Below are 144,179 nucleotides of genomic sequence, written 5' to 3' on the forward strand. Positions count from 1 at the left end.
TGAACTCTGGGGTTAATCAGACTGGGCCCAGCCCTGTCCCACATGGGGCTGAAAGTATAAGAAGGAGGGAAAACCGGTATATGATCTCCATTTTACAGATGCAGAAACTGAGGCCCAGGGTTGTAAAGTAACTTTTCCAAGGCCATAGAGATGGCGAGGACTAGTGGAAAGAGAATTGGTCTGGGAGTCAGAGTATCTGAATTCTAACCCCAGCTCCACCACTTGTCTGTTTTGTTCTTTCTGGCAAGTGACTTAACTTTTTTGAGCCTCAGTTACCTCATTTGTAAAATGGGGATTAAGATGGTTAGCCCTATGTGGGATATTGACTGTGACCAACTTGATTATCATATATCTACCCACATTTACTACAGTGACTGCCGCATAGTAAGGGGTTAAATTTCATCAATATAGAAAACAAAAAATTGCCTCAGCCAGTATTAGAACCAAGATCCTCTGACTCCCAGGCCCATGCTCTTTCCACTAGGCCACACTGCTTCTCATTGCTATGTAGCCTGAGGCAGCTTTTAGAAATGACAGAACCCACTCCAACTTGAGCAGTGAATTGCACTTCTTGTGATTTTCTCTTCTTTAAGTTTGTAAGTGTTTAAGTAACATCAATTATCCTGCTTTTCCTAAACCTCCCTGCTGAAAAGTGATCAATAATAAACAGCTCGTCTTATTTTGTCTGTTTTAAAAATAATAATAATAATAATGTTGGCATTTAAGCGCTTACTATGTGCAGAGCACTGTTCTAAGCACTGGGGTAGATTCAGGGTCATCAGGTTGTCCCACATGAGGCTCACAATCTTCCTCCCCATTTTACAGATGAGGTCACTGAGGCCCAGAGCAGTGAAGTGACTTGCCCACAGTCACACAGCTGACACGGGGCAGAGCCAGGATTCGAACCCATGACCTCCGACTCCCAAACCCGGGCGCTTTCCACTGAGCCACGCTGCTTCTCTATAAGTACTTCATTACAGTACTCCCAAAGGGTAACTTGAAAAACATTCGAAGGAGTTGAAGAAAGACAGCATAATTGAGTATAATAGTGGTAATATCTTACAGGATGCAGCAACAATGGGAAATGAAGCAAAGTTATAGAATACTTAGAAAGCCAAGAGAGCCCTATAGGTTCCAAAGATTGCCAGCCTTGGCCACTAAAATCCTCCAATTTTTAATTTCATGACAACCCCTACTCAAAATGAATATACAAACATTCTTCTTTAAAGAATAGAGCCCATCAAGGGGAGAAAAATCCATCAGTAACTGAGGGGCTCCATCTCATCCAAATCCTACTTTTCCAGCTGTTTGAATTTTAACTAGCACATATTAATGTCCATGTCTGTTAACATGAATCTTAACCATATGTTTTCATTTAGTAGAAAAGATTGTTACCCATATCGCTTCAAGGATTAAGGAATAAGAAAATACCTTGAAATTGTATAGCAAATTTTAAGTTGACAAAACCCTTTCACATCGTTCTTCTCATTTTATCCTCACATCATCATTTTTAGGGCATGGCAGATGTTATTACTATCCTGATTGTACATATGAGGAAACTGAGGTCCACAGAGGTTAATTTACCTAAGGGCAGAGGTAGAAATAGAAGCCAGATCTCCAAGTTCCTAAATCCAAGATCTTTCCAGGAAATGACAACTGGGTTGGATGCCACTACCTCTTGACTAGTCCAATTTGGGGAATGTAAAAAGGACAACTATTTTCACACACATCAGCAGTTCTGTAGAAAGAGAGTGGAAAAAAAAAAATTGAATCCCAAGAAGCTACAGGAATTTCAGTGCCCATTAACCACTTCGCTTCTCTAGAATAGTCTGATTTACCCTTCATTCTCTCTCTCCTCCTCCTCCAGAAAGGACCCTATTTTAATCATACAATAAAACTGGCTATCAGGGATTTAAAATATTCCATCACAATCATTATGTACTTTCATCCTTCCAATACTAAAGAACTTTAATGCCTATAACTAGCTCAGCGTCGTCTATGGTGATGTCTCCTCAGCCCATTTAGACTTCAATAAATTGAAGGGGAAGAATAATTTGGCAAGCAGCTCATACCAGTAAGAGACCTTATAGATGCTTTGCCCTGTCTAGATTACAAAAACAAATTTAATTCTAACAGTGCTAATATTTTAATAGAGTTTATTAAGAATACAGTTCATCTTCCACAATCTAGATATCTTGGACGAGCTTCTGATAATTTGTCTCCTATTTAATCAAGTAAAACTCAAAAATAGAACAATTCTGGGTGGTTGAGTTTGAATAACTCTCTAGACTCTAAGCCCCCTCTCAGGGTCAACCTGGAGAGTTTCTGGTCCTCTACCAGTCTCGGCTACGGGAGGGAGAGTGAAGCAGAGACATACCCATTCCATTCCTAACTTGGCCAGTGGCTGATAATAATGTTGGTACTTGTTAAGCGCTTACTATGTGCAGAGCACTGTTCTAAGCACTGGGGTAGATACAGGGTGATCGGGTTGTCCCATGTGGGGCTCACAGTTTCTAATCCCCATTATACAGATGAGGTAACTGAGGCACAGAGAAGTTAAGTTACTTGCTCACAGTCCCACAGCTGATAAGTGGCAGAGCCGGAATTCAAACCCATGACCTATGACTCTCAAGCCTGTGCCCTTTCCACTGAGCCGGGCCACTTCTCTAAGTGAGCGGAAGGCAATCTGCTACAAGTCAAAATTCACCTGTGCTGGGCAGCAGCAGTATGGGAAAGAGTCGAGGGCGAAGACTCGTGTTAATTGCGCAGTAGGAGGCAATGGTAAACCACTTCTGTATTTTTACGAAGAAAACTCTCTGATCCTCTACCAGAATGATTGCAGATGGAGAGCTGGGCATTCTGGGAGAGATGTGTCCGTGGTGTCGCTATGGGTCAGAAACGACTCGACGGCATAAGACAAGACCAGAAGTAGAATGATGTCAGAGAGGTGAAGGGAAGAGCCAATAGCAGGGGAAGGCACTACAAATATTAGAAATGGCTTAGATTTTGATTGAGAGACTTGTGGTATTGGGCCTCAAAAGCCATATTCAACTGATTTTCAGAAGAAAAAGATAGTAGCTCAACCAGTGATGTAACAATTCCTTTCTATCTAAAACAGTGAATTAATTTTGTCCAAAGTGTTTCAGTAGGTAGTCCCTCTCACCTGCCCATAGAGGTTTATGATTGAGCTTTAAAGAGTTGACTTATCTTGCTCCAATATGCTTTCTCTCCTTGCCCTGTGGATGTCCAGATATGGTGTGTTTGGGCATAGTAAAACAGCTTATCCCCTTCAACCTCTGTTGCCCAATTTGGAAAACTGGCCTAAAGATATTGGCCCCTGTGAAATCACCGGGCTCTATTCTTTCAAGGGGTTTTTATGCATTAAGTAGTTGATGTTTGTAGATCCCTTTGAAGTCTCTGTATAAGGAATCGTGTGTCAGTACAAAGTATCACTGTTACTTTTATTCATTTATTAGACTGTACTCTTCACAAACTCAATTAATGGTTCTGACTTGTGATGCAAATGACACACCTTATCATTTCAAGGTGATTATGAGTTACTTATTTTTTCTTTTCTTTTTTCCTGGAGTTACTTTTTTTTCTGCCTTGGGCGATTCCAGTGGTAAATGGCTCAACCTAGCTGGATTCTGAAAAAAACCAAGACAGCTATTCGGCAGATTTCCTGAATGTCTGAAGTCCACTCATTATGAAATGTCAATGACTATTTTCTGGAACATCTAGCCTTAAATCTAATATATTACCATCCCTTGTGGGGCCCAACACTGAGGAGTGGACAGGGCTGAATGCTGGAGGTCCACGTGGGAGATTCATTCTGCAGTGATGACCAAACAATTCAATTTAAAATTCTTGCTGGTGTGGGAGAAAGCCAAAAAAACCAAAACAAGGATATTCAATTTTAGAAAAGGAAACTATGAAAAAATGTGGACCGAGCTTTGGAAAAAAAACTGAAAGGGGAAACTAAAAATGCAACTGACCTGTGAGAAGTTTGGAAGCTGTTTAAAAAACACACGCACACATTTTTAAGACCCAGGTAAACTGTGCCACCAAATACTTTAAAAAAAAAAATAAAATAAACTGAGCTCCCAAGCAGAAACTCTATGTGGCAAATTGCAAGGATGAAAAGAGGTCATCGGAGGGAAAAGTCATCTCTAAAGAATGAAAACCTCACTTAAGTGAGGAGAACAGAGAAGCCCATAAAGATGGGCAGGTCAAGTGCAGACAGGAAATTAGGACTATGAAGACCATATTGTACAGGATGCCCAAATGATTAATGAAAGATTCTTCAACTATACATAAAGCAGAAAGCTCACTCAGGGATCAATGGGGGAATTTCATGATTTGGGGGCAAAAAGAGCCTTCAAGAGCTACCAGGAGATGGGCAATAAATTATCAAGTTGGGTCATTCCTAATTCAAGCAATAGTTTTCATTGAGCATCTGTTGTAGCACTATGCTATAGTGCTTAGGAGGATAAAATTGAGTTTGCACTCATGATCCCCTCCTTCAAGGAGCTTGCAATCTAGCAAGGGAGAACTGACATGAATAAATTACAGGTAAGAGGAGGTATTAGCACATGAAGATGTGTAAGGTGGAGTATGAATAACCCAAATGCTCAAGTGACATGGAAGTGCTGAAGAGGCAATTGGTGGGAGTGGATATTGGTCGGGGAGATGAGAGATATTTTGGTGAGTCATCACCATCTGTTCTCTTTTCCTATCTCTGCCTGTGTCCTCTTGCTCTCATGCCACTCTACTTCTGAGTTCCACCATTCCTCTTTGGAATTCCTAGTGTTTCCATCTTCCTCTGTTATGGTACTTAAGTGCTTACTATGCGCCATGCATTGTATTAAGAGCTGGGGTAGATACAAGATAATCAGGTAGGACCCAGTCCCTTTCCCACATAGGACTCATAGTCTAAATTGGAAGGAGGGGAATTTAATTCCCAGTTTACAGATGAAGTAAATGAGACACAAAGAAGTTAAATTACTTGCTCGAGGTCACAAGGCAGTGCCAAAGCTGGGATTAGAATCCAGGCTTTCTGGCGCCCAGGCATGTACTTTTTCCAATAGGCCATGCTACTTCCCTATATGCCGTTCTATACTCAAGTGGTAGGCACCCCAACCACTGATAGTAATAGCTATGAGAACAAGACTGGCTGGCGAATTTGAATGTGATAACTCATGGATGACAATAATAATTGTGGGTGCCTGTTCTTGGTTGAGCTTAGTGGGGAAGGTACAATGTAAGAAGATTGGACACAGTCAGTGCTGATCCCACACAGGACTCACAGTCAAAGACTGGGGAAGAGAATACGTATTTGATATTCATTTTACGAGAGGGGAAACTGGTTTAGTGAAAGGAAGCGATTTGCCCAAGGTCACACATAATAGTGATCGTAATAATGATGGTATTTGTTAAGTGCTTACTATTTTCCAAGCACTGTTCCATGCTCGGGGATAGACATAAGGTGACCAGGGTGGATGCAGTCCCTGTCCCACGTAGGGGTCAAAGTCTTAATCCCCACTTTATAGATGAGGTAACTGAGGCACAGAGAAGTCAAATGACTTGTCCAAGGGCACACAGCAGACAAGTGGCAGAGCACACAGAATGTGAACAGTTGAACCAGGTTTAGAAACCACATCTCCTGACTTCCAAGCCTGGACTCTTTCCACCATGCCAAGCTAATTCATAATTTGGGTGACTGGTGGAAAAAAGATTATATTGGTGGAAAAAAGATCAGTTTTCCCTTTTTCTTCTTGACACAGGGAACTTTGTCTGCAAAGTGGGCATTGTTAACCTGGAAAAGGTTAAACAGGAATCCAGCTTCAGGCTTCATTCATTTCAAATCCCTAGGAAAAAAATGAAGTGACTCACATGCCCTCTAGAGTTTATGCAAACCATACTGTGCTGTTCATAAAGGAGACATACATTGGCACCAAAAAGGGAGTGGAAAAAACAGTATTCTTCACTGAAATTTATGAGAGTAAGAAATGGGGCTGCAATTACTTAAAGTTTCTCTGAATTCAGCAGCCACTTATTTCCTCCTCTAGACACTAAAGACCAAAATAGCTCCTCATGTATTTGACTTAAAAATTTTTGGAGAAACTCCTCCAAAATAACCAGGCAAAATGGAAGATGCACAGTTCTAGCTTAGTGAGTAAAGTCCTCTTTGCCCTAAGACTGAGTTGCCCCTCCAAGATCAATAAATCAATTGCATTTACTTAGCACTGAATACATTGTGCAGAGCACTGTACTAAGGGCTTGGAACAGTACAATATAACAGAATTCGTAGACACTTCACTGCCCAAGATGATCTTACGGTCTTATCAGGGGTGGGGAGGGGGTTTCAAGACCATGAAGTAAAATTACTCGCCAAGAATGGTTTTTCAAAAGGAGAATCCACAACTTCTTTTTAATCACCTACAAAACTGGTTTTCCCTTGTTTTTTTGTCACAGCTTCTGGCTGGGGACCCTTCCTGTTCCTCATCAATCATTCTGCCAAAAAATGGACTGTTGTTCCTTTCCCCGGGTGATTTCTTTACTTTATTCCCAAGGCTGTGAAATAGACTTTGAGATACTAAGTTCAGCCTGTTTTTTAGTCAAAATCTAATTTACATTCATTGTCAGAGGTCTGCACTCGAGTGATTACTTCATTTTGGTGGTGTTTTTCTAGCATTGTTGTTTTATCTTTTTTGCCAGTTTCTTGTTTGAGGGAAGAGTTTTAGGCACCCTAAAATGACTATAAAGCCAATGGATATCGTCATATACTACACAAACTCAGGGGCACAGGAAGTTTTGAGGATGACCCCTGGTACTGTCCGTCTTGCCTAGTTCCTCAGGAATCAATTTAATCGTAAAAGGGATGTTTACAAGAAGATCTGCAAGGTACATACATTGTGAGGTTGTTTTTGGAGGTTTTATAAGTTTTTTTATGCACTGGCGTCAAGAACACGATGAGAATAAGGTAGAGTGTGAGTTGGGGGCCCTGCTAATATTTACATACAGACTCTGTAAACACTCACAGGAGAGTAAGGAACTGATTATCAGGTGGAGGGAAGCTGAACTATACATCTTATTGAAAACCTAAATGAAGGAATTTCCAAAGCGATTTCAGTGGGAGCAATTCATGAGTAGATTGAGGCCACAGCTCTTGCTAAAGGACTTCTTCTATAGCTCAACTTAAAGAAAGCTCTCTTTTTTTTTAAAAAAAGGTACTTGTTAAATTCTTGTCATGCACCAAGTACTGTACTAAGCGCTGAGGTAGATTCAAGATAATCAGGTTGGACACAGTTCCTTTACCACAAGGGGCTCTCTGTCTAAATAGGAAGGTGAGCTGGTATTGAATCCCCATTTTACCAATGAAGTAACTGAGGAACAGATAAGTTAAGTTACTTGTCCAAGCTCACACAGCACACAAGTAGCAGAGCTGAGATGACAACCCAGGTCATCTCTGTCCCAGGCCAGAGTTATTTCCACTAGGCTATGCTTCTTCCCTCTCTGTGATTAATAGTTACATTTTGAGAGCCAAGAATTGTTGGTGAAGCAGAAAGTTAGAGAAAAGCAATTCCATTTTACAGAAACAATGGAGAAAAGTGTACTATGGAATTTGTTGATAAAAGACAGAGAGATGGAGAATCAAAGAAGGAATACAAGAGTTGCTCTATGTATATTTTTGTGGTATTTAAGTACATTCTGTGTGTCAAACATTGTTCTAAGTGCTGTAGTAGATACAAGGCAATCAGGTTAGACACAGTCAACCTGGGGTTCACAGCCTTAATCACCATTTAAAGATGAGGTAACTGAGGCCCAGACAAGTGAAATCACTTGCCCAAATTCACATCAAATGGAGCTTACAGTCTATGTATGTACAGTGCTAAAGCAACTCACTGTGTTTGAGAGGAATATCATGAAGTGAAAATCAAATCTAAATTTATAAAAGTGAAACTCAAATTAGGCCTATTGACTGTGAACTCCTCTTTGACAAGCAACCTTTATTTAATGCTCTGGGAATGTATCTGTTTATTGTTATACTGTACTCTCCCATCCACTTATTGCAGTACTTTGCACACAGGAAGCGCTCAATAAATGCGACAATGAATGACTGAATGAATGAATGGCCTAGTGGAAAGAGCACTGGGCAACTCACTTAACTCTTTTGTGTCTCAGTTTCCTCATCTATAAAATGGGGATTAAATACCTCTCCTCCCTCCCCACCGTAGACTATGAGCCTCATGTGGGACAGAGAGACTGTATTCTATATAACTGTACTGCATTTTCCACAAAGCAGGGAAGTAATACATCCCAAAATAATAATTATGATCATAAAAATCAGTGTCTACGTTAATACATAGCATTAGGTACTATTTTGCAGTTTTTTAAGAGGGTTTGTAGAATCATAGTTTAAGAGATGTTGTCATTTTGACCTTCCTTGCCGCCAAAGAGAACTGTTCTAAATGATCCCAGTCTAATGAATAACTACACGTGCAGATTTTCTAACCTTGCTCCGGTAGGTGGGCCTGTTTCTGACCCCAGCTCAGCCATTTGCCTGCTGTGTGACCTTGAACAAATCACTTTATCTCATCTGGAAAATGGGGATTTAATGCTTGTTCTCCTTCCCCTCAGATTGGGAGCCCCATGTGAAATAAGGACTGTGTTCCACTTGATTGTATATCTGTCCCAGCATTTAATGCAATATTTGTCACACAGTGCTTAATATCACAATTTTTGTTATTGTCATTTAGCCAACCCCATTCTAGTCCTTTCCTAGTAAACCAACCATTTTCACTCAGTTATTTCCTACTCCTGTTTATTCAGTGAAGATGGAACATGGATAACTACATAATTTTACTTATGCTTGAAGGCCATTGTTATGCCACTTGTCAACATTTTTTCTTTCAGTGAAATCGTTCCAATTCTCTTTCACAAAAATTCTATTTTCCAATTCTTCATTGTTTTTGTAATTCTGAATGCATGTCCCCTTATTCATTGTTTTACTCTTGTTCAATATGGAATACTTGCCCCTTCCAGGCTGGGGGGAGGGAAGGGGGATGCGGGTGAGGGGTAAGGGGAGAGGGGAGTAAGTCGGGGGTGAAGGAGTGGAGAGCAGAAAGAAATATTACCCTCCAACCCCCGGGGACAGAATGGAAAAAGCCTAGTCATGGGAAATGTGTTTCCTGGGCTTGTGTTAGAGGCATTTTCCTGACTAAGAAAATGTTTTAGGCCTTCCCTAAGCCTTCATTTCCTTTTCTCCCACTCCCTTCTGCATAGCCTTGATTTGATCCCTTTATTCACCTCTTCACTCTCAGCCCCACAGCACTTATGCCCATATCCTTAATTTGTACATTTATATTAATGTCTGTCTTCCCCTCTAGACCATTAGCTCGTTGTGAGCAGGGAATGTGTCTGTTCTATTGTTATATTTTACTCTCCTAAGTGCTTAGCAAAGTGTGCTGCACCCAATAAATGTTCAATAAATATAACGAATGCAGTGTCTGTCTGACACTTGGTCCATTGTGTCAACTCTGCAAGGGCAGGGAAAGCACTGGGTTTAATAAAAATCAACTGATCATAATAACTGAATGCTTACTGTCTGCAGAGCACTGTATCAAGCACTTGGGAGAGTACAAGATAACAGAGTTGGTACACATGCATCTTCCCAGCAGGGTTGAGCTCATCATTTATATATTAAAAAAACATTCTTCCCATGTAGAAAAGTCTGTTTTCCACACTCACCACGATGGCTAGAAATTAAATGCATCTTTATATTATATATATTTAGATCCTTAGCTCCGAGGGACAAGGGACTGTGTTTAATTCCCCTCTGTGTAGTCTCTCTCAGTGTTTAGTATAGTAGCCTGCTCAAAATAAGTGCTTACACAACACTATTCCTACTATAACATTTCACCGTTTTCCCTGAGACTTCGTCCCTTTGTCTCCCATTCTCCCCTCCTCAGTATGAACTGTACCAACTGTCCGGATCTGACATCCTAGACCTTGTTCCGATCCTTTTCAGAGTGAGCCCCAAAGGAAAGAAAACAACCTGATTTGTTAAGCTGCCTATTCAAGGCTCTGCGAGGCCCTGGCAAAGTAACTTAGTATGTAATTCCAAGTCAATCCTCTGATTTCCTAATGGAGAAACCAGGTCCTTTCATTAAGGCCACTGCAGTGGGATGAAGTTGGAATATAGAAGTCGTGAAACCTCACTATCAGCTCATTGAACAGTGGACTGCATTTCACTGGGTATTTCAGGCTTGAGAGTCAGAGGTCGTGGGTTCTAAAACTGCCTCTGCCACTTGTCTGCTGTGTGACCCTAGGCAAGTCGCTTAACTTCTCTGTGCCTCAGTTACCTCATCTGTAAAATGGGGATTGAGACTGTGAGCCCTATTTGGGACAACCTGATTACCTCTTACCTACCCCAGCACTTAGAACAGTGCTTGGTACATAGTAAGCACTTAACAAATACCATCATTATTATTATTATGAGAACAGCTAATGGCAAGGAAATGATCAAGCCACAACCCATAGACCAGCTGGAAGAACACACCCTTCGTTTTTCTATTGTCCTCTTTCAAACATTCAGTCCAATGCTCTACACACAGTAAGCATTCAATGAATACCAGTGATTGATTGGATAGAATCAGTCCTGTGGAAAATCCTACTTAAAATACCGTTTTCATCTAACAATCCCACCTTTGCGAGTACCTGATGCTTCTCTTCTAAACAACGTGAGGATTGTTCCAATGGCTGCTCGAGATTCTGAATTTAAAGGCAAAATGGCATCTTGGCCTAATAGAAATTGCGTGGGACTGAGAGTCAGGAGATGTGTGATTAAGTCCAAGCTCTGTGATGGGTCTGCTGGGTAACCTTGGTCGAGTCACTCAACCTTTCATTCATTCAATCAATTGTATGTATTGAGCACTTAGTGTGTGCCAAGCACTGAACTAAGCACTTGGGAGAGTATAATATAACAAGAGACACATTCCTGCCCACAGTGAGCTCACTGGGTTCCAGTTTCCTCATCTGTATATAATGGAGATAAAATAGATGGTGAACAAGTGACTCAGTCCCATCTGATGAATCTCTAGAATGTACACTCCTTGTGGGCAGGGAACATGTCTACCTACTCCATTGTACTGTACCCTCCCAAGTGTTTAGTACAGTGATCGCACACAGGAAGCACTCAGTAAATATAACTGATTGATATTCTTATATCCACCCCAGCACTTAGCATATAGTTAACACTAAATACCAAAAACAAGTGATTTTATAGGTTTTTTTGACAAACATCTAGATGCTGGTACTATTCTTTAAATCAATGATAATTGTTGAACACTTCCTGTGGGCAGAGCACTGTACTAAGCACTCCTAGGTACTTCCCAGTCACCATCTCCCTACATTGCTCTTAGCACTGTGCGTTGACTTCAGCTCAAGAACCTGTTCCCAAGGCTCCTCATCATTACTAGGTGAAATGTGAATCTTCATTTCACTCAAAATTTCATCTCAGGCCAAGTGAGAGTGGCTTTGTGGCAAGGGCTCGGTAATAGGAGACATGGATTATAACCCCAACTCAACCCCTTGCCTGCTGTGTGGATCTGGGTAAGTCACTGAACTTATCTCTGCTTCAGTTTCTTCATCTGCAAAATGAGGTTGAATTACCTGTTCTCCCTCCCCCTTAAAACCGGAACCCTTAAGAAATACAAAAAATGTTGACAAGAAGATGGAATAATGGGATAAAGGGAGCGGTATCATCTCCCCATCATGTTTCCCAGCAGCCACTGAGAACTAGAAGAGAAGTGACAAGGAGCTAAAACATGAGATTTCCTCATGTTGTTCTACTCTATGGGAATCCAGCTCAAGCTACCTAGTCAGTCAGTCAATCAGTAGTGTTTATTGGGCCACTCTCTGCATAGAACATCATGTGGAGAGCTGAGGGGGCTGAGAAGAGCGTGGTATGGACTCTACGCTTATGAGTTACTTAAACCAGTTACCTGACCATCCAGGAATTTTCATCCTTATTTATTGTGCACTCACAGTGTGCAGAGCAATCTAATTGCCGGGGAGAGTACAATGCAACAGAGTTTGTAGACATTCTCTGCTCATAAGGAGCTCACTCTATAGTCCACCCTTGGATGATGTCCACGTGACCCAAAGACAGAACAACGGAATATCAAAATGGTGTAATGGGAACCTGGGGACTACTTGAAGGACTCTCCATCTGACAGTGTGTCCACCCTAGCCTTTCCATAGTCTAGCATGGCATGGCACAGAGTGACATGCTTTGCAATGAAGCACTGGAGAACAACCCATTGAAATGAAAGTCTCATTCATCACAAAGTTCAATGTTCACACTATCCTGTGCCCTACTGTGTTGTAAAATAGTCTCCCCAAGTGAAACAGTCTGCTGTCAGGAATGGTGGATAAGCCTAAATTGAAGGTGGAGATCTTATTTTGTAATGTGGCATTTTCCAACAATGTCCAGAGTAATCCTCTTTAAAGGTCTATGCTCCCTATAAAAAAAAAATGGACCATCATAGCTCAAGTGACTATAAGGCACAAACATGTTTCCATTCCTAAATAGAGCCTTTTTTTAAACAAGGAAGGATATTTTAATTAGTTTTGGTCTGAGACAGCAGTCCTTGCTGCCAATATTTACTAATGATTAGAGAATATGATCATATTTTAATTCATTTTTAATGATTCTGCCTTCATTTGGGGAAGATTAAACAATCACCAGCTTTCTCAAGTTGGAAGTCCCTAGTCAATATAGCACCAATTAAGGACATTTGTCAGAATCATAAACTGGCTGGCTAAAACCCGGAGAGATTCAAGTCGTGTCCTTAATTCAGTTTTTTTAAATGTATAGGTGGTTTGAGCCAGAATGAATAGAAGGAGAGGGAGGGGGATAGAGGACCTGAATTTTTGAGCAAGGCTTTAAGGGACTTTTTGAAATTCCACATACCTTGCTTAAATACCATCATTATTGTTATTATTATTATTACAATTAGTAGAAGGAATAGTATTTCATTTCAGGAAACAACTTAGTATCTTTTTGATCTCATATATCACAAGCTCCTGATTGGAGGCACTTCCATTTCATTATTTTTATGATTGTTATGATGTCAAGATGAACAATAGAAAACTTAGCTGCATACTTAAATGTCATTTATATTATCTCAAAAATATTTAATCAGCCTTCCCCTTGATGCAAGTGCTTATTTTGTTAGGCCATCACACAGGATATTCAGAATATTTACTGAATAAAACACCATTGGAATTAAGGGTGGAGGGGAAGATTGTCTTTTAGGAAGGACAACGAGCCTGCGCTGGAGTAAAAGCATTCAATTTAGGAGAAATATAAAATATTTCTATTTGTGGTTTCAAGGATAGGAACCTGAGCTTCATCTTTGTGAGAGGAAAATGTCCATTTGTACAAGCAAAGCTTGGCATGACAACTATATTCCCTGTGGGAGTTCTGAGGCCTCATATTCTCCTTCCCACAAGTGCTAACGCAAAGAGAAGTCAGGTTTCTCCACAGCTCAAGGGAAGTTAAATAACACTTGACTTTAGTAGACAAAACAAGAAGATGCACAGACTAACTGGAAATGTCTCGATTTTTGAAAATTACCTGATAGGAAAAAAAATCAAAGGAGAACCATGAATGGAAAAATTCCTTTGCGGCTTCCTGTTCTCCTTGTAATGCTAACGAAGGTGGGATTAGTTTCCAGTTCCCAAAAGAAATAACGTTTGTAGATTTCTCATTCTTTGAGTGGGGGTGGTGAGGGAAGTGCGGGAGAAAGGGAAATTGGAAAGGAGAGAGTCTGGCTTGCTTTCTCTTAAGCTGTTTTCATTCTTTGGCAGAGAGAGAGGGAGGTGAGGAGGGAAAGAGAGGGGAAAGGACAGGAGGCTGAGGTGAATAGTAAGCTATTATTAATTTGGCCAGTTAGAAACTAATCTCCCTTAGGCTATCTTCTGAATGTACATTAAGGAAGTAGGGGGAAAAGTTACTGACTCCCCATTTTATGGGATAAAGAAACTGAGGCATGGTGAAGTTAATAACTTGCCCACGGCCACAGAGCAGGCAAGGAGCAGAGCGAGGATTAGAAGTCAGGTCTCCTGCCACCCAGTCATGTGCATTTTCCTCTAGGTCATGCGGATTCAGTATGACGCATGTTCATACTTGTATAAAGCTGGAGGTTGAGTCCTCTATGGGCATAGAGCTCTGTGTAAACTAAAGGCCAGTGATTTAATAGTATAACTACCTCAGCATTCAGTACAGTGCTCCTTACCATGAGTTTTAAAACATTCAATTAACTTGCCCCTTCCTGACTCACCTTGCTCCTTTCCTACTCCAACCCAGCTCACGCACTACATTCCTCTAACACCAAGCTTCTCATTGTACCTCAATCTCATCTATCTCACCGCCAACCTCTTGCACACATCCAGTCTCTGACCTGGAAATCCCCCCGCCCTTCATATCGGACAGACACTCTCCCCTCTTTCCAAGCTTTAAGGCACATCTCCAAGAGGCCTTCCCTGACTACGGCCTCCTTTTCTCTTCTCCCACTCCCTTCTGCATCTACCTGACCTGCTCCTTTTATTCATCCCCCCTCCCAGTCCCACAACACCACATCTATCATTTTATTTCTTTCTATTAATGTCTGCTTCCCCCTCTAGACTGTAAGCTTACTGTGGGCCGGGAATGTACCTGTTACATTGTTAAAGAATACTCTCCCAAGCACTAAGTACAGTGCTCTGCACATAGCACTCAAAAAATATGACTGACCGACTGCTTTGCACATAATAAGCGCTTTACAAATACCATGACTATTAAGATATCTGGGGGGGGGGTGGTAGTTTTCACCATGTTCTGTTTTTCACGTGAAAAAGAATGTCCCAATTCCATGTCTTCTTCTGCTTCCCTTCTACGTGGCTTGTCATGACCATTTGATGGCCCTGAGCCACCTAGGTGCATAAGACTGGCAGTGCTAAAATGTTTAGCTGCTAATAGTTACCTTGACCCAGCTATTACCGACATAGGAAATCTCCACCTTCATCCGGCTCACACAAAACCAGAAAGGTTTCTGCATAATGGCTAGGTTAAATGCCATGTATGTTGAGCCTGGAAATTGGCATGAGTCTTTCCATATATTATTTCCAAACAATCCACCTAGCAGATATTTCAGATATTATCAGGCATGGCAGACTATATTTCCGATCCAGGAAATCTTCCTCCTCCATGTCACTGATCAACTGAAAGCTTCCTTGGGACATGCCCGAGTGCCTTCACTAGGCACATTCTTCGGTACTTGGGCAATCAAGTAAGCACAGTTTCAGCTGACTGTCACCTGTTTCATAAGATGCCGAAGGCTACCTGAGCAGATCCCCAGGGTTGGGTTAGAGAACAAATTGATGTCAATGTTTAACCTGCAGCTTTCATGTGTGTGGTTTTTCCTGTCTGTCTTATTAACCCAACTTTTTTTTTTTTTTTTTTTTTTTTTTTTTTTTTTTTAATGTTTCCCAGCTGGGTGCATGCTGAACAAATCACCTCTTTATACATTTTACGAAGGAGAGTCAGCTAAGGTAAGATATGCTTTACCATTGCTATAATGGGATTGGTGTGATCATTTTATGATATCCTGTGTTTACTTTGTCTGGAGAGGCAGAGCTACGTGCCATGGGTTGGAAATGGCGTATTAGGAATTATTCAGTTTTTTCTCTATTCAAGTGACTAAGAAGGAAACGCATATTTGATCATTTTGTTTAGGTCATGTTTTATTCACTAGTGTTTGGCAGAGATGCTGGTTTTATTTTATCTGGGTGGCTCAGAATCCATTATGCAATCCTAAATATTGAATTGCCTTCCGCTGAAATTATATTCATGTTAAAAACACGGAGGTTAACATCCTCTCTTTTAAAAGCAGTGTCTGGATTATTATTAATGCCAGGCTATTTTTGTTCCATCTTCTAACATGGAAGTAGAACCTCATTAACTAATCTAAGAATTATTCGGTCGTATAAATGATTCGGAGCAATATAGGAAAGCACGCAGTCTATATCCCTTTATCAAAAACCAAAATATTAGATTTTCCTTACTTAAGCAATAGCAACACCCCTTCCATTTTATCATTATTGGTGATATCACATAAGTGCTTACTGTGCTAAAGTAAGTACTGCCATAAGTACTGCCAAAACTGTGCACTACATGCCGCTACTGCAGCTAAGCGCTGGGGTAAATACAAGGTAATTAGAGTCGACACAAACAAACTTTCACTAGGCCCATTTGCCTATTCTTTCTCGTATCCATTTACATTAGCAACATTCAGAAGTCTGAGCAAGCTCTATTTTTTTTTTTAAATGGTACTTGTTGAGAACTTACTATGCGCTTGGCACTGTACTAAGCACAGAGGTGGATATTAGATAATCGATTTGGACATGGTCCACATCCCACATGGGGTCACAGTCTTAATCCCCATTTTACAAATGAGGTAACTGAGGCACAGAGAAGTTAACTGACATGCTCAAGGTCACCTGAGAGACAAATGGTAGAGTCAGGATTCGAACTCAGGTCTTCTGACTCCCAGACACAAGCTTTTTCCATTGGGCCATACTGGTTCTCTGCATGTCATCCCCAGAGCTCTGCAATTTTGCTTTCTGTTGGCTTCTTGTAAGGTAGTTTGAGTAATGAATGGGAATCTCTTGAAGTCAGCGGAATATTGATTTGTCTGAATCACATATTAAAGGGGACTGAAACTGGATTTGCTTCGACAGGGAATGTGTCTTTTTATTGTTGTGCTATACTCTGCCAAATGCTTAGTACAGTGCTTTGCACACAGTAAACACTAAATGTGATTGAATGAATGAATTACCAAAAAAAAAAAAAAGACCTATAGAAGGGACTCCTGGGTGGAAACAACATTCTACGTTGTAGCTCCATAGACAGCTAAGGGAAGTTCCTCAAGGGCATAACCAAAGAGGGTATAAAACAATGTTGCCCCTGACAGTCTGACACAGAGACCTTTGAAATAAGTGTTCTGCTTATTCTGGGAAGTAAACAAACCACACGAAATGTCAGAAATGCAAAGTGCTTTCTTGGACACTTCTCCTAGATTTCCTGAAAACGACTTAGAAAATTTCCAGGAGTGGTGTGGGCTTTAGCAAATCAATTATCTTGTGGGGGGGCGGGGGGAGAAGGGATGTTTCTGCACAGTGGGGAAAGAACCACTTGAAAATTTGCTCCTCTCTAGACTTTGAGCAATACTGTATGTAGTTCCCATTGACATTTTCTTGTAAGTTGTGGGTATTAAGGCAAACCCATAAACAGCAGATTAGTCCAAGTGATTTTAGTCTGATCCAAAATATGAACTTGACCACATTCCAGTGGAAAATAGGGGATTTAGAGGAGGAATCAAAATACTGCATATTCATACATTTGAAATAAAAACCCCGACGAGAGTTGACTTTTCCAGGAACATTTGAAAGTTTTCCACAAGAAAATGTGTTTCTACCAATAAAGCTCAAAAACAACGGTGAATTCAAGTCCAGACTAAAAAGTTACTTGGTGGAAGGTCAGAGAATGCAAAAATTAGAAAGCTGATTGAATCATTATTTTCACCCTGCAGTTCAAGCTGGCAGTTAAGAGTCATATTTATCAACTGTGTGCAGTAAGCATTCAATAAATACCGCTGAGTGATTGGAAGACTGTTTGGAAGGAAAATAAGAACCTGATTTGGTGTTTGAGCGGGAAAGTTATTCTATGAAGAGAAAAAGATTTGAGCAATGGGTATGTTAGAGGGTTAGGAGATCACTTGGGAGGAATGAAGAGTGTCAACTGTGGGAGAGGAGTGGTAATAAACATGAGAGAGTCTACTGATGGAAAGCTCAAGCCACTGCTTACTAGTATAGAACAGTGCCTGGCACATGGTAAGCGCTTGACAAATACCATCATTATTATTGTTTAACAAGTAAGGGAGAATCCTTGGATAATTTTGAGATAGGGAATGATGAGGTCTAAACTGTACTTTAAAAAGAGCCCAATGGGGTATGTTGAGAGCAGCACAAAACCCTCTCTCGACTTAAGTTTGGCTTTTGAAGGAAAAGCAGTGAGTCAAAGGTACCCAGCCAGAATTTTCCCCTGGGTGTTCCAGTGTCTCTATGACAACAGCAAGGTTGGCACATAGGGAAGCTCATTTGGTATTGCAGGAAACCAGGGGACCAGTTTACTGCTTCTATAGTGACTAAATGATCCAGTAGTGTTCCAAAGTCACTTGTATTCTGCCAAAGGAAGTCTTCCATCACAAAGAGATGTATTGCTACAATGTCAGATTGCAGGAAATCAATGAGATCAAGATAGTCCTCAATGTTGGATATTTGTCAACTAGAATTGACTCAGAAGTAAAAGTAGGACAAAATGTCATCTAAGGTTAAGGATGGAGAAAGAAAGGAATCATTTCCTCCCTAACAGGTTGCTCCAAAGTTAGTGGTTTTCAAATGTCTAGAATTTAGGTATTTAACTATCAGTCAGGTCCTTTGCTCTTTCCATGACCATGCTCCCAAAATGAACAGTGTGCTCCAACAGAAAGAACACAGGGCTGAAAATCAGAAGTCTGCTACTTCTACCATTGGTATGCTGTGCAATCTTGGGCAAATCGTTTAACCTCTCTCTGGGCCTCAGTTTCTTCATCTGTAAAATGGTTCTTTGCTCTTTCCACGACCATGCACACAAAATGAACAGTGTGGTCCAATGGAAAGAAGACAGGGCTGAAAATCAGAGGTCTGCTAGTTCTACCACTGGTGGGCTGTGCAATCTTGGGCAAATCATTTAACCTCTCTCTGGGCCTCAGTTTCCTCATCTGTAAAATGTAGAAAAGATAGATTGTGAGCCCCATTTGGGGGAATGACTGCATCCTCTCTGGTAATCATAGCTACCCTAGTACTCGGTACAGCATAAGCACTTTACTGCCGTAGTTATTAACTATGAACTGTCATCCTGGCATAGCAGAGTGAAAGTGTAGAAGTCATAGGTGCTTTTACACAGTTCAACTTCCTATAGCGGTTCTTGGTTCAAATACAATAATAATGATGGGTAAGGGTCAAATTTAGAAGATTAAGAAGCAGCGTGTCTTAGTGGAGAGAGCACGGGCCTGGATGTCAGAAGAAACTGGGTTCTAATCCTGACTTTGCCACTTGTCTGCTGTGTGACCATGGGCAAGTCACTTCACTTCTCTGGGCCTCAGTTACCTCATCTCTAAAATGGGGATTGAGAAAGTGAGCCCCATGTGAGACAGGGACTGTGACCAACCTGATTAACCTGTATCTACCCCAGCACTAAGAACAGTTCTTGGCAAAGAGTAAGCACTTAACAAGCATCATAATTAATATTATTTATTCCATAACATATGTTCTACCCCCAAAGCCATCTAATTTACAATATATGAAAGGGAAACTGCAAAGTCCCCACCAAAATTAACAGATATAAGCAGCCAAATCTCTTACTTGAGAACCAAGCGGCCTCAGGGTAAAAATAGATTTTACCACAATAAACAAAACCAAAATGCTGCCCCTAAGCTCTGTCTTGATGAACATGCTATCTCATCTCACATTTTAGCAATTAATGGCCTACCGACACTTCCGTCAGTCCTGGAGTCACAATTCAGAAACCATGGTGACCTCAGTCGCAAACAAACAGACTTTCGGAAATGTCTATTGATGTTAAAATTAACCAAATTACATTGCTTTCATTCTTGAGGCCTCTAACCAAAGAGACTCAGCTTCTGAAAAGGGGCTTGCCTAGTTTCTACCCTGTGTTTTACTTAAGGGTGCTTATTGCCTTAACTCCCTGGCCATGATTTATTAGCCGCCTTAGAGAATGGTAAACAGTTATCAGGGTGGAAGAGAGGAATCTTTCAACATTTTTCCCTGCATCCACTTGTGGACCTATCTATATTTGATGAAATTGGTCTTGGCTTTTATTTAATATCATGTGGAAGATATATCGACTAAAGCGTGTAAATAACTTTCTTGAAGCAATTAAATGAAAAGGGTGGGGCTCAGAGCTTTTTTCCAAATCATTCTACAAAGGCTATTGAAGCACCCACCATTATGACCATTTTCCTCTTCCCCCAACCTATACCCGTCCTAAATGGAAGCTGATAGGTGAGTGCATTTAGGTTCAAGTGAACTAGAAGACTGAAGTGAAATGACTGGCTTATCAGTCCTTTAAATTCAGTTAGGGATCAACAGCTTCTGTGATAGTAATGATGTTTATTCCTTGGATACCCTTACCTCTATTGTTCAGTTTTACAATAAAGTGGTTCATCCTCAGACTTCAAATCCAAGAATAGTACAAAACATGGAAGACAGGAACACAAAGTCTTGACCTATTTGTAAATTTACCATATTTCTTCCTTCTTCCAAACTGTAAACTCATGCATGGTGGGGAGGGAATTCTAAATGCTCCACACACAGTAAGTGATCAATAAATACCACTGATTAAGCTGAAAATATGCCAAGCCCAAAGGTATGATTAAATAACAGAGAAGCAGCTTGTTCTATTGGAAAGAGCAAGGTCTAGGAGTCAGAGAACCTGGGTTCTCATCCTGGCTCATCCACTTGTCTGCTGTGTGACTTCAGTGAAGTCACTTCACTTCTCTGTGCCTCAGTTACCTCATCTGTAAAGATGGGGATTAAGACTGTGAGCCTCATGTGTAACAGGGACTGTGTCCAACTTGATTAGCTTTTATTTACAGGCCTTGGCACATGGTATGTCCTTAACAAATACCATAAAAAAAAGCAACAGCACTGTGGCAAATGAGAGAGTGCTGGCTATGGGTTCCAGGCACTTAATTAGCTTTTTGTGGCATAGATAGATAGTTCTATTTAAATAGATAGTTCAATTTCCTTATGGGTAGAAATGTATTTGACTTAAATGAAAATAAATCAATACAATAGGGAGGAGGAGATAAATGGGTCAAATACGTTAGGAGTTTCAAAGCTAATAGAAATTTCAGAGTGGCAAACTAGCTGCATGTCAATCAATGGTATTAACTGAAGCTGGATGAGTTTAGCGGATTGAGTATGAATCTGGCAATCAGCAGGACCTGTGTTCTAGGCTGTGAGCTCGTTGTGGGCAGGGATTGTCACTCTTTATTGTTGTACTGTACTTTCCCAAGCACTTGGTACAGTGTTCTGCACACAGTAAGTGCTTAATAAATACAACTGAATGACTTAATGAGTGGGTTCTAATCCCAGCTCTGCCCTATGTCTGTTGTGTGACTTTGGGTAAGTCAACTTCACTTCTGGGCCTCAGTTACCTCATCTGTAAACTGGGGATTAAGTCTCTGAGTCCTAAGCAGGACAGGCACTGTGTCCAACCCTATTTACTTGTAGCCACCTCAGCTGTTAGTACAGTGCCTGGCACATAGTAAGAGCTTAATAAATAACAGAATTATTATTAGACATGATTCCTGCCCTCAAGGACGTTGGAATCTACTGGGGAAGCAGATGGTAAAATGAATTACAGTAGCTCCTTGAGGGCAGGAATTGTGCCTTTCAACTCTATTATATTCTCCCAACACTTAGTACAGTGCCCTTTACAGAATAAGTATTCATAGAAGGAGCGTGGCCTAATAAAGCAGTGGCCTGGGAGTCAGAAGGAACTGGTTTCTAATCCCAGCTCTGCCACTTGTCTGTTGTGTGACCTTAAACAAGTCACTTCACTGGGCCTCAGTTACCTCATCTCCATTTTCAAATGGGGATGAAAACCCTATGCCCCAGGTGGGACATTGACTGTGTCCAACTTGATTTACTCACATCTACCATGGTGCTTGGTATAGTGTGTGGCACATAGTAAGCACTTAAATACAAAAAAAAATAAATATTACTGACTGATAGAAGAAAGGAAAAGGTGTATACATCTATGATTCTATTTATCGTGATGATGTCTGTGCCAGACAACTTTTTTTGTTTTGTTTTGCTGTCTCCCCCGTTTAGACTGTGAGCCCATTATTGGGCGGGGATTGTTGCTATCTGTTGCCAAATTGTACATTCCAAGTGCTTAGTACAGTGTTCTGCACATACTAAGTGCTCAATAAATACTATTGAATAAATGATAGCCCTCATATGTCCACATCGCCATCGTAAGATGCTCTTACTCTTTTTTATTTTATCGTTTGAAGAACACATTCAGAGGAGAGGTTTATAATTTCAAGTATGTGTAAGTAGTTCTTTGCGAGGAAAAGTGGATTATGGTTTTGCTATACTACAGAAAATGTCATAATATTAGGAAAATGAGACCTTCTAAAACTGTAGGTCTTTTTCAATAAGTTATAATTTCACAAATTCCAATGATGTCACCAGGAAAAGCCAAAATGCTGTAATACTGAACTTTAAGAAAGCCTATTTTTCAGAATCAAATAAGGAAAAAATTTTTTCCATATTTCTGATTTACCACACAGTGATGATTTTAAAGTGTTTCCATTGCTCTAAACGTCAAACAATGAAAATTCATTAAGAAGAGAGTCCAGCATATATATGCTGATCCCTTTACTAATTTTGAAATGATTAGCAGCTAAATTGCTATAGCAATAAGCTCTGTGGAAGCACCACTGATCAGGGGGATATAATAACTTCTGACTGAGGATGAACAGAAAAGATGAAAAACTTTCAGCCAGGAAAAAAGAAGGCTGAAAGGAAACATGATTAATCATAGACTGGAAGCTTATTGTGGGCAGGAAATGTTTCTATTTATTGTTGTTTTGTACTCTTCCCCAAGCACTTAGTACAGTGCTCTGCACACAGTAAGTGCTCAATAAATACAATTAAATGAATTGAATCAATGAAAATCTTCACAGCATTGACAGGTTGAACTGGAAACTGATGCCCAAGAAATTCCACCCCAGGATGAAAGGCATCCTTTGAAGCTTTAAGGTGGAAGTTTCAAAAGCAAAAGGAAACGTTTTCAGGCATCAGGTTTGATAAGTTTGTGCAATTTGTTACCCCTGGAAGTTGAACAAATATCAAGAAGTTTATTAAGTGTTGGAATAAACTCATCATTGGGATCTTTACTGAATTATATTCAATAGTATTTATTGAGCGCTTACTATGTGCAGAGCACTGTACTAAGCGCTTGGGATGAACAAGTCGGCAACAGATAGAGACAGTCCCTGCCGTTTGACGGGCTTACAGTCTAATCGGGGGAGATGGACAGACAAGAACAATGGCAATAAATAGTCATTTATAGTCATTTCTGCTTCACAGTAGTTGTGTTCTTGAAGAATTTTAGGTAAAACTTGAGTGATACTAAACATCGACTCAGAGGTAATTCCACCATGACTATTTTTGAATTCAAATTCCTGTAGTATTGTCACATCCACAACTAGCAGAATGCTTTACACCCTTGCCCTTCATTGCTATTTCACCATATTAAATATTGAAGAGCTGCAAAAAACCCCAAAGAAATGCAAGTTTACGTGTGGTATAGTGCGGTCAGCCTGAGACAGAGCTAGGAAATATAGGAATGTCATATCTTAGCCAATGCCACAGAAACAGTTATTCCTACACAGAAGCTACACACACCAATTTGTGGATCAAGTTAACACAGAAGAGCCTATTGTTGTGGGAAGAATACAGCCTCACTCCTCCATCGTGTCACATCCAAATCATCTGAGGAAAACACAAATTCCAATGGAAATGCCTGCATTATAGAAGCAGTATGGCCTAGAATAAAGAGGATCTGGGTTCTACTGCTGACTACCACATGCTTGCTGTTTGTCCTTGGGCAAGTCACAACTTCTCTGTGCCTGAGTTCTCCTTCCTACTTAGACTGTGAGCCCTATGCGGGACAGGGAGTGCATTCAATATAATTCACTTGTATTTACTCCAGTGTTTGACACATAGGGAGCACTTAAAAAAACCAAAAATGATAAAGTTAGGCATGGTAAAGGAAAACAGTGAAGGCTTAATACAACATGCAAGAGACACTGGTGGATCAAGTTAAATGATACAACCCTAGCCATGAGCATATATCCCCTAAAGGAAACCCTTCACGTTTCTTCCAAATGATCTGGGGGTGGTGTTTGTTGTTTAATGATATTTGCTAAGTGCTTACTATGTGCCAAACACTGTTCTAGGTACTGGAGGAGATATTAATTTCAGGTTGGACATAGCCCCTGTCTCACATGGAGCTAGTTTACAGTCTAAGTAGAAGGGAATAGGATTTAATCCTCATTTTACAATTGAGGAAACTGAAGCACAGATAAATGAAATGAAATCACAAAGCAAGCAATCAGCAGAGCTGGGATTAGAACCCAGGTACTTTGACTCCCAGGCCCATGCCCTTTCCACGAGACCACACTGCTTCTCACAGTAGTGTATTGAGCTCAGGTCAGGACAAATCATTGGTGTGACCCAATATGACTTTTCTGATGCCTTTATGCTCTAATTTTTCACTTACTTTCACAGAAACATTGACTGTAAGCTCTTTAGGATGTGGAATGCCCTCCTTGTGTTCATATCAGATTGGAAAATTCAAATCAGAGTGACACAGTTTTGCCTCCTCATTCCAGAACTTGGTATAGGCAGATTTCTCCATCTACAAAGCTGCTCATAACTCAATGTCTGATTTTAAAAGTCAGCTACCCTAGGTTATCTCTGCCATAAGTTTTCCTAGACCAGATCTCCTCAGTGCTGCCTACTAACTCCTTAATATGCCATTTCTGCATCAAAGGAAGAAATACCTCCCCCTACTTAAGATGCCCCAGGCATTTTTATGACAGCCTGCTTCTCAGGAAGAATGGGGCATAGTTAATATTTCACTGAGAACCAAAAACACTGTATAGAACAAAGAGTTAGGAGGAGTTACAGTATTTGCAATGTAAACACCCTGTGTCAGTTACTAGGATCTTAGTCGTGGAGAGTTAACTTTCCAGACCCTTTGAATTTTTTTTGGTCTGTCCCCAAGGCTAAAGCAGGGCTGGACTTAAAATATTTTTTGGTCTATTTTATCTTGTTTCTTGCACTGTAATTGTGGTGCTGAATGGATAGCACCCACTAAGCAACACTGCAGGCAACCTTTCTTATAATTATACCAGCATCTTGAAGCAACAAACCTTTGAAGAAGGCCATGCTCCCGAGTGGTTCTGACATTCGACTAAATGCTAATGAACATGTTCTTCACAAGAACTAGTCACAGTGTTACTTGTCAGACGATTAAAACAGAAAAAAAGACTGTAAAAGATAACCTGGAAGTTGGGAGCTATTCCTTTCCTTAATCTAATCACTGGTGATTCAATTGCTAGACCATATCTTTTATTCTAATATAGTCCTGAGAGGATCTGATACAGTCCAGCACCCCACTCCTGCATCTCCATTTGTAAAGTAGCACCATGTAGAAAAGCAACATGGCCTAGTGGATAGACCATAGGCCTGGAATTCAGAAGGATCTGGCTTCTAATGCCAGCTTCACCACTTTGTCTGCTGTGTGACCTCGGGCAAGTCACTTGACTTCTGTGTGCCTCAGTTACTGCAAAACCCAGAAACCAAGAAGTCTGCACGGAAGAAGGCAATGGTAAACAGCATCAGGATTTTTACTAAGGAAACCCTATGCATACCCTACCAGAACCATTGCAAATGAAAGTGTGGTGTTCTGGGAGAGATGTGTCCACGGAATCACTACGGGTCAGAGAGGACTCAACAGCTTAAAACAAGACAAACACTTAGTTCAGTGCTCTGCATCCAGGAAATGCTCAATCAATGTGACTGATTGAATATTCCACTTACTCTAAATAGCAATAAAATTGGACTGGTACCTTTTCTGACTTGGAGGGCAAAATCAAAGCAATGAAAAAACCAAAAACATCTCTTAGAGCCTCTAATGGAAAAAATCCCCCAGCAACACTAGTCCACACATTCATCCTTTACCTTCTCAGCTAATGAACATCAATCGTACTTAACGCAAGAAATGGGCAAGATTTCCACATTGGCGAGCAGGAATAATGTTGTAGTTGAGCATGGTGACTTCATTAATGGAAAAGAGGAGATTTGTGTTTATGAGCTCTATGAAAGTGTATGGAAAAGTAGGTAAACTTCCCAAATTTGTTGAATACTTGGGCATCTTGGAAACCACCTGTTTTACGAGGAACAGGGGAAAATTTGAAATTGATTTCTTTTGACCTGGGTTTGAGGTGGTTAAAAGAAGGAATGGCATTAGAGTGCTTACTCTGTGCAGAGCACTATATTAAGCACTTAGGGGAATACAATACAACTGAGATGAGCCAATCCCTTCCCACAAAGAGCTTACAGTCTAAAGGGGGAAGGAGACATTAAAATAAATTATGAATATGACCTTATGTGCTGCGGGGTTGAAGATGGGGGTGATAAATCAAGGGTTTAAAAGGTACAGGTCCTAGTGCATAAGGAATGCAGAAGGGAGAGGGAGTAGGGAAATGAGGGTTTGTTTGAGGAAGGCCTCCAGGTGATGTGTGACTTTAATAAGGCTTTGAAGATGGGGAGCCTGGTGGTCTGTGAGAAAAGAAGGGGGAGGGTTTTAAAGGCCAAAGGGAGGACATGGGCAAGAGGTTGGTGGTAAGATACATGAGACAGAGATGCAGTGAATCGGTTGATGCTAAAGGAGAAAAGGGGGTGGTATTATTCATTCACTAGTATCTATTGAGCGCTTACTATGTGCAGAGCATTGTACTAAGCACTTGGAATGTACAAATCGGTAACAGAGACAGTACTTAGTACAGTGCCTGGCACATTTTAAAAACTTAAACACCATTAAAAAGAGGGAGAATGGACACTGAATTTTCCATTTGGCAGATGAGGAAACTGAGGCACAGAGATAAGTGACTTGCCCAAAATCACACAAGAAGCAAGTGGCGGAGCTGGGATCTTCTGATTCCCAGGCCTGTGGTCTTTCTACCAGGCCATGGAAACTCCTCATTCTTTTTATATATGTGCATATTGAAATCCAAACTAGAATATCCTCAGCACATGCTTCATTAAAGCCCTACAACCTGGGTCTCGTGGTATAAGTATTAGAAAAGTACAGAAAAACTTCATCTCGAAACCTACCTTCCCTATCCTTATGCCTACGCTTCCAGTCACAAAAAAGAAAAGAACAGCATTAAATTTGGCTTATGCTGCCTTTCAACAACAACAACAAAAAAAAGATCTGGCCAGTGTAACCATTACCCGAGGGTAAATTAGTGATGTTAAATTTACTAGAGCAAGGGGAAATATTTGGCTATAAACAAGGTTTGTGACCTCTATGTAACTCTTTCTAAACTGCTGTTGCAACAACTCCGTTTAACCAAAATTCGTAAGAGGAAAAGTAATTTATTCCGGTATTTACAGAGAACACAGGTCTAATTCTGTTTTGATGGCAGTTCCACTAAACTAAGAAAAAGGCAAAACATGATCCTGTTAGCACTTGGTAACCTTAGTAACTGCTGCTGGCGACACTCTTTGCAGCCCTAGGCTGATCACCCAAGCATTAAACTGCAATATCTTACAAGAGAACAAGTCGTGACCACTTCTTTCCAGTTTGAACTCTCCAGCTCCACCTCCAGAAGCCCTCTCAATCATTTACTCAGCTGATTCATTACTTCTGCATCACCTTAGATTTAATCACTCACTTATCTCCATTAAAGAGCCTTTATGATGGAGAAATGAGACACAAATCTGGACTAAACCTGCCATCTCTGCCTCTGTTCAGAGGATAAGTGTAAGTGTGGAATGCCACTGTGTAATCAAACAAAGTTTTCTTTCTAAAGGAAATTCAGAGTGAAGCCAGTAGGGCACAAATGGAAGTGACACCTGAACATAATGTTGACAAAACTTTAGAATGTAGCCAGACTATCTTGTTTTCCCCTTATTGTATGCCACACATGCATTTGTTCTTAATCAGTGCTGAAAGTACAGAAATGTCTGGTACTGTTTGTATTTCACCCTTTGGATGATTAGACCTGCAGCACTTGAGATCTCACTATCTAATGCTGTGACAGTTCAATTTAAGGACATATCACTGGATGGCAATTCAAACTTCCTCTGAATCGATGGGATATTTTACTCCTAAATTGAGACATCACTCTCAACTTTGTTTTTCTAATACTCTACCCACCCAAACCCAATAATTTCGTGCTGCTTTATGGGATTGTTTAATTATAGATCCCGTTGTTATTAGATCATGGATTTGTTCTCCATCTCGAACCAGAGAAAAACAGAGATTAAAGTTCTGACGCAGAGAGAGAGGGTCACTCAAGTTTAGGCTATTAGTGATTGAACATTCATTCATTCACAGAATTTAGTGAGTATCCATTGTGTGTATATTATCATGCCAGGTACTTTGGAGAGTACAATAATAATATAAGACATAATCGTGGTATTGTTTATGCACCCTGGGCCATACACTGTTTAAATGCTGGAGTAGATACAGGATAATCAGGGCCAACTCAGTCCCCATCCCACAGGGGTCTCAGTCAAAGAAGGAGGGAAAATAGGTTCTGAATACCCATTTTACAGATGAGGCAACATGATTCCTGCCCTCTAGGAGCTGGTAATCTAACAGATACTCAGCACAGAAGAGACGATGACGATTAATTTCTCTCTCAAAAGGGTAAAGAGGAAGGCTTAAACTGCAACAAGGGAGAATTCTGTGGTACAAGATTAAAGAAGACATTTACTCTCCCCCTCCCTCCCCAAAAGCATTATTGAGGGCACATCTCCTCCAAGAGGCCTTCCTAAGCTCCCCTTTTCCTCTCCTCCCTCACCCTGACTTGCTCCCTTTGTTCATCCCCTGTCCTAGCCCCACAATACCTGTCACCTGTGCCGCTCTGGTCTTTCTCAGAAGATCACAGCGGTAGCAACAGCCATCCACGTGCCTTTCCCTGCCCCGAGCACCAGACGCCCATTCTGCCACCAGGAACGACGCATAGAGACAAAGGCCACGGGACGGGTGAGTGTAATACATAAGTGGGTTAAATGCATAAGTGGGTAATGTGTGAGTATAACGTATAACCGGGTTAAATGCATAAGTGGGTAATATATGAGTGTAATGCATAAGTGGGTAATGTATGAGTGTAACACATAACTGGGTTAAATGCATAAGTAATATATGAGTATAACACACGTGAGCTTAGTGCATAAGTGGATGATGTATAAGCGAGTATAACACACATGTGAGTTTAGTACGTAAGCGGGTAGCGTATAAGCGAGTGTAACGCGCAAGTGAGTTTAACGCAGGCGTGAGTGTAACGCATAAGTAAGTCTAAGGCCTAAGTGGGTTCGGCACATAAGTAGATTGAATGTTTAAGTGGATTCCTCCCAAGTGGATGCGCACATGGTGAGAGTTAGCCGCCTCACCACGTGCAAGTAGCACATACGCGAATTTAAGGCCACAAGTGTGAGCCCCACGTGGGACAACCTGATTCCCCTATGTCTACCCCAGCGCTTAGAACAGTGCTCTGCACATAGTAAGCCCTTAACAAATACCAACATTATTATTTATATACATATCCGTAATTTTTTGTGTTAATATCTCTCTCCCCCATCTAGACTGTAAACTCCTTGTAAGTAGGAGAGATGTTTGTTTATTGTTGTATTGTACTCTACCAAATGCTTAGTACCCGATGTCTCCCCTGATTAGACTGTAAGCCCGTCATTGGGCAGGGATTGTCTCTATCTGTTGCCGAATTGTATATTCCAAGCCCTTAGTACAGTGGTCTGCACATAGTAAGCGCTCAATAAATACTACTGAATGAATGATTGAATGAATGAACAATGGAACAAATGACTACATTGCCCTGCACACAGTAAGGTAACTGAGGCACAGAATAGTTAAGTGACTGACCCAAGGGGACACAACAGAAGATGGCAGAGAGACAGATGGACCCCTGAAGGGCCTTTCGTTAATCTACACCTCATCCATTTTGTACCTTAACAGGAAGAGCAGTAGGTATTGAGTTCCCATTTCTTTCATAACCAAGAAATTAAAGTCTGGTGAAAAGGAATGTCAAAATCTATATATTCTAAATTTAACTTCTCTTTTCCCATTTTAAAATTAATTTTCAATGGGACTGAGGAGCACTCTCTCTTTGGCAGCAAAGCTATTTACACTACTCCCAGTTGTCAATAGCTTCAGTCCTCAACTTTCTGTGAAAAAAGCTTTGCCAAAATGTTTCCAGGATAACATTACTTTTGGTCTCATTACTATGTAGGCAGGGAAGCATTTTGCTTTCCATGGTGTCGTACCTATTTGACCATGTTGTAAACTAAAAAGAAACTTGACCTAAAGAACATGGTTTCTGGAAAATGCATCTGATGTCACCCTTTAGTAAGCAGAAAGGCAACTGGATTTTCACTTTGAAACAACAGAACGATTTTTCAACCACTTTGCTAAGGTTGAAGGGTAATGTAATATGCCCAGTCCCATACGAAGCAGTAGCTTTCTAGAAAGAATGAAATTTGAGTTTAAGGACAGGATATCCTTCTCAAATCATTTGCTTACTGTTTGCATTTTTTAAAATATACAAATGAACTCCAGGTAACAAATGTGCATCCTGTTTATGAGGATTTCAATAGACACTCGGCAAAGTTCAAATGTAAAATAGCTTGCAAGAAAGAGCAAGAAGAAACCTCACACCTTACCAAATAAGCAGATAGGACAAAGGGAGCAAAAAAGACAATTTGTTTCATTTCCTGTCCTAAGTAAGCTGGACTCTTAATATCTTTCTCACTTGCCTCAACCACGTGTTACTCAAAGGCATCTTTAGGAGGTGGACAGTCAGGGAGAAAACAAGCAAATTGTCATGGAACTCACTCTTTCTGCACCCTTCTTTTGGGGGTCAGGGAAAAGCAGTTCCTCATATATTCAATAAAATGTCCAGAAATCCAAAGGTCTCTTCTCTACCGCTAAGCAAGGAGGAGAGGTTTTGACATGATAAGAACAAACCGAGAGGGGCCACTTCACCACGATTGCAAGAAGAAGGACCAGAAAAAAATGGTCGGAGCTAAGTGAGAGGGGTCTATGGGCTATGTCGACAACCAAGCAGTGAATCAAAGAGGGCAGTAACTAGGGAGAAGGTTCAGTGAGAAGTTATCTTGAAAGCTGTTATTCTATAAACATGGACACGGTAATGGAAACATATCCCAGCCCTAGCTACTTTGCGTGGTCATACTGGGTGCTTCACTTCCGGTCCTTAACTCCCCTTTATCACTCCCTCATTCTTCCTCCTGGAATCAAGTTCCACTGTCATGGCAAATACACCTCAGCTGCAGAGGCAGTAGGGGCATAAGGGGAAAAAGCATAGGCCTGGAAGACAGAGGACCTGAGTTTGAATCCCAGCTCTGTCACTTGCCCGCTATGTCAACTTGGAAAGTCAACTTAACTTCTCTGTGCCTCAGTTGCCACGTCAATTAAGGATTCACTAGCCAGTCTCCCTCCCACTTAGGCTGTGAACCCATGGAGGGCGGGAACTCAAGTCCTAGTGGATTATTTTACATCTATCCCAGTGCTTATTACTGTGCAGGGAGCATAGAAAGCACTTGAGAAATACCATTCTTTTCCAAAGGAGACTGCTCTGTTGCCTGGAAGGGACAAAACATTTTTCCAAACACTATTTATAACCCTCGCAAGCATCTTGGCTACTCCTCTCATCTTAAAATTACAATAGAGAAGCAATGTGGCCTAGTGGATAGAACATGGGACTGAGAGTCCGAAGGACCTGGGTTCGAGTCTCAGAACCGGTACTCGTCAGCCGTGGGACCTTGAGTCAAGCAAGTCACTTCGTATCTCTGTGCCTATTACCTTATATGTGAAAGGGGGATTTAAACTGTGAGCCGGATGTGGGACAGGGTCTGTGTTCCATCTGATTAAGTTGTATCTACCCCAGTGCTTAGCACAAAATAAACTCAAATAACCTGTGACAATAAATTAAAATTAAGTTTTCCTGGCATGTTGTCACCATTAGTAATGCTTCCCTTTGGTCACTTCAGGAATTATCACTGGGCTGATGCATTCTCCAGTGTATTTGGAATATCTTAAATCTGGTTTGGATTAGTCTGGGTTGGGAGCAGGGTATAGTGCTCTTCCCAAAGTAAGTGCTCAATAAATACCACTTCTGGGTTGAGAGAAGCCTGTTTTGTATTTTCCTTCAAGCAGGAAAAGCCACTTTGCATAATGCGGTGTACAGGTTTAGAGACAGTAACGGGACTAGCAGTGTCACTTAGTCGAAAGAACAGGGACCTGGGAATCAGATGCCCTGGGTTCTCAACCTGGCTCCACCACTTACCTGCTGTGTGACCTTGGGCAAGTCACTTCACTTCATTGTACCTCAGTTTCCTCATCTGTAAAATGGTGATTCAGTATCTGTTCTCCCTCCTACTTAGATTGTGCCCAACATTTTAATCTACCCAGAGTTTAGTACAGTGCTTGGCACCTCGTAAGTGCTTAACAAAATAGCATCATTATTACAGGGAGCTCAACTTTAAATCCATTGTTCCATTCTCTCCACAAAGCTTCATGATATCAATCAGTGGTATAAATTGAGCATTTATTGTGTGCAGAGCACTGAAGTAAGCTCTTAGGAGTGTCCAACACAACAGAATTAGCAGACACATTCCCTGCCTGAGTTGACAGTAATACTAGCCAGAAACAACTCCTGTTCTGTAGAGTAATCAAATTCATTAGAGAATAAAAATAATTATAATAATGGCATTTGTTAAGAGCTTATGAGGTAAGCAATGGGTTAGATAATGGTTATTCACATCAGACACAGTGCCTGTCCCACATGAGACTCAGGACTGCTCCATTTAACTCGGCCTGCGTAGACTTAGCCAGAGATGCATGTTAAAAACAAAACCTAGTAGTTTAATAAGGCCCATGACATCAGCAGAAACAGAAACAGGAGTGCTTAACTGGGCCAGCTATTTTTTTGGCTGTTTTTTACTAGCAGCCCATTCATTTTTTTTTTTTAAACCTCACTTTCTAACGTGGAATTTTAATTTTACAGGACAGGCCTGACGCAAGGTCAGATTTCAAAAGCAAAACAGAGGAAAGAATTCCTGGCCACTCGATGTGTATTTTTCTTAACACGCATGACACTAAGATTGCAATTGAATCTCAAGCTAGACATGATCTCATTGGGGATTGTTTCCTTGCTGAGAGTGAGCAGTTCTATGAAAAGAGAGGAGTGGTGTGTACTCTCACCTCACCCTCTCTCTCCCCTCTGATGCAAGAGGTGATTGGTTACTAAAGTAAGAAGCAGCAGCATGCCCTAATTCATTCATTCATTTATATTTATTGAGTGCTTACTGTGTGCAGAGCACTGTACTAAGCGCTTGGAAAGTACAATTTGACAACACAAAGAGTCAATCCTAACCGACATAGGGCCTAGTAGAGACAGCACTGACCTGGGAGTTAGGGGACCTGCGTGCTATTATTACCTATGCCACTCACCTGCTGTGTGACCTTCAGCAAGTCACTTTACTTCTCTATACCTCGGGTCCTTCATCTGCAAAATGCTTATTCAATATCTGTTCTCCCTCTGATGGATTTGGAGCCCCTTGTGGGACCTGTTGATCGCCCATCTACCCCAGTACCTAGTACAGTGGTGCGTAGTAAGAGCTTAAATACCACAACTATTATTATTATATTGTACTTGTTTAGCCTCTACCATGTGCCAAACACTGTTCTGAACCCTGGGGTAGATATAAATTAATCGGGTTGGACAAAGTCCCTGTCCCACATGTGGCTCACACTCTTAATCCCCATTTTACAGTTGAAGTAACAAAGGCCCAGAGAAGTTAAGTGATTTGCCTAAGGTCACACAGCAGACATATGGCAGAGCTGGGATTAGAACCTGGGTCCTTCTGACTCCCTGACCCTGACTCCCTGACCCATGTTTCACCCACTAAGCCACACTGCTTCTTGTTAATGTGTTCACAGTTATCAACCCAGGGTGGACCTGTCTTGAGAATTACCATTTCTAGGCAGGTGGGGCTCACAGATATGGGATAAACTCCCGTCAACCTGAGCCACTCCCCCTTTCCCTCACTTGTGATTTCCTCCTCCCAGTTCTTCATAAAAGGAGGTAAGCATTTCTGAACCTCAGAAGTCATAGGCACCTTAAAAAGTAAAATACCCAACAAACATGTTAATTTAATAATTTGCTGGTAGTTTAGCACCTGCTTTGTGCAAAGCACTGTACTAAATGCTGATGAAGATTACAGAAAAAGGCTTGGCCCCTGGTTTTCAGGGGCTCAATTTTAAAAGGGAGTAGGGAGGTGGGGAAGGTTGGTGGGGATGGGCCCATTAGGAAAAGCTGAATATACAAATGCAGGCCAACATGAAAAAACAGAGAAAACAGTAAGTAAGGGAGAATCTTCTCTACAAAGCTGCACCTTGACAAGAAGGTCCTGGAGAAGAAGCTTTAAGTTTAAGAAAAAGCAATCATGGGTAGCTCCTTTAAACTTGCAGGGGGGAAAAGGGTGTGAAGAACATCATCCACATCCCATCCTTGTAGGCTTGACCTTTAAGTAAAATTTTTGAAGATGTTTGAATAAGTGAGTTTAACGTAATTGAATCAGTCTGTATGTGATTCCTTGGGTTTTAGTCCTGGCTCTTCTATGTACTAGCTGTGTGGGGTTGAACAAGACACTTCACTTCTCTGTGCCTCAGTTCCCTCATCTACAAACTGGAGATTCAGTGCCTGTTCCCCCTCCCAATAGACTGAGGTCCCACGTGGGACAGGGACTTGTATCTACCACAGCACCTGGTACAGAACACAGCACACAGTAAGGGCTTAATACCACAGTCATTATTTTACTTAAAATCAGCTAAAAATAAAGGGTTTCTCTTATTGTCAATAAAATCCCTATTGACAGATTCCTCAATGAATCAATAATTATGCTTTTATCAAATACACTAGATAGTGCTCTGCATCTCACTCTAAAAAAGCAGACTACGGATAGTCAATCGTGATTTGTGCCAGAAATACAACAAAGAATATCAATATTTTTTTAACTTGTTCCTCCCAGGGAGTGGCTGGATTGGGGAAAGATAATTGATGTCGGTGGAAAGTGATTAGGCTTTTTTGCAAGATGCTGAAGAAGGTGGCATTACTCTTCCAAGCGCTTAGTACCGTGCTCTGCACATAGTACTAAGAAATATACTTAGAGAAGCAGCGTGGCTCAGTGGAAAGAGCACGGGCTTTGGAGTCAGAGGTCATGAGTTCGAATCCCCGCTCAGCCACTTGTCAGCTGTGTGACTGTGGGCAAGTCACTTAACTTCTCTGGGCCTCAGTTACCTCATCTGTAAAATGGGGATTAAGATTGTGAGCCCCATGTGGGACAACCTGATTCCCCTATGTCTACCCCAGCGCTTAGAACAGTGCTCGGCACATAGTAAGCGCTTAACAAATACCAACATTATTAACATTATTATTAATCAAATCCTTTCAGCCATGTAGCTTATTCCTTAAAGAAACAGTCATATTTAATGTTGGTGAATTTATGTCTGCATTGGACTAGGTTTTTCTAGGAGACATAAGGCCCACTTCTGGCTTAACCTTGTTTCAGGTGAGACACAATTAGAAGACATGAATAAACTAATACCAAAACGAGATTTGCTAAGTTGTCAGCTGGGGTCAGGTCTTGGACTGTCAGTTTGATACTCAAAACAAAGAAAGAGAGGGATATAAAGATGACTTCTGACACACAGGACTGAAGAGACAGAAGACTAAAGAGTCTTTAGTAAGAAATTAAGTGTCAGTGTAATTAATCCTTTGAAACTAAATTTTATGGCAATCTAAATTTCATATACACCTTTGAAAACCTTGTTCTTAACTTTACAAAGTGTTGACGTGCATTTATGCATGCATAGAAATCACTAGGCATTCTGGCCCAATACACTTGAATTTTTCTTGTTTTTTGAAACTCTGTGTTCTACCTTCTATTGTAAACTCATGGAATAGGGCCTGATCTATTTCCTTACTGAAGGGAGACCTCAACAGCAGCCCCTAATTCACCTATTAAATTCAATAATATTCATAGCTGAACCATTACCCAAGCTCAAGAAGGGAGATTCCGTTTTTAAGACAATACAGCCATTTTCACACTTCCCCACGATGCTCAGGAAAATAGTGAGCTTTTAAAAGCAAAAATGGTTCAATTAATAAAAATTACCTTCCAAACTTCTTTCCAAGATTGGCGGTGGTAGCAGCTCTGAACCGGTTTTTCCATTAGGAAAGTCAACCAGCTTGACATAAGCCCGTATTTATTTAGGCTGATCCCCTTTGTCACATCTTTCCTCCACAATGCTATCTTCCCCAACTCTTCTCGCAGAATAAATACTTTTCTGAGTGATTTCCAAATTCCTGAATGACTGATTTGCCCCTCCCCCCCATCCCAAACTGTAATGTGGTTGGGCATTGGGATGGAGTCTTGACCACTCAGAGAACATAGTTGATGAGATAGCCCCTAGAAGTCCTCTGATTTGAATCCTTGCTCTATTAACCATCCCCTTTAAGGAAATGTTTAATTGGCATCAGCTTCTACAACTCTTCTGGCAGCTTTCCTGAAATCTTTGCCTTGGGCAATCATTGACTGATTAGGAGACATTCCTCAGGGACAACAATTAGCAGACAGAATTCTTTAGAGTGGCAAGCAAATATCCCTAGCAAATCTAGTGCCATGATTTTATGCCATTTCCACCTCAGCCAACATGTTTTACCTCTGGGTGGAAAGAGAGAACTTGCAGTAGCATCTGCTCAGTTTCTTTTCTGCTGGCAACTTGGAAATCTGTTCAAAGACCGCACTTTGTTGGTTTACCTAACATTTTCAGCTCAAGTGAGGTACAAGAGAGCACAAGGATGTTGATGATCACTAGGTATGGAGGAGGCTAAAGAAACTTTGGACCGTGGGGAGCACGCACTTTGAATGGCACTAGCAACCCCAGAGCAATGTTCAGTCACAGACCAGAGATGATGAGAAGGACCATGACCTAATGGAAAATGTAGGAGCCTGGGAGTCTGAGGACCTGGGGTCTAATTCTGGCTCCTCCACCTGCATGCTGTATGACCTTGATTAAGTCACTTCATTTTACTCAGTTTACTCATTAGCAAAGAGGGGATTTAATTCCTGTTTTCCCTCCTACTTACGCTAAGCCCTATATGGGACAGAAACTCTTTCCAACCTGACTAGCTTGTAGGCTGTGCAGCACTCAATACATTGCTTGGTGCATAGTAAGCACTTAATATCATTGTTACTATTATCACTATTATCATTGCCACCTGCTTTGCTTTGAACTGCTGGATGGGAAATGCTAGTGCATAGAAGGGATGCAAAGCAGAATTAATTTAAAGAATTGTTGTGGTAGGTATTTGAGGACTGTGTGTCTACTATGTGACAAACACTGTACTGGGCTCTCTGTGCCCCAACAGACAACCAACCATCATGGAAGAGAGAATGAAAGTGACTGAGAAAACCATAAGCACTAGAATTAATTTCTCCATGTGAGCCCTCAGTCCATAAGACTTAGAACCCAGGGTCATCAGTGGTTCTTGTTGGGCATTAGAACATACCAAAGAAGCAAAAGAGATGAACCCTGCCCTGAGAGAGCTTACACTATAATGGGAGGATAGCTCATCACAATGGATGAATACTCATAGCCATGAGCAAGAGAACTGAATACCTTGAGGTCATTCAAAAGCTGTGCGTACAAGATTGTCAGTTATGCGTCAGAAATTATCTCAGGCAAGAAGGCATTTTCCTTCAGCACACAGATACATAGTCAGATTGGGTGTGTTATATTTGCAAAGACATAGCTTTATCTGCTAAACAATAAAGAATGAACCCTGATCAAGAAAGAAACAGTGTGGTCTAGTGGATAGAGCACGGGCCTGGGTTCTAATCCCACATCTGCCACTTGTCTGCTATGGGACTTTGGGCAAGTCACTTAAACTCTGTGCTTCAGCGACCTTATCTGTAAAATGGGGACTATGACTTTGAGCACCATGTAGGACATGAACTGTGTCCAATGTGCTTACGTTGTATCTACCCCAGGGCTTAGAACAGTGCCCGCCACATAGTAAGTATTTAACACATACCATAAAAAAAAGAAAAAAGAAAAATACTGTAATTATAACACTTCAATTAGGCTCGGGCAGCTCAAGAGAATCGGTCACGGTGATAAAGTTCCCGATGCCTTCAACCTTGTGGCATGTCAGAGTTTGGTCCATGGGAAGACTTGAGAGTCAGGTGGGAAACCATCTGACAGAAGGTCAACTCTAAGGGTTTCGTCATATTTGAAAGGCCAATGTTTTGATATCAAAAAGACTTTTTTTTTTTTTTTTTTTTACTTTTTGAAACCCTTCATTGCCATCCAAACCTCAAATGGCCCTGGCTGGCATGTGGACTCAAAAGAAAAGCTACAATTCCACCAAGCAAAGCTGACGGTTCTGCTTCCTTTGTCCGAGTGGAGTGACGCACAGAAAGCAAACAAGGAGCCGGATTCCCTGGTGGCATTTCACATCTCCATGGCTGGGGTTCTTGCCTGCTTCAAAGCGAGGACTGTTTTTAGGACATAGAGGAGAGAAATGCCACGGGACACTCTGGCCTGAACAGCATAAATGGGGGAAACGAAATGAGTTTTCAGTCGAAATCCTTTTAGCCGTAACTCAGGTAAGTCAATTGCTTCTTCTGAAGTCATTCTTAGAAATCCTCTAATCTCCCAATCATGTGCCTAGACTTCTCCTTTAGAATGCGCTCATGTGTCAGGTAATGATGTGTTTTTATTACATGCCTTTTTCCTCAGTAAATCTTCACTGTCCATTTTATTGTTGGATTGCACTAAGCGACATATGTGGTGTGTCTGTGCACATGTGGGCATGAGTGTGTGTGTGAGAATCTTCATAAAGTGCCTTGGATAATCAGTGGGTATTCACTTTTCCACTCAAGCTGAAAATATAAGTTCCATTTATAGGTGAGTTAGTCTCAAGTGATTGAGACTAAAAGGGGGAAGATTCATCCAGTTGCACAGTCGTTACTGATGTGATTTACTGCAAAAGAGAAGAACCGTGTAAGAGGTTGAGGCTTTAATTTCCTGTGGAGTCAATTTTTTTTTTTAACCTGTCTTTTGTCATTTTCCTCCTGCTTTATACTTACAGTAACCATTCTGGGGTAGAGATTGGGCATAAACAAGTAGGGTATTGTGTGCAAATACTTTGAAAACCCTTGAAAGTCCTGTGATGAAATAAACTTGTAAGGGAATTTACTAACTAGGGAGTCAGGTAACAACAAGAAGAGCAGCTCTGTATCTTCAAATATTAGAGCTTTTTTCCCCTAGATTTTTATTTTCTCCTTTTGGATAACACCACTTATTCTAGCTAGCAGTAATAGAAGATTGTAAACTCCTTGACAGTGGGCATCCTGTCAAGCTGTTAGGGAAGCAGCAGCGTGGCTCAGTGGAAAGAGCATGGGCTTTGGAGTCAGGCCTCATGAGTTCGAATCCCAGCTCTGCCACTTGTCACTTGTCGGCTGTGTGACTGTGGGCAAGTCACTTAACTTCTCTGTGCCTCAGTTTCCTCATCTGTAAAATGGGGATTAAGACTGTGAGCCCCACGTGGGACAACCTGATTCCCCTGTGTCTACCCCAGCGCTTAGAACAGTGCTCGGCACATAGTAAGCGCTTAATAAATACCAACATTATTATCCTGTCTACCAAGTCTACTGTACTGTACTCTTCCAAGTGTTTAGCACTATCCTTTATACACAATAAGCACTTAATACATACTACTGATTAATTGGTAGTAGTAATATTTATTGAGCACCCATTTAGTGCTATGCCTAGCCCTTGGGAAGTACAAAACAGAGAAATGATACTTTCCTTGCCCATGAGGAGCTTTCACTATAGTATATAATTGAATAAATGTATGCACATAAGTGCTGAAGATGGGTAACAATCAACTGTATTTATTGAGCGCTTACTGTGTTCAGAGCACTGTACTTAATGCCTTGGGGGGGGGGTGCAAGACAATGGAGTTGCTAGATATGTTCCCTGCCCACAGTGAGCTTAAAGTGTTGAAAAAAAATGACATAGGGGATAAATAAGTCCATAAATGCTACAGCTGGCTGCTAAGTTTATATGTCATAGAATGTAAGCTAGACTGTATGCTCAATATGTGCAGGGAACGTGTCTACCAACTCAGTCATATTGTACTCTCCCAAGAGCTTAGTACAGTGCTCTACACACAGTAAGGACTCAATACCATCGATTGATTGACTAAGTTCTGGGAATTAATTGTGAAAGGTTTACCAGAGGGGGTGGGATTTTAGGAGGATTCAGGATGGTCTTGTGAAATGCAGTCAGTAGTAGTGGTTTCCAAAAAAGAAGTCATCGAGTTGGAATTACACAGCAGCTTACAAAAAAGGACAAAAAGGAAAGGAAGGGAACTTTGTGAGTGACGACAAAGACAATGACTCTCCCTGCATTCAAAGCCTTGTTGAAGGCACATCTTCTCCAAGAGGGCTGGCTCTAAGTCATAATAATAATAATAATTATGGTACTTGTTAAGCGCTTACTATGGGGTAAGCACTGTTCTAAGCACTGGGGATCAAGTTAATCAGGTTGGGTACAGTTCCAGTCCCATACGGCACTCACTCTCTTCATCTCCATTTTACAAAGGAGATAACTGAAGCCTAGAGAAGTGAAATGACTTGTCCAGGGTGACACAGCAGACAAATGACAAGAGCAGAGATTAGAACCCAGGTCCTTCTGACTCCCAGGCTCGTGTTCTATTCACTAAGTCACGCTGCTTCTCCAAATCAGTAGTAGCATTGGCTCCCCTTGTAGCTGCTGTTGGAGGCTCCTCTGCAAGTCAGCACCCACCCACTGCCCACCTGACCCCAGATCTGTTGGGTCAGTGGGGAATGGGTCCCCCTTGCGCCTTGAAAAGAATCACTTGGTGGGAGAAACTCTTCTCCACTCCTGAGTTAGAGGAATGACTAGACTACAGAAAAGACCACAAGGAGAAGCAGTGTGGCTTAGTAGATAGACCCCAGGCCTGGGAGTCAGAAGGACCCGTGTTCTAATCCTGCCTCCTCCACTTGTCTACCACGTGACCCTAAGCAAGTCACTTCACTTCTCCATGCTTCAGTTACCTCATCTGTAGAACGGGGTTGAAAACTGTGATGCCCATGTGGGACCTGGACTGTGTTCACCTATCTTGTATCTGTCCCAGCAGGTGGTAGAGTGCCTGGCCTCATGCATCACTTTCCTCATCTGTAAAATGGGGGTTAAACTTCTGTTCTCCCTTCTCTTTAGCCTGTGATGTCTCTGTTGGGAAGGGAATGTGTCTGATTGGATTCTGTTGAATGTACTACAGTGCTTAGCATATTGCAAGCAGTTAAAGCAGCGTGGCTTAGTGGAAAGAGTTCGGGCTTGGGAGTCAGATGTGGGTTCTAATCCTGGCTCTACCACTCGTCTGCTGTGTGACCTTGGGCAAGCCACTTAATTTCTCTGTGCCTCAGTTCCTTCATCTGTAAAATGGGGATTGAGGCTGTGGGCCACACATGGGACAACCTGATTACCTTGTATCTACCCCAGCATTTAGAACAGTTTGCTTGGCACATAGTAAGTGCTTAACAAATACCATCATCATTATTATTATTGGAGCTGGTGGTGTCTTGGGAATTTGACGCCACACTATTCTCTTCCTTCAGCAAAATAGCAGTGAACCATTTAACGGCTCAGGTCTTCAGGAAGTGCACTGAAGTGATGTTTGAGAGACAGTATGTCCCAACACACAGAGTGTCTGAAATGATAGCTAGGAGACTTCAGCAGTCATTGCCCAGAGAGAAGAGACATGCTAGGTGAATTCCCAAGTCACCAACACCACCCTGAATCCTGCTAAATTGTCTCCTGTAAAACCAAGAATCCAGAAATCTTTTGTGTATCAAAAAGCCATTCACAAAACCACAACCTAAATTAATATTACCTAAAGGCAAGAGCACTGGCTTGGGAGTCAGAGGATGTGGGTTCTAATCCTGGCTCCACCACTTGTCTGCTGTGTGACCTCGGGCAAGTCACTTAACTTCTCTGTGCTTCAGTTACCTCATCTGTAAAATAGGGATTAAGACTGGAAACCCCATGGGGGACAGGGACTGCTTCCAGCCCGATTACTTTGTGTCTACTCAAGTGCTTAGAACAGTGCTTGGCACATAGTAAGTGCTTAACAATTGCCAGCATAGTAATAATGATGATTATTACCTTCCTGGAGACTGGAAGCTCTTGGTGGGCAAGGAATGTGTCAACCAACTCTTTTGTATTGTACTCTCCCAAGTGCTTAGTAGAGCACTCTGCACACAACAATAACAATAATAATAATAATAATAACGGCATTTTGTTAAGCACTTATTATGTGTCAAGCACTGTTCTAAGCACTGGGGTAGATACGAGCTAATCAGGTTGGACACAATCCCAGTCCCACTTGGGGCTCACAGTCTTAATCCCCATTTTACAGATAAGGTAACTGGGTCACAGAGAAGTAAAGTCACTTCCCAAGGTCACACAGCAGACAACTGGAGGAGAAAGAATTAGAACCCAGGCCCATGCTCTATCCACTAGATCATGCTAATAGCTCTGATTGATCCACTGATATAGCCGAGCAGGGCATATGTGAGTACCTCAAAGACTAGTGAAAGAGTCTGCTTCGTCAAAATGCAAACCTGAAAAGGTAGACTGTGGGCAAGTCACTTAACTTCTCTGTGCCTCAATTCCCTCATCTGTAAAATGGGGATTAACTGTGAGCCTCACGTGGGACAACCTGATTACCCTGTCTCTACCCCAGCGCTTAGAACAGTGCTCTGCACATAGTAAGTGCTTAACAAATACCAACATTATTATTATATCTCTGAAATTTGAACTTTACATTTGTAGCAGCTTTCAAACTGCAGTATCCCCCATGAAGCTAGAATGCTCAAGATGATATTTCTCTATGTGATTTCTAGCTCTCATTTGTCTCAAGTAGAATGCAAATAACTTGGGTCACACTCTCTTTTCGCCCTCCTTTTTAAAAGCAAATTATTCCACAAAGCATGCAAATTTAAATGCTATTACACCCAGACACTATTTCCTTTGACTGTCCCTTCCAAAGTTCAGGGCTTGATGAGAAAAGATTGTTTTTTGCAGCTTATCGTGCATTGGAGAAATTTTGCTTTGGTGTCAGAAGAAGCCCTGTTCAACAAGTTCTCACTGTAATCAAGGAAAAGATCATAATCTTTCACTCCCAGTAGAATGTGGCTCAACCGGTAAACCAATGTATAATTTAATTGGGCGGTTAAAAAGTGTTTAGTGGAAAGAGTGGGGGTCTGGGAGTCAGAGGGCTTGGGTTCTAATCCTGAGCTCTACTACTTGACTGTTGTGTGAACCTGGGCAAGTCACTAACTTTTCTTTGCCTTCATTTCCTGATTTGTAAAATGGGGACCCAATACCTGTTCTCCCTCCTACCTTAACTGTGAGCTCCATGTGGGACAGGGCCTATGGCTGACCTGATGATGTTGTGTCTATGACAGCACTCAGTACACTGCTTGACAGATAGTAAGCCCTTAATTTCCACAAATATTATTATTGTTGTTGTTTTTCTAACAGCATATCAAGTCATATTTTCAGCTTACAAGTGAGCAATAAAGACAATTTAATCGAGCAACAATTTCTCTTTGAGGCCTGGAAATGTCTGAAATCAGGAAATCCTCCTTATGCCAAGTTGTGAGATACTTTTGGAAGTGGAAGAACTATTTCCCCTGCAAATATTCTGGGGGTGTGATAGTCACAATAATGTTAATTAATAGCAATTCAATGCAATAGTAGAGTTTCCTTCATCTGTGCATCTCAAAATGAAGATGGAAATGCCTTCCTTCCTCTCCCACTCTGCCTTTCATCTTGGACATGATCTAAAAAACAGATCTTCCTTAGTCATCTGTATATGGTATGAGTTTCCCCTTCATTATTGATGTCAGAGGGTCTGGGTAATAAAACCCTTCTTGTTTTGCTTTTCCTCCTATCTAACGTCCGCTGTCAATTGGGCCATTCCCACAACTGAGGCAGGCTGTGTCCTTGGGAAGTGGAATCCAAACCAAATCTCCTCCTATCTTCCTCGGTGGAAGTGGATTTTGTATTTAGTAAGCCATTTTATAAACAATCTAGGGGTGTGGGAAGGAGGGGGCAGGGAATTGCAAGTCTGTATCTCACAGGTTTGGATCCAGACTTAAAAACAACCACCTCAATATGGGAACTGGAACAAATGCACCCAGCTTGGTGGAAATAACATCCCTTGCTTCCTTTCTGCATTTAGGCGTGAATTCATACATAGCTGCTCAAACACATGTTGAATTCCCAGTGACTATCTATGCCCCTTTAGGATTTGTGCCATCAGAAGCTTTATCCTTTCTTCCTTCTTCAGGACGCCCTGTGATATCATTCATCCCTGACTGTTTTTCCCTTTGTTGTTATGAAACTTTGGATTGCCTCCAAACTGCTTCCAATGACATCAATCCTTCACTACTCTAAATCTGAGACCAAAAGCCTTCACACGGGAAAAAAAAAGAAGTGTCACTATTCAAATTAGTAACTTTCCCAGAATCTTTTTCCTGAGAAGACACAACCCAACTAGCTCAATCAATCAATGGTTCTTTTTGAGCACTTAATAATAATAATGTTGGTATTTGTTAAGCGCTTACTATGTGCCGAGCACTGTTCTAAGCGCTGGGGTAGACAAAGGGGAATCAGGTTGTCCCACGTGGGGCTCACAGTCTTAATCCCCATTTTACAGATGAGGGAACTGAGGCACCGAGAAGTTAAGTGACTTGCCCAAAGTAACACAGCTGACAAGTGGCCGAGCCATGATTCGAACCCATGACCTCTGACTCCAAAGCCCATGCTCTTTCCACTGAGCCACGCTGCTGCCGTGCAGAGCACTGTGCTTGAGAGAAAACAGTATTAATAATAATAATGATTGGGCTTGTTAAGCGCTTACTATGTGCAAAGCACTGTTCTAAGCACTGGGGGGGATACAGGGTGATCAGGTTGTCCCACTTGGGGTTCAAGTCTTAATACCCATTTTACAGATGAGGAAACTGAGATCCAGAGAAATGTAGTGAGTTGCCCAAAGTCACACAGCTGACATGCAGCGGAGACGGGATTAGAACCCATGACCTCTGACTCCCAAGCCCGTGCTCTTTCCACTGAGCCATGCTGCTTCTCGCTGCAGAACAGAGTTGATAGACCAGCTGCCTGCCTACAATGAGCATTCCTCCAACATTTGTGCCGCTGGTACATTGAAATCTTGTATCTTAGACTTCTTGTATCTCAGATTTTAGACTGCTTACAACTTCTCTCAGTCAGTCAGTGATCAATTTTACTTTCATTTGTTTAATGGTATTTGCTAAACTCTTACTATGTGCCAGGCATTGAACTAAGTCCTGGGGTAGATGCAAGCTAATAAACTTGGACACAATCCATGTCCCACATGGGACTCACAATCTTAATCCCCATTTTACAGATCAGGTAACTGAGGCACAGAGAAGTTAAGTGACTTGTCCGGGGTCAGATAGAAGACAAGTGGCAGAGCTGGGATTAGAACCCAGATCCTCTAACTTCCAGCCCCGGGCTTTTTTCTGCTAGACCACACCGTTCCTCAATAAATTATTGAGCACTTACTGTGTGATGAGAACTGTACTAAGTGCTTGTGAGAGTACAATATAATAAAAATGGTAGACACGATTCCTTCCCGTAAAGAGCTTTCAGTCTAGCCATTGCATTTCTGAGAACAGATATTTGCTTGTCCATTCTCTTGGACTCGAAGAGAACACTCATATTTAACTTTTTGTTTTTATTTCATTATTTAGTAATCTGATTAGATGATCTAGGGGAAGAAAAAAGGTCTTGGAATAAATAAGCATGAATCTCTAATAGTTAGAGATGTTCTGACTCGTCTCCCACTTCCTTGCTGAATCCGTAAACAAGGGTTCTTTCTGTTTTGTTTCAATGGGTGGCTGGGGTGGACATTTTTTAACATTCAAGGCACAGAACTGGAAACTCAGAACCTTATTAATCCTAGAATCAATGCTCCAGATCCAGAGTTTAATTTGTTCCACTTCTGGTGAGTGGATAAATGAACATCAAACATCCTTGTGGATTTTTTCTGGGAACCTTTTGAATTAGGCCATTGCTCCATTACTCCTGCTTAGGTCGTTACTATTGAATAAGATTAAAATAAAAAACTGAAACTCCCACAATATCCCTGAACAACTATGCCTTATTTAAGTCTATAGGAGAAGTGTAGTTAGTCATCTGTTTTATAATCCTTAATTATTAATGGTACTAGCTAAGCATTTACAGGAGAAGCAGCACGGTCTAATGGACAGAAGAACCTGGCTTCTAATCCTGATCGGCCACTTGTCTTCTGGGTCACCTTGGGCAAATCACTTCACTTCTCTGTGCCTCAGTTCCCTCATCTGTAAAACAGGGATTAAGACTGAGCTGCTTGGGGGACATGGACTTTGTCCAACCCAATTTGCTTGTTTCCCACACTGCTTTTTTGCTTGTTTATTTAGACAATAAATAGTAAGCGTTTAACAAATACCATCATTATTATTATTATTATATTTGTGCCAAGCACTGGGTAGATACAAGTCAATTAGGTTGGACACAGTCCAACCTGATAGAAAGAGATCTTGATTGAAAAACCCTAGGATTTTAAAACCCCTAATTTAGAGCAGAATCTTTACTTTCTTTGAAATGGCTACCTGGTTAGCATGATACTAGTCAGCTGTTGTTGTGTACAAGGGACGGAATCCTTCAATAGGCTATGAAATAATGGGCAATTTCAAACATACCAAGCACAGGGAAACCTCCACCACCTCTTCCAATCCCCTCTGGCTCCACATCCCTTTGACTTTCCTCTGCTTGCTGACCTCTGACCTTCATATGGAAACGTCTAATAGGGAGAGGCTTAGTGCCCTTACAAAATGGGGTGAGGACCCCAGCGTCAAAAGATGAACTGCAGCCTTTCCCTCCAGCTGAGACAGCGAATCTGTGCTCTCAGCCAACTGACAGTAGTCCCAACTCTTTGACAGTGCTCCCAGGACAAAGCAGGGCTGGCAGAAGAAGAGTCCACGCTTCCTGGTCCAGGTGGCTGTGGCGGGGAGATGAGTTCGGCTATCAGTATCGTAAATTTCCTTAATGACCCTCAGAAACCATTTCCAATATTTAATTCCTCCTAAATAGCCAGTTAAGATACCTTACCTTCTCTTAAATCACTCTTTGAGGCAGGCCGATCTGGGAGAAGAGCCAGAGAATGACCAAAATGGTTGTCCATCTGTCTCGGATGTCAGATTTATCACTACTTTCTGTAATGAGGGCAAATAGTACCCTCATAATGAGAATTCACACATAGCAGTTAAATGGAGATTATAATTATGCTTATTTTTCTCAGAAGATCAGGATACAGACCTCCACAAGAAAAACCTCTCTATTCTTAGCTCAGAATACATTCTTTCCATAGGGGGCTTAAACTTTTTTTTTTTAATCCCTAAGGCTTCTCAGTTGAATGCATTATTCATAAAATGTATCTATTCTGCATGGACTATAATGACGTTTTGATGAGGTTGAGAGAAATGGGGATTTTTTTTTTTTGGCTAGAAAGATGGCCCTCCCTGACCATCCACTTTGCCTGTGGATGCAGTGATATGTATTTTTGTTTTTAGTAGAATTGCAATAGCAGAATTGTGCTGAATTTTCAGAATCTGGTATAAGTGGTCCTTCTCTCCCCACACCTCACCTGGTGTTTATTCCCTCTCTCCACTGAAAAAAAATCATTTCCATTACACAGTGCAAAACGTTGAACTGAGAAGAAAGAAGGTCTTGATTTGTGTTTCTAACTGCAGCAGAGGAAGGGGTCAAAGATTGGCAGCTTCCATGTGGAACGGGGACTGCTTCTGATCTGGTTATCTTGTATTATCATCATCATCATCATAAAGGTCCATCAATTGATCCAAAATATTTATTCAACACTTACTTTGTGCAAAGCACTGTTCGAAGCACATGGGACTAACCACCTAGTGTAAGGCGCTCTGGTAATAAAAGCACTATATAGACACACAGATTTTCCCACTGCTTAGTACAGTGCCCAGCACATAGTGAGCACTTAACAAATAATGTCATTATTATTGTCTGTCTCTCCCTCTAGACTGTAAGATAAATGTTGGCAGGGAATGTGTATCGACTCTGTTGTATTGTACTCTCCCAAGTGTGTAGCACAGTGCTCTACATTCAGTAAGCGCTCAATAAATGCGGTTGATTGGTACCACGAAGTTGGAAGACCAGATCCTTGATCTCAAGGAATTTGTAGTTTAGCCAGGGAAGACAGATCAAGGCCATGAGCAAGAAGGCCCTAGACTCAAGTCTTGCTGGGTAGCAGCATGGCTAAGTGGATAGAGTGTGGTCCTGGGAGTCAGAAGGACCTGGGTTCTAAACCAGGCCCTATTACGCCTGCACTTCACTTCTCTGGCCCCCATCTGCAAAATGGGGATTAAGAATGTGAGTCCCATGAGGGACAGGGACGGTGACCGACTGATTAACTTGTATCTACCATAATTATTATTATTATTGTTATTACTAGCTAACAGCCAGAGGTCCCCTCCCTCTCCCCACAACTCCCACCTCATCCCCATCAACCTGACCCAGCCGGCAAATTGTAGCACTGCAGAGGAAGGTCCCAGGACTTCCCTATTTGCTATTTGTTAAGGGCCTACCATGTGCCAAACACAAAATAGCCAGGCCAGATACAGTCCCTACCCTAAAGGGGGCTCCCAGTCTAAGGGAAGAGACAACAGATATTGAATTCTCATTTTATAGATGAAGAAATGGCGGCACAGAGAAGTTAAGTGACTGACCCAAAATCACAAAGTAGGCAAGTACATAATAATAATGGCATTTGCTAAGCACTTACTATGCTCCAGGCACTGTACTAAACACCGGGGTGGATACAAGCAAATAATATTGGACATAGTCCCTGTCCCCCATGAGGCTCACAGTCTTAATTCCCATTTTACAGATGAGGAAAGTGAGGCCCAGAGAAGTGAAGTGATTTGCCCAAGGTCACATAGTAGACAAGTGACGGTACCGGGGTTGGAACCCAGGTCCGTACTCAATCCACTAGGCCACACTGCTTCTCAGTGTGTCTACTATAGTTTTTAGTACAGTTGTTTTGAATATGGCAGCCCTTAATAAGCGTCACCATTCTTACTCCAAAGAGCATTTCTCTGCAGGAATCTGCAGGATTGAGCTTTCGAGTTACTTGGTATACTTGATCCACCAATCAATCGGATCAGTGGTCTTTATGGTCTTTATTGGGTGTCTACTGTGTGGTGGGCATTCCCCCTGTGACTCTCTCATCCAAATTCTGGAAACTACCCAGCCACACTTCTCTTTGAGGACTTAGCTGCAATACCACTGCCTCAGAGATTTGACTTGTTTCTATCTTTAATGATATTCATTCATACTAATGCCTGTCTCCCCCTCTAAACTGTAAGTTCGTTGTGGGCAGGGAAAGTATCTACCAACTCTGTAATATTATTTTGTATTCTTCCAAGTGCTCAGTATGATGTCTGCATGCAGAAAGCACTCAACAAGCACGGTTGAGTGATTGATTGACTGGGAAAAATTGGGGGCTCCAAGTCAGAATGCACCAGGCAAGAGTTTGTTACCTAAGTTCAAAGAGGCATAGTTTCCAACTTGTATTTCCTGTATTGTTATAGCATCCATCAATGAGGGAAACTAAAACCACCCAGTTTCTGACAGGATGATTCACCCTCCCGCCGCTCTACAGTGAAAACAAAAGTGAAGTCAGTGGATTGAAAGAAGCAGGGTGGTGCACCCTAATGCAGGCTTCAGCCTACAGAACTCACTGAGTCACCTCAACCTCCCAGATCTTCTATTATCTGTCTGATTGAAGAGGCAGTGTTCTTTCCAGTCAAGGGCCCTTTAAAAGGCAAAAAGCTATTACAGACCCAATCTAACATGCTGTGAAATGTGTTAGGATGGAGGTATCGTCTCAAGACATCTTCTAGCGTATCTCGCGCTGGAGCTTTTCATATCTGATCTTTCGAATGTGTAAAGATTCACCCATGGTTTATCAAGGAAAATGAAAAGAAAGTCAGAGAAAAAGGACAGCTGGAGTATTTTCTACCCTCTCATAATTTCATTCTCAGCCTTCCAGGGGCACTAAATGAAATGAAATTTTAACCTTCAAAGATTAGGGAAGTTATTCCCTGACAAATACATGTATTTTCACATGTGCTTATCATCACCAGTGTTCAGCACGTTCATATTATTGTTTAGCTGCATGCATGCAACACTGCATGCATGCATTTTTACAGGCTTCTAATGCTCTCTGTGTGCATCATTGCATATGTGTCTTAAATGATCTACATACAGCCAAGCGGTTTGCCTACTCCGGGAGATAGTGGGTCAGTATTCTCACACACACAGAAAGACATCAACACCAGAAAAGGGCTAAGAGTTTAGTGGGAAGAATGGAAGTCTGAGTCAGACATCCCAGCATAAAAGCTTTGCATAAATTACTCTGTGCTTGTTACTTTCAACCGAGCAGTCAGATTACAAAAAATGCCCTCCAAAACCAAAATTGTGGGAATTATTAACAGCCAATCAAAGTAGCTTTGGCATTCACGGCTGGAATGAAACGATGCACAATATTAACTCTGTAATTCCCCTTGAGACCCATCCCTTGTGATTTATTCATCAATGAGCCCTCACGCTTTGCATTCCTCAGTAGTCAGGTGGGTACGCAGTAAGCCTACGCCTTTGCTAAAGTACAAAGGCCCATGAAGGCGACCGTCTTTGATCAAATTCCACCGGTTGAAAGCACTGCTTTCCGGGTTGCCCACAGGTTGCTTTCTCTGATTGGTTCCCTCAGATGGTATCTGATGGATGGACACCTACAGATCTGTCTGTCATTGAGCAACTCCCGGCTGTGATACAAAGTGCACCGTCAACCCTTCGGACATCTATCGCAAGGAGTTCAAAACCTCAAAATGCCCTCCACAGGACAGGTTCCCGACAATGTTCCAGAAAATTCTTTCTCGAGGGCCAGTTGGAACAGCAGGTGGACAAACCTAAAACTCGGTCTCTCTCTGATGTACTTAACAATATTGGTAGCAATATCCTATGAGCCAGATTCCAGTTATTTTTCAGGCATCCTCTTTTCATCATCCAAATATCTGCTTTTGAGTTTGCGGGCTCTTGCAAAAATAGGAACAATTGAAGGGAATCAATTATATTTATTTATTTATTCTAAGGAAATGTCCTTAAAAGTGTCTACCTAAGGTGATAATAATGATAATAATAATAATAATACTGGTATTTCTGAAGCACTTTCTTTAAGTCAAGCAGTGCCAAGCTGGGATAGATACAAGATAATCAGGTCAGACACGGTCCCTGTCCCACATAGAGCTCATAGTCTAAGTAGGAGGGAGAACAGGTATTTAATCTCCAGTTTACAGATGAGGAAACCATGTGTGACCTCAGTACAGTGCTTGGCACATAGTACACAATGAATTAATGCCATTATTGCTATTACTATTGTTATCTAAGAACCCTATAAAGTTTATTTCTTCTAGAAGACGTCAAGCACAATGTAAGCAAACTCCCCATATAAATGTGCATACTTTCCTCTCTTGACTAAGGACAGACTTTAGCAGTTTAGGGATATAATTTGTATTTAAAGGGGGAAAAAATGGTGTGCTAGATCCTTATTTCATCCTAACCCTGGTATCTGATCCATTACCAAACGCTTTCATCAGTTCTCCCATTGGCCTCAAGTGGCCAAATCCTTTCGCTTTTTTCCTTTTACTTTAACTGAGATCTGGTTTCACTTAGATGAATTAAATGTCACCGTATTTGGTTCTGCGAGTCGTTCCAGCACAAATTACAGCACCATTGCCTGACTTGAAAGTCTGTGTGACTGTCTGCTGTTTTGGGCTATTTTTGTCTGCCTTTTAAAGGTTTTTAATAAATGCTTTTATATTGGTAGTTTATGTCTACTCTCCCTTTATTGAGGTTTAGCATTTGTCATCCCCAAAGCATCATTCTTTACACAATTTTCAGTCCAGCCTATTCGAAGCTTCTATTAATTTCTCCCTTTGGAAGATTTTCTTTTTTATGAGAACAGAATGTAAAAATTAGCAATGCAGTTTCCCTAATTTTTTTTTTTTTTGATTGAGCTTGTGTCCAATGGAGAGGAAAAGAAACCTGTTTGGGATGATAATTTAGCCAGCTCATCTCTGGTTGTGCTCTCAAGAGAAGTGATCAACAAACTGTGGGAACATATATAAAAATAGAGCCTTCCAGTGTGATTATTTTGTATCTATCCCCAGCACTCTAACCTCTCTACACTGTAAGCTCATTGTGGGCAGGGGCTGTGTCTGTTTTTTGTTGTACTCTCCCAAGCACTTAGTACAGGGCTCTGCACACAGTAAGGGCTCATTAAATACAAATGAATGAATATCGTGTTTGGCATGTAGTCAACATGTAACCAGTAAGAGTTAGGATTATTAGAATGTTTTTGACAACTCAGCAACGTGTCCTCTTGAGCCAACTTTGAGTGCAGAGCCCAGAATCTTGATAAAACCTGTGACCCTGAACTGAATTGGGATTTAATTAAAGCCATAATCACTGGCAGATAGTTTAAAAGATAGTTAAAGGGTTAATTTTAACTTCCTCTCCTTCACTTTGTCCATCAAAGTTGCTGTGCAGTTGCTTAATAAATTCCAGGATTCCTCCGAAGCTGAGGACAGTAAAAACACCTTGATCATATACTTTGCATTTTGGCACCTCTGGGGATGAAATGGGTGGCATAAATCAGTCAGTCAAGAAGGATTTATCGATTGCACACAGCTCTTGATGTCAAAAATTCTTGTCTTTCTATGAAAGGTTGAGTTGTTCCTCATAAGGCATTTGCAAAGATTATCTAATGAGAAATGTGGTTTGTTCTTGAATGAATTGATAAGTATACGGCACAGAGATGTTTCATACCAGACAAATATGGGGAACTAGAATATCATTCATCACAATCATTGATCCCTGAGTCCCCTGAAGGATTTTTTTTTTTTTTAACCAGTTTACAAAGTATAGAGCCCATGGTAATGGTCCCTGATTTAAGGAGTTTCCCATTTCGGAATGAGGAATTCACACAAGGAAAGGAATAAGTAGAATTAGACTCCAGTGTCTTAGACCAGGAGCGAACAAGCCTCATGAATCGAGGATCTGCAAACCAAAAATATAAAATGGCTAAGAGTTGCCGATCAAAAAAACAGTTCATCTTCATCATCATCATCCTTAATGGTATTTATTGGGTGCTGGCCATATGCAGAGCACTGTTCTAAGTATCTGGGAGAATACAATACAACAGAGTTAATAGACACATTCCTTGCCCCTAGCAAACTTACAGTCTAGCGAGGAGACAGATAATTAATATAAATGAATAATTTATGATATATAATTTATAGGTATGTAAATAAGTGTTCAGTATCTCACTCTCATCTACCTTGTCAGTTGGTTTTACTGAGCGTTTTCTGTTTGCAGAACACTGTATTAATAACATAATAATAATAATTATAATTATGGTATTTATTAAGTGCTTACAATGTGCCAGGCACCATAATGAGCTCTGGGATGGATACAAGTAAACTGGGTTGGACACAGTCCCTTGACCCACGTGGGTCTCAAGTCTCAATCCCCATTTTTAAAATGAGGTAACTGAAGTGCAGAGAAGTTAAGTGACTTGTCCAGCATCACACAACAGACAGTGGCCAAGCCGGAATTAGAACCCATGACTGTCTGACTCCCAGGCCCCTGCTGTATCCACTGTGCCATGCAAGACATCACTCCTTCACTCCTACCTGGAATTTCACTCCTTCACTCCTTCCTGGAATTTCCTCCTTCTTCACATCCCACAGACCAATACTCTCCCTCTCTTCAAAGCCCTATTAAAATGACATTTCCTCCTGGAAGCCTTCCCTGACTAATCTCGCCTCTCCCCATCCTATTTTTCCCCTGCTCCTGTGTTATTGATGCTTTTGCATCCCCACCCCCTAAAAACATAGTAATTCATTCCTCCCACCATCTCCCTAGCACTTATAGACCTATCTCTTTAGCAGTTGCTTCCCCCGCTTGTAATTTTAGTTCCTGTCTTCCCTCTTACAGGGTAATCTCTTTGAGGGCAGGGATCACGTCTACTAACTCCACTCTGGACTTCCCCATGCACTCATTACGGTCGTTTGCTAATGGCAAGCATTCAGTAAAAACAGTTGATGGATTGATGAATGCTGGACCAGCACAAAACTGCCTCTGCAGCCATTTGGAATCAAGAGGGAGTAGGGGTGGGGATGGAAGGAGATAGGAGAGGAAACCAAATCAAAGGGGAGAAAGCACAGTGCTATAGTTGTTGTGGCGCTTACTACAGAGGGAATCCCCTCAAATTCCAGATGCCCACTTGAGTCTCCCCTTCTAGACTGTAAGGTCACCGTGGGCAGGAGACACATCTACCAACTTTGTTATACAGAACTCTCCCAATAGCTTAGTACAGTGCTTGGCACACTGTGAATGCTCAATAAATACGACCGATCGATTGGTTGATTGAGTCTCATCAGTACTTGGAGAGGCACCTCCAAATCAGATGAGGCCAGTAATCTGCCTTTGTCTGGAGTGGCGCTGCAGACACATCATGGAGAAAACCTAGGAGAATAATGAATTCCAGACACCTCAGAATGGATGCGGGGGATGTCTGAAAGAGCCTGGAATCAATTTAAAAGTCCCAGGCAGAGTGGGCTAGTGGGAAGCACATGGGCCTGGGAGTCTGAGGACTCAGGTTCAAATTCTGGCTCTGCTACTCACCTGCTTTGTGAAACTGGGCAAGTCACTTAACTTCACTGGACCTCAGTTTCCTCACTTATAAAATGGAGGCTAATTCCGTGATCTTTCTCCCATACGGTGGTTGACACATAGTGAGAGCTTGAAAAAACTACCATTATTAGGCAGAAACAGACACTCTGGCTGCCCTGAGATTGGATTAGAGTAAACTGGTCTCTGAAGGTGCAAAGAGCGATCCCTGTTCTCCCTCTTAGAGTCTGAGGTCCCATGTGGGACAGGAATCATGTCCAACCTGATAAACTCCTATCTACCTCAGCTCTCGGCCAAGTGTTTGATGCAGAGTATGCACTTAACAAATACCATAATTATTATTCATTATTATTTTCAGGCATAATGCAAAGTTGATCAAGACTTTTCAGCTGCCATCACCTAATTCTGATGCTCAGAAGACAGAGAACCCCTTATCTACGAGTGAGACAATGTAGAGGTCGGGTACCTAAATTTAGAATTGCAGGTTTTTTTTCAGTGTTAGATTAATGAAAAGAGCCAATCTGGAATAGAATCCATTCCAAAAGAGCTCTCAGTGTTCCAGTATGTCACATTTCATTCTTCTCTCTACTCCCTCCTTCCCCATAGAAAGCCATCCAAAACTACACAATTCCGTTAGGATAAAAGCTGGAAATCTTTCTTAGCTTTCAAATGAAAACTGGGATATGAACGGTAAACCTCCACTAGAATGAAGTCCACTGGGTACATCAGGAACCAGGGCAAGAGGAGATCAGATTTTGAAGTCAAATTGAAACTTGTTTTCTTTCTGATTTAATTTGATTCTCAGAACAGACTATTTTGGAACTGAGACTTCCCATTGTTTTGGTTATTATTTTACAGCCAGACTGTTGACTGAAGTATTATTCAACCCTAAATCACCCCTACTCGCCTACGGAACCAACGGAAAATAGCATCATAGCGGGCATGACGGGAACTGACGTTTATTTAAAACATTTCATGGGATATGCTTAAAGAGATACTCTCATAAAAAAATACCCCCCTGGTTGACTCCCAGAATGCCCCATGGGACCCAGAAGGACCTGGGGTCTAATCCCGGCTCTGCCACTTGTCTGCTGTGTGACCTTGGACACCTCAGTTCACTTCTCTGGGCCTCTGTTACCTTATCTATAAAATGGAGATTGAGATTGTGAGCCCCCTGTGGGACAGGGACTATTCCCAACCTGATTAGCTTGTATATACCCCGGTGCTTACCTCAGTGCCTGGCACACAGTTAGCACTCAACAAATACCATAAAAATTTATAATTTTAAAATATTGATCTGGCTCATGGAAGTGACAGCCTTTAGGTAGGTGGATTCATTTGTTTCTGGACTATATCTTGGTTGCCACAGTCATCATTATGTTCCATTTAGAGAGCGCTCCCTGTCAAAGGTTAAAGGTAAAGAGATAAAGCATGTCTCCACTTGAACCCAGAACCCAGTCCAAGTCAGAGTTTGGAAACAGGGAGGAGCAAAGCAAAGCAATCCCTAATAAAAACAAAACAAAAAATGATGTCTCAAATGAGATCTTGGCTTAAATATTTTCTGTCCAAGGTCCACAGACTACAATTAATGCCTTTAAGGGCTGGATCTCAATGCCTCCTATTATCGTGTGAGAAGCTCATGAGTGTGTGGATGACTCAATGCATCCCATCACCATTACCACAAGTCCAAATCAATCCCCACCTTGCTATACGAGGATAACCCTTCTTTCCTCCCTAGTCCTATTTCCTTCAAAACACATGCTCTAGTGGATAAAGAATAGGTCTTGGAGCCAAGGGATCTGGGTTCTAATCTGGATTCTGCCACTGTCTGGTGTATAACCTTAGGCCAGTCACTTCTCAGTGCCTTGGTTGAGGAAACTGCCAAGTGGAGATTCAATACCTCTTCTCCCGCCTACTTATTGTATACCCCGAGAAGGACAGGGACTATATATCTTCTGTCTATCCCAGTACTTAGAACAGTGCTTCACACATAGTAAGTGCTTACTAATACCAGAAAAATAATAAAGATCATAATAATAGGATTTTGGGTCATTTCTAGTGGTTTTGTTTTTGTGGAAAATGCCTTTTCTGTTGGCATCCTAGGGCCTGTCTACCTCTTCTAGACTGTAAGCTAGTTGTGGGGAGGGAATGTTTCTGTTTAATAATGATGGCATTTAAGCACTTACTATGTGTAAAGCACTCTCCCAAGGGCTTAGTTCTGTACTCTGCCAACAGTAAGTGCTCAGTAAATACAACTGAATGAATAAATGAATTCTATTTAAGAATGCACTGCTAACCCTGCTGAACAAGGTATTAGAAAGACATCTCTATTATACATTCCCAAATGCTTACTTATCACTGTGGTCTTCACATAGTTTATAGTAGAAGTAATAATATCAATGAAGTGCCTACTGTACAGAAAGCATTGTACTAAGCACTGAGGAAACAAACATGGATGAGAATAGTCATGGTCCCCAGGGATATCCAATCTGCCCGCTGTGTGACCTTGGGCAAATCATTTGGCTTTTCTGTGTCTCAGCTTCCTCATTTGTAAAATAGAAATTAAATATAGTTCTCCCTCCCCCTTAGTTTGTGAGACCCATGGGGAACGGAGAGTGTGTCTCAACTGAATGTTTCTACCCCAGGGCTTAATACAGTGCTTGTCAAATAGTAAGGGTTTAAAAAATACCCCAAATATTTACATTATGAATAACAAGATTGGGTGGGGGGTGACTGGGGACAGCAAAAAGAAAAGAAGGACCTATAAGAATACAAAATCAACTCATACAAAAACAGTAAGGCATTGTTCAATAGTAACAGTGATATCTGTTGCGCGCTTACTGTGCGCAGAGCTCTAGGAGAGCACAATATAACAGGGTTTGTAAACACATTCTCTGTCCACAGTGAGCTTACAGTCATTCATTCATTCATTCAATCAATCATATTTATTGAGCGCTTATTGTGTGCAGAGCACTGTACTAAGCACTTGGGGAAGTACAATTCAACAATAAACAGAACCATTCCCTGCTCACAATTAGCTTACATTCTAGAGGAGGGAGACAGACATCAAAATAACAAGCATAAATTACAGGTATGTACATAAGTGCTGTGGGGCTGGGAGGGGGGGAGAACAGAGGGAGCAAGTCAGGGCGACGCAGAAGGGAGTGTGACTGTAAGATTACGAAGTAGATGTTCAATAAATAAGGTTGACTGATTGGAGCTGAGATTAGGTGGGTTTTAAATTTGGGGTTTTTTTGGGGGGGGGGGGGAATTTGCTTAGATATTACTATGCACCTGGCACTGTACTAAGCACTTTGGTTGGTATAAGAGACATACTCCTCATCCCAATAGAGAAGCAGTGTGGCTCAGTGGAAAGAGCATGGGCTTTGGAGTCAGAGGTCATGGGTTCGAATCCCGGCTTGGCCACTTGTCAGCTGTGTGACTTTGGGCAAGTCACTTAACTTCTCGGTGCCTCAGTTACCTCATCTGTAAAATGGGGATTAAGACTGTGAGCCCCACATGGGACAACCTGATTCCCCTGTGTCTCCCCCAGCGCTTAGAACAGTGCTCGGCACATCGTAAGCACTTAACAAATACCAACATTATTATTATATAGGGCTAACAGTCTTATTGTCCATTTTACAGATGAGGTAACTCAGGGATTCAGAGGTTAAGTGACTTGCCCAGGATCACGCAGCAAACAAGACGCAAAGCTGGGACCAGAACTCTTAAACCTATGTTCTTACCACTAGGCCATAAACTCATCCCTCTAGATTGTAAGCCTGTTGAGGGCAGGGTATGTGGCTGTTTATTGTATGCTCCTAAGTGCTTACTACAGAGGTCTGCATACAATAAGTGTTCAATAAGTACAATTGAATTAGTGAATGAATGTTGCTTCTACACTCTGTTTACAGTATAAACATGAAAACACACACATGCACACACACCCCCCCCCCCCCCCACCACACACACAGAAGATTGAGACTGTGACATTATCTCTAAATACAAGGGGAGAGCTTTACTCCCTGTCACAACATGCTTTCATTTGAAGAAGTACTGAGTACACACTCTGAGCAGAGAACTAGACTAGATCTTTGGGTCCTGGCACCAGGTGTGCATACATAAGAGATGGGAGTCACTGACTGGGTAACTAGATTCTTTCGGGAAGACGTAATAAAGGTTGGTTTGGCATTCTTCCCTAAGGTGTCCCAGTTGATTCATTTCCCACCAAGTCCTCAGTTTCCCCATGCTTTGAGCTACTCCGCAATGATCTTATTTGAGTGAAAATGCTCCTTGGAATTTTGTGACCCTCCATTTTAATCCTGCTACATTTCTAAAATGTTTTTGAAACACCCGCTCCCCCCACCCCACACTTCCGTGCCCTTCCCTCTCCAAACCCACAATCCTTGTAATTTACCTCTTTTAGAAAGAGGAAGTGGTAAGACCTTATGCCAGATGCTCCATGGTAATTTCTGTTCTAAAAATTGGACAGTTCACACCTGAGAAGCAGTGATTGATTCACTCTATGGAGAAAATGAATGCTGGACAGATCTGACTTAGGGAATCTATAGGTAACAAGTACAAAGAGATGCAAATTGGACACAGTTCCTGTCCCATATGGGGTTCACATGCTAAAGGGGAGGGAGACTAAGAATTCAATCCCCACTTTTCAGATGAGAAAACTGAAACGTTAAGTAACTTGCCGAAGTCACACAGCAGCCAAGTGAGGGAGCCAGGATTAGATCCCACGTCCTCTGACACTCATTTCCATGCTCAATTCCATTTGGTCACACTGCTTCATCTTACCACCGCATAAGAACTAAGATGGCTTCACCTTCATCACAGACAAAGAGAGAATCAGAGAGGTGGTAGCACCATATGACTGATTTCCTTTATAAATTCTCCACCTCTTGGAAGACATTTTACAAAGATGAGGACATAGCTATTCCTTCAACCCATAATCAAGTTAGCAGTTCAGTGAGGGCCATGGGAAATGGCCAGGCTCCGAGATCCTCTGGACTGTAAAGTCACTGTGGACAGGAAACATGTCTACCAACTCTACCAAGTGCTTAATAATAATAATAATGTCGCCATTTATTAAGCACTTACTATGTTCAGAGCACTGTTCTAAGCCCTGGGGTAGATACAGGGTAATCAGGTTGTCCCTCGTGAGGCTCACAGTCTTAATCCCCATTTTACAGATGAGGTAACTGAAGCACAGAGAAGTTAAGTGACTTGCCCATAGTCACACAGCTGACAAGTGGTAGAGTTGGGATTCGAACCCATGACCTCTGACTCCCAAACTCGGGCTCTTTCCACTGAGCCACGCTGCTTCTCACACTGCTTAATACAGTGCTCCTCACACAGTAAGCACCCAATAAATACAATGGATTACTTGATTGCTCTGAGTGTAAGTTTGCTGAGATCTATAAGCAGGCTACATATGGGCTCCTTTGTTACTTGTCTGGGATTTTCTGCAGCATAAGGGACACTGAGGGAACGCCAGGGGATTTTCATCATTTTCAGTATGAAAGGGGCAAAGGTTGATTTGGGAAACTACCATGAGATAATTTTCTAAAGTCCGTTGCCATTACTTAACTAGGCAGTGTGTCCTAATGGAATAAGCACGTATTAGGGAGACAGAGGACCTAGGTTCTAATCCCGGCTCTGCCACTTGTTTGCTACATGACCTTGGGCAAGCCACAATTTATTTCATTTATTTATTTGTGTTTATGTCTGTCTCCCCCTTTAACCTGTAAGCTCACTGTGGGCAGGGAATGTGTTCATTTATTGTTATATTGTACTCTCCTAAGTGCATGATACAGTGTTTTGCACACAGTAAGCGCTCAATTACTAAGACTGAATGAAAATAAAAATCTCACTGTCCAGTGCATCAACTTTGAACCTTAGGCAGCCATAATTTGAGAATGACATCACAGGAAAAAAAAATACAATTCTCATGTAATGGAATCCTCCTGAGGGCAGAAAAACATCTTGTCGGGGATTCTTCCTAGAGAAGTTGTAGAAAAAGGTAAACCATTGGTTCTTTCAGACCTCTAGTGGCAAACTGAACCCTGACCAACTTGACGAAAGTCTGTATAATAACAATTAAGGTATTTGTTAAGCCCTCGCTATGTGCCAAGCACTGTGCTAAATATTAGGGTGGATACAAGACAATTGGGTGGGCACATTTCCTGGCCAATACGGGGCTCACCATCTAATTAAGAAGTATTTGCTTCCTGGCTCCTCTTTGGGAGCACTCTGTGTCTGCGGCTTCAAACTTCTCCAAGAGCTCTGAAACTTGAAGGAATCCGACTTTGTCCTTGATTAATCAAACCCCTGGGAAACTCAAAAAGTGAAAAAGCTAAAAGAGGGAAATAGTTGATACAGAGATTGTGCATCTGGACTGGGGCCAGCAAAAGCAGATCACAACTCTATTATTTAAACCACATTATTTAAAGCAGTAATTAACCAGAGTAGAGAGACTTGGAGGTTCATTCAAAAGAGGAGCAGGATTACTATTGGATATGTGGTTTATCTGAAGCATTTATGCATGAATCCTCCTCCTACTTTATGGATACAAGTTACAAGAGCCTGAGATTGTAAAACATCTGTACACAGTGTATATACCCTATTTCTTAAATACTAACTCATTTACATGGCCACTTTTTATTCTGTCTTCCTGGCTTTAAAATTATTTTAGGATTTGTCTCCCTAGCTAGAGAGCAGGAATCTTGTATACTCATACTGTGCTTAATGTATTCTCCCAAGGATGGCATGTGCTGAAAAATTTCTATTGAATGATAGGGGAGATCCCTGAGGGCAGTGACCACTTCTTTCCCTTTTATTTTACTCTCAAAGCAACATCCTACAGAGCTTGGCACACATAATTAATAATGATGATAAGAAAAATAATGGTATTTATTAAGCACTTAGTATGTGCTTAATACTAAGCACTAAGCTTAGTACTAGGACTGTACTAAGCATGTCCCATATGGGGCTCATAGTCTAAGTAAGAAGGAGAACAGGGAATGAATCCTCATTTTTCAGACGAGGGAACTGAGGCACAGATAAGTGACTTGCCCAAGGTCAGGCGGCAAGAAAGTAGCGGACTACTAAAGGAGTGAAACCATGTGGAAACAAGCATCTACATATGTTCAGACCCTGAAACTTGGCAGTTCGTTGGCAAAATCCAAACTCATTGATTAGTAAAGCTCCGATAGACATAGTATGTGTCTGCGTCGTGCTTCAGACATCCGCGTAGTATTTACAATAAGAGGTTCTTCTATTGGCAGTGTAAGAGAGCCTAGTTGAACAGTAGCGCTTGATTTATGAACTGTTTTCTTGTTCACGGGCTCCCATGATATTTGCGGTTCCTTTAAGGAGCTATTGTGGAAACCAATCAGCATGAAAACAATTATAACTCGGGAGTATGTTTTTTATTTCAAATCATATTGGCCTTTGATGACGTGCTAACTCGTTTTCACACATCATATAATGGGGGTGGTTCGTTAAATAATGCAATGGGTTTTAATGCTTTTAAGATGTTGCTTGAAGGCCAAGAAGGAATGAGCAGGATTCATGATATGGATGATATGGATGTCAGGAAAGTTTTTGGGGGCCGAACTCCCTAAGTACTTGGGAAATCCATGCACAGTTTTGCTTGCTTTTAAGCAATCCACATCCTCCATGCCTCCATGCTTAATGCAAATGGAGGAGACAGTGTGACAAATGAGAACCTGTTTCAAATCCCTTTTGTGTGGGTCCCAGCAGGTTTCTTGGCTGAAACAGAGATTTTCAAGCTGTAAAGCTCAATCCATCCAATACAAGCTTTCCATCAAACAATATGTTTATTACACAATGGGTTTAATCCCAGCCATGAAATGGGAGAAAGCTGATTCCTCGCTGGAGGTGTGTGTTAACCCTCTCAGGGCTTTGTCAGTCATTCCAGTGCTAGGACTTTTCTTGCTCTAAAAGTTCAGGTTACTAAAAGGAGGCAGAGACGGCCCTCTCGGAGGAAGAATCAGACTTGATATTCTAATGCAGTTCAGGGGCTTCCTGGATTTCCAGACCACTGACCCCTCCCTGCCCCCAACCACTCCAATTTGCCAAATTGGGCAGGACAGGAATGAGCGATGTAAGAGATGTGGTTAGGGTGTCTGCTTACCTGAAATTCAGCAGCAGAAGCTTTCACCTTAACCCGAAACATTGGCTCTCCTGTTGCTCTTAAAAGGTAAAATGTACACACATGCATCCAGGCACAAACACACTACATCCCCCGCACCCCTCAATATCTTAAATAGATCGTGCTCTTGCATCTGCCAGGAGAAAATTGAAAAGACTTTACCCAGGATGCCTCATCAACCTTTCTGGAAACAGCCCCGTGAGGGACTTGGATTAAAGCCTCTGAGCCCCCTTTGAGGAAAGGAACATAATTAGCAACTCTGGCAGCATCTTCCCCTCCTGATTGGTGGGGAAGTGGAATTCTGGCTGTGTCAAACCCTGGTGGCTGGGATTAAACAATGGCAAGAACAATTTTACACCTTGCTGAGCAAGGACGCCAGGGCGGGGTTAGGGGAGAATCTTCCAGAGAAGGATAAAGGTGGAGTTAAGGAAAATGAGTTCCATTTAAAGGAGGTGCGCCTGACTGTCACTTGGGGGAAGTTGGAGCAAACAGGAGCAAGAAATATTTGGTGGAGGAGTGAGGCAGCAGCTGATTTGTAAAACGGACAAGCTCCTTCTTTTATCTTCTCCCGAGTCTGCTGAGACCTCAGACTTCTGTGTAAGTTACATTACTGCCCTAATTTAGAGCTCATATTTCAAGGTTCTTTTCATTGGGTGAAATTTTTTTGTTTTTTTTATAAACTGAGTTGAGAGGGAATTAGTCTCTCAGGGTATACTCTTGGGAAGAAATTTTTTAGCTGAGTATTACAAAAAGTCTACCAAAGGCTCTTACACACAATATTTAGATTCCCCTCACCTTTTTTTTTCTTGCTCTTCTCTTGCTTTCTTTGAGCCTGTTGTGGGCAGGGATTGTCTCTGTTGCTGAACTGTACTTTTCAAGTGTTTAGTACCATGCTCTGCACACAGTAAGCACTCAATAGATCCGATTGAACAAATAAATAAAAGCACTGTTTAAAACCTGGCTCTTTAGCTCTTTCTAAAATCAGGATCTGGTGGGAGAGTAATATTGCATATTTTGGACATTTCCATTCTTTTATTCGAAATGACCACAGTCTCATGGACTAGCTGTAATATTTCAGAAACCTTTCAAAAGCAATGTCCTTTAGCTTGCCTGGTACTTGTTCTGACAATGATCAAGCTCAGCGTCTGGTGTGAAATGTAAAATCAATACTAAATGTCCGGAGCCCTCAAATGGAACGGTATATACAACGGCTATAGATTTGCATTGTATTTTAGGTGCCGGTTAAAAGTCACATTAGAAATGGAAAACTGCTAGCGTGGTAGTCGAGAGACGGTTGAATAGTCTCTTTCATTCTCTTTGATAGGATTTTGGTTAAAGGCAAAACCACCACAACCAGAATTCGGACGGATGGTCCTCCGTAGCCAGAGGGAAGATGAGTCACCAGCCCGGCAGTAGCTACCGGGTTGTAAATGAAGAAGGGAATAAAGTCAAGCAGCCAAACTGTTACCAAGAACAGGATGTGAGCGAGAAGAAAAAAGCAAGAAAGCGATTACTCCACAAAGACGGAAGCTGCAATGTGTACTTCAAGCACATTTTCGGGGAATGGGGGAGCTATGTGGTTGACATTTTTACCACCTTGGTGGACACCAAGTGGCGTCATATGTTTGTGATCTTCTCTCTGTCTTACATCCTGTCCTGGCTGGTTTTCGGCTTGATCTTCTGGGTCATCGCCCTTCACCACGGGGATCTGCTGGATGATCCAGAAATCACCCCTTGCGTGGATCACGTCCACAGCTTCACTGGGGCGTTCTTATTTTCCCTGGAAACCCAGACGACCATAGGGTATGGCTACCGCTGTGTGACCGAAGAATGCTCCCTGGCCGTCCTCGTGGTCATCCTCCAATCCATCTTGAGCTGTGTCATCGACACATTCATCATCGGCGCTGCTTTGGCCAAAATGGCGACCGCCCGCAAGCGCGCCCAGACCATCCGCTTCAGTTATTACGCCCTGGTAGGCTTGAGGGATGGAAAGCTCTGCCTCATGTGGCGGATTGGAGATTTTCGACCGAACCACGTGGTGGAAGGCACCGTGAGGGCTCAACTTCTCCGCTGGGTGGAAGACAGCCAGGGGAGGATGACGATGGAGTACAAGGACTTGAAGCTGGTCAACGACCAGATCATCCTTGTGACGCCAGTGACCATCGTGCACGAGATCGACCATGACAGCCCTCTTTATGCCCTGGACCGCAAAGCGGTAGCCAAGGACAGCTTTGAGATTTTGGTAACATTCGTTTACACTGGAGACTCCACTGGGACTTCCCATCAGTCCAGAAGTTCCTACACCCCCAGAGAAATTTTATGGGGCCACAGGTTCAACGATGTCTTGGAGGTGAAGAAAAAATACTACAAGGTGAACTGCTTGCAATTTGAGGGGAGCAATGAGGTGTATGCTCCCTTCTGCAGTGCCAAGCAATTAGACTGGAAGTACCATGAGCATCACACCAAGATGGAAAAGGTCTCACCCGCCAAAAGTGTTAGCCCATTGCAAAACAAGGTCAAACGAAGGTCATTTAGCGCCGTGGCACTCATCAGTAGTAGCGAAAACCCCGAAGAGACATCCAAGATCACAACAACCACTAATGATGAACCCCGAGAAACATCGCATCAAAAGGCCCCTGTGACCTTAAACAGAATCGCCATCGAATCACAGATGTAGATTTGAGATGCCATTAGCAGGGCTGTCTCAGATCAACCAAAATGGAAATCAGATCATTAAAAAAAAAAATAGTTACAATCTGCATTTGATGATCTCTATTTGGGGTTACTGGAAAGGCCTGATTAAATCAAGATTCCCTCCCCCCCAGATAATCCCCAAACCTCACTTTAATTTCAACCTTTACTCGCCTCAAACTTTTGCCAGATCACTACTGAAGTCAAAATCTTCTGATTTTTTATTTCATCGGCTTTCACCAGAGACATTTGTGAGAAGGAGTTTCTAGCTGGTCAGAAGTTGGGCCAGTAGTTCTATCTGTGCGGCTACTATCCATTGACTTTATAGGCAGCTGTCTTTTGTTTTCCAAGATGACACATATTGACAGTGAAATTCTATACACAGATGCAACTAGAGCCCAAAGGACTGATGTGTAAGCAACGCTCCATTCTACATGGGTACATGAGAGGATATCTTATCACGTACAAGACCTGTCTCTCTTTTCTTGGTCTCCCAGGCTTTATATAGCCTCCACTCAAGGAGAACAACTCTTTTCTAAACAGCTACCCGCTAAGACTCTTCTGCAGGGGCTTCCTAAAGTCCACTGCTAAAGCAAATGTCTGAAATTGCACTTCCTTCTGTCTTTGAAATATTTGTCCTCACCACCCTGCAGGTCCGTACCTATTCACCAGGCAACAGGTGCTCAGTTATTGTGCTATAGCGCAATGTCATTTCTGCAGAAAAGGATCGGAAAATCCTTTAGAGCAAACCGTACAGTCTATTGCTAACCACCCAACTGCAAATAATGTCCCTCTTAGAGACTCTGGATAACACCTCCCCTTCCACCACTCAAGGCACAAAGAGTAGAGTTGCCAACTGTAGCGAATTCCTCCCAGCTCTGCCACTTGTCAGCTGTGTGGCTGTGGGCAAGTCACTTCACTTCTCTGCACCTCAGTTACCTCATCTGTAAAATGGGGATTAAGACTGTGAGCCCCAAGTGGGACATCCTTATTCCCCTGTGTCTACCCCGGCGCTTAGAACAGTGCTCGGCACATAGTAAGCGCTTAACAAATACCAACATTATTATTATTATTATTCATCCACAGTTACATTGCCCCAGAAAACCAGCTGGATGGCTTTTCAGTGATTTTTCATAGGGTAAAAATTTAAGTAATTATTGAACTTTGAAAATTAAAATATAATATTGTTTATGCTAAGCTTCAGAGTTAAAAATGTAGCTGTGAATACTGCATTCTTTTAACATAATTACAATTACATGTGAACATCACTTGATTATTTGCACTTAAGGATACCACATAGGAAATTTGGACCACGTGATCTGAATCTTCAGCACAATTTTGGGCTGATAATACAGCTAGGGGAATCACATGTGCCAGTTTTCCTCTACCCATAATATTTTCTGATCTTACTCCAGCTTCAATGAGAACACACTCCATGTTCACAGAACTGATTCACGGTGTGGCATTGAACAAAAACTGGGGCTAAACAGTATAACTTAAATATAGAAATACACGAGTCCCAGTGACAGTGCTTGAGCAATAAAGACAACTTTGCAAAGCATGCATCATTCCCAAACTCTGATCCCAACTGCATTATGAATCAGAACAATGGGCTTTACAACCAGCCTAACAAGTTCTTCCCCAAATTGTCATGGAACCAAACTCCCAGGATCCAATAAATGTATAAAACCATAAAAAGCACCAGTGCACTTTTCTTACTGCAGAGGGGCCAGATTCATATTTTCCTCATTCCTCTAGGCCAACCCATTTAGACCGTAAGCCCCATGTGAAGCAAGGACCATATACACCTTGACTATTCTTATCTCCCTTACCTTATATGTCAGTTTGTTACTATATTATACTTTCCCAAGCGCTTACTACGGTGCTTTGCACACAGCACTCAATAAATACTATTGAATGAATTAATTTATGAATGAATCTTCCCTAATGCCTTGTATAATGCTTTGGCCATTAAGACACAAGGATTCTACCCACTTTTGGCCACTTAACACATTTCCTCTTTGTGGGTACTGCTCCTAAATCTTGTCCTGACGAATCATTTCGGGACCTGTTCAAGTAAATCCTATTTTGACACATTCCTCTCCTCATGCTTGGAAATAATAATGGAATGTAATCGTACTGTGTGGAATTTAAACTCAAAATAAATGTATAATATATACTGCTTAATTGCCTTTGTCTTTTTGGTACATTATAAGCATCCATGGATGCTGGAGTGCTTGAGAAGGCAAGCAAGTTAAGGTTGAGAAAAATTTTTTTAAATTAAAGAAGTATCAAGTAAAGCAAGTGACAGTATGTGGGAATGACTACATCTTCCTGGGAAAAGTATTAAGAATGGGAGAAGCATCTTGGCCTAGTGGAGAGAGCCCAGGCCTGGGAGTTAGAAGCATCTGAGTTGTAATCCCAGCTCTGCCACTTTTTTGCTATGTGACCTTAGGCAAATCACTTTACTTCTCTGTGCCTCAGGTACCTCTTCAGTAATAGGGGATTAATGGCATGAGCCCTGTGTGTGACATAATAATAATAATAATAATAATGTTGGTATTTGTTAAGCGCTTTCTATGTGCCAAGCACTGTTCTAAGCGCTGGGGTAGACATAGGGGAATCAGGTTGTCCCACGTGGGGCTCACAGTCTTAACCCCCATTTTACAGATGAGGGAACTGAGGCACAGAGAAGTTAAGTGACTTGCCCACAGTCACACAGTCACACAGAGTCACACAGTCACACAGCCGACAAGTGGCAGAGCTGGGATTCGAACTCATGAGCCCTGACTCCAAAGCCCGTGCTCTTTCCACTGAGCCACGCTGCTTCTCGACAGTGGACTGTGTTCAACCTGATTAGCTTGTGTCTACCATAGCACTTAGTACATCGCCTGGCACACAGTAAGCGCTTAACGCTTAGCGCTTTGCCTCTCTCATTATTATTTAAGTGCTTACTATGTGCTAAGACTGTTCTAAAGACTGGGGTAGATACAAGGTAATCAGGTTGGACACAGACCCTGTCTCACATGGGGCTCGCAGTCTTAATCCCCATTTTACAGATGAGGTAACTGAGGCACAGAAAAGTTAAGTGACCTGCTCAAAGTCACACAGCAGACAAGTGGTTTAGCTGGGACCAAGTCCTTCTGACTCCTATTATCTTGATGATTAAAGTATATGTTATTCATTCATTCATTCAACCGTATTTATTGAGCGTTTACTGCATGCAGAGCACTTTACTAAGTGCTTGGAGAGTACAATTCGGGCAACAGAGACAATCCCTACCTGACAATGGTGTGTGTCAAGCGCTGCTATAAGCACTGGGGCTCACAGTCTAAGATGGAGGGAGAATAGGCAATGAATCTCCATTATACAGATGAAGAAACTGAGGCACAGGGAAGTTAAGTGGCTTGCCTAAAGTTGCACAAGGGCAACTAGCAGAGCTGGGATTAGAACTCAAGTCCTCTTACTCCCAGGCCTGAGCTTTTTCCCTTAGATTGCACTGTTTCTCCTTCCCTTCACTACACATTCAATGGCTGTTGTGCCACTGACCTTTCTTCCCATACAGGTAGCTGTTAATAAAAGGAACTAATTGCAAATCCCTTTTTCATGGGATGGAAAGTGAGACTGCTTCAGTTTGCACCTGAAGGAATTTATGCATCTGGGGCATTATTTCAAACCAGTTCCCCATTTCAGGTGAACTTGGATAGCATTCACAATAATCATATGAGATGTAAGTTGGAGGTAATTACCATTTTTGGACAACAGAGTGCCTAAAACACCTGGTCTTGACATTTCTAGGTAAATGAGGTAAAATTAATTTAGGGCCTGAATTATCTGAGAAATGACTTCCATTTTCCCATACTGGGTTAGGTTAAACCTAGCCTTAGATAGGGATGGATCATGGAACTTCTCAAGTGGTAAGTGGTGATGGTTTTCTTGGAAAAGACATTATTGTGTTTGCTGTAGGCTCTGCAGGAGGCTAAAGAATCTTTCCATTGCGGTTTTAAACTGAAAGCTAGAAACAAGTATATCTTTGTCTTTTTCATAAATAGATTCACCTCAGACTAAAATCCTGCTACTGATCTGAGTTTACTGGAAAACAAAGCAGCTTAAAAAAAAAAGGCAGATGGAGCAACACTGATCAGGGAAAACATAAAGGGATTTGGTGCCAGCGTTTTATGCTTTCATTCGGGCTCAAAGGGTGCTTTAGGGGAAACTGAAGCTATTTTCTTTCTGATGCCTTTAGTCAGACCCTTGTAGAGATTCAGAGTAGAGGGACTCTTCAGTGAAATAAACAAGGTTTAGCTTTGTTATATTGGTTATTGCACTGCTAGGTGCTTTCAATCATCTAGCACTCTGAAGAGGGTTCTCTGACTTGAACAGTGCCTGTTAGAGTGTGAATAATATTTCCAGGCTTAGGAAAGCTGTGGGGTTAAGAAATTTTGCTCAAAGGTTTTGAATTTAATTCAATTCAATTATATTTACTGAGTGCTTACTGTGTGCAAAGCACCATTATACTAAGTGCTTGGGAGAATACGATATAACAATTAACTGACACACTCCCTGCCCACAACGAGATTATTTTCCTGAGAAGCAGCATGGCCTACTGGATAAGCATAAGCCCAGGAGTCAAAAGGTCCAGGGTTCTAGTCCTGCTCTGCCCCTTGTCTGCTCTGTGACCTAGGGCAAGTTGCTTGACTTCTCCGTGCCTCAGTTACCTCATCTGTAAAATGGGGATTAAAGCTGTGTGCCCTTGTGGGACATGGACTGTATTAAACCTGATTAACTCGTATCTACCCCAGCGTTTGGTACAGTGCCTGGCACATAATAAGTGCTTAGCAATTGCCATTAAAAAAAATCCTCCACAAAACAGTTGCTTACTCACCCCAAAGCAAGCTAGGCTAGGCTTTAGAGCATGTGACTGGTAGTCAAAGGACGTGGGTTCTAAACCTGGATCCACCACATACCTGCTGTTTTCCCCTTGGCAAGTTATTTTACTTCTGTGGCTTGGTTCCCTCATCTGCAAAGTGGGGATTCAATACCTCTTTCCCCTCAAAGCACTTAGTACAGTGCCCTGCATTTAGTAAGCACTCAATAAATGCCATCGATTAACTGATTATCTTGACTCCAGCCAAGTGCTTTGGTATAGTGCTGGGTATATAGTAAGTGCTTAACAAATACCATTATTATCATTATGGTTATTATTAATTTTGGCTCACCATTATCTATGCCATATACCCAGTGAGTGGGATCCCCAAATACATAAATCACCAGTTGGGCGGGACTTAAATGCCTTTGGAAGCATGTTAACACTTTGAGACTTGAACCCCTTTGGTCATTTCTTGCCACTTTCAACACTGGCTCCTCAAAACCCCAAACACTGCCTCTTCAGCAGAAGCAGATCAAATGCAAAGTAGCAGTATGCAAGGCACTTGGGGAGAAAACTAATGGGAAGAAAATAAGTCAGTTACATGAATCCTGCAATAACTATGATTCTCTCAAGTAGTTTTCCAAACGTTACTGCTGTGAACTGCATAAGCAGAGAATGAATGCAAAGGTGGCCCTGATAACTTCCACAGTTGCTCTGGCTACCACAACATCAGTAATGCCACACCTGGCTTTTCACATACCGGGCTCCAAGGTTGTCCGCTTCAGCCCTCATCATTTCACTCCTAAGTAAAGGCAAGGAGGACCCTCCTTTGTCTGCAAGGTGGGTGTCTCTACTTTCCAAGAAACCGTGTCTTACTTGGGCATCAGAGAAGCAGCATGGCCTAGTCGACAGCGCTTGGGCATGGGAGTAAGAAGGACCTGGGTTCCAATCTCAGCCCTGCCCTTTTTCCATTGTGTGACCCTGGGCAAATCACTTAATTTCTCTGGGCCTCATTTACCTCCTCTGGAAAATGGGGATCAAGACTACGAGCCCCACATGGATCATGGACTGTAGCCAACCTGATGAGCTTGTATCTACCTCAGAATTTAGTACAGTGCCCCGCACATAATAAGCGCTTAACAAGTGCCATAAAGAATAAGGTGATCATGGAATTGTTCTTTTTGATGTGAAAAGTGGTCTTTTGTCTTGAGAAAGTTAAATTTCAGATGCTTAAGAAAATTCTTGGATCTAATGGAAGGAGCATGAGCCTGGTATTCTGGAGATGTGGATTCTAGTCCTAGCATCCCCACTTCTTTGCTGGGTGTCCTTGGGCAAGTCATTTCACTTCCCTGGGCCTCGTTTTCTTCAACTGGGAATTGGGGATAAGAATAATAATAGTAGCATTTGTTAAGGCCTTACTATGTGCCAGCCACTGTACTAAACTCTGGGGTGGATACAAGCAAATCGAGTTGGACAGAGTCCCTATCCCACTTGGGGCTCACAATCTCAATCTCCATTTTACAGATGAGGGACCTGAGGCTCAGAGAAGTGAAATGACTTGTCCAAGGTCACATATCAGAGAAGTGGTGGAGCTGCAAATAGAACTCATGACCTTCTGGCTCTCAGACCCATGTCTAGCCACTATGCCATGAGGTTCTCATTCTTAGACTGTAAATCACATGTAGGACGGACTCTGATTTGATTATCTTGTATTTGCCCCGGGGCTTAGCTAATGATAAGTGCTTAATAAATACCATCATTCTTAACTAAGACCTCTAATATCCAGCTATTTGCTTAGACCCACTTTGAAAAGTCCTCCTCTTTCCCGCATCAAGAAAAGGCAGAGCATTCATGGAGAGAACAAACCAGATTAGTTGAACGTCAAGCAGTTTATCAATCTATACTGTTCACTGAGCATTTTCTCCATGCACATCACTGTACTAAATGCTTGGGAAAATTCAATAGAGTTAATAGACAGGATTCCTGCTCTCAAGGAGTTTACGATCTAGCAGAGGAGGCACAATAAAATAAATTATGGTAGGGGAAACTAGTAAGAGTATCAAGATATGTACATACCAAGGAAAAGGGGCAGAAATTTGGGTGAGTAGCCAAGCACTTATGGAAGTGGAAATTCTGAAGTGGAAGTTGGGAGCCAAACAGGTGGGAGATGAGAGATTAATCAGGAAAAGTCTTTTGGAGGAGATGTGCTTTCCATCAGTCAATCAGATTTATGGAGCACTTCCTGTGTGCAGCCCACTGTACAACTGAGAAGCAGTGTGGTGTAGTAGATAGAGCATGGGCCTGGGAGTCAGAAGGGCACTAGTTTTAATCCCGGCTCCACTTGTCTGCTGTGTGACCTCAGGCAAATCACTTCACTTCTCTGTGCCTCAGTTACCTCATCTATAAAGTGGGGATTGAGACTGTGAGCCCCACATAGGACAGGGACTGTGTCCAACTCGATTTGCTTGTATCCAACTCAGTGCTTGGTACAGTGCCTGGCACACAGTAAGCCCTTAACAGATACCATCATTATTATTATTATTACCACACGCTTGGACAAGTATGGCCTTGCTCATTTATACATGCATGACTTTATCTTGGAGAGTAACTTGAGTATTGCAGAAAATGTAATTTTCACTTGCAGTGGGTTCTGATTTTGTCCCTGAAGGGCAGACCCCGAGATCAAAAATTGAGACGGCCTCCTTCTGACTTCTGCGGTATGGTATAAAGGAAAACCTTCCGGGTGTTGCTGTTCTGCATTCCAGAGGGACATAGAAAACTCAGGTGCTAGGTAAGAACGACACATAGCCAATTAAAATAAAAACCAAAACAAAAATCATATATTCCAAAAAGCCCTTGTTTCATGTTCCATGTAAGCAATCAAATTGTTTTTGCTCACCACTACGCCATCTCGTGGCTATGGGCAGAACCTGGAGTTTTCCGCCAATCCCACTGAATTTCTTTCCCACTCTTTCCCAGTCTATGGATGACATTTAGAGAAATCATTCTGAGCATCACGTGGCCAACATTTCTGCACCCCACGGATAAAATGCACTGCTCATTTTTCGACCAAATACATTCAACAAGAACAACACGATAGCATTGTCATCGACATGGACTGCAGGCACTGGCATGGGGTTGTTTCTCATTCTGTATACCCAATACTCAAATTATATTTAGAAGTAGAAATTGGAGGTGGTTTGATGGGCTACCCGTGGTATATAAATATATCCAGCAAGACCTGTCCAGTGGGAGCCTTGTAAATAGTGCAACAATCTATTTGCAGTGGAGATATTTTCTCCAAGAAGTATCAGTGACTGAGAGCTAAAGGGTAGCCTTCTATATATATGCATATAAATGGGACAGGATTGCCACCCAATTGTGTCCATTATTTTGAGGTTGGTGGTAATTTAGCAAGAAGAGTGCCTGGTCCCTCTGGTCAAATGTCCATCTGCATCTCCTAGGAATAAGAGGGAGAAGCAGCGAGGCTTAACAGATAGAATACGGGCCTGGGAGTCGAAAGGATTTGGGCTCTAATTCTGACTCTGCCATTTGACTGCTGCGGGACCTTGGTCAAGGCACTTCTCTTTGCCTCAGTTACCTCATCTGTAAAATGGGGATTAAGACTGTGAGCCTTACGAGGGACATGGACTGTGTCCAACATGATTTTTATCTACCCTAAATCTTGGTATAGTGCCGGACACATAGTGAGCACTTAAAAAATACCAGTTCAAAAAGAAAAAAAAGGAAGCTCAAAAATGGCACAAAGTCCCATGTGAAGGTAAATAATCATGGTATTTGTTAAGTGCTTACTATGTGCCAAGCATGGTACTAAGCACTGGGGTAGACTCAAGATAATCGGTTCCCACATGCAGCTCACAGGCTAAGTATGAGGCAGAATAGGCACTGAATCACCATTGTGTAGATGAGGGACCTGAGGCATAGAGCCCAGCGCTTAGAACAGTGCTCTGCACATAGTAAGCGCTTAACAAATACCAACATTATTAAGTTACTTGCCCAAGGTCACAAAGCAGGAACGTGATGCACCTGGAATTAGAATCCACATCCTCTGACTCCTAGGCCCGTGCTCTTTCCCCTAGTCTTCGCTGCTTCTCCACGCTGAATCATCGGTTGTCCATAGGATCCGATCTTGTACTTGCCTCTGACTTCCCTTAGCGGTGGCCACGTTAGCACTAACGGTGGAGAGCCAGAGGAGACCACTCTGGGAGAGCTCACGGCATTTTGAGGGGAGGGCTGCGGGAAGAGGGACATAAAAGGGGGTGGGCTAGAAGATACAAGTTTGTCCCACATGAGGCTCGCAGTCTTAATCCCCATTTTGCAAATGAGGTAACTGAGTGGCAGAGAAGTTAAGTGACTTGTCCAAGGTCACACAGAAGACAAGTGCCAGAGGCAGAATTATAACCCAGGTCCTTCTGACTCCCAGGCCTGTGGTCTATCCACTAGACCACATTGCTTGCCACTCAGGTAGCAAAACCAAACCCCCAGAACTTGGACTGTCCCATACATTTTGAAATGATATTTCACCTTATTTCAAACTACTCCTAAATTCTACATAAAGCAACATTGATGTGAAAGGCGGAAATTGAAAAAAAACACTTCCCCAGGTAATGCTCTCCCAAATTCAGATTTTTTTTTAAATGGTATTTGTTAAGCATTTAATATGTGCCAGGCACTGTTCTAAACACTAGGGTAGATGTAAGCTAATCAGGTTGGACACAGTCCATGACCTACACAGAGCTCATGGTCTTAATCCTATTTTCCAGATGAGGTTATTGAAGCACAGACAAGTTAAGTGACTTGCCCAAGGTGACAAATCATCTAAATCATCATGTCTCCCATAAGGAACAGTTTGTAGGGCTATTAAGGTTCCATGGTATTGTCTTGACTGTCAAAATTCCACAAAACACTTTCTAGCTCAGAGCTGGCAAACAAACTCACATATTCTGATAGGAACAGGTGATTTCCATTTTGGCAATTCAAAGGTTAATTCTGCACATAGAGGAGTAAGACCTAATAAGCACCCTTTTGGATGCCTCAATGGCAAAGGAAACCTCTCCATTAAACAAGAATGCCACTGAACAATAATCTCTAATTCAAAGCTCTATGGCAATTAACCTGCTAATACAATCTGCATTGCAACCAATTGTTCAAGTGACTGTTTAAAGTGTGTGAGGATTCTATGAAACTTGCTGATGCAGCCTCATGGGTCTGTATAATATTTCACAGGCTTTCCCTGTACCGTATTAAAGCATAATAAAAAGGGCCAGGACTGGGTGTGTGAGCTGGTGAACATCATATATGGGGCCTGTTTAACATGGGGTTGTTCTAAATGGAAGGCCACCTGGCTGAGTGAAGCTTACTTCCCTCTCTTCATCAAATCCTCCCCTCCCTGAAACTCAAACAACCAGAAAAAAAAAAAAGAAGAAACAGGCTTGGGGCGGCCTGTATTTCACTAGGCCTCAATGTCCTCTGTCTACAGTTCTTTGTGATGTAAACTCTTTATGGGTATGTCGGGGATAAGGATTGAACAGCCCATCCATCTATAATATTGTCTATGTGCCACTATTATAACGAGGATATTAATAATAATGATACTTGTTTAGTGCTTAGTAGATGCCAAGCACTGTTCTAAACTCAAGTGTAGATAAAAGTTAATCAGGTTGGACACAGCCCCAGTCCCACATGGGGCTCACAGTCTAAATCCCAATTTTACAGATGAGGTAATTGAGGGCCAGAGAGGTTAAGTGACTTGCATGAGGTCACACAGCAGATATTTGGTGAAGCTGGGATTAGAACCCAGGTCCTCCTGACTTTCAGGCCCTTGCTCTTTCCACTGAGACGAATCATGAATGACCAGCACAGTTTTCGTACTAGCACATACTGGCTGGAAAGTGAAGCAACCAATGGTATTTATTGAAAACTTACTGTGTGCAGAGAACTTGGCTATATGCTTGGAAGAGTGCAATACATAGGGTTGGTAATAATAATAATGATGGCATTTGTTAAGCACTTAATATGTGCAAAGCACTGTCATAAACACTGGGGATACAAGGTGATGAGGTTGTGCCACGTGGGGATCACAGTCTTAATCCCCAGTTTAGAGATGAGGTCACTGAGACCCAGAGAAGTGAAGTGACTTGCCCAAAATCACAAAGCTGACAAGTGGCGGAGCAGGGATTTGAACCCATGACCTCTGACTCCCAAGCCCGTGCTCTTTCCACTGAGCCACGCTGGTTGGTAGACAGGATCCCTGTCCTCAAGAAGCATACGATCTAGAGGACCCTACCATCTAATGGGTTAAAACAATTACTTGGCTTATGAGTGTGACATTGGAGAATTGGGATAAATGATATAAAGAAATCCTTATAGGATTTGCTTTAAGGAAAGAATCTAAATCATTCAAATGAAGTGTTCCAATTAGAACCCTGCTGGGTATATATTAGGGAGATATAGGTAAGGTGAAATATTAACAATGCATCATAGTAGGAAAGGGGAAGAGTTACATTTTGACTAGCAGGACCACAAGTCGGGGTGTTGGTCAAGTGGAGAAAATTGATGCTGGAAGGAGCCACAACAATGAATCCATTAAGTTTTTTGACCCATCTGCCGGTTGTCATAAAGTTTAGATGTTTTCTTATTGCAAAATAACTGTGACGGCACCCATTTGTATATTGAAACAGAGGAGAGGTTATTTTAGGAAGTGTAATGAAACTGACACTCATGAAGAGTGCTTTTAACATGATGTGGACACGTAGGAAAATGTATGTGCATGTACACACATCAAGAAATCGTGGCAAGTAACGGTCTTTCAAGTGTCAAATGCCAAGATCTTCTCTCATCTCTGATAAGCTGCAACAGTAGTTGGCAACCCATCCTGTTGCTATTTTTGGTGTCTCCTGACTGAAAATACTACACCTTAGCTTATTTTTCCAGAGACATGTTTAAAAAAAAATTAAAAATCTTCATTTTCTAGCAAAACCATTTCATACTGAGGTGCAAAGCCATCTCAGACAGAATGAAAAACTCCATGGAACTGAGCCTGCTCCCCAAATCTCGGAGACGTTTGTCCATCAAGGATGTAGAAAAAGTAACAACAACAACGTTAATGATGATAATGATGTTCACAATCGTAACGACACATACCGTCCTTGCATAGTTCCTTTCATCTACAGATCTCAAAGAGCTGAACAAACACCAGAAATGACCCAGTGGTGCCAGATATGATGTCATTAGATTAAAATCTTGGCCAACAGCTGGCTTGTAATGGTACGGCTTGTTAAAGGGGACGGCTCATATTATGTGTTTAAGAATAAATAATAGCAGCAAAACACAACTCTCCTTTTGAGATTCATGGGAATCAGAAACATCTGACCAATTAGGAAGACTGTATCGATAGAATGTATTCTACCCATGAAATTTAATATTATTTGGGAGCCCCTTCTTACTATGACTAACAGCTACAGGGAAAATTAATCAATTAAGAAATACCTCTATTGAGAAAAAGAGATTCATGTGAGACATGGGTATTTAATCGCCAGGGCCAGTGGGGCAATTTTTCCCCATAGATTTTGGAGCTACAATTCCACACTTGCTGATCTTAGATCTCTGAAAAGATTTGGGGGAGTTTCCAAATTGGGAGCTGAAGAAAATCAAAATGCTGGCTTGATGACTTAATAGATTGTTAAAGCCTTCCTCCTCCAGATCCCTGCTACCCTATAAAAGGAGAAATCAGCTTCCTTTCTTTTTTCTCCAGATTTACCTTGGGGAAAAATTGAGCCTATCTAGAATATTCCATTTAATGTTAATGTCCGATTCACGGAGTAGCTGAATCAATCAGTGGCATTTACTGAACATATACTCTGTGCAGAGCACCCTACTAAGCACTTGGAAGGGTTCAATAGAGTCAAAGATACAATCCCCATGCTCAATAAGTGTCATGCACTCCCAGAAGTTACACTGCTTCTTCCCACTCATCTCCCCTCTGCAGGACAAACCAGGCCTGGCTATATCCCTCGCCTCTTAACTTAGCCGACTCTGCAGTTTCTACCCTCATACCCCATATGGTTGTCAGGATTGAAGGCTGGATATCAGAGCCCTCATTCTGAGAACAGCTAAATATAGGACAGAAATCTAGTGTGGGCTAGGTGAATGACCTAGCAAAAACAAGTCTCAAGGAAAACCCAGGTTACATCTGGGTGGAAATTGGAGCTTCAGACTCTGCTCCCTGGATCACCAGTTTGCGGACCAAATCAATACAGTTCCCTCAAAAATGACTTCTGAAAGTGTATAATTTCTTCCTCTGGTGTAATTCTTCAGTTAGGTTTAAAAGTGAAGGAGGGGAATGGAGCAGAAAGCTACCTCAAGACAGAGAAGCAAAATCAGGAAGAATTAATGGGTTCGTCCTTGAGTACCCCCCACCTTCTAGATGGTAAGCTCATTGTGGGCAGGGAATGTCGCTGTTTCTTGTTATATTGTACTTTCCCAATCACTTAGTACAGTGCTCTGCACACAGTAAGCGCTTAAAAATACAATTGAATGAATGAATGAAGGAGTAACATTTAGAATGAGCAATTGATCTTTGATGGTTTGGACTTTGGGGCCTACTGGACATTTCCAACCCACACCTGGACCCTCCCTCTCTCCCCAGATTGAGTCTCCTACTTTCCTACTCCAATCCAGCCTGCACACTTCGCTCTTCTAACTTTAACCTTCTCACTGTGCCTCGATCTCATCTATCTTGCCAGTGACCTCTCGTCCACATCCTGCCTCTGACCTGGAACACCCTCTCTCCTCATATCCAACGGACAATTACTCCCCCCGGCCTATTCAAAGCCTTTTTGAAGGCACAACTCCAAGAGGCCTTCCCTGACTAAGGCCTCTTTTTCTTTTCTTCAACTCTCTCTGTATCTCCCTAACTTGCTCTCTTTTTATTCATTCCCCCTCCTAGCCCTATGGCACTTATGTACCTCTCTGTAATTTATTTATTTATATTAATATCCATCTCCCCTTCTAGACTGTAAGCTCGTTGTGGGCAGGAAATACTGTGTGCAGTGTACTGTCTTGAGTTCTTGGAAAAGTACAATATATTCAATCAACCTGATCCTTGCCCTCAAGGAGTTTACAACCTATTGGGGGAGACGGTCACTCAAATGACATGGAGGAGGAAGCAAAGGAGAGTAAAGATATGTATGAATGCTATGAGGACATACGTGTACTCAAGTTGGTCAGTCAGTTGCATTTTTTGAGCACTTACTATGTGCAGAACACTGTATTATACACTTGGGAGAGTACAATATAACAGATACATTCCTTGCCCACGAGTTTGTAGTGTAGAGCTTACTAAAGTGCTTAGGAAGAAGAAGAGGAAGAAGAAGAAGAGAAGCAGTGTGGCTACCAGATAAGCAGCATGGCTTAGTGGAAAAGCTCAGGCTTGGGAGTCAGAGGCTGTGGGTTCTAATCCCAGTTCTGCCACTTATCAACTGTGTGACATTGGGAAAGTCACTTCATTTCTCTATGTCTCAATTACCTCATCTGTAAAATGGGGATTAAAACTCTCAACCTCAGATGGTACAACCTGATTATCTTGTATCTACCCCAGTGCTTAGAACAGTGTTTGGCACATAGTAAGTCCTTAACAAATGGCATTATTATCATCATTATTAGGATATCTAGGACTGCTGAAGTGTCAGATTCTGGGCTGCTAGAGGATGGGGAAGCTGAGAGGTTAATTAGGGAAAGCCTCCTGGAAGAGATGTGATTTCAAGGAGGGCCTTGAAGGTGGAGAGAGCAGGGGCCTGTTGGATGTGAAAGGGAAGGGCTTTGCAGACCAGAGGTTGGATGTGGCAAGGAATCTGTTGTATTATACCCTCCCTATCACTAGTAGAGTGCTCTGCACATGCTAAGTGCTCAATAAATACCAGTGACTGATTGATGATGTGGGCCAGAAGTTGGCATCAGGAGAGAAGGGAATGAGGTACAGTGAGTAAGTCGGCTTGAGAGAAGTCAAGTGAGTGTGTTGGGGTGGCCTGGGAAATGAATGTGGATAGGAAGCAGGGAGAAAGCAATCAATCATTTTAAGGCCTCAGGCTTTGACCCGTGGTCACTTTTTAAGTATATCCCTGTGGCTCTTCCTTGTTCGACTAAATGAGAGCCAATCCTGATCCGCCCGCTGCCCATACTGAGACAGGAGTTGTTTTCCTACTGAGAGTTCATGGAATACCAGAAGGATGAAGATTTAGAGGAACAACCTGGTAAGTTTCAAAAGGGAATGAATAAGAAATGAAGCTAAATGATAAATATGATGGATGAGAAAGAGGAAAATCTTGCGACACAATTTCTCTCTATAATTTCTATTCTTCTCGGCCCATTTTTGTTTTTCAATCTTTGAGCTCTTAAGACTCACTCTGACTGTGATCCAGGGAAATACTTTTCAGGCTCAGTTTGGATGAAGCACCTTGAATTTCAGACAGTTGCCTGAAAATTTCCCAAAACTATCAAAAACCTCTAGGGTCTGTAAAATTGGGCCAGAATGATTCGATTTATTGGTTTTCTTGCTTCTTGCAGCCAGAGCCCAAAATAAAGAAAAAATGGAAAATGAAAAATTAAAGTCAATCAAATCAATTTTGACATTCAAAGGAATTAAATCTACGTTGCCTCCATTTGGGTCAAAGACCTCGACAAGTTTCATGGCCCCCAAGTTTACTCCCCCGACTCCTTATGATACCTTTCATTCTGTTGAAGAACCTCATTTAGAAGCAATTAAGAAAAATATTAATAATAATGATAATGATATTTCTAAGTGCTTACTATGTACCAAAACCTGTGCTAAGCACTGGGAAAGACACAAGATATTCAGGTTAGACACAGTCCCTCTCCCATGTGGGGCTCAGAGTCCAAGTAGAGGGAATAGTTTGTAATCCTCATTTTACAAATGATGTAACTGAGGCACAGAGATGTTAAGTGATTTGCCCAAGATCACAGAGCAGACAAGTTTGGAGCCAGGATTAGATCCAGGTCCTTCTGACTTCCAGGCCATTGCTCTAGTCACTCTTTTTAAGAATCAATTGTTTCAGATCCATGTACTTCAATGAGGAATACACATTCAAAGACCTTTTTGTTAGCATTTTTCAGAAGAGGAACAGAGAGGGTAAGATATTTGCTTAAAGTTAACCAGCATTACAAACGGCATTCTCTCACTCAGTCCCTACTTGAAAGGCCACACCTTTCTGGAGCCAAGGAAGGGATCTATATGGTGGCTTCAGCCTGTCACCCCTCCGTGTCCCCAGTAGGAGATGCATCGGGAACAAGAAGTCAAAGCGATGCATCAGGAGGGCAAGTGGTAGGGTCATCATCAATCTGCTTTTTTCTCACAGAGTTCTCAAAAATATAACAAATCTTTAGCTGATCTGAGATAAAATACTGCCTTCTGCAGGTAAGTGGGGTGGAAATCATTTATATTAATGTCTGTCTCACTTTCCAGAAGATAAGCCCGTTGTGAACAGGTAACGTGACTACCAACTCTTATACTGTATGCCCCCAAGTGCTTACGACAGTGCTTTGCGCACAAAGCACTCAATAAGTACGATGGGTTGATCGATTAATTAAGGTCGTTGTGTATCTTGTGCTTCTCTTGTATTCTCCCAAGCGCTTAGAGTAGCGTATGCATTCAGTAGGTGCTTGGTAAATACCATTTCTACTACCACTACTCAATCATTCATCTAAGTTTTTTATGTCGGCATGAAGGACTTGGGTAAATAAAACAGTAAATGTGATCATTCAGCAGTAGTGTCTTAGGAAACCACTGATCTTATTTCTTTCCAACTACTGTATGGCAGAATTACCAGCTTGACCAATCTCTTTCCTGGTGGATTTGTTCACAGATCACCACCGCCTCCCTTTCAGAGAATATGTCTTAATGGTGAACTTCTCTTACAGAGAAATTGTCTTTTCTCATCTCAAAACACTTGGAAGCGGAAATGTCCACTGGCGTCTTGCTATACAGAAACAACTGAGAGGCAACGAGTGAGGTTGTGTGACTTCGTTTGTAAGTCAGTCAATCACAATTAATGAGTGCTTACTGTGTGCAGAGTGCTGGACTACGTGGTTGGGAGAGTATAATATAACAGGAGGGTTTAGAGTTTATATTTCAGAAGGGTTTAGAGTGACACACAAAGGTTGTAGGTGCACAGGGTCTTGAGCTTTTTGGAGGAAGAGTGTTGGGTGAATTCTTCAAAGTAAAAGAAAAAAATGAAGATTTGAAGATGAGGTGTACCGTGGCAATTCATCCACCAAAAGGATGATATTTTGTTTCTGGGACATCACCCCTTTTCCCAGTGTGCATCATCCAGTGGGGAGGAAAGAAGTACTTAACATTTTTAAGTACTTACTATGTGCCAAGGACTATACTAAGCACATGGGGCTCACAGTAAAAGTAAGAGGTTATTGAATCCCTTTTTTACAGTTGAGGAAACTGGGACATGAAGAAGCTATATGACCTGCCCAAGGTCACCCAGCAGTCAAGTGGACAGCATAGAGGGGGAAGAGAAAGGAGTCCAGTGAGGTCCACAGCCCCAATCTCCTCAGCCTATTTCCTAAATCAGAAGAACACCTTCTGATCAGGGTCACTGCCTCACTCAACTCCCCGTAACCACAAGACGGACCTAAACACAACTCAATGGAGTCAATCACATGCGTGTTCTGCTGGGATTCTCTGGGCACATTTGGCTGAGTTCACCCCCACCCCTTGCCTTGCTGCATGTTGGCCAACAGATATGACAGTGGAAACTGTCAACCAAAGAGTGACTCAGATGGGGAGAATCCAAGGTGGAGATAGAATACTGGAAATTTGGAAGTTCATTTTGCTACAGGATTTGTTAAGGGCTTACTATGTGTCAAACACTGTTCTACGCGCTGAGGTATATACAAGTTAATTAGTCCCTGTCCTACACATGTCTCACAGACTAAACTGGAGGGAGAACAGGTATTGAATCCCTACTTGAGAGTTGAGCAAACTGAGGCACACAAAAGTTAAGCGACTTGCCCAAGGTCACGCAGCAAGCAATCGGCAGAGCCGGAATTAGAACTCAGGTCCTCTGAATCCCAGGCCTGTGATCTTTTCACAAAGCCAGACTGCTTCTCTAACAAGCTCGTGCTGTGCTAGTGGGTTAGCTTTACATTAAAAACTGTAAAATTATAAAGTCACAAGTCTGGAGATATAAACATTGGAGACATTAAGGGTAAAGATGGGAAAAATAAACCCGCCTTCATTTCTAAGGGATGAAAGAAACAATATTAATCAATGGTATTTGCAGAGCACTTACCGCATGCACCAGCACTCTACACTAAGCACTTAAAGAGTACAATACAATAAATACGATCCCTGCTCACAAGAAGCTTACAGAATAGGCTTACTTGTTTTCTGTGCAGTACTGCCCAATAATATTTTCCTTTTACACTATCGTCCTTCCCCTCCGCAAACCACAACCCTCTTCTTATCCCTCTACTCAAGTTTCCCCTTCTCCATGAAGGTTTTCCTGACTAACATCCCATTAGCTTGTAAGTTCTTTGATGGCAAAGAGTATGTGTTTTGCTTGTTATAACTGTGTTGCTTGTTAACCGCTCACTCCATGGTAAATACTGAACTAAACGCTGGGGTAGATACAGGGTAAACAGACTGGACACAGTTTCATTTTTTTTTAATGGTATTTGTTAAGTGTTTAGTATGAGCCAGGCACTATACTAAGCGCAGGGGTAGATACAAGCTAATCAGGTTGGACATTGTCCCTGTCTCACATGGGACTCACAGTCTTAATTTCCATTTTCCAGATGAGGTAACTGAGGCACAGAGAAGTTATTTGCCCAAGATCACACAGCAGACAAGTGGCTGAGCTGAGATTGCAACCCAGGTCCTCCTGACTTCCAGGCCTGTGCTTTATCCACCATGCTGCTTCTCCGTGTCCCACACTGGGCTCACAGTCTTGGGGAACAGAGGACACACACTTAAATCCCCACTATGAAACCAAGGTGCCAAGAAATTAAATGACTTGCACAAGGTGGTGCAGCAGGCAAGTGGCTAAGCCTGGATCAGAACCCAGGTCCTTCTGACTCCCAGGCCTGTGCTCTATCCACCAGGCCACACTGCTTCTCCATATACATCTTCTACACCTGTCTCCTCTCCCCGCAGTAAGATGGAAGCCTTTTGAGGGTCGTGACTGGGCCTTCTACTTTCTTTGACACGCTCTGGCGTCCTGAAAATTATATTGACTGACAGATTGCGGGTTGTCGGTTGTAAAACGGAGACTGCAGGGCCTGCATAGAAAATCCCGCCAGTGAAATGATTCCACGACAAGGCTTGACGAGAGATTTTAAAAAAAGGTTTCTGGAGATTATTCTTTTTCCAGAATTTCAACTTTCTTTTCTTCTCAGTCTCTCTTTTCCATTTGGGCTTCTCTTCATCAAGATTCATAATCCACACACTTGTGGTCGTGGGCCAATGGGACCAGCCCACGCTTCCTTACTCCTTGAGCTTTACTATCAGAAAATGTTTCAGAGGCTTTGGCACGGATCAGAGGAAAAGAAAGCTGCTTTCTTTTCCCCTCCCTTTACCACTGGGTCTGAGATTTTGAGATGATCCCTCAGCTTAGTGATCTGAGATTGCTCCACATTAGTTAAGTTCCTTTTAGTCAGCCAAAATCTAAACACTGCCTTTCAGTCAAAATGCTCTACTGCTAGCCTCCACCACTTAATGCCATTTTTTCGGAGCCACCTCACTGGCTTCCAACATGTGTTGCTGAGTTAATAAGTCTTTGACATCCATCTCAGAAAAGCTCGCCAGCTAGGACAGGAACCTCTCTCTCCACCCATGTGCTGGAAACATGCCTTTTGTTTCTGGTATACTTTCCCGAGTGTTCAGTAAATAGCATTACTACTGTGGCTATTTCTACCACTGATATCTTCCCTTGAGGTTTGGGATTCCATCTAACCCCCCTTTGTCTCCCCACCCTATTCACTCATTCAATCCTATTTATTGAGTGCTTATTAAACACTTGGGCGAGTACAATACAACAGCAAACAGACACATTCCCTGCCCACAATGAGCTCACAGTCTAGAGTTCCCATGATTTGATCTTTGTGGGACAGAGCATCCTTAGATCATTCCTTAGAAGGGCCTGTGATACAAAGAGTGTGAGCTAAGAAGGGTTTTGTGTGGGTTTCTTTTTGAGAGGAAACGTATAGCATCATAATACCACCCTGGGTCCTGGTTAACTGGGCTCTGTTTTTACTGGCTCTTAACCCTTTTCCTTCCAGGAATTGTTAAATGCTTTGGGAATCTTAGATCAGATCCAGGAGTGAGTTTCTCACTTAAGATCACCACTGTGACTGTAAACTCTCTCTGTAGACCAACAGAATGGAAACCACATAATGCAACTCCCTGGAAATTGCGTAAGAGAAATAAATACCTCGGTAATCGCACCGAGAGGAAATTATGAAATTCTCATTCTGCATGAACGTACACACTTTCACACATTCTCTCCCTCTTGAGAGAGAAAGAGAGGGAAAGCGAGATTATTTTTAGCCTGAGATGACGAGAGCTAACCAAATGGCCCTAATAGAGCCAGGTGGAAGTGTTTTTCTGTGCCACAGAGTTACGTGGTCTCCTTACCGAGACACTAGAATAGACTACCGGAGATTAAGGCCAGGCCTGGCTCTCCCCCTGAACACCTTTCCATCAGGCACTGGGGCCTGAGAAACAACCAATAGACACTTGGCTTCCATAAGGGAGAGGAGATTCCAGAGAGCATCTTTTTTCCAAGCGGACTCCTGACTCAAATAAGTAGGGAAAATTCAACAACTGTTTGATCTCTGATTTGTTGTGACTTTTCGCTGCTTGTTGTTTAGATTAAGCATTTTGTCCTCTGGCCTGGAAATGGTGCTTGGGAACAGGGTGAATTTTGAATGGTCAAAACAGATTAATATGTACTAAAATGGGCATAATGTTATTCTTTATGTAGGAATACAGTGAATGAACCTGTGGATAAGCTGGGGAGGGATGGAGAAGAGAAGCTAATACATGTGGAAAAAATATAAAACGCAGAGAGGAGTAAACTAATTTCTTCACATAATTGATTTGGTGAACAGGACTGACTCACTGTGAGCCAAAGGATTAAGGAGACTCACATAAATTTCCATTTTACAGTCTGCATACTGAAACTATGGATACAGTGTTGATGATTAACTCAAAGTCATTAGATTCTTTGATAGGGTTAATGCTTAGATAGTAAGTAAATCAAATTAAACACTACTACCACATTAGAACTGAGAGAGTTAAAAATGTGTGTGTATTTTTTTATAATTTCAGTATGTCTTAATATAGTTAGAATTTATTTCATTTCTGGTTTTGCCAGTCCTGGGTAGGACGTGCTTCTTGTGAAAATATTCTGCTTTTGAATCTACTCTTTTGGCTGGTTTCAAGGTTTTTATCGATTTTGAATTCGCAGGGAATAGAGTGCAAGTGCATATATGCACACACACACACACACACATAGACACACTTGTGTGATGGTTTATTTTTTTCATTGTGAATTTGAGTTACTGTCTTTTTGTTCTGTTTTGGATAATGTAACATACTGTGGTCATCTAATCCGGAAAATCAGTTAATAAAAGAGCCAGAGAAAGGTCTGTGGAAGTTGCCTTGCTAATCACAGCTGTGCTGCCAGGAATATAAAGCAATTTCAGCTCAGACTTTATCCCTCTTCATCCACTTTTGAGCAATCAGACTATAGATCTACCATAGCTTTAACTGTGACTCAAGATGTGTATATGTTTTAGGCTCATTGAACATTAAGTGCTGTTCACCCCTCTCTTCATCCTTCACTAGTAATCGATTCCTTTTTCAAAATAATTTCTATTAAGAGGAACAGGGCTTGCATTCCTTCTTCATTTGCCTTGGAACTGTGTATGTCTTGCAAGGATCTGGTTGAACTCAGCAGTGTATGTGTTAACGTGCTGTGGTGTTTCAGTCTCAGGACTAGCCTGTGAATGAGAAAGCCACCTTTACTGATGGATCTTTTCCAGTCGACTTAACTGTAACAGTATGAATGTTAGCTTCTGCCAGTTTACATGCAGGCAGTGGTGATCAGGGTAAAAAACATTATTTAAAGTGTCAGTTCCTGCCTCACCAAAACCCAGTGACTCAGCTCCACAAACCAGATAAAAGAAAAGGATTTAAACATGAATAAAAGTTTTGAAATGACTTTCTTTTTGCTCAGAAAAGGTTTGGAAACTAAAAGATATTTTTGCCAATTGAAGATGGAACTTGATACTGCCTATTCATTACTCTGTCGCCAACCCATAGAAGCAATTTTCTGAAACACTTATACTTTCAGTGATATTTTATTTGGGTGACTAAAATATTTTGCAGTGACAAGATATCAGTGGAAAGAGCCTGGGCTTCAGAGTCAGAGGTCATGGGTTCCGACTCCCGGCTCTGCCACTTAGCTGTGTGACTGTAGGCAACTCACTTAACTTCTCTTTGCTCAGTTACCTCATCTGTAAAATGGGGATTAACCTGTGAGCCTCACGTGGGACAACCTGATTACCTGTATCTACCCCACCGCTTAGAACAGTGTTCTGCACATAGTAGCGCTTAACAAATACCAACATTATTATATCACCCTGATTTCAATCCTGATTGATGTACGTGAAATCACAAATGAAGCACCTGTAAAATGGTTCAAGACATTTGATCTAATCTCCATATTTGTGGTCTTTCCTAAACTGTGATTAACAGTACTCAGTTTCTCTAATCTCCATATATGTGGTGTTTTCTGAGCTGTGATTAACAGTACTCAGAGTAGTGGTGAGCGGAGTAACAGAAGTATTACACAGACTATCTACTAATGGCTGAAACTCTTTCAAAATCTTAAGGGAGAGTCTTCTGAAAATCAGGTACTGATGCAAAATTTAATCATAGACTCAAATCTAACTCTTGGTTAGAGTGTAAGTTCCTTATACAACAAGGAACATGTTTTGTTTTTCTGTTATGATTTCCCAACTCCTCTGTACAGTGCTGCGTGCTCAGTAGCACTTATTACTACTGCTAATGATGGGGTTTGTTAAGTGCTTACTAGTGTCAAACACTCTTTTAAGCGCTGGGGTAGATACAAGCTAATCAGGTTGGACACAATCCCTGTCCCACATGAGGGCCACAGTCTAAATCCCCATTTTACAGATGAGGTAACTGAGGCACAGAGAAGTGAAATGACATGGCCAAGGTCACACAGCAGACACATGGTGGAACCAGGATTAAAGACCAGGTCCTTCTGACTCCCAGCTCCATCCCCTAGGCCATGCTGCTTCTCTACTACTACCACTATGATATTACTACAAGCCCACAACTACTATAGAAGCTAAATAACATAGAGACATCTTGAAGCTTAGAAATGAAGGTGAAGCTAAATAACATGAACCAAGCCACTGATTAATTTCAATCCACAAAGAGGGGAGCATTTCAAGTTACTCTGTTGAAATAATGGCCCTGGTTCTGTTCTCCAAAACCCCTAAACACAGCACAATGGAGGTTGGCCACATACTGAGGTTTAACCTGAAATAGACAGGATCTCTGAAGGTGATCCAAGCAATTTTAGACAAACTGATAGAAGTTATAGCATTATGGAATGTCCTAGTTAACATGGTCAGTTTATTTTAATTGGATTTCCAATAGCTATTTCTCACTTTGAGTATTTGGTCTTTCTCATGTGTGCTGAAGGCACTCAATAACTTTTATTGAATACTTCTGCTGGCAGAGCGCTATACTAAATGTTTAGGAGAATACAAAAAATTCCCTCAAGGAGCTTAGAATAATGCTCAATATATGTTCAATTTGAGATCCACAATGTTCTTGGATATGTATCCCTCCTTGATTACTGCATCACCCTCTGGGCTGACCTGCCTCCTGTCTCTCCCCCGTTTAGCCCTTCATTCTGCAGCCTGGATTATTTTTCTACAAAACCGTTCAGTCCATTTCCCCACTCCTCAAGAACCTCCAGCACTTTCCCATCCACCTCTGCATCAAACAGCCACTCCTTACCTTTAGCTTTAAAGCATTCAATCACCTTGCCCCTTCCTACCTTATCTCTCTCATTTCCTCATATAACCAATCCCGTACACTCTGCTCCTCTAATGCCAACCTACTCATTGCAACTTGATATGATTTTACATCACTGCTGAGCCCTCAACCATGTCCTGCCTCTGGCCTGGAACAACCTCCTTCTTCATATCTGACAAATGTTCAGTCTCCCCACTTTAAAACCGTACTAAAAGCGCAATTCCTCCAAGAGGCCTTCCCCAACTAAGCCCTCATTTCCTCTTCTCCCATTTCTTTGCACTTGGATTTCTACCCTTTATTCACCACACCCTCAGCCTTACAGCACCTATGTACATATCCATGATTTATTTATTTACATGAATTTTGTTCTTCCTCTCTAGGCTGTCAAATCCTTGTGGGCAGGGCATGCATTTACTAATTCTCTTGTATTGTGCACTCCCAAGTGCTTAGTGCAGTGATCTGCACACAGTAAGAGTCCAATAAATACAGTAGATTGATGGATGCAGTATGGACATTCCTGGATATTTTGAGCTCCCCCATTCTTATTGAGAAGGAAAAGGCTTTGAACTTGAGATTTTATCTTAATGCCCCATGTTTATGACAAATAATATGGTCAATTAATCCATGGTATTTACTGAATGCTTACAGTTTGGAGAGCACTGTCTAAGCACTGGGTGAGTACAATACAAGAGAGTTGGTAGATATATTCCCTGCCCATGAGGAACTGGGAATCTTTCATTCAATTATTCAATAGTGTTTACTGAGCACTTACTGTGTGCAGAGCACTGTACTAAGCACTTGGAAGAGTGCAACACAAAAATAAACAAACATATTTGCTGCCCACAAAGTCCTGACAGTCTAGAGGGGGAAATATAAAATAGACCATTTAAAAAAAACACCCTTCAGGTCATTTCACAATGTGCTGTACCTCTGCACACCATGTTACAACTAACTGGTAGGCACAAAAGGGTGCAAACAGGACTCTACAGTTGACTAGCCCTGAATTCAATTATTAGCCCAGTTTCACTCTCCTAAAATCTCAGGGCTGAGGCTCAGAGGAGGCTCCATCTGACTCCCTCCCTCTGTGTGTTTGAAAGCATAGCTTCTTGTGCTCTCTCTCTCTATTTCTTCTTCTCGACACCCTCTCAACACAGCGATTCAAGTCCCCACTACTTCAGGACAGCACAGAGCTTTCCTCCCTGCCTTGTCACTGGGCTACAGCAAAGTTGACCACACAAACATCGGGAACTTAGAAAGTTATTAATTCTTGTTCGTTTCATTTGAATGTGATAGTGCCTGGAGTTATTCCATACAATAGAAATATTACTTCACAGGAAAATAGCAAGTTTTTTTCATATCCTTCCCCTCCTCTTTCACCCTTCCTTGCTTACACTCCCTTCCACCCACACCCCCACGTTCCGTTACTTGAGTTCACCTCCTCTAAACGGAATTGTAGGCTTAGCTTCTGAACGGTGATTTTTAAAAATGTATGACTTTATCCCATTACCCCTCCCCTCTTTTTTCCCTCTCCCTTGTTTTTCCGTTGCCTCTGGAGAAAGTGACTTGTTTTGAAAAGTCTTTTCCAACGTGAACAGGAGAAAGAATGTCCTATCTTTATTATGAGGGCACTGCATGCTTCAAAATAACCCTCTCTCACTTTGGCCCAAATTGGTTTTCTCTAAAAACTTTGGCATCTTTTTTTTCAAACAGTGGGTGAATAAAAACTATTGACAAATCACTCTGTCAACCAGTGTTCTCTATAAACCTGCATCTTGACTACAACCTACTTTCCAAAGGAGGCTTTTCGTTCCACTAAACAGAGGGATGAATCCATCTAGTCTAAGTACCATAGATAAAATCATCACCACAGTAATAGCTTTCATCACAACAATAATGCAGAGCTTGGTTCTAGAGTGCATGAGGGTGCCCAGAAATTTACTGTCTCACCCAAGCGAGATATATGGACTTTCTAGGAGTACAAGAAGAGAGACAATTGGCTAAATAATCCCAAAGATGCCTTAGAAAACTTCATCTCACAAGAGTGAGCACTTTCCTCCAGAGCCCAAACAGTAAGTGGAGACTATTTGCTTTTTTAAGGTATAAATACAATGGACACTGAAGATTGTTTTACAGCTTGGGATCACATTTGGTGAGACTGCTGCTGCTCCTGAAACAAGCCCAATTCTACATAACCGGTCTCTAGCCACTGCTATCTTAACTAGCTCAATCAATCAATCCTCAGATTTTTCTGAGAGCTTACTGTGTGCATGCAACTGGAAAGGGATCCTGAGAAGAGACAGGTCAGGCCCGATTCCAGAAGTCATTTTCCAACACCTCCAGAGAGAGCAGCAGCCGAGCCTGCCTTTGCCAGTTTCAGACCTGAGGGAATTACTGTGGCGGGGTGGATTGGGCATGGGAATGTTTCAGTGAGGATTTGGGAGGAGATGAGGGAAGGGTGGAGAGTGGGATGAAGTTGAAAGAGAAAGCCCAGTGTGAATTAAAACACACACAAACCCAACCCCCCACCCCAAAACACCCATCCTGTTAGTTCCCTTTCCCTCTGAACCTAGAGAGTATGATACAAAGTCTTCCTCTGGGGGAAGAAGAAGATAATGGAAGAGTTTTTGGCTAATGGCTTGATACTGAATGAGTGTTTTCCCTTCAAGGACTAAGTCAGAGCTGGGCAGGAAAGAGCAACTTCAATTTTTGATAGTTTTGGGCAGTCAATCCATCAGCTGTATTTGAAAGCGTACTGTGAGCAGGGCACTATATTAAGCACTTGGAAGAGTACAAATAATAAACAAACACATTCCCTGCTTACAACATATTTACAGTCTAGAGGGCTGGAAGTGCCTACCAACTCTGTTGTATTGTATTCTCCCATGCACGCAGTGAGAGCTCAGTAAATAAGAGTGATTGATTTGGCTATTTTTAAATGGTACTTTTTAAGCACTTGCTATGTGCCAGGCACTGTACAACATGCTGGGGAAGATACAGGATGATCAGGTTGGACACAGTCCCCATTTTACAGATGAGGTAATTGAGGCACAGAGAAGTTAAAAGACTTGCCCAAGGTCACCCAGCAGACAAGTGGCGAAGCCAGGATTAGAATCCTGGTCCTTCTGACTCCCAGGCCTGTGCTCTATCCACTAATAATAATAATAATGTTGGTATTTGTTAAGCGCTTACTATGTGCAGAGCACTGTTCTAAGCGCCGGGGTAGATACAGGGTAATCGGGTCATCCCACATGAGGCTCACAGTTAATCCCCATTTTCCAGATGAGGTCACTGAGGCCCAGAGAAGTGAAGTGACTTGCCCACAGTCACACAGCTGACAAGTGGCAGAGCCATGCTACTTCTATGCTGATCCAACCCTGAATCATTTTTCCATGTACAGATGATGGAACCTCCTATTTGGGAAGATGGCACCAAGTCAGAGTCGTGAGATGTCAGGACAAAGAATTTGTGTGAAGGACTTGATAATTGTCATAATGGTTAGCCCAGCATCATATGCAATCTCTACGTTCCCATAGGGACCCAATAACTAATAATAATGGTAATGATAATAATAGTGGTATTTGTGAAGCACTTACTATGTGCCAGGCACTGTCCTAAATGCTGGGGTGGATACAAGAAAATCAGGTTGGACACATTCCCTATTCCACATGGGGGTCACAGTCTTAATCCCCATTTTACAGCTAAAGTAACTGAGGTCCAGAGAAATGAAGGGACTTGTCCAAGGTCACCCAGCAGACAAGTGGTGGAGCTGGGATTAGAACCCAGGTCCTTCTGACTACCAGGCTTGTGCTCTGAACCAGCAAAAGACAAGGGTGAAGCATCTTGTTAAAATTAATTCCAAGAGAACCCTTTTACGGTCAAAGAGTCTGTGGCATTGTGCCAATATATGGTAGCATCATAACACTGACCATTTGGGTATTTGGTGCCCGCATTATCAATTATTATACTGAGTGTTTACCATGTACAGAGTGCTATACTAAGCACTTGGAAGCGTATGATACAACAGAATTAGCGGACATGGTCCCTGCCCATAATGAGCTTACAGTGTAGGGGCTAACTGGCCAATTATTTTCCAGGATTCTGGCTGGATTAGTTCCCTGAAAAAAATGCTCTCGGTGGCTCTCACGATGATGGCCTGACTCCAATAGGCAGTCTCCTGTTTACAGACCTGCCACTACTCCTCAGAAGAATTGTTCTGGAAGGATGCCAAGTGGAGCAATTGCCCCTTTCAAGCTGGGGTCGTATCGCAATGAGAAGCAGCACCGACTAGTGAATAGAGTCCAGGCCTGGGAGTCAGAAGGACACGAGTTCTAATTCCAACTTTGCCACTCGTCTGCTATGCGACTGAGGGCAAATTACTTCACTTCTCTTGGCCTCAGTTCCATCCTCTGTAATATCGGGATTGAGAATGTGAGCCCACTGTGTGGCAGGGAATGTGTCCAATATGATTATCTTTTATCTAACCCAGAGTTTAGAATGGTGCCTGGCACATAATAAACACTTGACAAATACCACATTATTATTATTAAGGACAAAGGAATGACATCTTTATCCCTGCTCTCTATGGATCCAAAAGGAATATTTCATTAGGATTTGTAAGTCATTCATTAGCACTTGGGATAGAATCCTAGAGACCACCAACAAAGGAGCCTAAATGAATCAGAACTGTCAGTTCAATCCCTTAGTTTAGGCCTCGCTCAAACTGAAATGTGAGACTTATTTATGGCTTACTTAAATCCAGAAGTTGTAACATTCAAGATTAGTGATCTGAGATTTGTCTGCAAATGATTCCGCTCGGGACTTCCCTGATGTTTCTGTTTGACTCAGGATTTTCTGTCTGGAAATCGTCTCCCCAGATCTGCAGGGTTTTCAGAAAGGCAGAGATAGAGGACCAAGGGAGTGAGGGAGAGAAATAGAAGGAGAAATAGAGAGAGAGAAAGTGTGTGTAAGCTGCATTATGGTGTGAGAAGGAAGTGGTGGCTTCAGGAGAGGAGGCAGAACCGAAAATACAAAGTTAGGGAAGAAAAGCACAAGAATACAGTCCTACTGTGGTACCTGTTCTCCCTCTTACTTGACTTACCTAGATGTGGGAAGTAACTGTAGGGACCTGGCTGTCTTGTAACTAATCTAATGCTAAGTACGGTGCAAGGCATGTAGTAACCGCTTAACAAATACCACAGCTATTATTACTGCCCTGCAGCCAGTGCAACTTCAGGCTCAAGTAAATCATCATCTCAATCTTTACTCAGGGAGATGTTAGAGAGATTTCATAACCCAGATAGGTTTTTTTGGAAACAGATAGCTCAGAGGAACTGTATCGAATTGTGGTGGCCACCCAGGGTATTTTAGATCAAGTGGATAAACTAGATATAAACAAACTGCCAGCTGACAGTGTTTGGAAGGAATTTGGAAAAATCAATCAGTCAATTTTATCTGAGCATTTACCGCAAACAGAAACATTGTACTAAGTACTTGGGAGAGATCAATACAACCGAGTTAGTTAAACGTTCCCTGACCACAAAGGGACATAATTTCAGTTTGAGGGTGTTTTGTTTTTTTTATGCTACTGTTAAGTGACTACTATGTGTCAAGCACTGTTTTTAAGTGCTGAGGTAGATAGAAAATCATCACTCCCTGCCCCTACCCAACATAGGCCTCAGAGTCTAAGAAGAATGGAGAACAGATAATGAATCCCCATTTTACATTTGAAGAAACCTAAGTACCGAGAAGTTAAGTGACTTGCCCAAGATCACACAGCAGGCAAGTGGCAGAGCAGAAATTAGAATTCAGGTCCTCTAACTCCCAGGCCTGTGCTCTTTCCACTAGGCCATGCTGCTTCCCAGTTGAAACCTATCATTACAAATGACAACAATAGCTGCTTCCCAGTTGAAAATGTATAGCCTATCATTACAAACAGCAATGATAATAGAATAGAGGTGGATTCCCAATTTAACTCTCATCTACAAAGGGTTCTGGAGGTCATTCAGAGAATTATGAACCAGTCAGTTTCATTTCTGCATCTGGAGACTTATTTAAGATTGGAGGCCCGAAGGCAAAAAGAGGCATCTAATGGAGGAAAGACAACTTGGCTTATGTATGGGGAAATTGCAGCTCACAGATCGGCTGGACTTCTTAGAAGAAATCAATAGGCATGTATTCAGAGATGGGCCAATATACATAGTATGCTGACCTTTTCAGAAGGGTTTTGATAAGGATCCACTCAGTTTTTTTTCTCATCTGAGTAATCATGGCTAGAGGAAATGTTCTGTTATGGATAGAATTCTGGCTAGTGAGTCAGTCAATTACATTTATTGAGCACTTACTGTGTGCAGAGCACAGTACCAAGTGCTTGAGAGAGTACGATACAATAATAAACAGACACATTTCTTGCTCACAAAAAGTTTACAGCCTAAAGAAAGGAAATACAGATTAGGGGCAAGTGATGATTTTCTGGGTTGTGTTATTTGTCAAGAGTTGACTCTGTGCCAAGATCTGGAGTACATATAACTGGAGCTCACCTAACCTGCAGGGAGCTCACAGTCTAAAAGGTAAGGAGAAACATGTGTTTAATCCCCATTTTATAAATGAGGAAACTGAGCACAGAGAAGTTAAGTGACTTGTCCTAACTCACCCAACAGCCAAGTAGTGAACACAGAATTAGAACCCAGGTTTCCTGACCCCCACTCCTACTCCTGTGCTTTTTCCCCTGTTATAATTCTTTTTTAAGTAGGACTTGTTAGGGTCACCAGCTTCATTAATGATCTGGAAGAGGAAGTATACAATGAAACTCCCACACTTTTTAGACGACACTAAACTCTTGGGGGCAGTAAAATGTGGATCAATTCTAAGATGATCTCATAAATAATGATAATAATAGTACTTGTGGTGTTGGTTAAATGCTTACTATGTGACAAGCACTATTCTAATTTCTGGGATAGTTACAAGTTAATTGGGTTGGACACAGTCCCTCTGACTTCATGGGACTCACACTCTAAGTAGGAGAAAGAACAAGTATCAAAGGTGTGATAAAGTTGTGTGCCTGGGATGAAAAATGGTAGATGAGCTTCAATCAATGGTATTTATTGAGTGCGTACTCTGTGCAGAACACTGCACTAAGCACTTGGGAGAGTACAATACAAGATCTGGTAGATATGTTCCCTGCTCCCAAGAAGCTTACAGTGAGCAAGTGTCTAGAAATACCCCTACAAAAAATATTCCAAATTACAATAGTATCATGATGATTATTGGGAAAGTGGAGAGGCAGAAACATGTATTGAGGCCTAGAATGGTGAATACTCATCCCTCCTAGGACTGTTTTCACATGTTCTTATCAATTAGTCCATCATATTTCTTGAGCACAGCTCATACTTCACTGTGCTAGGCACTAGGGAGAGTAAGGTATTTCAGAGGTGATAGAACTGTTCCCTGTTCACAACGAGTTTTCAGTCTAGAGTTCTCAATTTCTTCATTGCTTTCAACTTATTCCTGATTATCTCTGTGTGTTCTCCACCCCTTTTGGACTAGCGCCTGACTCTCACCTGCGGATTTTTATGTGCTTAGCATATAGCAAGTGCAAAATAAATGCTATAGACAATTAACTTTGAGCCATGAGCTGTCAATCATGAGTTAGGAAAAAGGAAATGATGTGATGCAGTGATGCAGGTTGCAAATTCCAGTACACTCAGGAGGGTTTAGAAAACTTAGTGGAAGAGCAATTTACTATGGGTTACAAGAGGGAAAGTTAAAGATGAAGAGAGGAAAAGTTAGGGATGTGAGATGGCCAATCCCAAATATTAGGCTCTATAACAAAGATGGCAACCATCACAAGGTGTCGGACTCCACAAACTGGTGGTTTTGACCAATTTATAAGCCAATCAGTAGTGCATTTTAAGTGCCTCTTTTGTGCAGAGCACTGTACTAAGTATTTGAGCAGCGGTCACGGAGCAGCATTCACAAAACTGTGTTCTTGTCAAATAATGTGTCTAAAACAGAATTCCTCATCTTCTCACCCAAATCCTGCCCTCACCCTTACTTTCTCATCACCATAGACAGCACCAGCATCCTCCTTGTTTCACAAACTCATCACCATGGTGTTATCCTCGACTCATTTCTCTCATTCACCCCACATATTCAATCTGCCATGATATACCTCCATAACATTACCAAAATCTGCTCTTTCCTTTACATCCAAACTACTACTGGGTTAATCCAAGCATCTGTCTAATCCCACCTTGACTACTACATCAGCCTCCTTGCTGACTTCCCTGCCTCCTATCTCTCTCCATCTCAGTCTACACTTCATTCTTCTGCCTAGATCATTTTTCTACAAAATATTTCAGTCTATTTTTCCCCAATGCTCAAATACCTCCAGTGGTTACCCATCCAACTCCACATCAAACATAAATCCTTACCGTAAGCTTTAAAACACTCACTCACCTTGCCCACTTCAATATTACCTCTCTGATTTAGTACTACAGACCAGCCAGCATACTTCTCTCCTCTGACGCCAACCTATGTATCCCGATCTTTTCTATCTTGCTACGAACCCCTCACCCACATTCTCCCTCTGGTCTGGAACTCTCTTCGTCTTCAGGTCCAACAGACAATCCCTCCCCTCTCTCAAAGCCTTATTAAAAACACATCTTTCCACAGACACCTTCCCTAAGACATCATTTCCTCTTCTTCCACTCTCTTCTGCATCTCCTTTGCACTTGGATTTATGCCCTTTGTTCACCTCACCCTCAGGCCCACAGCACTTATGTACGTATCCATAATTTATATATTTATATTAATGTCTTTCTCACCCTTTTTATTTAAGCTAATCTTGAGCAGGGAACCGGTCTACTGTCTTGCATTGTATCTCCAAAGTGCTTAGTAAATTGCTCTGTGTTGGTTAGTTTGATTAAGCTTTAGTTGTGAGCACATACTACAGGTTTCTATTACCTCTAGTGTATTTTCTGTGTTTTCCCAATCACATGAAATTTTGTGGCTCTGGGTGTATTGCTGATGCCCTTTGTGCATTCAAGTGAAATAAGTCAGCCCTCATTCCATAAAGAAGTGGTTGTTAGTTCTCATGCGGTAACTCCTTTCTATAAACACTCCAACTACCTGGAAATGAAATTGTTACATTTGTGACCTATTAACGTTCTGGAAAAACAAAGCTATAGCCTAGGCCAGAGACACAGTTGGGCTCACGGAGAAGAACAAGCCTTTATTCCAATTTGATTAATTTTCAATTTCAGATTGGATTTAATGGGAATGAATGAAACTTTTCCTTCTCTGCTTCTGAAGAAGCAGTCCATAAGGAAATAAATTTTCTGAGAATTACATTTCTTTGAAAGGGCTTTGTTAGGTTGAAGGTAAGAGCTTGGTTCCTTTTTAGAGGAGGGGGATGGGACAATACCGTATAAAATGGGGAAGTCTTTTTAGTTACTTATGAGCGATAAAGAAGTTAATAAGGCCTTGTTAAAAGCATTGTTTCAAGGGTGTGCCGTGAATTTGCCAGTATAATAACTGTGGTACTTGTTAAGTGCTTTCTGTGTTCCAGGCACTGCATTAAGTGCTGAGGTGGATACAAGCAAATAGAGTTGGATACAGTCCCTGTCCCACGTGAAGTTCACAGTCTCAATCCCCAATATACAGATGAGGTAACTAAGGCACAGACAAGTGACTTGCCCAGGGTTACAGAGCAGATAAGTGGCAGAGCTGGGATTAGAACCCATGATGTTCTTCTCCCAGCCCTGTGCACTTTCCACCACACCACAATGCTTCTATGGAAGATATATAATACCCCAGGGGCAGAGCTAGAAGCGAGCTGCATAGTGTAATGTCAGTACGAGGCATGAAAAATGCAGTGCTAGACTGGGGGACTGAAAATTTCCATGGTCAGTAGAATTACATCCTACAAAAGTATCGGCAGTCCCCCGGCAATCACACTGGACTAGGTGAGGATAGTTCCAACTCCTGAAAGGGCCCCTGATGAAGGTAGGTAAAGCCAGATAGGTTTCTGGATATACTCAATGATCATTTCTTTTGAATTTAGTAGTATTATCTTTAAATGCTCTTCATTTATTTACTCCATCAGTGGCATTTATTGGAGGGCTTACTGCATGCAGAACGCTGCACTAAGCTTTTGGGAAAGTACAAGACGACAGAGTGGGTAGACTGTCCTCAAGGAGTTTACGATCTAGGGGGGTAGACTCCTTCATTCAGTGATATTTAGTGAACATCCTCAGTGTGCAAAGCACTGTACTAAGCGCTGTTGGGTGAAAATACAGGGAAGGACAAGTAAAATTCCCTGGCCTTCAGGAGCCTCCCCACCTGAAATGGGATGAGGAGCATGGCATAGTGGATAAAGCACAGGTCTGGGAGCAGAAGACCATGGGTTCTAATCCTGGCTCGGCCATTCATCTGCTGTATGACCTTAGACAAGTCCCTTGATTTCTCTGGGCCTCAGCTATCCCATCTGTAAAATGGAGATTGAGACTGTGAGCCCCACGTGGGACAGAGACTCTGTGTCCAACCCGATTTGCTTGTATCCACCCCAGTGCTTAGTACAGTGCCTGGCACGCTAAACAAATTCCCCAGTTATTATCTGGGAAGTTGACAACGGGCACGTGAGGGAACGATGAATACCGAAAGACAAAGCAACATAAGAACTTTAGTATAATGAGCCTGAGAAGACCTCAAATCCACTGGGGTTTAAAGGAACCAAGTTCAGGCTCCTTTGCAAACTACAGCAGCTGCCCAATATTCACCATACATGTTCTTAAAAGTTTTAGAAAATATATTGCTGCCACTCGGGTTCTTGCCACCCTCCTCAGGGAAGGCAGTTGGGTAGAAGAGACCCAAGAGAATGGAGGAGTACCATTGATCCCAACCATTGTGGTTGGACTACTGGGGGAGAAATGCTTCTGGTGTAGAAACATTCTGGACACACTCACTGGGGTGTGTTGTAGGTTGCTAAGCAACAAGGCCTAGTGAAAAGAGCACAGGATTGAGACTCAGAGGACCCGAGGAATCCTGGCTCTGCAACCTTGGGTAAGTCACTTGACTTCTCTGTGCCTTGGCTCCCTCATCTGGAAAATGAGCTTTCGATACCTGCTCTCCTTCCTCCTTAGACTGTGAGCACTATGGGGGACTTGATTATAATTAGAGCAACAGGTCTGTGAGTCAGAAGGCTGTGAGTTCTAATCCCAGCTTCGCCACTTGTCTGCTGTGTGACCTTGGGCAAGTTACTTCACTTCTCTGAGCCTCAGTTACCTCATCTGTAAAATGGGGATTGAGACTCTGAGCCCCATGTGGGACAGGAATTGTATCCAACCCTATTTGCTTGTATCAACACCAGCACTTAGTAGAGTGCCTGGTACACAGTAAGCACTTTGCAAATACCACAGTTATTATCTTGTATCTACTCCAGTGTTTAGTACAGTGCTTGATACATAAGCAGTGCTGAATAAATACCACAATTATTATTATTGCTATGGGGATTTTAAAGGGACTTGGAGCAGATCTGCACAACCTAGTAAAAGTAATAATTAGAGCATCTGTTAAGTGCTGACTTTATGCCAAGCACTATACTAAGCATTGGGGTAGATAAAAGATAATCAAGTTGGACACACAGAAAGCGCTTAACAAATACCATAACTGTTATTATTATTATGGATGAAAATGGAGCCTCTCATCACAATGCCTGGCACAGAGTAAGTGTGTAACAAATACCAGAATTATTATTATTAAGAATGATGGATTTGCCTTGGCCCAATCATGAAACATTTCAGGACCAAGATCCTATATGAAGAAATCGATGAGAACTACTGGTTTGAGCAGTGCCACTCACACTCGCTTGTCCATGCCAATCACAGTCCTTAATGGGGCAGTCCTAAGAATATAAAACATTTAGAAGCGGAGGCCTCAATCCGACCAGCTGTGTAAGACTGAAATAGCTCACCTTCTCCTTTCTAAGCCCTCTTGTATATTTAAAATGTCTGTGGAAACTGGTATCCACACACAGTAAAACACAGAAATCCACACAGGAGTATAATTAATTAAAAAAAATATTCAGGGACAGACATGACCGTCCTCATGAAAATTGTGATTAAGGCAGGAATTGAATCAGGCCCAGGAGCAGGAGTTGGGAATTGCTAATTTAGGGATGGGAACTCTGGTAGGGTTTTTTTTTTTTCCCTCTTTGTTGTTGTCGTTTAAGGAAAAATAAAACCGAAGCCTAATTTTGCTTATAAGCAGAGGTTGTTGCAGTCTCCTAGGGTAAACAAGGTTAGAACACTAGTTCACCCTTCAAATGTCAGATGAAGGTACTTTTTGAATGAAACTATCAATCAAGAAGAAATAATAATTTCCGTCAAGTCGGTTTAAATATAACCGAGTGTGTTCCTGAGTATAAAAGGGCTCCATTAGGGGCCCTGTCTCCTGGTTTCCTTCTCCTCTCCTTTCTTATCCCTATGTTATCTCTACTGCAGATAAACTGTTTGAATGAGAAGATGAGGGGTTCAAACTGGGAGGGAGGTATGGAATCAGGTGGTCTTCTGGCTTGCTCCCCCCTCTCCAACATCCCCCCCCCTCCCCAGGGAATAATTGTGGTAGTTGTTAGGACTTACTATGTGCCCGGCACTGTACTAAGTGCTGAAAATACCAAGGGCTCTTCCGGGATAAGAATCTGGAGGGATCCCGGCTCCCCCTCTTGTCTGCTGTGTGACCTTGAGGAAATCACTTCACTTCTCTGTGGCACAGTTCCCTCATTTGCAAAATGGGAATCGAGACTGTGAGCCCCTCGTGGGACAGGAACTGTGTCCAGTCTGATTCGCTTGCACTCATTCATTCAATCTTATTTATTGAGAGTTTATCGTGTGCAGAGCACCGTACTAAGCGCTTGGCAAAGTACAGTGCAACCATAAACAATGACATTCCCTGCCCACAATGAGCTTACAGTCCCAGCGCCTAGTACAGTGCCTGACACACAGTCAGGGCTTTATCAACACCATCATCATCATCCAGTTGAGGGAGAGAGCTGTGAAAAGGGAGGGCTTTCTGGTTCCAGGCTAGGGGACAAGACAGGGGAAGGGAGATGGGAGAGAGGGAGGGGATACGGAGAGAGTTCTGGGCGAGTGCTCTGAAGCAGCATGGTCAAGTGGACAGAGTCCAGGCCTGGAAGTAGAGGGCATGGGTTCTAATCCTGCCTCCGCCACTATCTGCTCTGTGACCTCGGGTAACTCACTTCACTTCTCTGGGCCTCAGTTCCCTCCTCTGCAAAATGGGAATTTAGACTGTGAGTCCAAGGTGGGACAGGCGCTGGGTTCAACCCGATCTGCTAGCATCCACCCCAGTGCCTGGCCCTGAGTAAGCGTGTAGCTAATATAATACCACCATTATTATCATTATTATAATGATGGTATTTGTTAAGCGCTTCCCATGTGCCAAGCACCAGGATAGATACAAGGTTATCAGGTTTTCCCACGTGGGGCTCACTGTTTTAATCCCCATTTTACAGATGAGGTAATTGAGGCACAGAGAATTTAAGTAAATTAAGTAATCCTGTGGCTGAACTGTACTTCCCAAGGACTTAGTACGGTGCTCTGCGCTCAATAAATACGATTGAATGAATGGACGAATTATGGCATTTGTTAAGTGCTTACTATGTGCTGAGCACTGTTCTAAGCGCTGGGGTTGATACAAGGTAATCAGGTTGTCTCACGGTGGGCAGGGGGCTCACAATCTGCATCCCCATTTTGCAGATGAGGTAACAGACACAGAGAATTTAAGAGTGGCTTGCCCAAGGTCACACAGCAGACAAGTGGCAGAGGCGGGACTAGAACCCACCACCTCAGTCTTCCAAGACCGTTCTTCTTCCACTGAGCCACCCTCCTCCTCCTCCTCTTACTAATAATGATATTATGCCTCACCCCAGAGCCAGCTGCCCATGGAAAGCCTCTCTTTCCACCTGCTGGGGCCTACCCCCTTTTTCTTCCCCTCCTGCAGCTCATTCAGTCATTCAATAGTATTTATTGAGCGCTTACTATGTGCAGAGCACTGTACTAAGTGCTTGGAATGTTCCATCCGGCAACAGAGAGAGAGACAATCCCTGCCGGACAATGGGCTCACAGTCTAAAAGGGGGAGACGGACAGCAAAGCAAAACAGACAATACCAAATGAGCAGTCTGGCGTAGATATCACCAAGATAAATAGAAACATAGATATATATATGAGAAGCAGCATGGCTTAGTGGAAAGAGCACGGGCTTGGAAGTCAGAGGTCGTGGGTTCTAAACCCGACTCTGCCGCTTGTCAGCTGGGTGACCATGAGCAAGGCGCTTAACTTCCCTGGGCATCCGTTTCCTCATCTGTAAAATGGGGATGAAGACTGTGAGCCCTACGTGCATCTCCCCCAGCACTTAGAACAGTGTTTCGTGGCTCACTGGAAAGAGCATGGCCTTGGGAGTCGGAAGTCATGGGTTCTAATCCCGGCTCTGCCGGTTGTCAGTTGCGTGGCTTTAGGGCAAGTCACTTTACTTCCTTGTGCCTCCGTTATCTCATCTGGAAAATGGGGATGAAGACTGTGAGCCCCACATGGGACAACCTGACCACCTTGCATCCCTCCCCTGCGCTTAGAACAATGTTTGGCACATAGGGAGTGCTTAACAAACGCCATCATCATTATCATCGTCATGCACATCATTAACGAAATAAATCAGAGCGGCGTGGCTCAGTGGAAAGAGCCCGGGCTTGGGAGTCGGAGGTCATGGGTTCTAATCTTTGGGCAAGTCACTTCACTTCTCTGGGCCTCGGTTCCCTCAGCTGGAAAATGGGGATGAAGACTGTTAGCCCCACCTGGGACAACCTGATGACCTCGTTGCCTCCTCCCGGGTGCTTAGAACAGTGCTTGGCACCTAGTGAGCGCTTAACAAATTGCACCGTTATTCTAGGAGGAATGCACGCTCTAGAGGAGCAGGCACAGTGCTGAGGAGGGGGAAGAGGTGGAAGGGGGGTGGGGGGAGCAGGTCGGCTCTGGTCCTGGGATGGGGATGCGGTGGGGGAGGGAGCAGCATCCCTCCCCTCCAGGAATCCCGGGGCCGATCCCTGCGGCGTGATTGGTGGCTGGGGAGCCCGGGGGGCGGGACCGGCCTCGCCGGCATCACATGGAAAGCCTCAAAAGAGTCAGAAGCCCAGGATAGCGCAGAAGCGCAAAAGCCTCCGTCCAGCCCGGCCGGCTGAGCCTTGGGAAGGTGTTAGCGGGAGGGGGGCGGGAAAGGATTAGGAATTCCATCGCTCCCTCCTTTGGGATCGACTGGGATCTTCCATGCTCCTCCACCTCATTCCCACCCCAGGTCCTCGGGTCCTGGGCTGGCAACAGGTAAGGGACCGGTCTCTTGGCTCCTCTCTTCGCAGGGCTCTCTCTGGGGTGGGAAGGGAAGGTTGGGGGAGTGGATCTCGGAAGCTATCCATCTCGCCCAGTGGCAGACTTGGGGGGGGGGTGGCCGGGATTTGGGGGAGGAGGGAGGAGGAAGAGCTGGAGGAAGGAAGGGCAGCAGCAGCAGCAGGGGGAGAGGGCCCTCGGGTCATGCCTAGCGCGCGTCTGGGCGCAGGATTGCCCTCCGAGCTAAAAATACAGAGCCACGCTTGGAACAGTTGAGCAATAAGCACACATTTCTCCCGAGCATCTGTTTGTGCTCATAACTTTAAATGCACCAGCTGCAGCTACGAGATACGGCGTTGGAGAGCCGCCCCGGAGGGTGGGTGGAGAGGTTGGAGGCGACCACCCATCTCAGGAGAGGGCCTGGGGGATATTCGCCATCCCCCATCCCCGAGCTCGGCATTATTATTATTATGCTTTTTCTTTTAACTCCCGAGCTTTCCGAAGTTGCGTTGCTGGGGAAGAGGGAAGGGCTCTGAAGTTGGATCTCTGCCTAAGGAAATCCATTAAACTTTCCCCTATCACACGTTGCCTCTCGTCCTCCTCGGCAGTTTACGTTATTATTATTGTGATTGTTTTTGTGATTTAAAAAAAAAATCTTTTGGCAGAAGGAAGGTATAAGGGAAGGACACTGGTCGAATGACTGTGGAGGGATTGCATCATAACATTGATTCATCATGACAATTGAAAAAAAAATTAGATAGGAAATAACAGATTTATTTATGGCAGTCTCCTCTAAGTGTTTAGGTGGCCGTCTAACCGGACTGGGGCCGCGGGGTCGAATGAAACAGCCCTGAAAGGTAGAAATCGACCCGCTCGGAGCATAGAACGAGAGCTGAGGAATCTCTGAAAACCGATATCTGTGCATGTCTGGGTGTAAAAGACATCTCCTGTCAGCATCACTTTTCCAATCAGATTAACTTCTAATCGAGATTCTGCGGGGCCTTCTCTGATCCACCATTACTTTGTGGGTGTTGAATCTTACCTCTACACTTGTTTCTCTTGGCCACTGCCCCCCGCCCCCCTGCATGATGAAAATTCCATTTATTTTGTCATCCTCTAGAAAATTTTGACCCTTTAACTGAAATGTTATTTCAGGGCAAGGAAAAATAAATCACTCTCCCATCTTAATTCCCTTCTTTCACCTATCTGCGCCCCTTGACTGCACTGTTTTTCCAAGTGTTCTTGTCCATCAAGAACTCATCTTCTGAACCTTTCTGCAAATTGGGCTATTGTTTCCCCCAAAGCTCAGCCTTCCTCTACCCCCTGCAGGGATTCTTAATAACAGTAATAACGATAAACAAATTCCAGATCCTAAATGGAGTTGATGAGCAACTTCAGAGAAGTACAAAGACAGATAAAGACTGCCGCACCTTTTCCCTGAACAATCTGCATGGGGTTTTGTTTTGTTTTGTTTTTTCAACTAGTTCAACTTGGTATTGGTGTGCCACATAGCTGCGTAAGCAAATGAGCCCTCCATATATCTGGTATCACGATTCTAGATAAGGTTTACCTACATGAACATACACATACACACAGACACATCGTAATGGCCCTCCTCTGTTTACCGAGCCCCAGTGAGGCTGCTTAGCTAGCAGTTGTGTATACATAGCAACAACCTGTGCCCAGCGCCTGCGCATACACATACACACACACATCCAAACCAGGTCTACATGGAGTCAGCTGGGGAATAACTGCTCTGAGCACTTATTAGCAATCTCCCTTTCTGCCTGGTAGACTCCTATCCGTATTCTCTATCTCCCATCAATCAGAAACCCAGTTGCGCACTGTTTCTGATTTTTTCACTGCAAATCATTTCCAGGTGAAAAGCCTCATTTGTGGTTTTTTTTTTGACCTGTTGCAGAAACGAATTTTGCTGTTTTGATGAACCTGCTTTCCCCCCACCCCCCAATGCCTCTGAGCAAAAACACTTCTTTTATTACACCCTTTCCATTCCACATCCCACACCTCCCACATCTATACTATATGCCTCACTCCCATTATGACATCCACCTAAAATTAAGGTGTTAGAAACGATTTTTCCATCCCTTCCATTTGAGTTGGGCTTGTGTCTATAAATAGGCTAGACATGAACAATACCACATGTATCCTGTCAATTTCCCAGGGCTGGAATATGCAGCAATGGTTGTGGGCTGGGTAAAAATACAAGCTCACTTACGTTAAAGTTTGTAGCTTACACTGAAGTCCCTAAAACATTTTGGTGGCTACGAGAGCAAAAGGTTCATTTTTTTTTTTGAAGAATTAAATTAAGTGACCCAGAAAGTCATCAAAAACACTTCAATTTTCTCCCCATCTCCACATTGGAATATTCCTCAGAACTTCATTTCCTTCTGCACATTGTGTGGAGTTAACCCATTAAAGCTGTACACCTTATTCAGTTCTCCCCAGCTGCTCTATTATGGATGTATTATTTATTTACTTTGGTCTCCCAAACTTTAGGATTCACTGACAACAAAAGTAATCGTCGTAATGATACATTAAGACGATTATTGAGCCCTATTCTGGCACGCGTTCTAGATTATTACTCTCTGATGAGTTTCAAAGGGGTAACTTTAAGCTTGCAGAGGTGGGAGATGTCCAAAAGTTCAGCTCAGCATTGTAGGACAGAGGTGCCAAAATAGGTGTAGTTTTCTGCTTCTGGGAAAATTATACTTGAAGTGGTGAAACTTTCAGCTGATGTACTATGTATGGAAAAAAAAAATCTATCAGGCATAGAAATATGACAATCGGCCCTCGATGCATTCTATTTTCAAGGTTCTAAATACAGCAAGCTATTCCTAGGAAGCTGGTACTTTGTGGTTGGAGGAATTTAGACAGATATCCCATAATCAAGACTTTGGGAGAATCATATATCCCAATCCTTTTGATTTCATAGGTTTGCTTGGAGGAGTGAGTGCCAAGGACGAGGAAAAAAGGTCTTAAAGGCTCGTCTTATGTTGTACATCGTGGTCTCTACCCTAGGCAAAAATACAGTTCTTGAATCATGAACAGACAAATCCTAATGGCTGATGTGTAAATACAGTAAATCCGCTTTTCTCAGTGAGCACTTTCTTGGGTGGTGCCAGGCCCTTTGCGTCTCTGCAGAACATCTATTTGAGCTGCTCTCTGAGCCTATCGTCATGACTTGAAATGTAGTGATTGATCGTGGGCTTTTTGAAGTGCTTAATAGTGTACTAAGCACTGGGGTAGACAGAAGGTTGTGAGATAGGATGCAGTTTCTGTCCCACATCCTTATTATCCTCATTTTATATATGAGGAAACTGAGGCCACGTGACTTTCCCAACATCACCTAGTGGACAGGTGGCAGAGCCGGGACTCAAACTCAGGTTCCCTGATTCCAGTTCCAGAGCTTTCCCCACTAGGCCAAGTAGAAGTCACTGTGATGGCAGAGTCGACCACCCACCTCAGAAAAGTGTGGGTGCCTAGATTCCCTCAACGGTGAATTCTATACCAAGTGAAGACATAATATTAAGCAGTGGAAGGTTAGAAGAGCACCATAACTTTTTATGAAACAATTCAAAGCCATATTCAACTCGGGCATCATTTAGGTGTCAAAAGCTGCCAAAAATGTATCACACATTGCAATTTTAGCAGATGACTAATCTCATGAAATATGTGTTGGGGCGCATTCTTGCATAATAACTTTGGAAAAGGAGGGGAGAGATACAAGGATATGCTGGAACAAAAAATTCCCAGAGAAAAGATACCTTGTGTATGTTTAGAATGGATAGGAATAGTTTGGATAAACTGTTTGCTTGGCTTCATATGCATCTTGCTCAATACAATCTGTCCTGTTAACCGCACAATCAGTGTGGGTTCAGAGAGGAAAAATACAATTCTGGGCTTTTATTATCGGGAGATGAGTTTATTTCTATTATTCAGCATCCTTGTCATAGCCGTACTCAAAGACCGACTCCACCGTGTCCAACCAACGAATCAGTTTTGGGCATCGGCTCAAATTAATTTTGTTAATATCCATTTGTGAAAGAAAACATTTTATCCTCACTGTTTTTTTTCTGGTCCTCTGTCCAAAAGTGGGAGGAATTGCTTCGTTTATTAGTGGAAATGTGAAGTCAGTTGTATTTTTACCTTGGGGTGGGGAGACTGAGGGGGAAGGCTTTTGTTTGTTCATAAAATTAAATCAAGGTGAGTGGTTTCTCCATAGAGACATATCGTATACAACAGCACTTCTGGAGAGCCTCATGTGACATTAATGATCGACCATGGATAACTTCATTTCCAGTCTGGGAGGCCAAAACTCAGAGTTTGCCTGAAATGCGTTTGACATTGCTGCTCCTTTTCCAACCCCCTCTTTGTATCAGTGCCCTGCTTCAATCCACATTTTTTCTGACAAATGGCAGCCCCATCCCCCCCGGGAGCTGCGTGGCATTTGTCACTAAGCGACAGAATTGCTTCTCCTTCACCCAGAGCCAAGCCTACCTTCAAGACAGAATCAATTGCACCATAGAGATGTTATCGGGCATTTTTGCATGCTGGTTGCATACAATATCCCGGGCGATTTTTGCAAGCCCAAACGAATACTCTAAAAGTCAAAATCCAGCTGCAGTTCAGATAATTACAAAGAATACCCTCCCTGTTGGCTCGTATACGCAGAGTCCTGGTTGATTTCTGATTTTAGCCAGGAGGGAAACCTTCTCCTGTTCTCCCATTCTACACATACACTCCTTCCTGACGTCTCACCTGTATGACACACTGCCCCGGGCTCTAGCCCTGTGGCAGACATTTAGCCTCGCAAATTTGGCACCAGTTAATCTGTGGGTATGTTGCTGGGAGGAGAGAGAAAGGTGGAGAGTGATAGGGAGGTCGAGTGTCTTTTCTCCTGATTGGAGGCCATTGTACAAACTAAGAAGTTACCCCAGGGCTCTGACCAAGTCCGTGATCTACTCAGTGCTCATGTCTGTTCTGGATGGACACTATGGGTCTATACCTTTACAGGGATTCATTTGCATTGTGTACTGTTTGAGAAGTGCAGTTGAACTCTGCTTTCCCAACTTTCTTTAGAGGACACACTTAGATGTACTGCGACTAGCCTAATTGGCAGATCTTATGGAGCGTTCATTATGCACAGAACACAGTACCGAGCGCTTGGGTGACTAAGAGAGACATAGTAATAATAATAATAATAGTACTTGTTAAGCTCTTACTAGATGCCAAGCACCCTTCTAAACCCTGGGGTCAGTACAAGTAAATCAGGTTGGACACAGTCCCTTTCCCCTGTGGGGCTCACAGTCTCAATCCCCCTTTTACAGATGAAGTAACAGAAGCCCAGAGAAGTGAAGTGAGTTGCCCAAGGTCACACAGCAGACACGTGGCCAAGCCAGGATTAAAAGACAGGTCCTTCTGACTCCCAGGCCCGTGCTTTATCCATTAGGCCATGCTGCTTGCTAGCGTCCTCTGCCCTCCAGGAGTTTACAATCCACCCTGGATGGGAATACCCATGCTATGTAGTCCTTCTAATAATAATAATAATAATTAGGGCATTTGTTGAGAACTCACTATGTGCCAGGCACTGTACTAAGTGCTGGGGTGGAGACAACCCAATTGGGTTGGACACAGTCCCTGTCCCCCATAGGGCTCACCATCTCAATCCCCATTTTACAGTAGAGGTAACTGAAGCCCAGAGAAGTGAAATGACTTGCTTAAGGTCACACAGCAGACAGGTGGAAGAGCCAAGATTAGAGCCCTTGACCTTCTGGGTCCCAGGCCTGTGCCCTGTCCACTGTGCCATTCTGCTTCTCTTCTAATGCATGGTCTCTCTTTTCTTGCAGACCCATGTTCTCCGGATGCCGGAAAGGTTACTGAGGTAACCACATGTCTGAAGACCATCCTCGGTAGAATCCAGGGAGGGTCCGTGGGGACTCTGCTCGCTCCCCGTTTTTCCTTTTTTTTTTATTTGTGCGGGTCCCTCTGGAGTGTTCAAAACTGTTTCTCCAAAGGGTTCTGCAGAAACTCAGACTGTTTTCCAAAGCAGAAGCGCCAGCGTCTGCGACAGAAGCGATGGGCAGCGTGCGGACCAATCGCTACAGCATCGTCTCTTCGGAGGAGGACGGCATGAAGCTGGCCACCATGGCGGTGGCCAATGGCTTCGGGAACGGAAAGAGCAAGGTCCACACCCGGCAGCAGTGCCGGAGTCGCTTCGTGAAGAAAGACGGTCACTGCAATGTCCAGTTCGTCAACGTGGGCGAGAAGGGGCAGCGCTACCTGGCCGACATATTCACCACGTGCGTGGACATCCGCTGGCGGTGGATGCTGGTCATCTTCTGCCTGGCTTTCGTCCTCTCGTGGCTGTTCTTCGGCTGCGTGTTTTGGTTGATCGCACTCCTCCACGGGGACCTGGATGCCCCGGAGACCTACAAAGCCTGCGTGTCTCAGGTCAGCAGCTTCACCGCCGCCTTCCTGTTCTCCATCGAGACGCAGACCACCATCGGCTACGGCTTCCGGTGCGTGACCGATGAGTGCCCCATCGCCGTCTTCATGGTGGTGTTCCAGTCCATCGTCGGCTGCATCATCGACGCCTTCATCATCGGGGCGGTGATGGCCAAGATGGCCAAGCCCAAGAAGAGGAACGAGACCCTGGTCTTCAGCCACCACGCCGTGGTCGCCATGAGGGACGGAAAGCTCTGCCTCATGTGGCGGGTGGGGAACCTGAGGAAGAGCCACCTGGTGGAGGCCCACGTCCGAGCTCAGCTGCTCAAGTCCCGCATCACGTCCGAAGGGGAGTACATCCCCTTGGATCAGATAGACATCAACGTGGGCTTCGACAGTGGGATCGACCGGATATTCCTCGTCTCCCCCATCACCATCGTCCACGAGATCGACGAAGAGAGCCCCCTGTACGACCTGAGCAAACAGGACATGGACAACGCGGACTTTGAGATCGTCGTGATCCTCGAAGGCATGGTGGAAGCCACTGCCATGACCACGCAGTGTCGCAGCTCCTATCTGGCCAACGAGATCCTCTGGGGGCACCGCTACGAGCCCGTGCTTTTTGAAGAGAAAAACTACTACAAAGTGGACTACTCCAGGTTCCACAAAACATACGAAGTGCCCAACACGCCACTCTGTAGCGCGAGAGACTTAGCGGAAAAGAAATACATTCTTTCGAACGCTAATTCCTTTTGCTATGAGAATGAGGTGGCCCTCAAGAGCAAAGAGGAAGACGACAGTGATCACGGGGTGCCTGAGAGCACCAGTACAGACTCCCCTCCCGATATTGACCATCATAACCAGGCGGGAGTGCCCCTAGAGCCCAGGCCACTGAGGCGAGAATCGGAAATATGACTGACTGACTGCTCCTGTGGGGTTTTTTCCTTAAAATTCAGTCAGTGGGTCAGAGGCGCGACAGGCTACAAACTGGATCCACGACGGTTGGCCGAAGAAGATGGTACTGATGGAGAGCAAAAAGGCGCGAGGGAACAGAGGCTGGTTTCAGGGCTTCGGAGGAAAGATCGCAGAGGATGAACGTTAGAACCTAAAGCACTAAACATGTCTACGCATGACCAGATGGCACATATATGTAGAATAAATTATGTATTTTTTTGTTTTGTTTTTATATTTTTGTTTCTTTTTCTTTTGATTTGTTTTTGTTTTTGTTTTTTGTTGTTTTTGACAAAACTTGAACTTGCAGGCAAGCTTTGGCTGGGTTTTCCACATTTCCAGAATGCTTCTTTCTAGGGAACAAGAGTGTTTTTAATGGCATAACAAAGGCAAGAGACTGCCTTATTATTTGAAAAGCTGCTACTAACTACATGAACACAAACTGAATTTTTGTTGTAGTGTAGTTTTTCTTTTGTATAATTTAAAAATCAGTGTTGAACTTTGGGGGAAGCTCACGATACACTTCAGAGTGGCAAATATTTGGCAGTCGGCTGCCAAAACGAGAGCCTGAACTTTTGAGGCCAGTAGTTAGTGAGAGTGAATGTTCTCTCTTCTGTTACATAAGGGGCATTTTGTAACCACAGGCCAAACGGGAGCCTCTGGGGTTCATTCCTCCCTCCCAGATTTTAATTTCTTCTTTCAAATTTTAAGCGAAACTACCTAAAAGGGATACCAAAGATAATGCGTGATTTTGCACAGGGATGCTTTCTCCAAAAAAAAAAAAAAAAATGGGGGGGGGGGGGAGAGGACGGGGATGGATGGACCCCAAAACAGGCTGCTTTGGAAGCAAGAAATTGAAATCTTTGAACCTTGCTATAGACATTGACCACTCCCTCACGTCGCACCTTAGTTAGGAAACAGCGCTCCAGAAATGCTAATTCTCTTAAGTGTATTTTTTTTTTTCCCTTAGTGCATCCATGAAGTCAGTTATCGGTTGTGGGAGTGAAAGAGCAACAACAAAACACATAACTTCACCCAACATCTGTTCTTCCTGGAAAGCTACTTTAGAAGGCCAGGTGTGTATCTCCTTTGGATGCACATTCCCAAACTGCTCCTAGAGAGTCAGAGCCCTCTCAGTGCTGAACTAGTATTTGGAAAACTGAGCCATACAGCATGAAAATGCTGTGATTGAATCCCACTGACTGTCAGGATATTAGCTATCAGGCAGAGCAGCTTTGGGGGAAAAGTGAGCTGAGCAGCCTTGAACGTTAAAGACCCGAGAGAGGCATGAGGGAAGATACGTGTTGTCCATGATTCAGGACAGTGCTTATTACGGGCCAAGCACTGTGCTAAGCACTGGGGTAGGTAGAAGATAACCAGATCGGATACAGCCCCTGTCCTACCCAGGGCTCGCTGCCTAAGTAAGAGGGAGAATGGATATTTAATCCCCATTTTACAGATGAGGAAACTGAGGTGCAGAACAATTTAAGCGACTCACCCAAGGTCCCTTGGCAACCTAGGAGCAGGGTTGGATTTTGAATCCAGGTTTTCAGACCCCCAGGCCCGTGATCTTTCCTCTAGGCTGAGCTGCTTCCCAGAGAGAGTCAAGCAATGGGAGGCAGGTGTGAAGGAGAAAGTGAGGTAACAGTTATTCTTCCTTTCCCTTTGCTCATGATGATGAACTCGGGCCATCCTCATCTCTGTGGTTAGAGAACGCAATAGTTTCTCCGAAGCTTTCTTGCCCAACAGCCCTGCTTTCAAACCTTCTGTGCCTTTAGCTCCGTGATGTAGAGTAGATGCGCTGTAGAGGCTCCAACGTCTGTGACGTGGATCCTGGGGGATTTTGGCTTCTCTTTTTAATCCACGACTCCAAGTCAACTCTCACGGTATTAGCTCACTGTATGCCATTAAAAAACAGCTTGTTCTAGCGACAATGTCTTTGGGCGAGGCCCTTCTGGCCCCTGGACCGCCTAACCTGAATGATATGCCTGCAATTACCTGGCAATCTCTGCTCTCTGCAGGGACCCCGGGAGATGGGTTTGAATTCTGTCAACAATTAGCATTGCAATGGAAGAGATTTAAAATCCAATCTTTAAGGCTTGGGTTGGGGGTGGGGGGTCAAGAGGGAGAACGCTCTGTGGAGAGTACCATGTTGTATTGGTACTTAGTGCTTAGTACAGTGCTCCACACACAGCAAGCACTGGATAAGTATGATCGATCGATGGGAAGGGCTGGGTTGGAGCGTGGCGAGGGGAATCGGAGGGTGCTGGGCGATTGACGCTCAAGGGTATTGGACAAGAGCTTTTTTGGTCCTAGACAGTGAAGGGAAACTGAATGGAAAAAGTGCTGCTATTGGGTCGTTCTTGCAGAGGAGATCAGCTAAACCAAAGAGTATTCAGTAACGTGAAAAACAAATGAAGATTCAGAGGCTGAGAAGAGGTTCCCCCCTGCTCCACACCCATAGTGCTGCCACTTGAGATTTGAGGTATTGGAGAGTATGTGTACCTTGGGGGCGGGGGGGGGGGGGGTGGCATCCTGAGTGAGGGCCAGGGGGAACCTTCAGTTGGTTTGTAAGATGAAAAAAAAATTGAACATTTCTGGTGCACAGGTTTCTTTTTTTCAAGAAAATTTTGCAGAAAATATGTTTTTAAAGTGTACATTTTATAAAATTTATCAGATATTTTCATATTTAAAGCCAAATGTAAATAGAAGTCTGTAAAGAAAAAAATTGCCATAAAAAGTATAAATTCAGTGCAGCAGTTTCTGTTAGCTAGGTACCTAGATGCTACCGGTTAGCATGGTTTTAACAAATTATTTGCAAGCCTTATAGGGTTCTTAATGCTATGGACTTCTGTTATTTATTTAAGCATGGACTTTCATTTGAAGACATTTTCTAGTTATTGACATTGTAAAAGTTAAAGGCTTTCAGGTTGCTAAATTCTTGTCAGGAGCAAAGACATAGGTAATGGGCTGCATTCTTTGTCGTATTTCTTTTTTAAATTCTTTATCTTTACTGATGGGATCTTAAATTTCCTTTAAACAAGGGCAGATCTGTCACACGCAAGTCTGGTGATCTATGCCCTACTTTTCAAATCCAAGCACAATTTGCATTTGGTCTCCTCTCCAGTTTGTTCTGCTGCTAGCAGCTCCTATGCCTTCAAAACTATCGCCTCCGGATTCTTTCTTATAATAATAAGGGGATGGAAGAAATCGACGATGGTTTTTTACTCGAGGAATGGAGAGACAGTCTCTCCCCTTTCATGAGAATACTTGAATGAGACATTTTAACGATGTCACAACATAACACTGCATGCTGTTCCAAATTCCTAAAGCAAGTTGGAATTCTTTTCAGTCTCTCTTTCCCACTTCCACTGACTTCCTCACAAGGTTAGGAGCTACTGAACGGTAGCTTTATGTCACCAGTTCTGTTATCATCTCCCTCTCTTTCAGTTCTGGGTCACTGATTCACTCACCAAGTGACTGGATCCCTCATTAAACTGGATCCCTCATTAAAGGCAAAGGACCTGCCTGTTTGATTTTGTTCTGCTAGGTCTTGTTTTTCATATTGGGATTACAAGGTAACACTGAGAAGTACTGTATTGTCTCAAACCCTGCCTGCTCTTGACCATGTTTAAGTAGGAGAGTGCTGCAGAATTACCATGCCATAGCCAACTAGAATCTCTTTTCTTACAATTTTGGCTTTAAAGCTCTGGCAAGATGAACAATCTAGGCATTTGACAATCGTTGTATGTTACTATTTTCCTGTTTGCCGCCTTTTTGTATCAAAGTCTTCCTATTGTACTGCACAAATCATGGATTGTACAGATTTTTATATATTATGTCTTATTTTATTATTTCTAAATAAAAAAACCCCAAAATACAAACTAAGACGTGAACCTTTTTAAATGCACGATGGACACAATGGAAAGTGTGGTCTACCAAAGGAAATGATCCCTAAGGCTCCAAGTGAATGGATAACTAATGAGTGAGTGCCTAAAGATGGAATAGAGAGACCCATGCATTCTCTCAGGAAGGACGTCATAGTGCTGTTTGAGAAAACCCACCTCATGCTCTATTTCAGACCACAATTTCCTCTGAAGAGACTCCGAATTCCAACTTTTCACTAGCAAAGACTACAATCATCCAGCTATTCCCCAGAGTTTTCTTCCACTTGACTTTTAATCCATCTTCCTTAAATACTACCTACCTCCACGCCACTTCCCCTATCTTTTATTTTAACATCTGTTTCCCCCACCAGATTGTAAGGTCTGTAAGGGCAGGGATCATGCCTACCAACTCTATTTTTTGTACACTCTCAAGTGCTTAGTACAGTGCTCTGCACACAATAAGTGCTCCATAAATATGACTGATTGTTTGAATGACCAATAAACTCCAAGTTCATAAGGTCTGACACAGGCAAAGCTTCCTTTATCTATTACACTTAAAACTCATTAGAATTAAAGTTGCTTTCCAATAGGTTTGTTCATGTGTGTTTTCCAATTTAAAATTCAGGTGGAGAGATATTTCTCAACCGCCATCCAATGAGTTCGCAGAAGATCTCAGTGGCAAAGTTTCTGAAGTCAGATGCTTAAGCGGCACAAAAACAGACTCTCACCCAAGGTATTTGAACAAGGGTTGATTTACCAATCATTGGTCATCTTTTGCTGGCCAACATAGAACTTTCCCATCCTTCACTCTCTCTACCATCTCAGAAGACTGAACTGATGGGGAAGATGAGATGAAATGTCTATAGGTTCGATTCTCTCTAAGAATGGAGCAATAAGCCTCAAATCCTTCTATTTGGATTGTGAACACAATCGTCTGATTCTCATTCTCTTTTTTTCTAATCAATCGATAGGATTTATTGAGCACCTAATGTTGGTTAGTTGTGAGATTTATTAAGTGCTTACTTTATGTGAGCCCTGTTTGAGCCCTGGAGTTGATACAGATGCTACCCCAGTGCATGATGGGGTAGTGAAGGTAGACAGATCAAAAGAATGATAACAGTGAATTATGAACGATGATAAGGAACAGATTCAAGAAACCAAGATAACATTAAATGTATAAACAGGTTTTGGAAGAAGGAGACCTGAGATTCCTCATTACTTCTGGCAACACAGTTCTTAGGTGCAAGCTTCTGTTGCTTCCCTAGTGTTCTATGTATTTCAAAGCAGAGGCATCTAGTGGAAAGAGCACACATCTAGGCAAGAGGAGACCCAGGTTCTGATCCAGACACCACTACCTGCTTCCTGTGTAACCCTGGGCAAATTGTTTTCTTATTTGTGCCTCAGTATCCTCATCTGGAAAATGGGAATGAGATGCTGCTTTCCCTCCCTCTTAGCCTATTGAGCCACAGGTGATACAGGGACTGGGTCTGATCTGATGAGACTATCTACCCCAGAAACTTAGCACAGTGCTTGGCACATAGTACATACATTATTATTATTATTATTATTTTTTAAAGGCTTCCAGTGCATAGAGTTCTGGGAATTTAAAATGGTCAGCCAGAGCATCGGGCAATGATGATCCTAGAGATCCTAGTATCAAAGGGGGTTTCTGGACAGGTGGGGTCTCAGTTCTGGCAGCATGGCCTAGTGGATAGAGCATGGGCCTGGAAGTCCGAAGTACCTGGCTTCTAATCCCGACTTTGTCACATGTCTGCTGTATGATCTTGGACAAGTCACTTCAGTTCTCTGGACCTCAGTTACCTCATCTGTAAAACAGGGATTCAGACAGCGAGCTCCATCTGGGACAGAGACTGAATCCAACCTGATTAATTTGTATCAATACTAGCACTTAGAAAAGCAAACACTTAACAAGTACCATAATTATTATTATCCCATCTCAATCTGTGACCCTGCAGTGAATGGGGCTTCATGCCGACAGTTTTGGGGTCTTGGGAGCCTGATCTGGGCCCCCCTCCTACCTCACCTCGCTGCTCCTCTAGCGACAATCTACCGCCTTTACCTCAATCTCGTCTATCTTGCTGCTGACCCCTCACCTATGTCCTGCCTCTGGCTTGGAACAGTCTCCTCCGTCATATCTGACAGGTGATCACTCTCCCCATCATCAAAGATTTATTAAAAGCACATGTTCCCCAAGAGGCCTTCCTCAACTAATCCCTCATTTCCTCTTCTCCCACTCTCTTCTGTGTCACCCTTGCACTTAGATTTGCATTCTTTAGTCACCGCTTTTTCAGCCCTGCAGCTATGTACATGACCATAATTTATTTATATTAGTGTCTGTCCCCCTCTCTAGACTGTAAACTCGTGGGTAAGGAATGTGTCTGCAAACTCTCTCCCAAGCGCTTAGTACAGTGATATGTATACAGCAAGAACTAAATATGTATAATTGGTCAATGGGACAGCGGCAAGCCTAGGGCTGTCAAAGAAGCTGTGGGCAGAGCAGGGAATGTATTTGTTTACTGTTATATGGTACTCTTCAAAGCGGTTAGTACAGTGCTCTGCACACAAGAAGTGTTCAATAAATATGATTGAATGAATGATCTTTGCATGAAGGGCTTCGGAGAGTGCAATAGAGACCAAAAACACCGTCGAGATTGTAAGCTCGTTATGGAAAGGAGAGGTCTCTGCTAATTCTCTTGTACCCTCCCAAGCCCTTAGTACACTGCTCTGCACAAAGTAAGCACTCCATAAATACCTTTGCTTAAATAATTCATTGATCTCTTCCCTCAGGCAATTTTCAGTGTAACGGGGGAGAGCAGCAGGCACAAATAATGAGTAGGAACAGAATGAGAAACAAGGATGGTAGTTGCCTAAATATGGTAGGATGATATTGAGGAATAATTAGTGTATGTACATCAACCAATGCATGGAAAATAGCAATATCAAATTTGTCCATTTACACTGTGATGAGTAACACTATAAATACACAAAGAATATTGATAATCAGCAGTGTGGCCTAGTGGATAGAGCACAGGCCTGGGAGTCAAAAGGAGCTGGGTTTTAATGCCAGCTCTGCCACTCGTCTGCTGTGAGGCCTTGGGCCAGTCACTTAATTTCTCTTTCCCCGAATTACCCGGTAAATGGGGACTAGGCTGTGACTGTGGATTGTGTCCAACCTGATTAGCTCGTATTTACTGCAGTGCTTAGTGCAGTGTGAGGCATACAGAAATGCTTAACAAATATCTATCAGTCAATCAATCATTAAAATAAAAGCAAATGACAAAAGGAGAGACGGACTAAAAAGGCTGCAGATTCTTTTCCTGTCTCCCCCTTTAGAATGTAAGGTCCTTGTAGGTAGGGATCATATCTACCAACTCTCGTGCAGTACTTTCCCAAGAGCTTAGTACAGTGCACACAGTAAGCACTCAACTGATACAACTGATTATTGATCACTAGGCCCAGTGTTATCAAGAAATCTTATTCTCCTTGTTCCCCTCCCCAGTCTCCAAGCTAGACTGGGATCTACAAGTTCAATATTTCCATTTGCCTTTTTGGTAGGGGAGAATTCCTGGTTTTAGCAATTGTACCTGATTACTATCTGAACTGTGTTTGCACCTTTGAGTTGTCCAATCTTCCCCTTTTAGGCCTTATACTTCTGTAACTTGTATGTAGTGTTTTTTCACTATGTGCTGACAACTGACTGATTTTATCAGATACATCTTTTACAGGTTTGACAGAGAAAGATGGGGGAAAAGAAACCAACAACACTGTGGCACATGTTCTGGGCTAAGTGGTCAGAGGAATGGGCGCCGTATTTTCCGAGACATTAATTATTGCAGCAAGCATCCCTGAGCCTCCTGGATTTTCTGAAGCAGATCGGTAAGAATGCCCCAAGGTTGTCATAGAAACCAGCAGAAGCACCTGTTCCAGCAGTATTTTAAATAAAGTCATTCAGACGGAATTAAAAGGCAAAAAGAGGCAGAGGGAAATAATTATGTAAAGATCTCGGTGTTCGGTTGCTAATTGCTGCTTTAAGAATATACTTTAACCTAACTCTACCCTTAACTCCTACTTTGAGTCTTAAGTCATTACAGAGATGGAATTTAGGATTTGCTGAAATTGAAGTGGAACTGTGTCTCTCCAGGAAAAGACTTTGAAGTTCAAGGACCTCTATCTAGGTTCACTCTGGGTTACTTCAACATCCTGCTCAGTTCCTTCTGGCTTAATTTACCCCTCTCTCACCACCACCATTGTTTCATCGGCAACAAGATTTGCCTTTTGGACCTCAATCTTTAAATGCACGCAGGTAAGCAAAATCAGTCAGGAGGGAAGAATGCCAAAAGAGTAATTATAAGAGAGACAGCAAAATATAGTTTTTTTCCTGTTACTACCTGCAGCTCCTCCACGCTGGCTGAAGAGAAGAGAGACCAAAAACTTTTCAAAGTGTCTAGCTATATTAGTACCAGGGAGGACTTAGTCCCGGATTAGCTATGAGGTTCTAAATGCTGCCAGGCTGGCTGAGATTGCAAGGCTGGATTATCTTTTCATTAACTAACATGCTTCGCCCATCTCTCAGAGAATGCCAAGAAGGTAGACTCACATTCTCTTTGGAGAAGATCACTCTGGGCCTGTGTGGCAATGGGTTTGAAAATCGGGTTCACTACCGGAAGTCAGATTCTGACTGGCATGGGGTTGGGTGAGCTTGGGGGTTTAGGAAGTTGGAAGGTACATGGTGTTCACCGTAATAGCCCATAAAACCACACCTGCCTGCTCCAGGCATCTTGTACTCTCAAAGACAAAAAGGAAATCCACCTTCCCTTACAACTGCTCACCTGGTTATTTAGCTGTCAGAAAGCTTTCTTTCTGAAGGCTCATCTCCTCCAGAAGGTCTTCCCTGATTAATCTCTCATCTCCCTACCCTATTTCCCCCACTACTACCACTTCAATTTATCTTTAAACTCAGTTGCTTTTTCCCTACCTGTAATTTATTTTGGTGTCTTACTCCCCTGCTAGATTGTAAGCTCCTTGAGTGCAAGAATCATGGTTCTTTTTAAAACTCTTTTAAGCTCTCCCAAGCAATACAGTGCTCTGCAAGGTGAAGGAACATGGTAAATACTACTGCTTGATTCGTGCACTCGCGTCATCACATAATCCATAGCACTTCATTCATTCAATCGTATTTATTGAGCGCTTACTGTGTGCAGAGCACTGTACTAAGCGCTTGGAAAGTACAATTCAGCAACAGAAAGAGACCCAACCTACCCAACAACAGGTGCACCTATATCTACATCTTTAACTCTACTATTTATTGAGAACTTAGTCCAGTGCTCTGCACCCAGTAAGCACTCAATAAATACCAATAATAGTCCATCTCCTCTGCTAAATTATAAACACTCTGAGGGCAGGAATCCTGTCTAACAATTGTGTCATCCTCTCCCAAGCACTAAATACAGTGGTCTGCACATGCTAAGTGCTCAATAAATACCACTGAATGATAATTGTACTCCCCCAAGTACTAAGTACTATGTATGGTTCCCTGCCATTGCAGGTTCTCAGTAAATTGTATTGATTGATAGAACCTTTGCCCAAAGTGGAACTGGGATTCATCATTCCTGTGAAGGGATTGAGATTTGTTTCCCAAGCTCTTAAAACAGTGCTCTGCACACAGTAAGCACTCTGTATATACTATTTATTGATTGATTTCTACATGATGGCACAGATGCCTCAACTGCTACTAGTGGATGAGGCCACCGAGAATGGCAGAAGAGGCCCAGACCAGGTTCAAAGAACCAACGAGAAAGGAGTGATTATAGTGCTCCCGCTTAGTACCGCTAGGAAATAGAATGCAACGAGCAAACAGGCAGACAGGGAGGCAACACACTGCCAGGTTCATGCAAAAATTATTATTTTTATTAAGAATTTGAACAACAAAATCAACTTGCAGCCCAAACGTGAAGTTGATCTGTCGTATCTTAGGCTGATCTGCAGTTATCAAATTACCACTCTAGGTCTTCCTTTCTAATTCTGGGATTCCTCCTGGCCTCGTCCACCTTGCGATACTCCTCAGATGGTTCAGTGATAATAACTGTGGTATTTGTCAGGCGCTTACTATGGGTCAGGCACTCTCCTAATCACTGGGGTGGATACTAGATTTAATCGGGTTGGACCCAATCCATGTCCTATAAGAGGCTCACAATCATAATCCCCATTTTACAGATGAGGTAAACTGATGCACAGAGAAGTAAAGTGACTTGACCACAGTCACATAGCAGATAAGTGGTGGAGCCGGGACTAGAGCCCAGGTCTTTCTGACACCCAGGCCTGTGCTCTAACCACTAGGCCACGCTGCTTCTCTAATTTCATCAACTAGCAGTGACGCTGCGTCATCAACTAGAAAAATGCTCCGATAAAAATTCAGAGCCTTTAACACAATTCAATTTTGGGCACTCTCTTTGATAGTGATCAGGGGACATTTTGCTGATTCGAGCATTTTACGGGGAACATAACTTGCATATATTTAAGAATGCAGTCTCAGCCTAAATGAGGCAAGGCTTTGTTCTTTCATCCCCAGGTTTCCTCTTGGTTATTTGAGCTAAGAAAATGAAGATTTTTAGATAAACACCACAACTTCTCCCTTCCAAGTTCAGACCAGTTTGAGCCTAACAAGCCTCCATTGGTGTGGGAGATCTTTTTGGGGGGAATTCAGGGCTCTGTGATGGATCACATGTCTGAAGGCTTTAGAGGAGATCCATGGATGCTTATTTTTTTCCCTCTTGCATCATCATTCCTGCGGACATCTAAAAGCCTTGTTTTCTCATGTGCCACTTGCTACCTATGCCTCCTTCTCAAAAGTCACTGGAATGGAGGTGAATGAGCTCTCCTGGAGGTAGGATATGTTTAAGTGACCTTAGGAGTAATTACTGCTTTGGAGGAGGTTATAAAGTTCTGTTTCCAAATGGACTGGGTTACAGAAATGCCACTGTATATGGTGACTTTTGGAATCCACTTGCTTCCTAGCATTTAAGAGCACATTCTAGAAAAAGCTTTTGCTCATCCCTGCAATTGATCTTGCCTTGGCTAGAAATGTTGTGAGCTTTTCCAGAAAATTGTCTTCCTGGACACTTAGACTACTTGGACAATGACACTGCATTGCGGAGGGGATGACTTCAGGTTGGGTGAGCAGATCGATAAGAACATAGCATCTATTAACCAAACGGTGGTATTTATTGAGCACCTACTCAGTGCAAAGCTTGGGCAAATGGCTTGCTGCTGGCATCTTGCCACCATCCTCCCTCTGGCTCGCTCTCTCTCTCCCTCCATATACGTTAGACCCCACCACCCTCCCCATCTCCAAAATCTTAATAAAATCACATCTCCTCTAAGGGACCTTCCCTGATTAAGCCCTCATTTTCACTATACCCTCTCCCTTCAGGGTTGTCTATGACTTGGATCCGCACCTTTTAAGCACTTGACGTTCATCCCACCCTCAGCCCCACAGCACTTACTTGCCTCTCATGTCTGTCTTGCACTCTAGACTATACACTCCTTGTGAGCAGGGCATGTGTCTAACAACTCTGTTGTAGTGTACTATCCCAAGTGCTTAGTACAGTGCTCTTCACACACTAAGCACTCAGTAAATATCCCTGTTTGTTTGATTTCCTGCCCTTGAGGAGGTTAAAATCCAAGGGAGGTGACAGACAGAATCTATGTAAGAGTAGTCTGAAAAGGAGGAAGAAGCAGGATATAACTGGCAGTGCTATAACAGCAGAAGGACTTTCCTCTTGCTCATATTCTGACTATGGCAAACCTACTTCTTTTTAATGAATGGGTTCATTCCCATTAAAGCTGTTCACCAGACTCTACTTTGCCATCTCTCTCTCTCTCTCTCTCTCTCTCTCTCTCTCTGTCTTGGGACCTAAAAGGTTTTACTGGTCAGATGAGACTATGTAATAAACTGAGCCTTTTCTGAACATCACAATCCAAGGAGGGTGTTTGACTCTATGCCTTTATAAGGAGAACATAGAGACTTTTTAGTCAAGTCCTCATCTTTTTTTTAATGGTATTTTTTAAGCGCTATGTTCCAAGCACTGAACTAAGTTCTGGGGTAGATAAAAATTAATCAGGTTAGACACAATCCCTGTGTCATGTGGGGTTCAAAGTCTTAATCCATATTTTATAGGTGAAGTAACTGAGGCCCACTGAAGTTAACTGACTTCATACATTCATTCAGTAGTATTTGAGTGCTTTCTGTGTGCAGAGCACTGTACTAAGTTCTTGGAAGAATAAAATACAATATACAGTCACATTTCCCGCACCCAGTGACTTTACAGTCTAGGACCGGGGGGAGACAGACCTCAACACAAATAAATAAAATTACAAATATGCAACATAAGTGATGTGAGGCTGGTGGGGGGGCGAGGGTGGGGAGCAAAGGGAGCAAGGTGCAACATAAGTGATGTGAGGCTGGTGCGGGGGCGAGGGTGGGGAGCAAAGGGAGCAAGGCAGGGTGACGCAGAAGGGAATGGGAGATGTGAAAAAGTGGGTCTTAGTCTGGGAAGGCCCAATTGAGGAGATGTGTCCTCAATAAGGTTCTGAAGCGGCGGGAGAGTAACCATCTAACAGATTTGAGGAAGGAGGACATTCCAGACCAGAGGTAGGATGTGGGCTAGGGGTTGCTGGCGATACAGATGAGATAGAGGCACAGTGAGAAGGTGAGCACCAGAGGAGCAAAGTGCAAGAGCTGGGCTCTAGAAGGAGAGAAGCAAAGTGAGGTAGGAGGGGGCAGAGTGGTGGAATGCTTTCAAGGCAATGGTGAAGAGCTCTTATTTGATGTGGAGGTGGATCGGAAACCACTGGAATTTTCTGAGGAGTGAGGTGACATGTTCTGAACGTTTTTCTAGACAAATGATCCACACAGCAAAGTGAAATATGGACTTGAGTGGGAAGAGCCAGGAGGACGGGAGGTCAACAAGGAGGCTGATGCAGTAATCCAGGCAGGATAGGATGAGCGATTGCCTTAATGTGGTAGTAGTGTGTATGGAAAGGAAAGGGTGGTTTTTAGTGATGTTGTGAAGATGGAACTGACAGGATTTAGGGATTGATTCCTTCATTCAATAGTATTTATTGAGCGCTTACTATGTGCAGAGCACTGTACTAAGCGCTTGTAATGTACAAATCAGTAACAGATAGAGAGAGTCCCTGCCCTTTGATGGGCTTACAGTCTAATCGGGGGAGACGGACAGACAAGAACAATAGCAATAAACAAATAAACAGCATGGCTCAGTGGAAAAAGCCCCGGCTTCGGAGTCAGAGTCACCGTGGATGGCACGACCATCCTTCCCGTCCCGCAGGCCCGCAATCTCGGTGTCATCCTTGACTCGTCCCTCTCATTCACTCCACACATCCTATCCGTTACCGAGACCTGCCGGTTTCACCTCTACAATATCGCCAAGATCCGCCCTTTCCTCTCCACCCAAACGGCTACCTTACTATTACGGGCTCTCGTTATATCCCGGCTAGACTACTGTGTCAGCCTTCTCTCTGACCTCCCTTCCTCCTCTCTCGCCCCGCTCCGGTCTATTCTTCACTCCGCTGCCCGGCTCATCTTCCTGCAGAAACGATCTGGGCATGTCACTCCCCTTCTTAAACAACTCCAGTGGTTGCCTATCGACCTCCGCTCCAAACAAAAACTCCTCACTCTAGGCTTCGAGGCTCTCCATCACCTTGCCCCTTCCTACCTCTCCTCCCTTCTCTCTTTCTACCGCCCACCCCGCACGCTCCGCTCCTCTGCCGCCCACCTCCTCGCCGTCCCTCGGTCTCGCCTATCCCGCCGTCGACCCCTGGGTCACGTCCTCCCGCGGGTCCTGGAACGCCCTCCCTCCTCACCTCCGCCAAACTGATTCTCTTTCCCTCTTCAAAACCTTACTTAAAAATCACCTCCTCCAAGAGGCCTTCCCAGACTGAGCTCCTCTTCCCCCTCTACTCCCTCTGCCATCCCCCCTTTACCTCTCCGCAGCTAAAGCCTCATTTTCCCCTTTTCCCTCTGCTCCTCCACCTCTCCCTTCCCATCCCCACAGCACTGTACTCGTCCGCTCAACTGTATATATTTTCGTTACCCTATTTATTTTGTTAATGAATTGTACATCGCCTTGATTCTATTTAGTTGCCATTGTTTTTACGAGATGTTCTTCCCCTTGACGCTGTTTAGTGCCATTGTTCTTGTCTGTCCGTCTCCCCCGATTAGACTGTAAGCCCGTCAAACGGCAGGGACTGTCTCTATCTGTTGCCGACCTGTTCATCCCAAACGCTTAGTACAGTGCTCTGCACATAGTAAGCGCTCAATAAATACTATTGAATGAATGAATGAAAAGGTCATGAGTTCGACTCCCGGCTCTGCCACTTGTCAGCTGTGTGACCTTAGGCAAGTCACTTAACTTCTCTTTGCCTCAGTTACCTCATCTGTAAAATGGGGATTAACTGTGAGCCTCACGTGGGACAACCTGATTACCCTATATCTACCCCAGCGCTTAGAACAGTGCTCTGCACATAGTAAGCGCTTAACAAATACCAACATTATTTTATTATTATTATTATAAACAATAAATTGAATACATGGGTTGAATGACAAAGAGGAGTCGGTGTAATGCCAAGGTTACAGCTTGTGAGACAGGAAGGATGCCCCAGGTCATTCAGCAGACAAGTGACAGAGCAGGGATTAGACCCCAGAATCACCAAATATGCCATCAGACTACAGTCAAGCACCTTGGTTAAAGGATGTGAGGAAAAACCCCTGAGGCTGAGTCACCTCCTTGATCCTCCCTTTGTGTTCACCCTCCCATTATCGACCCATTATGTGAGGATTTCTGCACCTGATTCTTATGTGAAAATTGTGGTATTTGTTAAGCGCTTTTGCCATGATAAGCACTGTGCTAAATGCTGGGATAGAAACGTGAATATGCTTGGGAAAACTCGGTGTAACTGTAAGCAGCTACTTAACTAACTTTTTGATTGCTGAGGTAATAAGACACCAGAGAAGGCTGCAAAAGCAAAGTGTGGAGTTTCTATTTATGGACCTCTTGAGAAAAGAATAAAAACTCGATAACTTTATCTGGCTGATTCAGAAGCTTAAGTGCTTTGAATGATCGCTCTGAATTAGACACCAGTTGCCAAACCATTCACTTCAAGAAATTGCTCACTTCACAATGGATTTTCTTCTTCACATCGAATGCCCCACAACTGAATTTAAACCATTTGTCTCCTACTGGACCTGGGTCTCTGTGACTCAGTTTCCTCACCTGTAAAATGCGGATGTTCTCCTTCCTGCTTAAGGCTGGGAGCCCTGAGTGGTATAGGGACTTCAAGCATGGCAGAGTGGACAGAGCACGGGCCTAGGATTCAGAAGGTCATGGATCATCATGGATCATCCCAGCTCTGCCATTTGTCTGCTGTGTGGCCTTGGGCTAGTCACTTCACTTCTCTGGGTCTCAATTACCTCATCTGTAAAATGAGGATTGAGATTGTGAGCCCGACATGGGATGGGGACTATGTCCAACTTGAATTGCTTGAATCCACCCCAGTGCTTAGTACAGTGCCTGGCACACAGTAAGTGCTTAACAAATATCAATGAGCATTATTAATTGATTATTTTGTATCTATCCCTGTTCTTAGCAATGTGCTTGGCATAAGTATATTATTGTTATTGGCTTGTTAACTCTATCAATCAGTGACATTTACTGAGCGCTGACTGTGTGCAGAATGCTGTATTCATTCATTCAATAGTATTTATTGAGCGCTTACTATGTGCAGAGCACTGTACTAAGCGCTTGGAATGTACAAGTCAGCAACAGATAGAGACAGTTCCTGCCCTCTGACTGGCTTACTTGGGAGACTACAATACAACAGTGTTAGAAGTCATCTTCCCTACATACAATGAGGTTAAAATCTAGGGAACTCAAGAGCGGGGACACTATTTTTTACTTTTATCTTACTCTGCCAAGCATCTAGAAGAGTGGTTGACCCACAGAAGTGCTCAATCAATAGTATTTCACAATCAGTTATATTTACTTAGTACTTTTCTGTGTGCACAGAAAAGTACTAAGTGCTTGGGACAGTGTGAATGAAAGAATGGAGAGCTCAGGAAACAGGACTTAGGGACTTTTTAGGTTTCTTTTAATGGTCATAGTTGATAATAATTATTCTTATGGTATCTGTTAAGCTCTTACTATGTGACAGCCACTGTTCTAAGCACTGGGGTAGACACAAAATAATCAGTTTGGACACAGTCCCTGCCCCACATAAGGCTCACAGTCTTAATTCCCCATTTTTCAGATGAGGAAACTGAGACACAGAGAAGTTGAGTCAACTTATCCAGATCCCATAGGAGGTGAGTGGTTTAAATTCAAGAGTGGGACATTTGGTGTGAAGAAGAAAATCCATCTTGAAATGAGCAATTCCTTCCAGTGAAGGGTTTAGCCTCTGAAGCACAGAAAAGACAAGTCACTTGCCAGAGGTCACACGCAGACAAATGGCAGAGCCAGAATTAGAACCCGTGACCTTCGGACACACAGGCCTGTGCTCTAGCCTTTAGACCACGCTGCTTCTCTAATGGTATTTGTTAAGTGCTTACTATGTACCAGGCACTGTACTAAGTGCTTGAGGTAGAAAAAAGCTACACCAGAGGATGCTGAGCAAAGATATACGGTCATTCATGTTAATTGAGCCTGCTTTGCGAAAAGGTTTTCCTAGTTGGCAAGAATTGTTTCTACCAACTCTATTATATTATTCTCTCCCAAGCACTCGATACAGTATGTCTTTATACTCTATTTCCTCCTGTAGAATTTCCTTCCTTCCTCTGTAATTTGCTTTTGTCTCTCCTCCTCGATTGTGAGCTTCTTGAGAATGGATCATGTCTACTAATTCTATTTAACTTTTCCAAGGGCTTAGGATAGAGTTCTGCACAGTAAGCACTCAGCAAATACTATTGGTTGACTGAGTTATTTCAACACGGTGAAGCCTTTCCATTTTGTCAGTGTCTAGATTACTATGCCTGATCCCTAGGGGATAGTTTCAGCACTATGCTTACCCTCTTGGCACCCTGATTACATCAAATGATTCCTTTACAAGCTTCAACTAATTTCATAACTCATCTAGCCAGTTAAAAATGACACGCTTGCCCATTATGCCAATAAAACTGCATTTTTCAAATTTTCAAAAACTGCCCCCCCAATAGTGCATGCTGAGGGTAGAGGCAGCTTCTCTGGCTTCCAATCTAATCCAATCTTGACTTCTTATTGACTCCTGGATCAAATGGTAACATGCAACTTTGGCCTTCTGACCATCCACCTGCCTGCCGCCCCGGTGCACCTTAATTCCTAATTTTCTCCCTTTGTTCGGTTTGGTTGCATTTTAGTCCTACCTCTGCCACTGGCCTGCTGTGTAACCTGGAGTAAGACACAACCTCTCTGAGCCTCAGTTACCGCATCTGTAAAATGGGGATGAGAGATTCTAAAGTCTTCATGGGACAAAGTCTGTGTCAAATCTGATAGCCTACTATCTACCCCAAGGCATATCACAGAGTAAGTACTTAATGCCACAATCATTATTAAGTTGAATAGTTCCCATCTCTGTCAGTAGGAGCTCAAAATCTGAGGGAACACAATTACGCTGATTTCCCTTCTTTTTGTTCTGCCTAATTCTACCAGGATCAGGGATCCACAAGGCATCCAATCAGTTAATGATCCTCTCCTCTTTCAAATCTTTCCTCAAGACACACTCTTTCCATGAAGGAAAACCCAAACCAGCTAGAAACTGAGAAATAAATCCAAGTCTACACTGACTGCAGACAGCAGAAATGTTAGGTTATCAGCGTTTATCTTTAGCTTCTTCTTTTCCTTCCCCCACAATGCTGAGGGGGAGGTGTGTGTCGTTCTTTAATTAAATATTCACTATTTGGGTCAGCACAGTGTCAGTGCCCAATAAATGTTAAACAACAATAGAGAGTTGCAGCTCTGTTTGTGTGAAGCTTCCACTGCTCCAGGTTTGTAAATCTGCAAGTCACATTTGTTTTCTGGGCACGAGTTCACACTTATGTAAATCACGTTCACATGCTGTTACAAATCCACTCAAGTCGACTTCTCAGCACATCCCAACACGCACAATCAAAAATTTCCCATGAATTACATTCTTTGTTTTAATCCTGCTTTGACTCATTCCCCTATAGGGGCCATGGTTCCTGCAGTAACTTGACCCACAGGACTTTGTTAAACTCGCTCACTGCAACTGGCCAAGCTCTCCCCCCTCATAGTGTGAAATGGGGTACAGTAAGACACAGATCGACTACCGTCTAGCTAATGGACCTGGCGCTATATGTCTTCCCCTCACCCACTATGAGAACCATTCTGGGCTACTCTCCTCCAGTTCCCACAAGGCACCCGTGCTCTTTCCCCATTTTATCATTCGCCTTCCAGCTAGAAAATGTGAGCTCAGTGAAAACTCTGTTTAAGAGTGGTAAGGCTAAATATCATTTGTGTTCCTGAGGAGAAAGTCATCAAGTCCGTGGCAGCACTTCACAGCCTGCTTTATTATTTTGAAATTGTCTCTTTCAATGGCTGACAGTCTGCAGGGGGAAGAACAGTTCAACACTCTCTCAGCATTATTTACCCTTCAGGAAACAGTCGATGATGTGTTAATTTTTTTTGTCTTTTTCTGGCTGGCTCTTTTTCTGATGGAATTGCACAATGCCTCACGCTTTGGGTAACAGGGACAAGTTCAATAGGAAAGAGAGGAAGAAGTGGCATAGTGAACTTTCAAAACAATGATGAGGCTTCTTTAAGACACTCGATCTATCTACTCGCTGGGCTGTATCCGCTTGCTGAATCACAACTATCTCCAAATTCGGTCCACTCAGTTTTAGTGCACAGCATGTACTCCAGCCCTTTAAAAGCAAATTATGCCTGCTTCTAGAATTATCTGAACCTACCAGTTTTTTTTTTCACCTGAGTCTGAATGGTTTCTGTACCAGCCGTCAGCTTCGTATTTCTGAAGATGCTTTAAAAAACCATATCCACTCAAAGGAACCAATCAATAGAATGCAATGAGAGCTCACTATATGACGCATGCTGTACTAAGTTCTTAGGAGAGTTCAGGAAACAGAATTAGCAAACATGTTCCCTGATCATAATGACCTTACAGTCTAGAGGAAAGAGTATTAACTGCAGATAGAATGATAGGAGGAAGCCCTGATCCCTAATAATTATTGCAGTGTTTCTTATACGCTTACTATATGCCATGTGTTTTGGTAGATACAAGATAGCCCAATTAGTCAAAGTCCTTGTCCCATAGTCTTAGGGAAGGGTGAACAGATATTTAATCTTCATTTTACAGATGAGGAAAGTGAGGCACAGAGAAGTTAAGATCATATTAGCAGTTAGGTTGTAGAGGCAGGTTTAGAACCCAGATCTGACTCCCAGGCTTAGTGCTCTATCCACGAGCCTACATTGTTTCCACTGAAAGGGGTGTGGCCTACCAGAGCTATGGGAGCTGCATACGAGTTCATGTAAGGACTGTTCTTTCTTCTGTTCAAATCCTGTCAGTGCTCAGTGGCAAATGTTCCTCGCCTACTAAGTTCAAAACACTGTATGAGGCCTATGAGAAAACACATGTTCCCTGCCCTTAAGGAGCTTACAACTTGCTGGGGGCAAAACACGTTCTGTTATATTGCTGTATCGTACTCTCCCAAAGGCTTAGCACAGTGCTCTGCACCAAGTAAGTGCTCAGTAAATATGATTGACTGATTTACTGCTCCCCCCAAAACCCTGCTGTTTGGGATTAGAGTGTTCACTATTGTAGGCCACTGTAATATCATTTAGCAAACTGATGCCTTGGGGGTTTGACAAAACCAAAACTTTTTCTAAAGTCCTGATTGATTTATCTAAAAGGAACATGCTTTAAAATGCACTTTTCTCTCAAGTAAGCAGGTATTTCTAGTGAGAATTACGGTATTTGTTAAGTGCTTATTAAGTGAAGCAGCGTGGCTCAGTGGAAAGAGCATGGGCTTTGGAGTCAGAGGTCATGAGTTCGAATCCCAGCTCTGCCACTTGCCAGCTGTGTGACTGTCGGCAAGTTACTTCACTTTTCTGTGCCTCAGTTCCCTCATCTGTAAAATGGGGATGAAGACTATGAGCCCCACATGGGACAACCTGATTCCCCTGTGTCTACCCCAGCGCTTAGAACACTGCTCTGCACATAGTAAGCGCTTAACAAATACCAACATTATTATTATTATTATTAAGTGTCAAGCACTGGTCTAGGCAGTGGGGTAATGTGACTGTCTGTCCCACACCCTTGGGGGTGCCTAACGAGGAAATTCAGGGGCTTGCACTGGAAGCGCTGGCGTTTGGACTGCTCAGCTGGTGAGGTAGCATAGGGTATATGCTGAAGGAAAAGCTCTGCAGCTTGCCCCAGAATGTGGACAATCACAAGGAGAGGACATGGCAGCCCTCGGCATTTCAGCATCTGGTGAAAGGGTATAAGAAGCTGGACTGGGATGGTGTCATTTGTAGCCACCGCACAGAAGATTATCAGCTGGTATGGGCCTGGTATCACCCTACCCAGTAGCAGTAATAATTACAATTATAATAATAATAAAGGTGGTATTTGTCAAGCACTTACTATGAGTCAAGCCCTGGGGTAGATTCAAGCTAATCAGGCTGGACACAGTCAATGTCCCACATGGCGCTCCCAGGCTTAATCCCTCTTTCACAGATGAGGTAACTGAAGCCCAGAGAAATTAAGTGATATGCCCACGGTCACATGGCAGGCATGCGGTGGATCTGGGATTTGAACCCAGGTCCTTCTTACTCCCTTGCCCATGCTCTATCCAATAGGGCATGCTGCTTGCCAGCATAACTAGGGACATACAATTTTTGTCCAGTCTGAGTTAGAATGAGGAGCTCAGAAGGCCCATAACTGTCAGAGTCGTGACAAAATGCTGTCTTCGGCTCATCCCAAATGTCGGACACTGTATCGACCCCAGTGTAAGACACCAGATATCAGCCCTCAAGTTTGAGGAAGCAGCGGGGCTTAAGGGTTAGAGCATGGGCGTGGGAGTCAGACTGACCTGAGTTCTAATCCCGGCTCTGCCACATGTCTGCTGTGTGACCCTGGACAAGGCACTTTACTTCTTAGGACCTCAGTTCCCCCTTCTAGAAAATGGGGATTGAGAGTGTGACTCCCCTTGTGTGGGACAAGGCCTGTGTCCAGCCTGATGAACGTGTATCTACCTCATTGCTTAGAACAGTGCTTGGCACATAAGCGCTTAACAAGTACCATAATTGCTATTACTAAGGTCTAGTAATGCTACATTATCTGAAAAACATGCTAATGAAGACATACCCTATCTCCTAGGAAGGAACAAGTGAGCCACTGGTTAGCAATTCTCTTCTATTACTTCCACTAATGGCAACCTGGGGGTTTCACTGCCATCTCCCCGCAAATCCCACCCCAGAACAGGGGAGAAACTCCACTGCAGTGCCCCTACATGTTTCATGCTAAAGCAAAGGTCCAAATGACTCTGAGATGTGAATTCCCCCCGGTGCTCCCTGGCCTGATGAACACCACTTCTCTGAGATTGCCTTGGCATCCCGGGCCATTTTACTCTAATTGCTCTTTTGAATTACCAAAGTGCTTCTATAATTCTCCTGCAAGCATGAGATCTAAATGGATTGGATCAGAACCCAGTTTTTAAAAATTATCTCTTGGAAATGATGTACCAGCTCTGAGATGGCCTCTTCATTCCATCTTTTTTTTTTTAATGGTATTTGTTAAGTGCTTGCTAACTCTGCCTCTGGACTACAAGCTCGTTGTGGGCAGGGAATGTTGTCCATTATATTGTTCTCTCCCAAGTGCTTAGTACAGTGCTATGATAATAATAATAATAGTTATTGTTAAGTGCTTACTATGTGCCAAGCACTGTTCTAAATGCTAGGGTAGTCCCTGTCCCCACATGGGGCTCTATACACAATAAGTGCTCAATAAATATAACTGGTTAATGTGCCAGGCACTGTATTAAGTCTGGGGGAGATACAAGTCAATCAGATTGGACACAGTCCAACATGACCAACCTGGGGCTCATAGTCTTAATCCCCATTTTACAGAAAAGGTAACTGAGGCACAGAAGAAGTTAAGTGACTTGCCCAAGGTCACACAGCAGACAAGTTCTGGAGCCGTGATTAGAACCCATAGCCTATGACTCCCAGGCTTGTGCTCTGTCCACTAGGCCATGCTGAAGGTACTGGGGACAAAAGCCAGGTGAACAAACTCACATATTCTGCCCCAGCTGCACACTGAGGAAAATATATAAACGTGTGTGTGTGTGTGTGCGTACATATATTTATGTATATATATTAATCTTTGCCTACAGTCTGTTGAATTCAGAATTAGCTTTTAACTTAGAACAGTGCTTGGCACACAGAAAGCACTTAATACCATTATTATTATTATTATTAATAATAACAAGCAACTTTATAATGGCAAAATGTTCAGCCTAAACTCATAAAATCAGGTGAGGTCATTATCATTACAGCTATCCTCTTGCCTATGGGCAACACCCAAACAACCATAGTTACTGAACACTTACTGCATGCAGAGCACTGTACTAAGCAATTGAGAGACTACACTATAACTGAATCGGTAGGCTTGTTCCCTGCCCACAAAGAGCTTTCAATCTAGTATATCACCAGAGAGCAAAGAGAACCAAGTACTGTAAATGTCTGAACTTCTGTTCTGACATCTGTTATCTTGTTTTACCCTCACAATATCCCTGTGAGGAAGGGGCAGGTATGAGCATCACCATTATTCAAATGATGAAACAGACTCAGAGAGGTTAAGTAACTTTCTCAAGGTCACACAGCAGGCAAGTAGGGGAATTGAAACTATACCACTACTCTTCTGACTCTCAGAACAGGCATTTTCCACTACAACTTTAAAACACGCAGTCTCTAGCTCTGGACAAATCCTCTAACTTGTTCAAACATGAACCTCAATAGAAAGGGCACTTGGGTAGATGGTATCATGGAGTTGGACAAATACAGTCAATTAGAGTGAAGTTATCCCACACATTTTTCTTTAACACAACTCTGGGAACTGAAAGTATAGCCATTTGGAAGGTGGAAATATTCAATATTTATGGAATTAACATCCATGCAATAGTTAAGATCACAGGGTAATTAATCATCATGGTGTATACATTTTACTTAGAGGAGTAGTCCTAAAACAAGGATTGAAAATGTTAAACCACCTGATATGCCAGTAATAAAATATCACATTCTTTGGATTCTAGATGGTCTTGTGGTCTGAGAATAGGGCCAGAAATTCAAAAATTTCCAAAGAAGTCTTACTCCCAAAGACTGCTCTTAATTCTATATTTGTTGTCCGAATTAAAAAAAAAAAATAGCTTCCCCTCGTTTGGATCTGAGAGTCGACATAAATAATAACAGAATCATTCTTCATCTGGATTCATGCAGACTCATACTGACATTTGCTGGTTTATATTCCAAGTTGTGCAAACTTTTGGGATCCTTTTTTATTGATTCATTTGCTTGCTCATTTTCTATGTATGTAGTCATCAGAAAATCAGTGTCCTAAAGCACACTTTTAAGTCAACATCTCCAGCTCGGGATAGTGGTTTTTTGGTAGGCTGACTCACTCATTCACTCAATAGCATTTATTGAGTGCTTACTATGTGCAGAGCACTGTACTAAGCTAATGGAATGTACAATTCGGCAACAGATAGGGAGAATCCCTGCCCAGTAACGGGCTCACATGAGACAGTAGTGGCATTCGGTGACTCACTAAATGGAGCAGAACTTAGAAAAAGTGTCCCATCATTCTTCTTTCTGCCTTACTTCCTTCAAACCTGAATCATCAGAAGACGTCAATCATTCATTCATATTTAGGGGAAGTGGGATAGAGTTGAGGACAGAGCATGGGTTTGGCAGTCAGAAGATTCTAGGTTCTAATCCTGGCTCTGCCACTTGTCTGCTCTGTGACCTTGGGCAAGTCATTTCATTTCTCTGGGCCTGAGTTACCTCATCCATAATATGGGGATTAAGACCGTGAGTGCCATGTTAGACAGGGACTGGTGTCAACCTAATTTGCCTGTACCCACCCTAGTGCTTGATATAGTGTCTGGCACATAGTAAGCACTTAATAAATACCACTATTATTATTATTTATTGAGCACCTACTTTGTTCAGTGCACTGTATTAAGTATTGTATTAAGTATGATAGTGAGTAGCTTACAATCTAGGGGTGTATTGCTGTAAAAGAGACACAGGGTAGGACTGTGTTTAATTTCCATCTGTGTATTCTTTTCCAGGGTTTAGTACAGTGCTCTGCATACAACAAATTCTTAATATATTATTCTTGCTACTACTCTTAGGCAAGCCACGAGATGGTCTTTTTAGCCACTCACACACATGCACAGACTCTTAACATCACTAGTGTCAATCAAGCATTCAGTCATACTTATTGAGAGCTTACTGCATGTAGAGTTCTGTACTTAGTACTTGGGAGAGTATAATTTAACAGATTAGAGAAGCAGCTTGACCCAGTGCAAAGAACACGGGCCTGAGTTCTAATCCCGGTTCGTGTCTGTTGTGTGACCTAGGGCACATCACCTAACGTCTCTGTGCCTCACTTACCTCAACTGACAAATGGAGATTAAATCCTATGACCTTCTACCTAGACTATGAGCCCCATGTGGGCCAGGGACTGTGTCCAACCTGATGAACTCTTTATCTACCTCATTGCCTAGAACAATGCTTGGCACACAGTAAATGCTGAAGAAGTATAACAACAATAATGATAGTAATAATAATGGTAATAATTGTGATTTGGGAGACATGTTCCCTGCCCCTCAGGAGCTCATAGTCTATAGTTGAACTAACAGGCTAGTGTCATGTTTGAAATTGAAGGTTACACATATGTAGGCAGAGACTTATATACTTATGTCCCCATCACCCCCCTTTCTACCTCCCTCAACTTGGGCCTGTTTTTTTGCTGGCCAGAGTATAGGGGAATAGCAGCTTGGCCTAATGCAAAGTGCACAGGGCTCTGGGAAGACCTGGGTTCTAATCCCAGCTCTGCCACTTGTCTGTGTGACCATGGATAAGTCGCTTAAAATCTCTGTGCCTCAGTTACCTCATCTGCAAAATGGGGATTAAGGCTGTGAGCCCCAGGTGGGGCATGGACCATGTCCTACCTGATTAGCTTTTATCTATCCTAGTGCTTAGTACAGTCCCTGGCACATAAGCAGCAACTTCAATACCACTGAAAAACAAAACCCCCAAAAACAGTGTTGGTGGATTTGTTGCTTGTCAAGACTTCTCGGTTAACTTCTGGGCTGAGATTGGTTAGATTCATTTCAATAAACACTGTCCCTTTTGCACATTACCTCAAGTGGTCTCAGCATTAGATTTACTCCATAATGCTGAGTAAGAAATGGATATTTCAAGTGAAAGAATCATTTCAAAAATATACTTGTCCTAGACAGACCCAGCAACAAGACTGAAATTCTACAAGCTCCTGGGCCAGCAATTTGAATAGTATTTATCCATTCTTTCCATATTTTCAGCCACTGGGAGGGATTTTTAGCTCCTACTTATTTATGTTAAATTGCTTCTCCTGACTCAAGGCCTGCTTGACTAATGGCAGTGATTATTTTCACTGGACATTCAAGTGTTCCAGAAATCCTCAGTGTGGAAGGTCTGGAATCCTCTCTGGCGCTTAATGTGTACTGGGAGAGCAACTGAGAAACCAATACCCTAACATCTCTCCCATTGCCATGGGCCTGGTAGTCCAATATACTCCAGCAGGCCTTTAGAGATTTTCTCTTTTAAAAAAATAAATGCATGTTATTTACTAAGGACTTACTCTGTGCCAAGCACTGAAGTAAATACAAGATAATCAGATTAGACACAATCTATGTCCCATGTCCATGGTCTTAATCTCCATTTTGGCGACGAGGACACAGAAAGGTTACTTGAGTCGCCCAAGATCACATAGCAGAGAAATGACAGAGCCAGGATCAGAACCTAGTCTGTCTGACTCCTAGGCCTGTGCTCTTCTCTCCATTTCCTCAGTACTTTGCCCAAACTGTACTTCTTCCCTCACAAACACCTGTAGCACTTTTATACATAACTTATTACTTGAGCATTCACCTATATTTTCACTTCATTTAATCCCTTTATCAGTTAATTTTTTTAAGGTGTCTAACCCCGCTCAGACTGTAAATTTATTGAGGGCTGGGATTGCGTCTACTAACTCTTCAGTTAGGAGCATAGTTCAGGGCTCAGCACAGTGTAAGCGCTCAATACTGAGCTGATCTTCTAGGCTATAAACTACATGAAGGCAGGGATCATGTCTATTAATTTGCTGTACATTCCCAAGCATTTAGTACAGTTGCCCAAACATGGTAAGCATTCAGTAAATTGGAATTCAGTTGATCAGAAGACCTGTAAGGCCAGTGAATGCGTTCTCTCAAGCGCTTAGTACAATGCTCTGCATATAGTAGTTGCCCAATGAATACTCTTTATTTATTGATTGAGGGGTAGGAAGGGGTTGAGTCTGAGGAGAACAAACTCCTCAACTTCTTGAGCCAAGTGCTGCCTCCATTTGATACATGATGGATTAATCCAGCAAAGGTCTTTGTTGAGTGCTTACTCTGGGCAAAGCACTGAGCTCTTGAGAGGGTATAATGGAGTTGGTAGGCATAATTCTTACCCTCAAAGAGCTTCCTGACCTCAAGGAGCTTAGAATCTAGTAATGGCTTTGGATGAGGTCAGGAGAAATTCAATATTCAGCCCCAAATTTGGCAGTCTTCCCTTTAAGACACATGAGCGCATGGCAATGCTTCCACACACTTTAGAGGTGCCAGACTTTTGCCTGCATGGGCTGGCAAACACTGACAGCAACACAACCCTATTTGCAGGAAGTGATGGCTTCCTGAGCTAAATTGTCTATTGAACTTTCTTGAACAAATACTGGGCTCCCAGATTTGATGTTGATTCATTTTCTTCCAAGTATAATAATAATTATAATAATTGCGGGATTTGTTAAGCACTTACTGTGTGCTAGGCACTGTATTAAGCACTGAGGTTGATACAAGCTAACTCGGTTGGACACAGTTCCTGTCAGTCAATCGTATTTATTGAGCGCTGTGTGCAGAGCACTTTAAGTGCTTGGGAGAGTCCAATATAACAATAGACATATTCCCATGCCACATGGGGCTCATAGTCTTAATCCCCATTTTAGAGATGAGTAACTAAGACCCTGACAAGTAAAGTGATTTGCTCAAGGTCGCACAGCAGACAAATGGTCGAGTGAAGCTTAGAATCCACATCCTTTTGACTCGCAGGCCTGAGCTCTGTCTACTAGATGAGAGTCCAGACAATGTTTGTGCTCTGTGTGCACAAACATGCCTGTGCCTTGGCCACAGTCATTGCTCCAAAGTGCTTTTCAACAATAGGCCATGAAGAGGAAGAAATACCACTGAAAAAACCTACGCTAACAAATAAACTCGCTTATGCTTCACAAAGCCCTTGAGCAATCGTGTAATAATAATCCACAACCAAGTGATTTGTTAAGAAGATTAGTGATCATCTTCCCTTTAAAAAGGGTGTCCTCTGTCTCTGTGGGGATTGGTTAGAGGCACGACCATTACTTTAGGGTTTCAATTAAACAAATGTTTTTTCATCAGTGTCAATTAAAGCTGGAAATCTGATATTCCACTTCCATTGAGCCTTCCTAAGAAATGTGTCAAATTTCATTCAAGAAGAATTAGAAGCAAATTTGGTTTATAATGAAGCTGTTTCAACAAAGTGTTGTATAGCCACAGGGCAGGTAGAAGCAGGAAAAAGCTTTTAGGAGAGGAGAAGTTTTGTTGCATGAAACCTGAAGTTATGACATAGGGAATGGGAAGCCTGAATTAATTTCCTCACCTTTAAACACTAATCTCTGACCCGAAAGCCCATCCATCTGCGTAGGTTAGCATTTCACAGCCTTAAATCAACTGGAGGGAAGTCTCGCCTGCCTCCCTCAAGGGTTAATTTCCTGTTCAAGCTGATTAGCCACACAGCAGGGCCTTCTGGGAAGCAGTGTGGCCTAGTAGACAGAGCACGGCCTAGGAGTCAGAAGAAACTGGGTTCTAATCCTGCCTCTGCCACTTGTCTGCTGCGACCTTGGGCAAGTCACTTCACTTCTCTGTACCTCAGTGGCTTCATCTGTAAAATGGGGATGAAGACTGTGAGCCCCATATTATGAGACAGGCATTGTGTCCAATCTGATTACCTTCTACCTACCCCAGTGCTGAGAACAGTGCTTGACACATCCTAAGTGCTTAACAAATACCATCATCATTATTATTATTACTATTATTCCTCCTTTCATGGAACATTAAGCTTATTAATACCCGCTGCCTACATCTAAGCACAAGAGCATCCATGAACACTAGCAAACGATCTCTAGGAAGGTCAGGGGAAGATGGAGAATTTAGCAAAGTCAAATCAAGGGGAGTCACAGCTTCCCCTCCTAGCCAGGATATCCCCTAGGCTTCAAAACTTCAAGTCACATGTTGAGTCCTTCTGGTCTCTCAAGGGACAGTACTTACTGAGTCCCCACTGTGTGCAGAATGCTGTATTAAGAGCTTGGAATGTGCAGTTGACTAGGAGACACTGTCCCTAACTTCAAGGAATTTCAAAAGTAGAATTCCTTTGGATGGACAGGCCACTTGGGACTTGCCTTTTTTTTTAATGGCATTTTTTAAGTGCTTGCTCTATGGCAAGCAGTCTACTCAGTGCTGAGAATTAATTCCCATTTTACGGATGAGTTAACTGAGGCAGAGAGGAGTTAAGTTACTTGCCCAAGGTCAAAGAGCAGTAAAGTGGCAGAGCCAGGATTAGAATCCAGGTCCTTCTAACTCCCAGGTCCGTGCTCTATCTACTAGGCCATGCTGTTTCTCTTCTAACCTTTCAGAAAATCTTCTCCAAGGTAGGAGGGAGGCATAATGGATCTTCTTAAAGAGGCCTTGGGTTCACCCAGCTAGAGAACCTGGGGAGAAAATCTTGAGAGAAAGGCCTTCTTTGGGATGATGAGCAAGATGGCATGCTCCTCCTCTAACAATAATAATATTAATTATGGTATTTGTTAAATGCTTACTATGTCCCAAGCACTGATCTAAGCGCTGGAGTAAATACAGGGTAATCAGGTTGTCCCACATAGAGCTCACAGTTTTAATCCCCATTTTACAGATGAGGTAACTGAGGCCCAGAGAAGTTAAGTGTCTTGTCCAAGGTCACACAGCATACCAGCCGAGCCGGTATTAGAACACATGTCCTCTGACTCCCAAGCCTATGTTCTTTCCATTAAGCCACACTGTTTCTCTTGATGGTAAGCTCCTTGTGCGCAGGGAAAATATCTACCTCCTGCCATATTACACCACCCTAAGTGCTCAATACAGTGCTCTGCACACAGTAAGTATTCAATAAATACTTAATAAAGTGAAGCATCATGGTCTAGTGGAAAGAGCATGGGCCTAGAAGTCAGAGGACCTGGGTTCTTTCACTTCTCTGCTGTATGATCTTGCACAAGTCACTTCAATTCTCCGGGCCTCAATTCCCTCGTCTTTAAAATGAAAATTGAATCCTACTCACTCCTATTTAGACTGTAAGGACTGCATGAGGCAGGGACTGTATCCAATCTGGTTATCTTTTAACTACCCCATTGCTTTGTACAGTGCCTGGCATGAAGTGAGTGCTTAAGTATGATAATAATAATAATAATGATAACAACTATCACATTTCTCACTGGCCCACAGCAGCGCTATCCCCAAGGGTAAAGGTTGGACGATCCTAAACCCTCTTTTTTCCTCTAGGTTCTTCTGCCCCGACTTCCCAAACTAGAATACTGCCTCCAGGGAGTTATTTTATTCTACCCAGCTTTCCAGGTGTAGTGGAGAAACCTAAAAACTAATTCTCGTCCAAGAAGCAGTGTGATCTGATGGATAAAAGGGCCCAGGCCTGGAAGTCAGAAGTCCTGAGTTCTAGTCTCTGCTCTGACACCTGCCTACCTGGTGGCCTTGGGTATGTCATTTTTCCATTCCTCGGTTACCTCATCCATCAAATGGGGTTTCAATCCTCCTTCCTCCGATTCATGAGAGACAGGGATTGTGTTCAAGTTCATTATCTTATATCTGCCCCTGTGCTTAGTACAGTGTCTGGCACATAACAGTGAATGATACCTGTCTACTTGTTTTGTTTTGTTGTTGGTCTCCCTGCTTCTAGACTGTGAGCCCATTGTTGGGTAGGGATTGTCTCTGTTGTCAAATTGTACTTTCCAAGCGCTTAGTACAATGATCTGTACACAGTAAGCTCTCAATAAATACGACAATAAATGAACAAATACTGTAAATATACGTGTGTGTGTGCATGTGTTCAAAATATATGTAATATATGTAATAATATAAGCATATGCATATGCATTATATGTAAAATATATGCAAATAAGAATGATGATATTTATGGTATTTGTTAAGAACTTATGATGTGCCAACTACTATACTAAGCTCTGGGGCAGATAAAAACAAGTGGGGTTTGACACAGTCCCTGTCCCCTGTGGGGCACAAAGTCTTAATCCCCATTTGACACATGAGGTAACTGAGGCTCAAAAAAGTGAAGTGACTTGCCCAAGGTCACCCAGCAGCCAAATGGTGGAGCCGGGATTGGAACCCATGACCTTCTGACTCCCAGACCAGTGCACAATCCACTATGCCATGTTCCTTCTCTATGTGTACACACACACACACACATATATGTATATGGATTGTGCATGTATATATGTGTGTGTGTGTGTATATATATATGTGTGTGTGTATATATATATATATTCATTAAATGGACCAATAATCATGCTCACTGATATTAAAAGACTGTGTTTCAAAGTGGGCTTGATTGAAAAAGAATCCCTGAACAATTACCCAATCAGAGCTCACAACCACTCACTCATCCAGGACACTGAATTGATCCATTTTCAATATTAAAACAGTTCTGTTCCATTTTCCACCTACTTCCTTTGCTCTTTCTTTGTTGCAGATTCACTTGTCTTTTTTGGGTGATTGGAAGTGCCAAAATGTGGCAAGAAGGGATTCAATTGGCTTGACTAGAAACAAGAACTATTTTCAGATGCCTTGAAAAAAAACACACTATTGTGAAATTTCCAGTTCAATTGTGCAACCCTAAAAGTTCATCTAGTTAGCTCTTTCCAAAGCGATTACCACCATAGTTCTGCAGGGGTTAGGAAACAGTATTTATCCTTGGCCAGAGTTTTCAAAATTTTACCAGCTTCTGCATCCTTGTGGATGTGAAATGGCTACAGTGAGGTTCAAATTTGTCTCTAGAAACCATGATTTCATCAACTAGAATGGTATAGGAATATCCAATAGGATTTGGCTAATTTCTGCATTTTCATTCCAAAAAGATTTGGGAAATGAACTAGCAGCAGGGGTGGTCTTAGGACTATTTGACAAGATGATAAATGATCAACCAATGGTCTTAACTGAACAT

The 144,179-nt window shown here is 42.6% G+C and overlaps 2 protein-coding genes across 3 annotated transcripts; both read left to right on the top strand.

Annotated features, from left to right (window-relative positions):
* The first annotated feature begins 15,538 nt into the window (after nt 1–15,538).
* KCNJ16 (potassium inwardly rectifying channel subfamily J member 16) lies at nt 15,539–66,258 on the top strand. 2 transcript variants are annotated; one of them, XM_029080149.1, is made up of 3 exons: nt 15,539–15,597; nt 28,820–28,969; nt 64,495–66,258. In XM_029080149.1, exon 3 carries the CDS (start codon nt 64,564–64,566, stop codon nt 65,845–65,847), a length of 1,284 nt encoding a protein of 427 aa, XP_028935982.1. In that variant the 5' UTR covers nt 15,539–15,597; nt 28,820–28,969; nt 64,495–64,563; the 3' UTR covers nt 65,848–66,258. The 2 variants fall into 2 exon arrangements, with proteins under 2 accessions (XP_028935982.1, XP_001509387.2); XM_001509337.6 differs by lacking the exons at nt 15,539–15,597; nt 28,820–28,969 and adding an exon at nt 38,578–38,691.
* A 38,813-nt stretch (nt 66,259–105,071) lies between these two features.
* On the top strand, nt 105,072–112,897 carry KCNJ2 (potassium inwardly rectifying channel subfamily J member 2). The gene is made up of 2 exons (XM_001507121.5): nt 105,072–105,241; nt 111,112–112,897. The coding sequence occupies exon 2, from the start codon at nt 111,341–111,343 to the stop codon at nt 112,622–112,624; it is 1,284 nt and encodes a 427-aa protein (XP_001507171.1). The 5' UTR covers nt 105,072–105,241; nt 111,112–111,340; the 3' UTR covers nt 112,625–112,897.
* Nucleotides 112,898–144,179: the final 31,282 nt, after the last annotated feature.

Source organism: Ornithorhynchus anatinus, chromosome 15, assembly GCF_004115215.2.
Source record: "Ornithorhynchus anatinus isolate Pmale09 chromosome 15, mOrnAna1.pri.v4, whole genome shotgun sequence".
NCBI classification, from domain to species: Eukaryota; Metazoa; Chordata; class Mammalia; order Monotremata; family Ornithorhynchidae; genus Ornithorhynchus; species Ornithorhynchus anatinus.

Coding starts and splice junctions, on each gene's coding strand:
- KCNJ2 (XM_001507121.5), top strand. CDS start 111,341: ATGGGCAGCGTGCGGACCAATCGCTACAGCATCGTCTCTTCGGAGGAG.
- KCNJ16 (XM_029080149.1), top strand. CDS start 64,564: ATGAGTCACCAGCCCGGCAGTAGCTACCGGGTTGTAAATGAAGAAGGG.